The sequence below is a fragment of the Pelophylax lessonae genome (assembly GCF_965119305.1).
Source record: "Pelophylax lessonae genome assembly, chromosome: 9".
Lineage (NCBI taxonomy): Eukaryota > Metazoa > Chordata > Amphibia > Anura > Ranidae > Pelophylax > Pelophylax lessonae.
In genome coordinates, this window is record NC_138776.1 from 39,657,818 (window position 1) to 39,801,996 (window position 144,179).

Sequence of the window (144,179 nt, forward strand, 5' to 3'; positions counted from 1 at the left end):
TGGGTCACTGTGTTGAGTTTTGATGATACAGACTATATCTGAAGTTACTTTTGACTGTTTCTGCTTTATATATTACATTGCATTGCATCGCATGCTAGTTCATTACGAAATACTTATCTTAAAGCGAAGCCCCCGCGGCGCCGCCTGCTCACCGCTGACATGGCTGACATGTTCACCTATCTTCCTTTGTGTCCTCTGGCTATCTGATTGGCCAGAGCCGCAAGGACATCACCGCTGTTTACGGCACTGGGCTCTGAAGGGACAGCACAGGGGGAAGGCTGCTACGGCGCACTTCTCCATCCATATGTCCCTACAGCAGGGTTGCCCAACCTTTTGAGGAGCAAGGGCCACTTTAGCGACTTGTTAACCGGTCGTGGGCCACAATGAGTGGAATGGGCAGATGACAGGTCCTTGTCCACTCAGCATATGCAGAGCAGACACGGAAACAGCCCCCTCTACTCTACGGGCCCTCCGATCCACCCAGACAGAAGGGGAATGGATCCCCTTCTGTTTTTTTATAGTGGATTGGATTGGAGATAAGTGGCCACTCTATAGAGGTGAATGGAGTGTTGGATAGGGTCCACCTGAAAAACAGACAGGCGGACCCGATTGGCCTGATCATGTGAAAGGGGCCCAAGGCTACTTTCCCATGCGTTACTTCAGGACTCAAGCCCTGAACTGCACAGATCTTTACAGCTCAGCAAATACAATCTCTAGTGATTAGTCCATAGGGATAGGCAAATTTGCCTGTGCTTGATTCACCAAGGTTCCAGCAAATCCTGTTTAACATTCAACAAACCTGAACTTAGCTTTAATCCCTATTAAGGACTAGTCTAGTCAAAACTCTGGCTTTTTTTAGGGCTAATAGGCAAACTGTTGTCTAAAAAAGGCAAGGGAAGTTGGATACTGCCACAAGGCTATCCCGGTTCTTGCTGATTCAAAATTGTCCTGCCACTTGCCTCCATAACCAAGCACCATGGACGGGACGAAACGCGTCAGCTGTGTGTGGCACGGGTGGAGCTGGGTTGAAGCTGCTCTCACTACTGTGGCTTTTGAGCTCTGATGAGGTGCAATATTTGAGGTTATTTCCCTTTTCTACACTGCCACTGGCAGGCTACTATCAAACTTTTTTTAAGAACTATGAGACCACAGATAAATTAGTGTAAAGTTGGTCAATATCTCACTATGCAGTTTGTCAGCTTTCCCTATTTATTACCTTTAGCAGCTTCTAATACAATGACATTATGGCTGCTGCGTGCCCCCTTGTCCTAAAGCTCCCTTATTGGCTCTTGTAAGCCTGCTGGCAAAAGTTCAAAGGCCATGCAGTGCACTATGGTTTAAAAAATAAATTCTTCTGGGGTCAATCTGAATAAAAATTAGCTTGAACTGCAAATCTTGAACCCACAGGATCTGCCTTGAACCCACAGAAGTGGCAAACCCAAACCTCATCCCTATTAGTCCCCAGGACTATTGACTGATCACAAAACAAATGTAATAAATGGTTTCCTATAGAATAAGCTACAGAGATAGTAAGTAAAAGCAGGTAGTAGCAACCTATTTTTAATAATTGTGCCCATTCCTACTACCTGTTTTTATTAATGCACAGATTTGAGTGCATTGTGCCATGCTGCATTAAAGGGTAACTCTACTTTTGTGGGGAAAAAAATAACAAATAAAGAAAAAAACACTATAGCATACATAATTGCGACACAAATCATATTGTAATTGAATGCTATTAAAAATGATCTTTCCTTTTCAATTTGCAACTGTTGTAATTTTCTGAAAATGCAATACAATATGGCTACCTGGAGCTGTTCTGTACACAGAATGTATACTGACCACACCCCCAGAAACATAATTTCCTGCTTGTGTGACTGGCTCACCAATTTTCCCAGAAGTCTGCACTAAGATACAAGTCAGATTTCTGGCATCCCCTGCAACAAAAATGTCATTTTTGGTGAGATACTCCCAATAGGAACACATCTAAAGGGGTGCAGGCCCAGCAGCTTTCCTTATTAGTGCTCTGCAGCTGTCACAGCTGATAGATACTTATGAAACCACTTCCATTTGACCCACTCAGCACAGAGGAACAAACAATGATTTCTTCAGAATAACAAAAGTTAGGAATCTGCAACAAAGTTTGTTAAAATCCTTGTAATGTACAGAGATCACCCAGAGGGGAATGTTTTTTTCTCAACAAAAGTGGAGTTATGCTTTAAGGAATCCCAGTTATTTTTAATTGGCTGGCAGTGCATCTTAGAGCACAAAAACATCCCTAAACCTTTTTCTCAATGCAGTACGACACGAGACACAGGTCGTTCACACTTGTGTGTTTTGTGGTGCTACAAAGCAGTTGCATTAGCTATACTATAAATGCGTGTTGGGTTGCCATTCATTCTGATTGGTACTTCAATGCAATGCGCTGATACCCACGTGTTAACACGTATGGTGTTCCACCACAAACTACCACAGTATACAGTATATGTGTAAATGAACCCTAAGAGATTACAATTGCCATGCTTTTTAGGCCTTGCTGCAAAGGGTTACAACAAAGCTCTAGGTTTGAAGCCACCTTGTCTGTACTTAGCGGCTTCACTCGCAACATCAGCTCCAGATGATACACTCAGATGGACTCTGTGGAAGCTGGAAACATATGATTCTGCTGTGTGCTGTTAAAAAAAAAATCCTGACTGCTTTATCTTTAGTGAATTTCCAGCATAGGGCATATTATTTAGGAATGAACAACAGTGTAAATAAATGATGATGCTGCATGCGTGGAAACAAGTCTATTACAACACCCCAACCGCAATGCATAAATAACACAGAGATTTCAATATACACTGCTAAAAAAAAATTAAAGGAACACATTGAAAACACATCAGATCTCAATAGGGAAAAATCTCATGCTGGATATCTATACTGGTATGGACTGGGTAATGTGTTAGGAAGGAAAGGATGCCACATTTTTTAATGAAAATGATCACCCTACAGAGGGCTGAATTCAAAGACACCCAGAAAATCAAAGTGAAGATATTATGCAGCAAGCTAGTCCATTTTGCTGCAATTTCATTCAGCAACTCAAAATGGTATTCGGTCATTTGTATTTCCTCCCAGATCTGGACCAGGGCATTGCTGAGCTCCTGAACAGACTGAGGTGCAAACTGGCAGCATCGGATGGACCGAAACATAATGGCTCAGAGGTGTTCTATTGGATTTAGGTCAGGCGAGCGTGGGGGCCATTCAGTGGTATCAATTCCTTCATCCTCCAGGAACTGGCTGAATGCTCTCCCTACATGAGGCCGGGCTTTGCTGTGCACCAGGAGAGACCCAGGACCCACTGAACCATTGTAGAATCCAAGGGTCTCCAATGGGTCCAAGGACTTCACCATATGGCAGGCAGGGTGGCATTGTCTAGCCCAGGGTTTCTAAACCAGGGTACCGTGGAACCCTAGGGTTCCTCCTGAGGTTGCTAGGGGTTCCTTGAGAAATGGGCAATTTCTACCTCTCAGATAAGTTCCCAATGACACCATTGTTCCTTTTAGCTATCTGTAAGGGGGTAATTCTTCCCAATGATGACAAGAGTAAGGCGCATTTTTCCCACTCCCACTAATGTGTCATGAGTTGTAGATTTTTTTATTTTTAACAGGCGTTCCCCAAGACCAGACATTTATTTCAAGGGTTCCTCTTTGTTGAAAAGGTTGAGAAAGGCTGGTCTAGCCTGTAGAGCTCTGTGTGTCCCTCCATGGATATGCCTCCCAGACCATCACAGCAGCGTACGTTCTCCACACCTTCTCCAGATCCTTTCATGTCTATCACATGTGCTCAGGGTGAACCTGCTCTCATCTGTAAAAAGCACAGGGTGCCAGTGGCAGACCTGTCAATTCTGGTGTTCAATGGCAAATGCCAATCAAGCTCCACGGTGCCAGTCAGTGAGTACAGGGCCCACTAGAGGACATCGAACCCTCAGGCCATCCTCATGAAATCTGTATCTGATTGTTTGGTCAGAAACATTCACACCAGTGGCCTGCTAGAGGTCATTTTGTAGGGCTCTGGCAGTGCTCATCCTGTTCCTCCTTGCACAAAGGAGCAGATACCGGTCCTGCTGATGGTTTAAGGACCTTCGACGTCCCTGTACCAGCTCTCCTAGAGTAACTGCCTGTCTGCTGGAAACTCCTCTATGCTCTTGAGACTGTGCTGGGAGACACAGCAAACCTTCTGGCAATGGCACGTATTGATGTGCCATCCTGGAGGAGTTGGACTGCCTGTGCAACCTCCATAGGGTCCATGTATTGCCTTATGCTACCAGTAATGACACTGACCCTAGTCAAATGCAAAACTAGTGAAAAACAGGCAGAAAAGATGAGTAGGGGAAAAAAATGTTAGTGGCCCCCACGTGTACAATCATTCCTGTTTTGGAGGTTGTCTCATTGTTGCCCATCTACTGCACCTGTTGTTAATTTCATTAACACCAAAGCAGCTGAAACGGATTAACAACCCCCTCTGCTACTTAACTGACCAGATCAATGTCCCAGAAGTTTAATTGACTTGATGCTATACTCTGATTAAAAAGTGTTCCTTTAATTGTTTTGAGTATATATATATATATATATATATATATATATATATATATATATATATATATAGTAAATATGTATACCTGGTAGCTTTGGACATGCTAACTAGTAAACCCAGTATCCATAATTGGTTTCTCCTTTACAAATAAAGCATGGCTATGCTGGCTTGAATACATAATCAGGGCTTGGCTCCTTTGGAGATCTAGGTTCTAGTAGTATCTTGATCCTGGTGTTTCAAGACAGGAGAGCTGAGCCTGAGAAGGTTCATGTGTGCACTTTTCACTAAGTAACCGATCAGCGTTCTTATGGGCTTAATCAAACTATGCTTGCTGGAATACATACACATGACACCCTTCTTGGAAATCTAGGTCCTAGTGGTACCATGGTGTTCTAAGGCCGAAGAACTAAAAAGGTTCATGTGCTGACTTCTCACTAAGAAACTCACCAACATTCTTGTGAGAAAGAACTTTGCTACCTCTAAGCCACATGTGCCAAACACAAGGCCTGCGGGCTGACTCTGGCCTGCTAGGCCATCTCATGTGGTCCTTGCACCTCTCTTGGATATGTGGCACCCCCCCCCTCGTCTCAGCCCCCACTGTGTCTCAGCAACTGGCAGCAGAGATAAGGACAGAACTCCTTCTCTAGATCATGCACTTCTCTGTGTAGCTGCAGAGAGGCTCATTCCCCCCTGCCCCCATTTAAGGCATTAGTGGCCCAGAGGAGGACAGAACTCCTACTCCAAATCCTGCACCTCTCTGTGTAGCAGCACCCCTTGTCTCTGCCCCCCCCCTGGTCTGAGCATTAGGCAGACTCCAGTAGCTGACTGTAGCCCCCTCTGGTCCTCCTCCAGACCCTGCACTTTCTGCTTCCCAGCTCTGCCCCCAGTCTTTTCCCAAAAGCAGCACAAGGTAAGGGGGTGCACAGTGATGTAAGGAAGGGTGGGGGACTCTTGACTTCTGATGGTGGGGGGACTCTGGACATCTGATGTAAGGGTGGAATGGGGTGCTCTATACATCTAGTTTTACAGATACAACTGGACCTTTAAGGGCAAACCATAATGCTGATGTTCAGTGAAATTTAGTTTGACACCCCTGCTCTATGCCAAATATTCTATTTTCCTATTTTAAGTCAGCAATTTCCTAAGACCACCCAGGGGGGAAGACCCTAGCACATTTTACTTCTACTCTATGGGCTAGGAAAGAGTGACCGTCTCAGCTCAAAAGAAAAGACTATTTGGCAGGTAATGCTTAAAATATTTAAAACATCCCTGATAAGTATCATTAGGCTAAGAAAAGATCATGTGTTTACCTCTCTCTAAGTAACTCATCAACTTTCTTGTGGGCCTGGACAGGTTATGCTTGCTGGAATTCATACAGAGGGCTTGTCTTCTTGGAAATCTAGGCTCTAGTATCTTGAACCTGGTGTTCCGAGTCAGGGGAGATTTGAGGATTAGTGTGCGGGCTTCTCACTAAGTAACTCACCAACTCTCTTGTGGAAGCGAGCTCTAGGTTCTTCCTCTAGGCCAAACATCTTATCTTTCAGCAGCCAGCAAATTGTAATCTCTAGTCTTTGGGTTAGTGGGGAGGAACAGACATCTCACAGCTCCAACCTACTAGAGCCTCAGCCAAAGAGGAAGGACCATGTGGTGGTAAATGTTCCCATGTATTTAAAACACCCCTGACAAGCATCACCAGGCCCTCATATCTCAGTGGTTGCATGGATTGTTAAATATCTATAACTCAAAATGTTACCCCTCAATGACAGGCTCCTGGAGCTTACCTAACAGCATCAGACAGTGGAAATAACAGTCTGAGCTTAAAGCATAGGCATGCGCATGGGGTATGCAGGGCGTGCCTGGGCACACGGTAATCACCACGTACGCATTAGCATTATCACTCTGTGTGCCGACAGGGAGATAGGAAAGATCTCCCTCTGACTGGCTCTGCAATAAGATAAGTGCTTCTGCATTTCTCTTTCACTGTGCCACCAGGGAGATGGGAAAGATCTCCCACTGGGCAGCTCTGCTTATAAGAAGAAATGTAGATGTATTTCTCTTTCACTCTAAATCTGCAGACATGGAGAGAATGTACCATCAGGGAACTCAGAATGATCTTCTCTCTGACCGGCATGGTTCCTGACTCCTGATGACGTTACCAATGGCGAAACGTGTTGGACGGTAACTTCCTGTCTGATGTCACTTCCTGCACCAGAAATATGTGGCAGCCATCTTTAATCTGGAAAAGTGATGGTTTCTAAGGCTAACATTGCTTATGAATTTGTAAGTGCATTTCCTTTATGTATTCAATTAGATTTTTCATTTAAAAAAATTAACTTTTTACTATTTAGGATCTCTTTCCTTCTTCCCTGCCACTGGATATGAAAAATGTTCTTCAATTTAAGCTGGGATAACCACTGAGACTGGGAGAACAGTGGGACGGGGCCTTTGGAGTACATGGAAACCACAACATCCAGGATAAAACAACAAATGCTGGTTTTGACTTATCGGTGATACAAGAAGTCAAAACCTTCTGGTGAGAGAGCAGTGTGGAGCATTATCCTGTCTTTGTGGTCCGAGTTTTGAAACACTTCGTGTGAGGAGTGGGACTGTCACTTTTCAAATGACCATATGCCAACTGATTGGTTGGAAAGCCAGTATCATGGGATTCCTGCAAAAAAGATGTATGCAAATTATAGATTCATAGTAGGTAAGGTTGAATATAGTCACTAATCCAAACTGTGTAATTGGTGTATGTGTGTTCATGTCGATAATCATTTATCATATCCCTGTATATTGTGTTCATTAAGATGCACATCCAAGAGTTTTTTACTATCAACTATCAAACTATCAATAACTATCAAAACTTGACTGAATAATTTTCTTCCTACGCTGGGATCACCATTAAGGTATTTGTATATCGCTATCATATCTTCTCTGCAGGGAGAATAATGTGATGTGTGTTTGAACTTTGGGGTGCACACCATAATGCAATAGGCAGAAAAAACATACAACTAAATGCGGTCCACCACTTCCTACAGATCACACAAAACAAAAGAGAACCTAGTGTAGCACTGCCCCCTTGAGGGCTGCTGGATTTTTACACTTTTAGGTTCCCCTGGGTTACCCATAGCAATTGCATGCAGAATCTTAACACTTTACTTACTTGGTTCAGTCAAATGAACAGTCTAGGGGTTGTTTTTTTTTTTTTTTATTTGATATGGGGATGGGAGAAGGGATGAGTGGGACACTCCAACACTTAAACTATTCACAATGTTGAGGACTTCTATCTGAGAATGCGGCAAGGCCGCAACTTCTTCCTGCCACTAGATGAATCTGAATGATGTTCTTGAGCACTTATCTTCAGGGTACTCGTCTAGTATCCCCTTTCTATTCACCAGCTGACACCTGTCCTCTGACTATTCTACTCTGGAGTGGCCCCCTTCCTGGTCAGGCCCTTAGACACGATCCCCTGTACTCACGATACTGCTTTCCAGGTTCTCCAGTGTCTCAACTCCTTCAGTCAGCTCTCCTGGACCTCTGGGTTCAGCTCCACACTTCTGGCTCACCAGACCGACTGCCTATGACCATACACCAACCACTGCAGAAGAGGAGGCAGCCGCCACCCTCCTTCTGGGACTCTGCTCACCAGCCAAAGACTTCACAGCACATGTGCCCATGACCTTTATACTACACCCCACAATGCACCAAGACAGCAGTCTGTGCCAATCCCTGGGGCTGTATCAAAGCCTGTGTCCTCATTGGCCAGGATTCTTCCACTGTGCAATGTGCCTCCCCATTGGAGCAGTGGGGACACTCCCCCAGACCACATGAATCACACACTGAGCAGACCTAACTCACAGATCCTGCTCCCTGTTAAGCAGAGAGAATATAGAATTTACCTTCTGCTCCTCTGATAGGCAGACAGAGCCAAAAACTCTACTCACTCTCTAGCATCTACCTAGGAGGCTACTACACTAGAAAAATGCTAGATCCCAACACTGCACCATATTAATGCTGTGATGGAAGTCCTAAAACACGTGCTAGAGTCCTCTGAATGTACTGCAAAACTTGATGTCCAGCTCTGTGGGGTACCTTTCAAAAGCCCCTCATCCTGGTCTCTTCTTCTTTTCACTGCAGACAGCCCCGTTCTTTCCAGGATCATCATTTTTTTTGTGTGTGAAGACCATTAGGCCGACACCCTGACCACAAGAGCACAACTGGAGCCTGACAAATGCTCAGGGATTCTTGTATTCATTGTTGAGGACAGTTGGGTTCAATCGTCTTCACTTCACGGGTCAGTTTAATTGCGGAATCATCAAGCCCTGAATAGAATTCTCTGCTCATCCAGCCGCTGAACTCCGGGGACCTCTGTCAAACACTCAACCCGATTGAGCCAAATTTTGTCTTCTGTTTATTAGCGATAATTGCCCGGAGCTTTGTTTAGACATGCCAGTGTTTTCACTGGAAAGAAAACTTTCCCGTAATAAGCATCTCATATGTTCACAACATTACTTAGGAAGAAAAAAAATAAAAAATCAGGCCAAGCCAAATGACCAAGGTCTTTTTTTAGCAACTAGTTAAGGATTACTTAAAGGAAACCGGTCATGAAAACAATATATGGGCAGTGATTTCAGATCTTCTGAAAAGGCTAAATGCTTGGCTGCCTGGTTATCTGGCTTCAATACTGTCCAGGTTACCGACCCAGAACAAGTATGCATGGAAGATTCTGTATGTACTACTTATATTTAAAGCGTAACTCCACTTTCATGGGAAAAAAAAGAAAGAAAGAAAGAAAAAACAATAAAGCATATACAATTGCGACACAAATCATATTGTAATTGAATGTTATTAAAAATGACCTTTCCTTTTCAATCTGCAGCTGTTGTAATTTTCTGAAAATGCAATGCAATATGGCCACCTGGAGGTGTTCTGTACACAGAATGTATACTGACCACACCCCCAGAAACATAATTTCCTGCTTGTGTGATCGGCTCACCAATTTTCCCAGAAGTCTTCCTAAGATACAAGTCAGATTTCTGGCATCCCCTGCAACAAAAATGTCATTTTTAGTGAGATACTCCCAATAAGAACACATCTAAAGGGATTCAGGCCCAGCAGATTTCCTCATTAGATCCCTGCAGCTGCCACAGCAGATAGATAATTATTAAACCATTCCCATTAGACCCACTCAGCACAGAGGCACAGAGGAACAAACAATGACTTCTTCAGAATAACAAAAGGTAGGAATCTGCAACAAAGTTTGTTATAATCCTTGTAATGTACAGAGATCACCCAGAGGGGAATGTTTTTTCTCAACAAAAGTGGAGTTATGCTTTAAGGACAAGTGTGCTGCCAGTCTCTGGTTGGTCATTAAAAGTATTAAAGTCAAAAGGTCAGCATGACAGCCGGGCAATAGGCTTTTTAACCACTTGAGCTCTGGAAGAGTTTAGCCCGTCATGACCAGGCCATTTTTTGCTATTTAGCACTGCGCTACTTTAACTGGTAATTGCAGTCATTCAATGGCGTACCCAAATTAAATATACATAATTTTTTTCCCACACAAATAGAGCTTTGTTTTGGTGGTATCATCACTGGGCTTTTTTTTTTTTTTATTATATACACTAAAAAAGACCACAAATTTTGAAAAAAAAAAACAGTATTTTTTACTTTCTGGTATAAAACTTAATCTTCAAAAATTTAAGACAAAATGTATTCTGCTACATGTCTTTAAAAAATAAAAGTGTATATTGATTGGTTTGTGTAAAAGTTATAGCATCTACAAACTATGGGATACATACTGAAATTTGTATTCATTTATTTTTTTTATACTAGTATAGGCGGTGGTCAATGACTTATAGTGGAACTGTGCGGCGGACAATCTGACACTAACTAATACTGGCTGGGAGGTACACTAACTCACTAACACTGACATCACCAGTGCCACTAATACAGTGATCAGTGATAATACTATACACTGTCATGTACTAATGACACCGGCTGGGAAGAAGTTAACACCTAGGGTTGTTCAAAGGGTTAACTGTGTGCTCTACAATGTGTAATGTGTGCTGCTTTTTGCTTAATATCTGTTTGTTCCGTCTGTACAAACCCCTGTGTTGTTTGTCAGCCCAGGGCTCTGGGCTGTGATTGGACACAGCCAATCAGCAAAGATTCATGGCTGAAACCTATAGACAACATCGTGCTGTAAACAGTGCGGCACAGGAAAAGAGCACAGTAGAGCTCACAAGATTTCTGGCAGCATCAACAGGTAGCTTTTACTGTAGCACCCTCCTAGTTAGAGGAAGCTTTTAGGCCAAATTTAGTTTTAGCTCAACTGCAATCAGTGGAGCAGGGATTGATTAATTGGGGCTGTTCAGGGTTTCAGAGGATGCTTCTCTCCTGTCTTCTAGAGATTTCTAGAACATAGTGGGAGGGAAGAGAGAGACTGCAGCCTGAATGTTTATGGGGTTTCAGCCAATCCCTTGGGAGGTGTGCCCAGAAGGTGGGAATAGTCCATAAATATCCTGAATCCTGTGCAGCAAGGACAGCTTGCAGTATGTGGGTGTGGGGCAGTGTTCCTGGGTCCTGCCTGCTGGAGGAGACCCTTGTTGAGGGGCCTTGCCTTACTAGGCAGAAGGCAGGGATGGAAACCAGCCTGAAGACACAGAGGTCCCAGGTCTGGCAGCATCAACAGGTAGCTTTTGCTGTAGCACCCTCCTAGTTAGAGGAAGCATTTAGGTCAACTTTAGTTTTAGCTCCACTGCAATCAGTGGAGCAGGGAATGATAAATTGGGGCTGCTCTGGGTTTTAGAGATTTCTTCTCTCCTACGTCCCCCTGTCTTCTAGAAATTTCTAGAACAAAGTGGGAGGGAAGAGATAGACTGCAGCCTGAATGTTTATGGGACTTCAGCCAATCCCTTGGGAGGTGTGCCCAGAAGATGGGAAGAGTCCATAAATACCATGAATCCTGTGCAGCAAGGGCATCTTGCAGTATGTGGGTGTAGGGCAGTGTCCCTGGGTCCTGTCTGCTGGAGGAGTCCCTTGTTGAGGGGCCTTTTCTTATTAGGCAGAAGGCGGGGATGGAAACCAGCCAGACACCAATGTCCCAGCTCATCTTATCTAGGGGGCCTATTGCAGAGCAATCCAAGAATCTAGAGGGTCAGGAGAGAGCTCACGGAATAGAAATGGTGGGAAGCTGTGGGAGAGAGCCCAAGGTGTTCAAGAGGGGGTGTGAGTCTACATCTTCATCACTAGGAAGAGCCTGGAGGGCTATCGGCAGGAAGCAACTGATGATCCTGGTGGCTGAATGAGTACAAGACCCCAGTGATGCAAGGGTGACAGTGAGATACTTGGGAATGTGAGTGAAGTACAGGTCACAGGCAGCTGGATATTCCATAGGAGAGAATGCAGACAATGTTATGCAAGCATTTTGAAGAGTGGTCCTCAAGTTGTTCAAATTCAAGTTTTACAGTTCTGGGGTATCCCCTGCTCCCTTTTCCCATCCGAGTTTATCATTCTTCAATAAAAACACAAAAACCCTAGATTTTTGAGACAAAGAAAAAATGCTGAAAAATACCATGTGCATGGCTGTGCATGCGGCGTGTGCATGGCTGTGCATGCGGTGAATGGGGGAAATAGGCAAAAATAGCCAGCGGCCTCTGCAGGGGTAGTCATATTTCACACGTATCCAACAGATGTAACAAATTATTTTTTAACATTATGTATTTAACAGACCAAAATGAGACAAATAAGACAAGTTTGTTGGTCAGGTTTATATATCCCTTCATTTCATATTTTCCACCAAGCGATGAATAGAATGTCACTCCACGCAGCAGACTCAGCAGGGACAACTAATGGGGAGCAAAGGCGAGCAATCAGTCATGCTAACAGTGGGAGACTGAATACAAACATCACGCTCGGATGACTGTTTATAAAAACAAATGAAACAACCGTTAACACGTCTACTTGGCTGGCAAAAGATGCGAAACGCGTTGTGTTACCAGCTTCTTTCTTTTTTTTGCACTTAGCTTTGTGTTGGAGCAAGCTGGTTGCATCTGTTTCCCCCTAATTCTCTAATGACTAGCAACCGCCGACATCGCAGGCTGTGGGCTGTGATCAGTTTTCTCATTAGCGTGTTAATATATGTTGGGAAATGTGACACTCCAAAGACATGGCGCCAAGTACTCAGCGCTCTATTCACGCGGAATATCATCTGCCGCTCTTCCTTCTTTCATCCCGCTTGCTTTTTAGCCTGTGCACCGAGTTCCACTTCGTAGTTTTATGGTTCGTTTTAAAGCCTAATGCCTTGTTTGTTGTGTTGTGTTCAAACACAACTTTACTCTCGTTAATTCGGAGAAATCTTTATTTTTTTGTCCTTGTTTTTTCAACTTGTGGAGTTTGCTTGGGAAATGGGACTGAAAAGCAGAAGCCATGACCAGCATGGAATATGTAATTGGCTTGTCCTTCTTCAGCTGGGAGCAGAGGAAGGAGACTTGGGGGGCACAAGCCACAGTATACCCACTTGCCGACCGCCCACCGCAGATATACAGATATACTTGCCGGCCGCCCGCCGCAGATATACTTGCTGACCGCCGGTTGCAGGTATACAGATATACTTGCTGACTGCCCGCCGCAGATATACAGATATACTTGCCGACCGCTCCCTGCAGATATAGAGATATACTTGCCGACCTCCCGCCGCAGCTATACAGATATATTTGCCGACCGCCCGCCGCAGATATAAAGATATACTTGCCCACCGCCCGCCACAGATATACTTGCCGACCGCCCACCGCAGATATACAGATATACTTGCCGACCGCCCACCGCAGATATACAGATATACTTGCTGACCGCTGGTCGCAGATATACAGGTATACTTGCCGACTGCTGGTCGCAGATATACAGGTATACTTGCCGAACGCCCGCCGCAGATAAAGAGATATACTTGCCGCCTGCCTGCCGCAGATATAGAGATATACTTGCCAACCACCTGCCGCAGATATAGAGATATACTTGCCGACCGCCCGCCCGCCGCAGATATAGAGATATACCTGCCGACCGCCCGCCGCAGATATAGAGATATACCTGCCGACCGCCCGCCGCAGATATACTGATATACTTGCTGACCGCCCACCGCAGATATACTTGCCGACCGCCGGTCGCAGATATACTTGCTGACCGCCCACCGCAGATATACAGATATACTTGCCGACCGCCCGCCGCAGATATACAGATATATTTGCCGACCGCCCACCGCAGATATACAGATATTCTTGCCGACCGTCCGCCGCAGATATACAGATATACTTGCCGACCACCCGCCGCAGATATACAGATATACTTGCCGACCGCCGGTCGCAGATATACTTGCTGACCGCCCACCGCAGATATACAGATATACTTGCCGACCGCCCACCGCAGATATACAGATATATTTGCCGACCGCCCACCGCAGATATACAGATATTCTTGCCGACCATCCGCCGCAGATATACAGATATACTTGCCGACTGCCCGCCGCAGATATAGAGATATACCTGCCGACCGCCCGCCGCAGATATAGAGATATACCTGCCGATCGCCCGCCGCAGATATACTGATATACTTGCTGCCCGCTGCAGATATACAGATATACTTGCTGACCGCCCACCGCAGATATTCTTGCCGACCGCTGGTCGCAGATATACTTGCTGACCACCCACCGCAGATATACAGATATTCTTGCCGACCGTCCGCCGCAGATATACAGATATACTTGCCGACCACCCGCCGCAGATATACAGATATGCTTGCCGACCACCCACCGCAGATATACAGATATACTTGCTGACCGCCGGTCACAGATATACTTGCTGATCGCCCGCCGCAGATATACCGATATACTTGCCGATCGCCCGCCGCAGATATACCGATATACTTGCCGATCCCCCACGCAGATATACAGATATACTTGCGGACTGCCCGTCACAGATATACCGATATAGTTGCCGACCGCTCATCACAGATATACAGATATATTTGCCGACCGACCGCCGCAGATATACCGATATACTTGCCGACTGCCCGTTGCAGATATACTTGCCGACCGCCCACCGCAGATATACAGATATACTTGCTAACCGCCCATTGCAGATATACCGATATACTTGTCGACCGCCTGCACGTGCCCCCATTAGGCAGCAGGGAAGCCGATCCATGGGGCAATCACCCGTGGTCCCTCCCCATGGAGACAGAACGATAGTCTGCTATTGTAAACACACCAGACCGTTGTTCTCTCTGGAATTAACACAGAGCGCCTGTGATCCTCCTATTTAGGATCACAGGTCTCTGTGTTGATTCCACAAGCCCATCCTTCATACAGTTAGAAAACACCCCCCTAGGCTCACACTTAACCCTTTGATCGCCCCTGGTGTTAACCCCTTCCCTGCCAGTGTCATTATTACAGTAACAGTGCATATTTTTAGCACTGATTACTGTAGTAATGTCACTGGTCCCCCCAAAAGTGTCAAAAATGTCAGTTAGGGGTCCGATCTGTCCGCCACAATGTCGCAGTCCCGCAACTTTTTTTTACTAGTAAAAATAAAAATTAAAATTTCCCCTAGTTTATAGACGCATTTTGCGTAGACCGATCAAAATACGCTTTTTGGGATTTTTTTTTACCAAAAATATGTAGCAGAATACAAATTGGCCTAAAATGATGAAAAAATTAGATTTTTACATTTTCTTTTTCATTTGGAATGTTATATAGCAGAATGAGAATTTTTTTTTTTTTTTTTTCAGAATTGTCGCTCTTTTTTTGTTTATAGCGCAAAAAATAAAAATTACAAAGGTGATCAAATGCCACCAAAAGAAAGCTCTAATTATGGGGAAAAAAGGACATCAATTTTATTTGGGTACAGCGTCGCATGAGCACGCAATTGTCCGTTAACCACTTGCTGACTGCCCCACACAGATTTACTGCGGCAGGACAGCTCGACTGCGCAAAATCACGTAGATTTACGTGATTTTGTGCAAGCGGTCTCGGCATGGCCCGCCCCCCCCCCCCCCTGCCCGGAGCCACGCTCCTGCTGTGTCTGACAGAAGACCCGCCTGCTTATGTAAACCAAGTGTATGTCTCCTGTCACACAGGCAAAGCTGAAACCCCCGATCTCACTGTGCCTGTCACAGAGCCCTCCCCCACCACCCACAGTGAGTAAGCACATTCAGGCATACATTTAACCCTTTGATTCCCCCCAGTGGGTTTTGTGTGTATTGGGTTGTTTAGTGTTGCTTGTTTGATTGGACCTGGTAAAGCTCACCCACTAAGGTGGATAGCCTCATCTCTGCTTCAGTAAGGCGGACAGAATGTTCTCCAAGCTCCTTTTTGATCTGATCCATCCCTGCCTGGATGGCCTTCACCACTACTGAGGCAATAGTGGGGGAGAGGAGGGCTGCAACTGCCTTTGATATGCGCTCATGAGACTGGTCTTTATTCCCTGCAGGCTGATGAGAAGCCTGTGCAGGGCTGGGACTAATCTCCATGTTGGCGGCGCCCACCATGTAGGACTGTAGAGCCATATCAGGGGATCCTGCTGGCAGTGAGGAGGCACCATGGATCAACTCTGTTAACAGGTGGAGGGAGACGGAGCTGAGCAGAAGCCGCTGGCAGATTTTGTAGGCAGATTTGCTGGGAAGCTCCGAGAAGGAACGCAGCTAAACCATGCAGTGCTGGAACCGGAAACCAGCAACATATATTAATTAGCAGTGGTCATCAACTCTTTGGGGTCTTTGGGGTCACCAACATGACTCAATTGAAAAGGCTCCAACCATATTGCCATATCCCCATATACTGTATCCCCCTATATGGATGCTCTCCTGTCCTATGATAGCTGCCTCTAATATAAAACCACTTTCATGAAAGCCACATCCATGTCATCAAGGAAAGCACATGTCTGATTCCAATATGACACCCAAGCAGCTTTTATTACTGCTATATTTTTTTTACAACTTGCCAACCACAATATATATATATATATATATATATATATATATATATATATATATATATATATATATATATATATATATATATATATATATATAGATATAGATATATATACACACATTGCAGTTTGTAAGTGGTTTACTGGGATTATGGCTGAAGATATCAGCCATAACCCGTGTACACCTTTTTTTCAGCAGTCAGCCGGCTTTCTCGTGAAACCAGTCCGAGCAGCTCATGAACCCCTGGGCCAATTTTATAAGTGGATGCTCCCCCCCTCCCGCTCCAGCTTCCCCTGCCCTTCTCGGGCTTACCGTTTCTGCCAGTTGGCCTGAGAAACAATCCAATGGTGCGGCCTGGCTGCTCCTTTAGGTGATCAAAGAGTTAACAGTATATGGCCTTGGAGGACCAGAGCGATGTTATGAGGTCAATTCTCGTCCAGGCTCGAAGAAAAAAGAGAACAGTGTACATAAGAAAAAATAATTATATATATATACACACACACATATATACACACAGTATATAAAATATCCCAAAATATAACTTGCCATTTTAAGGATATACATGAATTATTACCCCACTTAATATATCACATAAACAAAACCGTGCTTAAAGACTTTCATAAAATTTGTTCTGCCCATGAAAAATAAATCAAACTAAACATATAAAACATTTGAATGTATGATCTCAAATAACCATTCCAGTGAATGCAAATTACAGAAGAAAAGTATTTGTGAAATGCAATGTTTCTTCAATGTCACACTCAATAGACCAACAATGTGAAGTCTTCAAAGCTTCTACCGTGATAACAAACCGGTCTTCCATAGATGCTCTAAAACGCTCTTCGCATTGGTGGTACTCTATTGAGTGTGACATTGAAGAAACATTGTATTTCCTACAAAGACTTTTCTTCAAAAATTTGCATTCACTGAGATGGTGGTGGGAAGGAATCATACATACATACACAATCAAAATGTATATAGGTTTAGTTTGATTTATTTTTCATGGACAGAACCCATTTATAGGAGGTATTTAACCACTTCTGGACCGGAAGAAGATTTTCCCCCTTAATGACCAGGCCATATTTTGCGATTTGGCACTGCGTTATTTAACGGAAAAGTGCGCCGTCGTGCAACGCTGTACCCAAATAAAATGTATGTCCTTTTTTTCCCACAAATAAAGCTTTCTTTTGATGGTATTTGATCACTTGTGTGATTTTTATTTTTTGTGCTATGAACAAAAAAACAGCAACAATTCTGAAAAAAAAAAAAAAACAATATTTTTCACATTCTGCTATATAACATTCCCCAAAAAAAATGTAAAAATCAAAATTTTTCATCCTTTTATGCCAATTTGTTTTCTGCTACATATTTTTGGTAAAAAAAAAAAAAAATCGCAATAAGTGTATTTTGATTGGTTGCGCAAAAATTATCGCATCTACAAACCTGGGGAAAGATTTATGTCATTTTTGTTTTTTATTTTTTTTTACTAGTAATGGCGGCGATCTGTGATTTTTAGCGGGACTGCGACATTGTGGCAGACAGATCGGACCCCTGACTGACATTTTTGACACTTTTGGGGGGACCAGTGACATTACTACAGTAATCGGTGCTACAAATATGCACTGCTACTGTAATAATGACACTGGCAGGGAAGGGGTTAACCTAGTCGGTGATCAAAGGGTTAAATGTGACCCTAGAGGAGTGATTCTAACTGGGGGGGGGGGGGGGGGGGCGTGGCTTGTGAAATGACCATAGAGACATGTGATCCTATATAGAAGGATCACAGGCGCTCTTTGATCATTTCAGGGAGAAGAACAGTCAGTTGTGTTTACAACAGCCGACCGTCCTTCTCTCTCAGTGGGGAACGATCACGGCCGCCGGCCCCGTGCATCGGCATCCCTGCTTCCTAGTGGGGACGGGAGCGCACCGCCGCCGGCGCGAGCTCGACCCCTAGCACGCGACCGATGTAGGGCTACGTCAGTTCGCACAGGAGGGCCAGCCTGCAGCAGTAATTGTGCGGCGGGCAGACGGGAGCTGTTAAAAAAGGGTGGATGAGTGCAGAACACATGCTTATTAGCGTGTAATAGGAGAATGTGCATTTGGGGAGAAGAGGGCGGTCTTCTTTAACACCTAACGTTTGTTTAAAGCTGCAGTCCAGGCAGATATAAAGCTTTGTAATCTCTATTGCATTATTAAAGTAATTGTACAGTCTCATTTTTTTTTTTTTTTAAATAACAAATATGTTATACTTACCTCCTCTGCAGTTGGTTTTGTACAGAGCAGTTCAGATCCTCCTCTTCTCGGATCCCTTTTCACTGCGCCTAGTCCCTCCCTCCTGTCGAGTGCCCCCACAGCAAGCAACTTGCTCTGGGGGCACCCGAGCCAAGCTGCAGCTCCATGTGTCCATTCAGACACAGAGCTGCGGTCCAGCCCTGCCCCCTCTCTCTCCTGATTGGCTAACTGACTTTTATTGACAGCCACGGGAGCCAATGGCGACGCTGCTGTGTCTCAGCCAATCAGGAGGAAGAGGTCCGAACAGCAATAGGACTCATGGACATCGATGGGCAGAGATGGGGCTCAGGTAAGTATTAGGGGGTGCTGGGGAGGCTGCTACACACAGAAGTCTTTTTATCTAAATGCATAGAAAGCATTGAGATGAAAAACCTTCATCCTTTACAGCTCCTTTAAATGCATTTTTTATACAATGCAAATACCTGAACTTGACCTGGTGTCAGCCTCTTGCAGTCCATGTGCAATAGAGGTCAGCGTGACAACACATTAGCACAATTGGGAGACAGGGAGTGTTGTCACCCTGTAACAGGAAGTGCCTAAGCAAGGCAGGATCAACAGGGATTATTTTAATGAAAGCTGAAGCTATAAAGAGATTTAAAATTACATTTTAAATGAGATTATTATGTTAAAGCTTAAAGTGTTACTAACCCCAGGAGCCTGCAGTCACTATATCTGTTTCCCCACAGTACACAGAACATTGAAATACAATTATTTTAGTAAATATAAAGTGCTAAATAGTTTTTCTTATTAGCAGTATATACAGTAGCAGTCTTGTGACTTCTATCAGTGTCTGGTTAAAGCTTGGAGGAGGAGATTTCATTCTACCCTGACTGTCCTATGAGGCTGCAGAATTCCTGACCCTCTTTCTGGACATTGCTAATTGGTCCTGTGCTGATCATATGCACCCTCCCAAGAAAAACAAAATCTCTTGCAATACACACCAAACTGAGCATGTGCAGCTTGCCCCCAAGGCTCTATTCTATCAGCAGATGAATTGGGGACTGTGGAAGAAGGGGAGGATCAGAGAAGACAGGATTAATACAGCGAAATAATTCCTTAGGTTCCACAGTGAGTGCAACAAGCATGTTTTACTGCAGACTAATTTTACTGTTGTGGGTTTAGTAACACTTTAAATGATATTTTAGTGACTGGGTTTGCATTTACTTTAAAGCCAATATAAAAGACACCAATTAAAAAAAGCTTTGTTTTTTATGCAAGCAGTGTAAGTAAATAAACTTGACCTGGTATCAGCCATTTGCAGCCCCTGTAAATCAGAGGTCAGACTGAGAGATGAAAAATAAACAAAATTAACCTGTCAATTCATGTACTGGCAGGAAGCAAGCTGACTGGAGGAGAGGGCATAGTGATAGAGAAATCACAGATTTATGATTATTGATAAAGATGAGCTCATCACTGTTGCTTCTTCTCCTTTCACTGTCCAGTCACATGTTGGGGGCTTGTCCGGGATAAAGTGGATTGACCATCAGACTGAGGACATCTAGCAGTAGAAAAAGGTACTGCAGGGGAACTCTCTGGGGATGAACTCTGTCCAAAAAACAAGACAAAAATGAATATGCCATGAAAATAAAATAAGAAAATCAGATGTTGCAATATTATTATTTTTATTATTATTATTAATATTATGATTATTATTTTTATTAATAATATTATTTTACCTGGCCGGTTTTGTTATTTTATATATTCATTGTTCTCTTATTTTCAGCTACAGATCTGCTTTAAAGCTTACACTCCTCTCCCCCCCCCCCCAAAAAAAAAGAAAAAAAAAAGAAAAAAAAAACTAAATGTAACATGCTCTCAGCTAAATAAGCCTTGAAAAATAAAATTGTTTAGTCTACATTCCTGAGTCAGTACCATCATGTTAGTTACAAACCAGAAGCTTTTCTTGGGCTCTTTACAGAAGCCTCGGTCATCCGTCATAGGCAGAGAACACAAGCTGCCGGGGACGAGCCTGGTCTACAGTAATGAGAAAATGTTCCAAAAGCAGCAACGACGGAGTGCTGAAAGCGTGTCTGGATTAAACTGCAGTCAGCAGTGATAGAACACTTCATTTTCAGCATCTCTATTACCAACTACAAGTTCCAGTGGAACACTTAGAGCAACACATGTGACTCCTGCCAGAGCACCAGCTAAATGGGGTAACCATGATCGAGGCTATTAAAGGGAATTTTAAAATGAATTTTTAATGATGATGGTATGTTGCCAGTGCATTCTCCTTGGGCTGATTTACACCTTAATTGGAACTGGCAGCATCGCTTATGCAGTTTAGGGATCTGAATGGAGAAAGGGGGTTGAATGCCATTAACTCACCTTAACACCGCCTGCTGCTAGGGGACAAAACAAATTATAAGACTGCGGAGAGGATGATTTGTAATGAGGGGCAGCATTAGAATGATGGTGGCCGATCCGAGACACATCCAGATGTCTTTTAAATGATTTCTTCACCTTTGACCCTATTTCAATAATCTTTCTCTTGTGAATTATATGGAAAAAATTAGTTCATGCTTTATGATTTCCTTTCTGTCATCTCATTGCTTTTTTTTTTGTTCAGACATTTCTCTCTTGTCTCCTTTGTTTGTAATATTTTAAGCTGATGGTAAAAGAAGAAAGATAGAAGTTTCCATTGCTAGTCGATATGGGAAGAGCGGGCAATGCTCCAAACTCCTCTTGTCCTCCAAAGCAGTGTTGTGTGCCAAAATGGGAGCCATTTTGGCACTCCACTCCTAGTGCCATGGCTGTGGTTTTTTTATTATTATTTTTTTTATAAATATTTTATTAGTTTTCCGAGGTATTGTCAGTGGCAGCTGGTGCTCCATGGGCCGGGGGGGTCTCAGACGGACCGCACCGCACCACACCACCCCCTAGACAACACCAGGCAGCACACCATACCCCCCACCCCCCATCGCCGGCTCACTCCCCCTGCCTGGACATGCGGAGGGAGGGAGGGCAGGCAGCAGCAAACGGCGGCAGCGGCTTCGGCTTCTTCCCCCTCAGTCTTCTGCGTCTCCTCCCTCTCTGGCTTCTCCTTTCAGCCAATTGGGGACACGGGTGTCCTGATTGTCCAGGAGGAGGATCCATGTGACAATAGCGAATATTCATCCGCTATTGTCATACAACTGGGTGGGCTCGGGGCGCAGTGCTCTGCACCCCGAGCCCACCTTTTTTTTTTTTTAGCTTATTAGAGCCTCTGGCTCTAATCACATGCTAAAAGAAAAAAAAGAAGCCCCATTGAACTCCATTTCTTCCGGCGCCCTGCATGTAGATTAGGGGGCCGGACGCATGGATAGGGAGGGGCGGCGCCCCTGCCCCTCCAATGCGCCAGCTGCCACTGGGCACTGTTAACAATAAAAAAAAGAAAACAAGAGACATAAACATACATCTCACAACAAATTACCAGTACAGATTAATCCCTAAATTCCCTCCACCCAACTCCTCCTTATCCCACCCCCCTCACCCACCTACTAATCAAGTTCTCAATTTCAAACAATAAAAACAGCGCTTACAAAAGATAATTCATGATAGTAAAGTATATAAAATCGTGTGCCAAAAATAAGTATAGATTATTGTGTACAATAAATAAATTATAAATATATATATATATATATATATATATATATATATATATATATATATATATATATATATATATATAAATTGATTGATGAAAAAAGTGCACCAGTGCATATGGAATGAATCCATAAATTGTGCAAAGACTCTAAAGAGTGCAATTGGTGCTGAAGAAGTCCATACAGAGTGCAATATAGTAAATAATATAAAAGTGCTTGAAGTGCTTCATAAGGTGCTGGGGTGCTTCAAACAGAACAGCCGATGCGGGTGCTTCACTCCCCTTCTGTCTCCCCACTCACCAAAAATGATGGACCCTCGGCTATTTCAGTCTGAGGGTCATCTGAGCTTAAACAGATATACAAACGAGATCCCCTTGATGATGATACTCTGCTCCTAAGGTCACTTTGTCCCGTATCTTAAGCAGCTCAAAAAGAACATAAAGCCCACATAGTGAAGTCCGTATTATTAATTTTTTATTTGTCAATAATGGAAAAAACTTACAGAATTCCTGAAAGAGAAGCGCTTGTAGAGAACCGGCTTGCAGAACTGGATTACAGCTCTTCCGGGAGCGCCGACTAGCGTACGAATACCAGGAAGTGACGTCAATGGTTGTTCTCAATTTCGATGTTGTCTCTCTATACTCTCAGATCTTTACCAAATTCTATTATTTGTCATATATCTCCCATCAAGATTTCCAGGTATTTATAAGATTTTTTAAAGTCTTCCAATTTTCCCCATTTTTCCAACATGTTTTTAGGTTGTTCTTCTTTCCTACTTCCCAAATAATTCCATATTATAAATGTAATCCACCCTATTACACCATTCCTTTAGGGTAGGGCTCTTTACCTCTAACCATTTACTCAGGATTAGTGTTGAGCGAACACGGACTGTATTATTCGTGTTCGTACCGAATAATTGGATTTTTGTTACCCGAACACGGACACGGACACTTTACTGTATATTCGGGTAAAAATCCGTGTTCGGTCGTTTTATTTCCGGGTTTTGCATGCTTTGGCGCGCTTTTCATGGCGGGCTTTCAACAGCCAATCAACAAGCGTTTAACTGGTGTGCCTTAAGCCATCCCAGCCATGCCTACAAATGTATCAGTAGCTGTGATTGGCCGTCTGAAGCATGTGACCAAGTCTTTATAAGTTTGAGGCAGCGCCGCAGCGGCGTCATTCTGCTGCTTAGATCAGGGAGAGAGCACACATCAACGTGCCGGCTGCTGATTTAGGGACAGACAGACATTTGTGTCCGGATAGAATTGAGGGACAGGTCGGAGTGTTTTAGGCAGGGCGAGTTGTAGGCATTTTAGGGAGAGGCTGCTGCTGATTTTTAGGGAAATTGTGTTCTACAAACTACAATCGATATTGCTGTGTGGGGTGGGGTCTGCACTCTGCACTCAGTCCCGATCTACGATCTCTTATATCAATCCTGTTAGGGATAGAGTTTGCTGATTTTTAGGGAAAGTGTGTTCTTCAAACTACAATCGATATTGCTGTGTGGTGTGGGATAGGAGATAGGCAGGTGTCAGTGATCCACATCCATTTTGCTGTGTGTGGGCTGCAGTGAACACAATCTTTTTGGGGTGCAGTGAACACAATCTTTTTGGGGTGCAGTGAACACAATCTTGGTGCAGTGAACACAATCTTTTTGGGGTGCAGTGAACGAAATCCTTTTGGGGTGCAGTGAACACAATCTTGGTGCAGTGAACACAATCTTTTTGGGGTGCAGCGAACAAAATCATTTTGGGTTGCAGTGAACACAATCTTTGTGGGGTGCAGTGAACACAATCTTTTTGGGGTGCAGTGAACAAAATCCTTTTGGGGTGCAGTGAACACAATCTTTGTGGGGTGCAGTGAACAAAATCCTTTTGGGGTGCAGTGAACACAATCTTTTTGGGGTGCAGTGAACAAAATCCTTTTGGGGTGCAGTGAACAAAATCCTTTTGGGGTGCAGTGAACACAATCTTTGTGGGGTGCAGTGAACACAATCTTTGTGGGGTGCAGTGAACAAAATCCTTTTGGGGTGCAGTGAACACAATTTTTGTGGGGTGCAGTGAACAAAATCCTTTTGGGGTGCAGTGAACATAATCTTTGTGGGGTGCAGTGAACACAATCTTTGTGGGGTGCAGTGAACAAAAATGGATTTTTGTAAAATCTTACCGTAAAATCCTTTTCTCTTAGCTCATTGACAGACGTAGTCCTCGGTGATACAGCACCTTCGGGTTATGTTGCCTCCACAGGAGTAGGACTAGACAGGAAATAAAATGCTCTGGCCACACCCTAGGGGCAGTCCCAGAGGGTATATCCTCTCTCTCTCTGCCTCAGCAAATCAGTTATGTCATAAAAGCAGTCTTTAGAGAATTTAACCCAACCCAACTCAAAAAAACAGAGGGGCGGGTACTACGTCTGTCAATGAGCTAAGAGAAAAGGATTTTACGGTAAGATTTTACAAAAATCCATTTTTCTCTATCGCTCATTGACAGACGTAGTCCTCGGTGATACAGCACCTTCGGGAAGTCCCAGAGCAGTATCACAAATGAGGGGTGGGAAAATGGAAATCAAATCCAAATCTAGAAGGCCCAACCGGTGCCAACTAGAAGTTTACAATGCTCATCCTTAATGATGAGACTCAACAGAAAAAAACCCTCGAGGTAGACCACCGGTCTCCTCAAATTGCGGCCTGCAAAACCTTGCGGCCAAATGAGGCATCCGCCGATGCCATCACATCAATTTTATAAAATTTTGTAAAGGTATGTACCGACTACCAGGTGGCCGCTTTACATACCTGATAGTGAATATGGGTTATTGCGCTCAGCAGTATACTCACAATAAAGTGCTAATGCATAAATAACATAAACATATGAACCAATTATTTAAAGGTGAATATTCCAATGAATATAGCAATAATAAAATTAATAAACATAGTCCTTGAAAAGTGCTCGGTGCAAACTTTAAGTTCCAGCAGCAAATACAATTGGACTTGATGTGAAATGCCTTCACCAATCACCATACACCCAGTGCTCGGATAAAATACTTCTTACCAAAAGAAGTTGACCCCTTAGTTATAGGGGGTCATGATCGCAATGTATCTCCACATGAGCTCCAAAATCTCCTATTACAGTCTTCACATCCAGTGTGTGATAAGCCAGAGGTAAACAGATGACTCCGAGACTCCGGACAACATGTCATAAGAAATAAGGAAACTCCAATAGCGTAATATTGCCATATAAAGAGATTTAATAAAAAGTAATGCACTTACTCCATAGTGGTAAGTAAACGCCACAGTAGTACAAATCGTTCAGCTTCTCCTGGTGGATGGGACGCCGCTCCCGCGTCTGCGTTCCACCTCACCGGAACTCTACGGTCTCACGTTCCCGACGCACGTTTCGTTAGGCGTGCTAACGTCATCAGGGGATCATCTGATGACGTTAGCACGCCTAACGAAACGTGCGTCGGGAACGTGAGACCGTAGAGTTCCGGTGAGGTGGAACGCAGACGCGGAAGCGGCGTCCCATCCACCAGGAGAAGCTGAACGATTTGTACTACTGTGGCGTTTACTTACCACTATGGAGTAAGTGCATTACTTTTTATTAAATCTCTTTATATGGCAATATTACGCTATTGGAGTTTCCTTATTTCTTATGACATGTTGTCCGGAGTCTCGGAGTCATCTGTTTACCTCTGGCTTATCACACACTGGATGTGAAGACTGTAATAGGAGATTTTGGAGCTCATGTGGAGATACATTGCGATCATGACCCCCTATAACTAAGGGGTCAACTTCTTTTGGTAAGAAGTATTTTATCCGAGCACTGGGTGTATGGTGATTGGTGAAGGCATTTCACATCAAGTCCAATTGTATTTGCTGCTGGAACTTAAAGTTTGCACCGAGCACTTTTCAAGGACTATGTTTATTAATTTTATTATTGCTATATTCATTGGAATATTCACCTTTAAATAATTGGTTCATATGTTTATGTTATTTATGCATTAGCACTTTATTGTGAGTATACTGCTGAGCGCAATAACCCATATTCACTATCACATATTGCGTTTTCACGTTTTTATTGCTGCTCGCTAGAGGAAGAAATTCCCTAATTTTTCACATTTATTTATTTATTGTTAAATATCACTCCATTTGCGCAGTTCTTTTTTCGGTTACACCGAATTTTGTTTTTCGCTTTACATACCTGGACCACTGACGCCTGATGGCGAAAGGCCCAGGAAGTACTGAGCGCTCGAGTGAAGTGCGCCCTAACAGGGAACGGAGGATTCCGACCCTTAATAGAATAAGCCTGTACCACCGTCTGACTGATCCATGTAGATATGGTCGCGGCAGACACAGGCAACCCCCTTCAAGGGCTATCCGTGATCACAAAAAGTGAGTCCGTCTTACGAAAACCACTTTAGGAAGGAAGGATGGATTCGGAAGAAGAACCACCTTATCACTATGAACCACCAGATCTGGGGAACAACAGGATAATGCGGCCAGTTCTGACACCCTGCGTAGAGAAGTAATGGCCACCAAGAAGGCCACCTTCTGGGAATGTAAGCAAGGGAATCTCCCTAATATCTTCAAAGAGAAGCTTCTGAAGAACCGACCACACTAAATTAAGATACCAGGCGGTAAGGGTGTGCGCACTGGCGGAGCCAGATGTCGCACCCCCTGGATGAAAATCCGCACCAAAGAATGATTAGCCAAAGGTTTCTTGAAAGAAGATTGCTAACGCCGAAAACCTGACCCTTGATCGTGCTCAAGGATAGTTTCTGCTCAACCCCTTGTTGCAGACAGACCAAAATTCGGGTCACCGAATAGGTATGTGGGGAAAATCCAATAGATTCACACCATGCAATATAAGACTTCCATGTGCTGGAAGTCGCTTTCCTTGCTTTAACTGGAGGTAGGAATAACTGAAGCTGACACTCCCTTGTCCTTCAGTACCTGGGTCTCAATGGCCAGGCCATTAAGCCAGCGACTGTAAAGCAAGATGGAAGATCGGTCCCTGAGACCGCAAATCCTCCCTGAGAGGAAGTCTCCAAGGAGCGTCCGCGACTAGCCTCGCCAAGTCGGCGTACCAGGCTTGACGAGGTCAGTCCAGAATTTCCAGAATAACTGGAATTCCCTCCACCTCTATCCTGCGAAGAAGTTCCCGCAGCAACTTGAGAGGATGGAAGGCATGCCGTAGCTGATACTGCCCCCACGGGGCGATCAGCGTTTCTGCTGCGTCCGCTAGAGGATCGTGGCGCGAGCTACAAACCTCCGCACCTTCCTGTTAGGCCAAGGTGCCAACAGATCCACATCCGGGATGTCCCAATGAAGGGACAGCTAGGGAAAAAACCTCTGGATGAAGAGGCCATATGCGATTGGATCCGAATCGGGCTGCTCTAGAGCTGCTCGATCCAGTAAATCAGACAAAATCTGATCGCTCTCAATTCCGATACCCTTATTGGTAATCTGGATACTATCGGAAGAAATGACTTCCCCTGGTTGAGCATCGGAGACTTCCTGGTCCGCTCGCTCAACCGGATCCGATTGTCCAGGGAATCGGAATTCTGATTCCATTAAAAAAGAATCTCCTTCAGGAGAATTCGGGTATGAGACTGGGTATACAGTACTGCCTCTAAGAAGGCCACCATCAGTCCCAGCCAATTGACGGACAGCAACATCCGAATCGTTGACTGAACCTTCTGGAGTTTCCCAGCAAGGAGAAACTCTCTTGCCCAGGATGTATCCAACCTTAGGCCCAGATAGTTCAGTCTCCTGGTGGGAACCAGGGATGATCTTTGGGAAAGCGAAAAAACGCTGATGTCCTGCGATGATGGGGATATAAAGATAGGCATCCTATATGTCTATGGACGCCAGGAAATCTCTTTTATGCAGGGAGGCCACCACTGTACGGATGGACTCTATTTCTTCCCAAGTCCAGATTTGGACGCACCTTGCCCTCTTTCCTGGGCATTGTGAATAGGTTCGAATAGAACCCCTGAAACCGTTCAATGTTAGAAGGGCAGAATCGCACTGGTGGAAGTGATCGAAACTCGATCCTGTGTCCTCCAGAAACCGGTGAAGACATCCCCCCCCCCACCCCAGAGATGGGTAGGGGCGCATCAGGCTATATTCTTCAGGCTTGGCTGAGCCGGACTCTTTGTTTACCCGACCAGCGCCCTTTGAAACCCCTCTAAAGGGGCTTTGGAGGGTTTCGCCTTATCGCCCGCCCTCGCGGAACGAACAACTCTATATGAGCAGAAAAGGAAGGTCCTCGTTAGTTACGAGGTCTTTTTATCCTAACAGTCTGTGGCAAGACAGCAGGTGGTACCGTCTATCCTATAAAGAGGAATTCCTCAAACGGATAGCACCTAGCCATGCGTTTGGAAATAACAGGGGTTCGTTTCAAAACGACCCCATTTGGGTAAAGGAAAATCCTTCGCCCTTTTGGTAGGCTAACAAGTACCAAAAAGGAATCTCAGTCTCAGCTACCTCTGCCGGTGTAACCTCAAGACTAAAGGTTTCCCGGACGGACACAACTAGTGCATCCACCACTCTTGTGCTATGGCGGAGGCAGAAACGTGCTCCTCACTACTGAGGAGATATTACCTGAGACAACAGCCCCCTAAGAGGGACCTGCAACTGCATTGACCAGTTCCGAATCCGTATCTGAAGTATCTGATAAACAATAGGGGTAGGCGGGGGTCGCTACTTGACCCCCGTCCCTGACAGGCCACCTCCACCCGGGATACCAAAGACTCCAAAATTGCCAATAATGCATTAAAAAACAAGTGGGGTACTGGAGGGTCCTGCGGCCACCTTGAGGGGATCAGGTGGGGATACCTATGCGGCAGGGTCAATGATCATACAAGACACTTGCCAGCGACAAAAAATGACAAAGTAAAAAAAAACTTTTTTTTTTTTTTTTGTGTCCCCCAGTCGCAACAGCGCCCCTCAGTGTTACCTGCCTTTTTGAACCCCACAGAGAGAGAGACAGACCCCAAGGCTCATCCCTGATGCACAGAAGTTTTCATCAGCTTGCTCAGTGCTTGTCTTGTTACAGACAGGAAGTCTTTGGCCCTATTTCCTGGGTAAAAGAGGCGGCTCCGCCCCTTAACACGCCAGCCGGCTCCTCCCCCTGGCTCCATGAGGTGTTTGAGTCACCTCAAACATGGCCGCCCCCGTGCTGGAGACACGAGGCTACACCAAAATGGTGGCCTCGTGCGATCTACCAGACAATGGCGGCGGCCTGCACAGAATAGCGGCATGTCTGCAGAAGGATCTCGGCCTCACAACCCTTCACCCTCATGGTGGTCAGCGTGGTCGGAGGTACCGGACCCTAGCGGGCCGTATGCGGACCGCTGCTTAGCTGGAGGAATGATCTGGAATGCAGTATACATGTATAGACATCGCCCTGTGGCTACTGACAGGTAGGATACCTTATTCTATCACAGTAAAGTTCTAGTACTGCCACTGACTACAATCATTTACACATCTTTACAATTAGATTGTCAGCTCCCAAACCAAGCCTCCTGGCTTCTTGTACACAAAAATCACACTCAATTAGGGGGATCTGTGACATGTTGTAGGATAGAGGGGAACCCATCCTTACCATTACAGAGAGGGGCCCGCGTTCACCACAAGACCCGTCAGGGGGAAAGGGGGAACATACTACTCACCATACCGGAACCAGGCGGGCGCCAACTCCTGACAGTACCCCTCTCCACCGAGGTAGGAGGGCTGTCGACCAATACGGGCGCCGTGACTCATGGTCTTTGGCGTTTCAGCGAGACGTTTAACTCGCAGGGTCAGTCCCCGTCCAGTGGGACTATGTCGCGGCCGACCCAGCGCGGAGCTATGGCCTGCACGCGCTCGTAGGCTGAACTGGGGTGACCACTGGATCTCAACATCCAGCCCGTCGCCCAGTTCAGCTTTCTTGCTTGAAGATCTCACAGGAACACTGGAGAAAAAAAGCTGTCTTAAAAAATTATTTTCTAAGAAAAAAATCCTGCCAGGACCGAAGATCCCAGCAAGGTATCTAGGTCCTTACTCCTGACTAGACAGAAAAAAACTGATTTGCTGAGGCAGAGAGAGAGAGGATATTCCCTCTGGGACTGCCCCTAGGGTGTGGCCAGAGCATTTTATTTCCTGTCTAGTCCTACTCCTGTGGAGGCAACATAACCCGAAGGTGCTGTATCACCGAGGACTACGTCTGTCAATGAGCGATAGAGAAAATCCTTTTGGGGTGCATTGAACACAATCTTTGTGGGGTGCAGTGAACACAATCTTTGTGGGGTGCAGTGAACACAATCTTTTTTGGGTGCAGTGAACACAATCTTTGTGGGGTGCAGTGAACAAAATCCTTTTGGGGTGCAGTGAACAAAATCCTTTTGGGGTGCAGTGAACAAAATCCTTTTGGAGTGCAGTGAACACAGTCTTTGTGGGGTACAGTGAACACAATCTGATACTTCTGAAGATTTGAGGGTGCTGCCTGTTCCATACTCCTACTCCTCATCCATCCTTTTAGGGGTACAAACAATAGTAATTGGGGCCTAGTGTGGTTCTGTACGTGTGAGATACATACACTTTTTTTGATCATATTTCCTATTCCGCTATTCAATAAAAACCTTTGGGGATCAATTAAATTGTGGGATAGTCTGTGTCGGTACGTGTGAGATCAACCTTTCCAAGTTTTTGAGGTTCATCTCATACTTCTGAAGATTTGAGGGTGCTGCCTGTTCCATGCTCCTCCTACTCCTACTCCTACTCCTCATCCATCCTTTTAGGGGTACAAACAATAGTAATTGGGGCCTAGTGTGGTTGTGTACGTGTGAGATACATACACTTTTTTTGATCATATTTCCTATTCCGCTATTCAATAAAAACCTTTGGGGATCAATTAAATTGCGGGATAGTCTGTGTCAGTACGTGTGAGATCCACCTTTCCAAGTTTTTGAGGTTCATCTCATACTTCTGAAGATTTGAGGGTGCTGCCTGTTCCATACTCCTCCTACTCCTCATCCATCCTTTCAGGGGTACAAACAATAGTAATTGGGGCCTAGTGTGGTTGTGTACGTGTGAGAGACATACACTTTTTTTGATCATATTTCCTATTCCGCTATTCAATAAAAACCTTTGTAGACAATGTGGACAAGCTCACGTTCATTAAAATGAACCAGGCATGGATCCCACGGGACTTTTCCGTACCTTGTGCAGAATAGCAATGGATACCGACCTTACCCACCCATTGTTCCATTTTTGCTCTTTCTCACTCTTTTGGGGTGTACCCTCATTTAAAATTTGTGAAAAGAAGCAGTGTTGGCTACCTCGTCCTCCTCCTCAGGGCCAGATTAACGTAGGGGCTATTGGAGCTGCAGCTCCAGGCCCCTACCTTTTATATAGGCCCCGGGTTGGCCATATTCACTGTTACCGCTCTTCTGTCACTTGTAAACACAGAAGTCTGGCTTCTATGCTCGCTTCCCCAGGCAGCTCCCTCAGAACCTCCCCACACAGCGCGAAGGCTGGACAAGGAGGGACAGTTGCCTATGCATGGATGTGTTTATGGGCTTCAGAGACAGCATCCCATGTTGAATTAGGCATGCATGGCTGCTTAAGGCCCTTCAAAATCCTCAGCACCAAGCCTATGATGCTCTTAATCCGGCCCTGGTCCTCCTCCACCGCCGCTTCCACCTACACCGCCCATAGGTGTGCGCAGCCTATTGCATTAGGGTGTGCACCCCAAAGTTTAAATACACATGCATGTGTTTGCCTACATGTACATGGCCCCAACACATTACTCTCCCTGCTGGCAAAGAGAAATGGAGCAGAGCAGGTCCGAGGGAGATCTTTCCCATCTCCTCACTGGCAAACAGAGCGATAATGCTATGTACCCTAGGTGATTAGGGTGTGCCCAGGTACACCCGGCACACCCTGTGCACACGCCTATGACACCGCCACATCCACCACCACCTCAACCTCCCTCCTACTCCATATGGGCCTCGTCCTTCAGAGATGAAGAACATTGTTTTATTTTTCAGTTTTTTTTTTTTGTTGTTTTAAGTTATTTCCCTATCCACATTTGTTTGCAGAGCACTTGCCATGCTCTTAATTACGTTTTGTTGCCATTTGCAGCACTCTAGCCCTTTCCTTTGGCGTTTTAGAGCCATTTTAGTGCCTGAAAGTTCGGGTTCCCATTGACTTCAATGGGGTTCGGTGTCCGGGAAAAGTTCGGCTAAAGTCCGGGACACGGACCCGGACTTTTTTTTAAAGTTCGGCCGAACCCGTCGAACACGGACATCCAGGTGTCCGCTCAACTCTACTCAGGATGGTTTCTTTAGCTGCATTTAATAAAATTGAGACCAGTGTAGTTTGGTATTGTTTGAATGGTATTTTTGTTCTATGAAATAGACACCACCTGGGGTCATCTAAGACATCAACTCCTGTTGTGCCATAGCTGTGATGAATGGAAAGTCACACACCAAGAATGCCACCAAATAAAATTGTATTCAGCAACAACGAGTCCCAACCCAGGAACTGCCCTTACTGACACATTTCATCCCATTGGGCATAACTGTGGAGTCACACTTCTGACAATTTTCAACCTGATGGGCTCAGGAGCTTTCTACTGGATACAACTTTATTTAGTCACAACCAGCCAGTAGCAAGTCCCCGCCCAGGAACCACCCTCTGACATGTTTCACTTCAATGGGCTTAAGAGCACTCTACAATTACACCTAACAGGGTGAAATGCACTAAAGAGGGTCAGTTCCTGGGTGGGGAATGTGTATTGGCCAGTTGTGGGTGAATAAGATTGTATCCAGTGACATTATTGCTGTGCGACCTTCCATTCGTCACAGTTAAAGCCCCCATTGCTTGTTTTTGAACCTTCTAGGGTTGTTATTCCCATCCTCTCTTCAATACATGGTCATCCACAGACCATGAAAAAGCATAGACATATCAGGTGTTGGGACCCAATCGGATTTTGATGCACTCTCTACAACTATTTTTTGTTGCATTTTTGGCACAGTGTTTAACCACTTGCCTACTGGGCACTTATACCCCCTTCCCATCCAGGCCAATTTTCAGCTTTCAGCGCTGTCACGCTTTGAATGACAATTGCGCGGTCATGCTACACTGTACCCATATCAAATTTTTATCATTTTTTTCACACAAATAGAGCTTTCTTTTGGTGGTATTAAATCACCTCTGGCTTTTTTATTTCTTACAAAAAAAAAAGAATAAAGACAGAAAATTTTGAAAAAAAAAAGTTTTATTTATTCTCTGTGAGTAAATTTTGAAAATAAATAACATTTTCTCCTTCACTGATGTGCGCTGATGAGGCGGCACTGATGGGCACTGATAGGCTGCACTGATGGGCACTGATGAGGTGGCACTTATGGGCACTGATGAGGAGGTACTAATATGCCGCACTGATGAGCACTGATAGGTGGCATGGATGCGCACTGATAGGCAGCACTGCTGGGCACTGAGAGGTGGCACTGCTGGGCACTGAGAGGTGGCACTGCTGGGCACTGAGAGGTGGCACTGAGGGGCGGCAGTGATGGGCACTGAGAGGCGGCACTGATGGGCACTGAGACGGCACTGAGAGGCGGCACTGATGGGCACTGATGGGTGGCACTGATGGATACTGACGGGTGGCACTGATCAGCACTGATGGGCAGCACCATCAGTGCCCACACTCAGTGCCCATAGTGCTGCTAGTCAGTGCCTAGATGAGCAGGCACTGATGGACACTGACTGGCAGCACTATGGGCACTGACTGGGGGCACTGATGGGGGGCACTGATGGCGGGCACTGTGGGCAGTTGTGGCATTGTTTTCCCTCTTCTGTAATCAGGGCACTGGTGATCAGTGCCCTGATTACATTCCTGTTCCCTTACCGTTGATCGGGCTCTCCTCTTCCTCACACTGCAGTCTCCGTGTGAGGAAGAGAGCTGGCGATGAGAGATGATCTCATATGTTTACATATGAGATCATCTCTCATTGCACGGCCCGATCACGTGGTAAATGGCCGCTGTGATTGGCCATTTACCACGATCTGTGATTGGCTGTGTCCAAGGGACACGGCCAACACCGATTTTCCCAGATGCGCGCTCGCGGGAGTGCGCGGGGTGCCTGTTTCTGGGAGGCCGTTTAAAAACGGCCTCCCGAAAATTCGAGTCCGCGCTGCAGCCGTACTTCGGCTATAGCGCGGATGGGAAGTAGTTAAATGCACATTTTGGGCTTGAAGGTTAGCTAAGACCCCCAAACATTATATATTTTCTGAAAGCACAGACCCTGGTGTTTAAAATGGTGGTAGTTTCCAGTTTTATGTCACTTAATATACAGTCAGTGCAACCGTTTATCAAACCCATGTTTCAGTAGGAAAACCAATATACTTTCCAATTTTTGGTAACATAAAAGATGAGGTTGTGTTGTGTAAATAGATATCAAACATGTCAAGCCTTAAAATTGCATGCACCTTTGAATCAGACAAATTCCAGTACCCAAAAATGTCCATAGGCAATGCTTTAAAAGCCCTTACGTGTCATCAGTTTAGTTACCTCCAGCATACTTGGTGATACCTAAAATGTGTTCAGCAGTCATTGCTGTCATTCGTACGTTTACTTGCTGCATAGGTTTATGTTCGGGGAAAATAGCTTGGATGTTGCTGATTTTCTTCTGCTCTCACCGCCAACACCCAACCATTGCCTTCCTAGGTGGGGCAGCGAACCTGGGTTTATATGGCATGGAGGGGGGAGTCAGAGAGGGAAGGGTAGGTGCTACACATTGCCACACCTGTGAAAGTGATTGGGCAGCTGCTAGACTCATTTTAATAAAAGAGTTAACAGCCAATTAAAAAAAGTGTTGTGGTGGTGGTGGTGGTGGTGGTGGTGGGGGGGGGGGATTATGCTCATACGGTAGCTGCTTTTCCAAAGAGTTGTGGCACAAAAAGTCAACAGAAAATGTCAAGTCACCTGGCTCCCTTGTTACCAGATCAAAAAAGCAAAGGGATTTCCAGTCACTACTTACCAACCAGCCAGCAACCAGCCAAATTAACCTGTCTAACAGTATGCGTTAAAAACAGGGGTTTCGTTGCACACATTTGCAAATACATGCGTAAGCTGCAGGCCGCGACAAGGCACCCTGATATCTGCAGTCCCTAACTCTACCTTTAAAGAGTCTCCACAATGGGAGCACATGCATTCTGATGAGATAGATGGAGGACAGGTGACTGGAGGGAGCCCATCCCTCCTTAACCGCTTGCCGACTGCCGTCAGTAGATTTACTGCGGCAGTCAGCCCCTCACAGGCAAAGTGATGTTAATTAACGTCACTAGCCTGGGAGGGTCTGGGGAGCGAGCGCGCGCCCGCGGAGGCGCTCTCCCGCTCCCGCGCGGTCACGGACCCCCCCGCGCGTGTGACCGGCGGACCCGATGTCGGCGATCGTCGGGGGAGAGGGAGAAAGTTAGGCGGCTTGTGTAAACAAGCTGCCTGTCATTCTCCTCGGTGTAAAAACACTGATCACACGGTTCTACTATGTAGAACCGTTGATCAGTGTCCTTACACCTCAAGCCACAGCCAATCACAGTAAGAATCAAGCCCCTAGGGACACACACAGCCCCTCCCTCTCAAATAAAGTTAACCCCTTCACTGCCAGTGTATTTTTACAGTAACAGTGCATATGTATAGCACTGATTACTGTAGAAATGTCACTGGTAACCCCAAAAGTGTCAAAAATGTCAGTCAAGGGTCCGATCTGTCCGCTGCAATGTCGCAGTACCGCAAAAAAATCGCAGATCGCCGCCATTATGCGTTAAAAAAAAAAACAACAAAAATGACAAAAATCTTTCCCTTTGTTAGTAAACGCGATAACTTTTGCGCAAACCAATAAAAATATGCTTTTTGCGATTTTTTTTTACCAAACATATTTAGCATAAAACAAATTGGCTGAAAATGTTAAAAAATTTTGATTTTTACATTTTTTTTTTGGGGAATTTCATATAAAAAAATGTGAAAAATATTGTTATTTTTGCAAAATTTACTCTCTTTTTTTGTTTATAGCGCAAAAAGTAAAAAGCGCACAGGTGATCAAATACCACCAAAAGAAAGCTCTGTTTGTGGGAAAAAAAGGACGTCAAATTCGTTTAGGTACAGCGTCGCACGACCGCGCAATTGTCCGTTAAAGTCACGCAGTGCCGAATTGCAAAATACCCCCTGGTCGTTTAGCAGCCAAATCCTCCGCGGCTTAAGTGGTTAAAGGTGCAGGGTCACACTGAACGCCCAGCACGTCGCACAATGGCAGCAAAGGTGTCAGTGCGTTGCCAGACCAATATAAACGTTATACGATATTGCAAAAAGTGGTCACCTCCCCCACCTATAACTGGTCTTAACAGTAAGGAGCACTGGAAGGGCAAATGCAGATCAAAAAAGCAAAGGGATTTCCAGTCACTACTTACCAACCAGCCAGCAACCAGCCAAATTAACCTGTCTAACAGTATGCGTTAAAAACAGGGATTTAGTTGCACACATTTGCAAATACATGCGTGAGCTGCAGGCCGCGAACAAGGCACCCTGATATCTGCAGTCCCTAACTCTACCTTTAAAGAGTCTCCACAATGGGAGCACATGCATTCTGATGAGATAGATGGAGGACAGCACTTTGTTACCAGCACTGCTGCTCTTCTTACCAGTTCCTCTGGTTGTGTTGCCCAGCTCTCCTGGTTTGCTTCGGTCTCTTAGCCTTTAGTCTTAGTGTCTTGCTGCTTGGCCCAATCCGGGCCTCTAGATAAGGCTTTTCCTAAAACCCCAATAGGAGCCCACCTGAAAAAGACCTCCTGTCTCCTGGTTGCTGACTGGCTCCTCTGACCCCTGGTTGAGACCTTCTGTCTCTTGGCTCCTGACTGGGGCTTCTCTGACCCCTGGATGAGACATTCTGTCTCAATTATGGGAGCTGACTCTAAACTGGGATCCCTGAACTATCGTCATGCTTGAGTAGATAACAACCCTGCACACCTGTACACTCGCAAAAGCTGTAAGCACCTAGTAAAATCCAGGCACGGAATTGAAGGATCCCACTCAAAACCTTCAAACTCCAGGCCCTTATCCAGGACTACAGAATCCAACGAAAGTCAAAACACAGCTTTCCCTATCAGAAATAATATTCTGGAACCTTGCAATAAGCCTAATTGATTCTGTGTCATTTTCACCTACATTTTCAGTGTTCAGGGCATTACATTGTCACAGAACACACATCCAGAAATTGGATTAAAAGCTACCACTACCACCAACAAAAGCCTTATGTCCGTGGCAGTAAAAGTGGGTAAAGTGAAGAAATCAGAGAAAACTTTGCAATCATTGAGAAAATACAAAGCGTTCTTCGAATGGCACCAGTGCCCAGGGAGGACCTCCTGTATTCACACACAGCAGGGCATCTGCTCAGCACAGGACCTGGAAGGTAGTGGAGATGACTGGAGTAGCAATACCTATTACAATAATTTCCAACTTCCACTGGGATCCCACAGTTATGGCACATGCAATACTTATGATGGTCCGGGCAATGAAACTCTATAAAATCGTCACACCTAAAATTCAACCTATTGAGTCCAGCTCTTTCTTTCTTGGGAATACTTATCCCCCCCCCCCCCCCCCCCACTATCTGCCTTCAATTCACCAGTGCGATTACCACCATGATGTACTTGTATTTATGAAGCTTTCATGCCCACAAGGTTATTATATTATATTGGAATTGGTCACATTGGACCTCGGGAGCATTTCTATGTGTATACTATCATCCCTAAATTTGATTAGCAGTAACAAAATGCATTAACCACTTGCCGACCAACCTCCACATTTATATGGCGGCAGGTTCACGTGAATCGCCGCACCTGTATGACGGGAGCGGGAGCGATCCTGTAGGCACTCGTGTGCCGCCGGAGACACCCAGCTGATTCATGGGGTCAGCGGCCGCGATTTCCACCGGGCACCCGCTATAGCTCCCCGTAAGAGAGAATGGCGGTCTGCTGCTGTAAACACAGCAGACCGTTGTTCTCTCTGCTATGAACACAGAGCCCCTGTGTTCCTGCTATTTAGGAACACAGGCCTGTGTTAATATTACAAGCCCACCCCCCCCCCCCCCACAGTTAGAAAACACCCCCCTAGGCTCACATTTAACCCTTTGATCACCCCTGGGTTAACCCCTTCCCTGCCAGTGTAATTTTTACAGTAACAGTGCATAGTTTTTGCACTGATTACTGTAGTCATATCATCTGGTCCCCCCCAAAAAGCATAAAAAATGTCAGTTAGGGGTCCGATCTATCCGCCGCAATGTCGCAGTCCTGCTAAAAATCGCAGATCGTCGCCATTACTAGTAAAAAAAAGTTTACTAGTTTGTAGACCCAATAACTTTTGCGCAAACCAATCAAAATACGCTTATTGGGATTTTTTTTTTTTTTTTTTACCAAAAATATGTAGCAGAATACAAATTGGCCTAAAATGATGCAAAAATGTGATTTTACAATTTTTTTTTGTAATGTTATATAGCAGAATGTGAAAAATATATATATATTTTTTTTTCAGAATTGTCACTCTTTTTTTTGTTTATAGCACAAAAAATAAAAATCACAGAGGTGATCAAATACCACCAAAATAAAGAGCTATTTGCGGGGGAAAAAAATATTATTTGGTACAGTATCACACGACCGTGCAATTGTCTGTTAAAGTAACGCAGTGCCGAATCGCAACAAATGGCCTGGTCATTAAGGGGGCAAATCCTTTCAGTCCAGAAGTGGTTAAATAGGACTTTCTCAGGTACATTGAAAGAAGAAAATCCTGGGGTTTTGGATCATGTTAACCACTGTGGAAGATTAGAACCATCTTATGAAACGTTATGTAGACCACGGGGCGCCAGTGCTAAACAAGCAGAATGGATATCAATTGAATCACCAGCCTGCATATGTGGTTTTATTATGTTAAAAGCAGTATTAAACCCAAAAGCAAACATTTATTTTATTGCAAGTTACCAATTATTAGATGTGATGGCTGCATTTCCTTTCATTTTTAGGTTTTCTTTCTTTTATTTTCACCTGGTGATCCTGCCAGTAAGTCTGATGTTTTCCAACAGTTCAAGCTGTACTGCAGTTAGAATTGTAGCAGTTAGAGGGCAGAGACAAACCATTGCACGCTGCTTCCAATGATCAGCTTGTAGTTGTTTATGTAAAACCTTTGTCCCAAAAGGGAAAAAGAAAATGAATGCAGCCACCACCATCCATCAGAGGACTGGTAAACTGCAATATATTACATTTTTGGGTTTATGCTTAGGTTTAATACTGCTTTAACCATTTCCCACCCACACTATAGCCTAATGACTGCTACAGTGCGGGCTTACTTTGCCAGGAGGGCATTTGTTGGCGTCCTCCCATGATCCCTCTACCCGCACACCCCCTGCTTTGTGCGGGCAGCACTCTCTGTAATCGCTGAGTCCTTTGGAGATCAGAGATTGGGATAAAGGGCCAATCATAGCTGCCCTTTACCATGTGATCAGCTATGTCCATGACAGCTGATCATGATGTACACACAAGCCGGTTATCGGCTTTCCTTTTCTCACCCTGACAGCGAGAGAAAGGGAGAAGAGAGTCAATAACCTGGCTTGTGTTAAAGGGACATCTACACTGATAATCATGGCACCGCCTATCAGTGCCCATCAGTGCCACCTCATAAGTGTACACCAGTGCTGTCTCATCAGTGCCCATCAGTGCCACTTCTCTGTGCCCATCAGTGCAGCCTATCAGTGCCCATCAGTGCCACCTCATAAGTGTACACCAGTGCCACCTCATCAGTGCAGCCTATCAGTGCTCATCGATGCAGCCTATCAGTACCCATCAGTGCTGCCTCATAAGTGTACACCAGTGCTGTCTCATCAGTGCCCATCAGTGCCTCCTCTCTGTGCCCATCAGTGCAGCCTATCAGTGCCCATCAGTGCCACCTCATAAGTGTACACCAGTGCCGCCTCATCAGTGCAGCCTATCAGTGCCCATCAATGCAGCCCATCAGTACCCATCAGTGCTGCCTTATAAGTGCACACCAGTGCTGCCTCATCAGTGCCCATCAGTTCAGCCTATCAGTGCCCATCAATGCCGCCTCATAAGTGCACACCACAGCCGCCTCATCAGTGCACATCAGTGCAGCCTATCAGTGCCCATCAGTGCAGGAGAAAAATTACCTGTTTTGCAAAATGATTAACAAACTATGAAAAATGATTGAAAAAGATGTGAAATCAGCGCAAAAATACCTTTAAATGTTATATTATCCTAAAAACTTTCACTCAAAAGTGCAAGTGCAATAGTCCTAATACCAAATATAACCTATCAAAGAAACTGTTTGAAAATCTGTGTAAAATTTGCAATAATGAAAATGATTTTCAAAATATCATAATTGAAAAACATGAAAGTGACAACCATCAACAATTCATATACGTGCAAGAATCCAATATAATAAATAGGTGTAAAAAAAAAAAAAGTCAAAAAATTTCTTACGTGATATCCGTTCATTAATATAAATTTCTGTGTGACAAATCTTCGATCAAAGGGGGGTGCCAAAAAACATCCTGTGTGCTGCTTCCACCAGTCACCCCAAACTGACTCATCAGATGGAGTGGCTGGTCAGATTATCAACCAGCCGTTGTGTCTTTAATTATATGTGTAGTATATCCGGCATACAGGTCCGCAATCCACTCTATATGGTCACCCTCAGACAGACCCTCTCATGGGAACAAGTAGGGATGTGTCATACATTGGGAGGACTAAATTAGTCCACATAGCATAATTCTGTAAAACCATAAATCTATTATTAAAAAATAAAGATGTAACTCACATTTGATAAGTGTCAACCCGACACTAAGGGTTCCCGCGTGTGTTGTTAGTAATCCTGTGCTCATTCATCTCCGGCTATCCGCGTCCAAGCTGTGAGCATGAATTCGAGCATGTGCGGTAGTGTTCAGCATCCTGGTCCCGCCCTACTAGTTTCGTCATGCGACGTCCTCACATTTAAAGGTATTTTTGCGCTGATTTCACATCTTTTTCACTCACTTTTTGCTGCATATCCTTGCAGTTAATTAGCAGCAATCACACACTATAGTAACACTAAACAACCTAGAGCCATAGATTATTTTTTGGCGCCAGATCAATTTTTCCTTTTTACATTTAGCTCTAAAACTATGAAAAATGTTTCTTTTCTTTTTTTTTTTTTAAATTTTCGGTCTATTTTTGTTTGTTTAGCAAAAAAAAAAAAAAAAACCCAGTGGTGATTAAATACCACTATAAGAAAGCTCTATTTGTGCAAAACAAATGATAAAAATGTAATACGGGTACACTGTGGCACAACCGAGCAATTGTCATTGTGACAGCGCTGAAAGCTGAAAATTGGCCTGGGCAGGAAGAGGGCAAAAATGTGCAGTAGGCAAGTGGTTAATTCAGAGGCGTAACTAGAACCTTCAGGGCCCCAGTACAAGAAACCAAGAAGGGCCCCCCGGACCCCTTCCCTTCAAGAATGGGGCTCTTCCCACTGGTCCTGGGGCCCTTTACTCTTATTGTGGGGCCCTTTATTACAGTCCCGCAGTGGTACCCTTTCACAAGTTCTGCAGTGGGCCCCCTTCCTGACATTTTGGGGCCTCCCCACGGTGGTGGAATGTCAGGGCCCAGTGGCAAGTGTGACCTTTGCGATCCTGGAAGTTCACCCACTGGTGTCAGTAGTTTTTATTTTTTGGTATTTTAATTGTATTCTTTTTTATCATTTTATTTTATTTTTTACAATGTCACTGACTATGACTCTGTCCATTCAGAAAAGTAAGGAGCTGGTAAATTACACATTTACCGACCCCTTCCTGGTTCTCTATTGTGACACATCCCCTGCAGCAGCCGGCAGTGGGTAGGGAGCACAGTGGGTGGGTGAATGGGTTCAGGGGAGCGAACAGGGGCCCAGAGCCAGCAGAACACAAGTGAACTGGATAGGGGGGGTGGTGGGGGCAGCATACAGAGGAACCAATCTCCTCCCTTTTCCTCCTGCAGCTACAGGGGGTAAAAAGAGGACAGTGATTTCTCTACATGCTTCCCCCGCCACCCCTCCTATCCAGACGTATAGGGGAGCCGCAAGGGCCCCCTGGAGCATGGGGCCCAGTTGCTATTGCAACCCCTGCAACCCCTGTAGTTATGCCCCTGGGTTAATTATTCCATACATTGTAAATAAAGTTAGAAAAAAGTATTACATTTTTTTGTGTGTCTTACATACATCATTATTTCAATATTACTGAGAAAATTCCATTCAATATTGTGTTTTTTTATAGCTTATTTTATTATATGGGTGCTGCTACTTCTTACAGTATATTATGAAGCACCAAGAGGCCCAGATACATCTAGTTCATAAGGAGGAAGACAATTAGCTGCAAGCCTGGCATAATGCAATATTTCATCAATGTCTGTTATGCTCAGCTTGTATAAGACCGGTGAGTACAACAAGCTTTTACAATGTATTTGCAAAGCTTTCAGTGAGCTTGAAGTAGTTTTCTTGTAGCTTTTAAAGAGTTCTTCATCTCTAGCTTGGGAATGTTTACATGGATCCTAATGCTTTATTAAAAGCTTGCTGTACACACTGAGCACTTCAAGCATAACTCCAGCCATTAGATGCATCTCCTAAAATTAGAATATCATCAAAAAGTTCATTTATTTCAGTAATTCAATTCAAAAACTGAATCTCATATATTTTATATAGACGTGTTACACACAAAGTGATATATTTCAAGCATTTCTTTCTTTTAATTTTGAATATTATGGCTTACAGCTAGTGAAAACCCAAAATTCAGTATCTCAGAAAATTTGAATATTACATGAGACCAATAAAAAAAAAGATTTTTAATACAGAAATGGTGGCTTACTGAAAAGTATGTCCATGTACAGTATAGTATGCACTCAATACTTAGCCGGAGGTCCTTTTATCTGAATTACTGCATTAATGCGGCGTGGCATGGAGGCGATCAGCCTGTGGCACTGCTGAGGTGTTATGGAAGCCCAGGTTGCTTTGATAGCGGCCTTCAGCTCGTCTGCATTGTTGGGTTGGGTGTCTCTCATCTTCCTCTTGACAATATCCCACAGATTATCTATGGGGTTTAGGTCAGGCGTGTTTTCTGGCCAATCAAGCACAGTGATACCATGATCATGTGACCAGGTATTGGTAGTTTTGGCAGTGTGGGCGGTGCCAAGTCCTGCTGGAAAATGAAATCAGCATCTCCATAAAGCTGGTCAGCAGAGGGAAGCATGAAGTGCTCTAGAATTTCCTGGTAGAGGGCTGCTCTGACTTTGGACTTCATAAAACACAGTGGACCAACACCAGCAGATGACATGGCTCCCCAAATCATCACTGATTGTGGAAAAGTTTGCATTTCTTTTGGAAATCAAGGTCCTAGAGTCTGGAAAAAGAGTGGAGAGGCACAGAATCTAAGTTGCATGAGGTCCAGTGTGAAGTTTCCACAGTCCATGATAATTTGGGGAGCCATGCCATCTGCTGGTGTTGGTCCACTGTGTTTTATCCAGTCCAAAGTCAGCGCACCCCTCTACTGCCTCCATGCCATGCCACATTGATGCAGTAATTCATGCAAAAGGAGCCCCGACCAAGTATTGATGGCATACTAAACTGTACATGGACATACTTTTCAGTAAGCCAACATTTCTGTAATAAAAATCCTTTTTTTGTATTGGTCTTATGTAATATTCTAATTTTCTGAGATACTGAATTTTGGGTTTTCACTAGCTGTAAGCCATAATCATCAAAATTAAAAGAAAGAAATGCTTGAAATATCTCACTCTGCGTGTAACACATCTATATAAAATATATGAGTTTCACTTTTTGAATTGAATTATTCAAATAAATTAACTTTTTGATGATATTCCAATTTTATGTAATATAACCCATTATAAGATAACATAAAAGGGAAAATGCTTTTGCTGCAGTACTCACCTTCAGTCTGGATCTGAACCAGCACTAATACCTTTCCACTACTGGATGTCTTCATTCTTTGGAGGTGAATGTTGACCATGTTATTTTACTCACTTCCTCTGAGCGTAGGAGTCATGGTCCTGCCCCATGAGGTGGTGTCACTAAGTAGCCTGGGCTCAGAGTTTTGCTGCGCTGAACTGAATTCACATGTCATTACAGGAACACGGTTGAGTACAGCAGTAAGGGCTGAACATCCTGCCACTGTCCAAGGAGACCCTAACCATAGAAATACAAAGGAGCCTTGCTTCGATACATGTGTGTGTAAATATACTGTATATATATACACACACACACACACATACATATATATATATATATATATATATATATATATATACACACACTGTATATATTAGGTTGCACCAATACTGTTTTTTTCATCGGCAAGTACAAGTATACTTTTAGTCAAGTACTAGCTGATACCGAGTACCGATATTTTGTCCGAATGGCATGCAATCTCCCCCGCCGCTCCTGAGTGTTTGTATAGAAAGGAATTTGCTACCTAGTGGACAGTTTTTAAAAAAATGTTATAACTCACATTACGTACATATCTGGTCAAATGCAAAATCTGCATAATGTCCCAGTCCTGCTGATGATAGAAAATGACGACCGCTGGAGGTGCTCACAGGGCTTGAGGAGAAGTTCCAGGACCCAGGGGCGTAACTACAGGGGTTGCAATTGCAACCGGGCCCCATGCTCCAGGGGGCCCATGCAGCTCCCCTGTACACCTGAATAGGAGGAGCGGTGGGGCAGCATGTAGAGAAATCACTGTCCTCCTTTTTCCTTTTGTAGCTGCAGGAGGAAAATGGAGGAGATTGGTTCCTCTGTATGCTGCCCCTGCCACTCCTCCTATCCAGTTCACTCTTGTTCTGCTGTCTCTGGGCCCCTGTGTGCTCCCCTGGTTCCCCCCTACTGTGCTGCCAGGGGTCCGGGGGGCCCTTTATGGTTTCTTGCACTGGGGCCCTGAAGGTTCTAGTTACGCCTCTGCCAGGACCCCTGTGGGTTTAGGGCGGAAGTGATGTCATCTTGGGTGCAGACCGCCTCTACATCTCCTCCAGCCCTGTGAGCACCACCAGCAGCCGTGATTTTCTATCATCAGCAGGACCGGGACACTATGCAGACTTTGCATTTTTACCAGATATGTACCTAATGTAAGTTATAACATTTTTTTAATAAACTACCGTGATTTTCTATCATCAGCAGGACCGGAACACTATGCAGACTTTGCATTTGACCAGATATGTACCTAATGTAAGGTATAACATTTTTTTAATAAACTACCTAGTAGATAGCGCTTGCCATGGCGCATGTGACTAGAAGTGGGAGTGGGTGCCCGTCAAAACCAGGTACCCGCTCTCCTCCCCCTCCCAAAAAGTGCCAAATGTGGCAGTGGGGCAGTGGAGGGGGGGGATGTAAAGAAGCTCTTTTGGGTGAAGTTCCGCTTTAATGCCAGGTCTCTGCCCACTCAGTAGGAGCAGGAAAAGGGGATGGATGCGGGCAGGAGGGGCAGCTGCTTCAAGCACAGTTTTTTCTTTTTTTTTTTTATGCAATGGGGGAAAGCACACTGGGAACTGGTCAGTGCTCTGTTCTCCAGCTACGTAAATGATGAGTGACAATCAGGGTGGGGGTGTGCACAGTTTGGGTGTGCACAGTTTTTGCTTCAGATAATGGATGACCTTCAACTAGTTATCAACAAGTTAAAACCTATGCATGGATCTGCTGTCAAATACTGTCTGTATTTGTGCATACCTGTGCTCTTTTTTTATTTCAGTTAATTATTTATGCACTTCCAGTCTCTGGGAAGCTGGGTTAAAAACCCCAGAGGAGGGAAGTAGAGAGAGAAAGAGTCCACATGTCCTGCTATTGAGGAGCTATTGCTAACCCAATCCTGAAGCATAGATTATGGTGCACCTGTTATTCTAGTTGCAAAAAGAGGAATATCTCTCATGGAGCCAAACATCACCTTTTTACTGTTATTCTGGTAATCCTGTATGTTCTGGTCTTGGATTCTATAGTTTTAGCTTAGAGCTCAATAATTAGCATAGGCTAGAGCCAGGCTAGGCATTGGTAGTTTGAGGTCCAGTTGCATGACAGATTAGAAGCTACTAGGGTATAAGACACAAAATAGATAAGCATACACAGGTAAGCAGGTTCAATGGATCGGGTCTCATGAATACAAGTACAAGGTGAAGACCATTCAGCAACTGCTCATGGTGACAGACCAGTTTAAATAGGCCATGGGGGGCCAAGTACACAGGCTAATTTGTGTGCGAGTGTACATGTGCAAGTGTGCGCAGGAATGCAAACACGATGAACTGGAATAGTACATCTATTGCCTCTTTGCCTAGAAGTATTAGCATGGGAGCAATGCACACACGCACAAATATGAGCATAGGCTCATACTGACGTTCTGGTGCTGGGAATCTGGTTTACCTTACACCCTCCATCCAATGTCCAACCAGCCTGGAACGCAGCTTCTTACCAGCAGAAACCATGGTATGGCACTGGAACACAGAGTGACCCAGCTTTCAAGTAGACTTTGCTTTTCCTCCATAACTTTGTTCATCTGATCTCTCTGACCTCGGTCTGTTTACTGGACTAGTCTTTGTCTGCTGATTCTATACTGCACTACCTGGCTGTTACTGACCTTGACTTGCTTCCTAGACTTACTCTGCCTGCTAACTTGGTCCCTTGTTGTCCAGCTGCCACTGGTCACCGTCTGAATACCGGCTCTGCTACCATTTCCTGCTCTGTTGCCAAGCTGCTTCAGATTCCTGTTAGGACTGTGACCCTCAGCTTTATCCACCTAAAGAGCAGACTTCGTCAGCCAGTTACTTCGGCACTCATGTTACTCCGTGCCCTCACACTCTGTCTCCACCTTCAGGAGTGTTGGGCAGTAGTTGCATAAGAGGACTCCACAACATTCCAGTCGTCACTAGGTACTTGATAGAGGGTCTCCCCATCGTCACTTCAACACCAAGAAGAATGCTGCATCATGATCACCATCGGGGGCCCCTTCAACTGGACTTTGCTGCTACATTCATCTGTAAGTATCTCTGTTAATAAGTATATATATATATCTGGGTTCACAATTCCACCAGGACTCCGATAGGGACCCTTGCTGATAATACCCGTTTTTACAATGGATGTATGTACTATTACTGATTTTGTTTAATATAAGGCTTCTATTATTACTATAATGATGTCCATCTATATACTTACGGTTAATGTTAAATGCCTGTTGCAGTATTTCTTCTGCTCCTATTACTTTGATTAGATTACTGGTCAATTTCCCAGGAAGGGATTCCCCTCTGATCACAGAGGTCCCATCCTGGGTGTAGACAACTTTATTAGCAATCCCACTCTTTCACTTAGTGAAGGTTCTGGTTCTCTTATTTATCTTTTTTACCTACAGGTTTAGCACATTATCCTGTTTGGAGAGGGATATTTGTCAACCCCCCCCCCCCCCCCCAAAAAAAAAAAAAAAAAAAAGAAAGGTCTACAACTGTAATAAGTAAATAGATATAAAAATATATCATCCCAGATTCCCAGTTGTCATTAGACATTTTATGCAGACAGAAAAGGTCAGGAAGAGGAAAACATCAGAAAGAACTAAAAAGAACAAACATGGGGAAAAGAATTGAGATTTATTTGGTATTTGTGAGCATGTCCTGAAAGGTACAATTACAATCACACATTAGCTGATTAGAATGCTCTATTATAACATAAGGCAGTGTGGGGTCTGTGCTCTTTGGCCTCTGGAGTGAGAGTCTTGAAGGTTGCTCCGGCATAACAATCCGCTCCTCGCACACCTAGCAGGCACTGATCTGTGAAATGGGAATAGAGAGCCCAAGCTTCTTCCTGTCGGAGCTGTCTTCACATAATGAGTGTTTTAGAACTTTGTCCACTGGCTACAAGAAATTCCACCGGATTTAGCAGCAAGGACTGTAACTCCTTCAGCACCATGGAGAGCGACTGTGTCACTGTTCATAGAAGATAGATAGAGGGATAGATAGATAGATAGATAGATAGATAGATAGATAGATAGATAGATAGATAGATAGATAGATAGATAGATAGATAGATAGATAGATAGATAGATAGATAGATAGATAGATAGATAGATAGATAGATAGATAGATAGATAGATAGATAGATAGATAGATAGATAGATAGATATTTCATTGATCAATTATCTGTGTTTCTATCTATCTATCTATCTATCTATCTATCTATCTATCTATCTATCTATCTATCTATCTATCTATCTATCTATCTATCTATCTATCTATCTATCTATCTATCTATCTATCTATCTATCTATCCCTCTGTCTAATAATCTTCTCTTCAGAGGCGTAACTAGAACCTTCAGGGCCCCGGTGCAAGAAACCATGAAGGGCCCCCCGGACCCCTGGGCGGAGCCCTTCCCTTCAAGCCTGAGGCTCTTCCCACTGATCCTGGGGCTTTTACTCTTGTAATGGGGCCCTTTATTACGGTCCTGCAGTGGAACCCTTTCACAAGTTCTGCAATGGGCCCCCTTCCTGCCATCTTGGGGCCTCCCCGCGGTGGTGGAATGCCAGGCCCCGGTCGCAAGTGTGACCTTTGCGAACCTGGAAGTTCACCCACTGGTGTCAGTAGTTTTTATTTTTTGGTATTTAAATTGTATTATTTTTTATTATTTATTTTTTTTTTTTTTACAATGTCACTGACTATGACGCTGTCCATTCAGAAAAGGAAGGAGCTGGTAAATTACATATTTACTGACCCCTTCCTGGTTCTCTATTGTGGCACATCCCCTGCAGCAGCCGGCAGGAGAGGGAAGAAGCATAGTGGGGAGGGGGGGGGGGGAGACAGCAGAACACAAGTGAACTGGATAGGAGGAGGGGCGGGGGCAGCATACAGAGGAACCAATCTCCTCCATTTTCCTCCTGCAGCTACAGGAGGAAAAAGGAGGACATTGATTTCTCTACATGCTGCCCCCGCCGCCCCTCCTATCCAGGTGTACAGGGGAGCTGCATGGGCCCCCTGGAGCATGGGCCCGGTTGCAATCGCAACCCCTGCAACCCCTGTAGTTACGCCCCTGCTTCTATTCCTTCCATCCTTCCCTCTCTCTCTCTCTGTTCACTACCTCTTTCCATCCTCTTTCTTTCTTTTTCCTCTCTCTTACACTGGCCATACACTATAAAAAAAATCGTTCAAACTCATTTTCGAAAAAGGAACACTCGGCCGTGAGAGCAGACGATCGTGCCATCATGTAATGACCGAATTTTGATCGATAAATCGTTCAATGGACGTAAATGAATCAGTTTTTTGTTCATTTTGTCACATATGCCTAGTGCAAACAGTTCGGGCGAGAAACACATTGACCAATTCAATACCGGCCACTTTCTCCCCCTTCCTGCCCAGGCCAATTTTAAGCTTTTAGCACTGTTACATTTTTAATTACAATTAAAGTTAAAAAAAAAAAAAAAAGTTTGTTTATGTTATAAACTTTTGTAAATAGAAAAGTTTTTTCCTGCACTGATGAGCACTGATGAGGCCACGCTGACAAGCACAGATGAGGAGGCACTGATGGGGTGGCCCTGATGAGGCACTAATATGCAGCACTGATGGGCACTGATATGTGGCACTGATAGGTAGCACTGATATGCAGCATTGGTGGGCACTGATAGGCGGCACTGATGGGCGGCACTGATAAGTGGCACTGATGGGCACTGATAGGCGGCACTGATGGGCACTGATAGGCAACATTGATGGGCACTGATGGGCACTGATAGGTGGCACAGATGGGCATTGATAGGCGGTACTGATGGGCACTGCTATGCATGGATAGGCAGCACTGATAGGTGGCACTGGTGGGAAATAATGGGCACTGGTGGGTGGCACTGATAGATGGCAATGATGGGCACTAGTGGGCAGCACTGATAGATGACAATCATGGGCAGCTCTGATGAGGAGGGCACTGAAAGGGTCCCTGAGCCCTGATTGGCATCCCTGGTGGCCATGGATGGGCATCCCTGGTGGCCATGGATGGGCATCCCTGGTGGCCATGGATGGGCATCCCTGGAGGCCATGGGTGGACAATCCCTGGTGGCTCTAGTGGCACCCCCCAAGGGTCTGCACTGGTAATCAATGCTCTGATTTCCAGCACAGACTCCACCCTGTCAAGAGAGCTGCCAATCGGCTCTCCTCTACTCGTGCCTGTCAGGTACGAACTGAGGAAAGCTGATCAACAGCACATCCTATTTACTATGTGACCAGCTGTGATTGGACACAGCTGGTCACATGGTAAAGAGCCTAGGTCATTAGGCTCTTTACCAGGATTGGCGATGCGGTGTGTCATCGGGGGCACACAGAGTGGTCTATCCTGCTGACGGCCAGTCAGGATAGAGCAACCACTTCCTGGCCGTCATTTTGCTATATGGCAGGCGGGAAGTGGTTGACCTTTCAATTTATTGTTCATTCGGCAGAATTTTTCAAACTGTTCCTTCGAATGTGCCATTCTGATACCTCCCGGGCTCGGGAGAGCTCCTACAAGCTCGGCCGGGCTGGCCCATGTGCAGTTACGTAATGGCACCGCCTGGCGCCATATTTAAAGCAAAGGCACTCGTTCTCGGCAGGGCATGGTATGAAGGTAGGTAGGAAAAAAATTGAGAAATAGAGGCAAATAGGAGGAAGGGATTTTTTTGGTACAATACCCGGACAGATAGTCAGACCTACTAATGTATATAAAAATATCAAAATTTTTTGTATTGTATACAGAGTAAAATTAACATTTAACAGAAAGAAAAACAATTAATCATCAAATACATCGAAGAAATCAAAAAAATGAATCAATTACATCAAAAAGGTCAACGATATTAAGATTTTAAGATCAAAGATATTATATAAGATTTTTTTGATGTATTTGATGATTAATTTTTTCGATTTCTTTGATGTATTTGATGATTCATTCTTTCTTTCTGTTAAATGTTTATTTTACTTTGTATACAATAAAAAAATGTTGATATTTTTATATACATTAGTAGGTCTGACTATCTGTCTGGGTACTGTACCATAAAAATCCCTTTGTACCCTGTTTCTCCATTTTTTTCCTATACATAATTGGGATTTACTTCCTCATTTAATTAATTTTTGTATAATATAGCCTGTAGCTTTGTCTATTAGTTATGAAGATAGGTAGGATGAAAGCAACAATCGTATGAGCAAAAACTGCTCAGGTGTGACTGTGACCATACAAAAAATGTAATATATAAAAATAAAGTGCAAGGTGTAAATAAGACAGTACAATAAAACCTAATTATCCCAGATAGTATAATTCGGTTTTATCTTACTTATTTACACCTTGCACTTTATTTATATTTCCATATTACATTTTTTGTATGGTCACACCTGAGCACATTTGACACTTTAGAATTGCAGGGAATTATGATGAAAATTTTAAACCTCAGGCAGAAGTAGTGCAGCTGAATGGGAGAATTATTCCAGCTCTGCTACTTTGGCATAATGTTTGAAATTCCCTTTTTAATTTCCTGTAATTCTTTATTGAGTAGATCCTATAATCTGATAAGTAGGCAGAGATTAATTATTTGGAGTGGGCGGAGCTTTCAGGAAGTGGGTGTGGTAAGTAATTGATAGCTGTTCTGCAAAGTGTCCCTGGAAATCTTTTTCAAATGTTGGCTGCCGGCACTGGGGAGCTACAGTCTATTCAGGGCAACATGTACTGTGACATACTGAAGCAGAGCATGACCCCCTCCCTTTGGAGACTGAGCTGCAGGGCAGTATTCCAACATGATAATGACCCGAAACACCTCCAAGACGACCACTGCCTTGCTAAAGAAGCTGAGGGTAAAGGTGATGGACTGGCCAAGCATGTCTCCAGACCTAAACCCTATTGAGCATCTGTGGGGCATTCTCAAACGGAAGAAGGAGGAGCGCAAGGTCTCTAACATTCACCAGCTCTGTGATGTCATCATGGAGAAGTGGAAGAGGACTCCAGTGGCAACCTGTGAAGTTCTGGTGAACTCCATGCCTAAGAGAGTGCAAGAGGTTGTAAACTTGTTTAAATTTTTTTTTTTTTTTTTTACAACCTGCAAGAGAAAGACATAATGAGCTAGTATGCATCGCATACTAGCTCATTATGAAATACTTACCTTAGAACGAGCCCCCGCAGTGCCGCTCTCTTACCTGTATGACGGGCGACATGACATGTCGCTCGTCTTCCGGGATCGCGGCATCCGGTCATCTGATTGGCCGGAGCCGCGGTGACGTCACTCCCGCGCACGTGTGCGGGAGCCGACGGTCACGGCACGGGGCTCTGAAGGAACGGCACGATCAGCCGTTCCTTCAGAGCGCATGCGCCAGTGACGTCACTGGCTGCATTAAAGGTAAATATCTCCTAAACGGTACATGTTTAGGAGATATTTACAGTACCTATATGTAAGCCTTATCATAGGCTTACCTATAGGTACAACTTCCTGAGGAGGGTTTACTTCCTCTTTAAGGCTGTGCTGGAAAATAATGGTGGCCACACAAAATATTGACACTTTGGGCCCAATTTGGACATTTTCACTCAGGGGTCAGCGTTGTCACATGAAAAGATATAATAAAATATTTACAAAAATGTGAGGGGTGTACTCACTTTTGTGAGATACTGTATAATTGACTAAGCCAGATGTTCCATCTCTGGTAAGGGACAGGAGGAGGGGTTTGTCCCTCCTCTGAGTCATTCTGCAGTCTGTGCAATCTGATCTCTCTACTTTTAGGTCTATTTTGCAGCACAACTGACACACTTCCAAGAGCATCACAGAGAACATGTCATCACATAACCAGTACAGATGGGGATGACTCTGAAATTCTTTTGAATTGGCACAGCATATTGCATACTCACCTCTGTGCTTACGACAGCTGATTTCAATGCTGTTGGTTCACTATATACATCATGCTGCATTTGTTCACAGTTAACAGTGGCTCAGTGTTTAGCACACCTATCTTGTAGCGCTGGTATCCTGGTCAGCACAAATCCTGGCCATGGAGCTTGCATGTTCTCCCTGTGCTTGTGTGGGTTTCCTCCAAAGTCATGGTGGGAGGTTAATAGGCTCCTGTCTAAATTGGCCCTAATAGTATATATATGCATGTGAGATAGGGACTTCAGATTGTAAGCTCCTTGATGGCAGTATGAATGTACAGAATTATATAAATACTGTACCTAAAAAATTTTACATATTTCAGTTACTGGGGGAAGGATGGTATTTAGGCAATATGCAGAAGCAGTGGCTGCTGGTGCTCCATGGGCCGGGGGGGGGGGGGGAGCCACAGATGGACCAAACCATACCAACCCCGTCGCCGGCTCACTCACCCTGGACTGACGTGGAGTGCAGGCAGTGGTGGCGGCGGCTTCCCCTGCGTCTCCTCCCTCCTCCTCCACCTTGACCAGTAGCATGGCCTCTCCCTTCGGCCAATCGGCAAAATAGGTTTCAGGACCCACTTTCTGATTGGATGGGAGGAGAATCAGTGTGATAATAGCGAATATTCTTTCGCTTTTAAAAAAGGAATAGGGGTGATGGCGCTGCCTATATAATTTAGATATAATAGAGATACAATGAACTGTGATTTAAAGTGCCTTATGCTAAAAACAATAATGTGTATACTCAAACAGTAATATATTCCATAAAACCTCAATTAAGTGCAAGGTATAAAGGTGCCTACAAAAAATTGGAAAGTGACTGGTGCAATAATTATATGAGCAATAAATAATATTGATAATATTTAACATGCAATATTAATGTGCTGAAAAATATGGTGCTATATAAAGTGAACTGTTCCACTCATACCACGTGTTGATATGGGGAATTAATAAAAAGTGCCAACAAAGCCAAATAGAAAAAAGTTTTTTTAAAATACAGCTTGTAATGTCCAATAAGGAAAGATCCAGTAAAAAAGTCTATATCATGTGCGGTGACTTCAAAAGCAATAAAGGTGACAGCACTCGGAACAAACCGACACTCAGGTGAAAAGGTGACCCCGTGGTGGGTGGTAAGGTGCTGGGATTCCTTTGGTAAAATTGCACACTTACCAGAGACACCCACCCCACACAGGGGTATAGAGCGGGTGTTTTTTAATGGGTCTGGCAACCTAGCGATATCCTCCTATCCCTGGATGGAGGGCGTGTGCCGAGGATCAGGCTGGTCCTGGTATGGATACAAGTCAGATTTCTGGCATCCCCTGCATCAAAAATGTCATTTTTGGTGAGATACTCCCAATAGGAACACGTCTAAAGGGATGCAGGCCCAGCAGATTTCCTCATTAGTGTCCTGCAGCTTCACAGCTGATAGATAGAGGAACAAACAATTATTTCTTCAGAATAACAAAAGGTAGGAATCTGCAACAAAGTTTGTTATAATCCTGTAATAATAATAATAATGTAATGTACAGAGATCACCCAGAGGGGAATGTTTTTTTCTCAGCAAAAGTGGAGTTACACTTTAAATCACATTGCTAATTGCATATTGTACTTGCTTGTAACTTAAATACTGAAATTGGCACTTAAAACTCAAATTTTGTAACTCTTTGAAATATCAGTAAAAACGTGGCTGTGCCAGTAAATTATTGGTGTTGTGTCAGTAAATTTTAATCTGGTACATAGGCGGGCAAAGGGGGGGTGTGCTAATCACCAAGGTTGCAAACCATGCGGTGTGTCTAAGCAGCCCGAGGTTACAGTTGCTCCATGTCTCTGCTGCCTCCTTAGCCAATGGGAATGACACTGTACCTGCCCCCTTCCCCAGCATACCTTATTTTACTTTACAACAGAAGGTGGCGGCAGCTGGAGCGGAAGGTAAGCTGGTAGGCTGAAGTCTGTCCCCTGCAGTGTGGGATGGACTTCAGCCTACCAGGAGAAGGTAAACTGGGCTGAGCACAATGTAATCAGTACACATATATACACACACATTCATGTGTGTTTCAGCTTTGGGGTGTACACCCTAATGCAATAGGCTAGGCACACCTCTGATCTGGTAGGTGGGCAACACTGGAGAGGGCCCAATCAGCATGCAGCTTCTGATTCATGGTCTGATGTGCAGGCGGGAAGGGAAGATTCCGATTATTAAAAAAAAAAAAAACCTGCAAGACAAAAGCATAATGTGCTAGTATGCATCGCATACAAGCACATTATGAAATACTTACCTTAGAATGAAGCCCCCACAGTGGCGCCCGGGTACTGCTGAGGGAACTGACATGTTCCCTTGGCGTTTCTTCAGCTCCGAGGGGCGGGAGCTGCCATGACGTCACTCCTGCGCATGCGCGCGGTAGCTCTCCGTTCCAGCAAGGAGCTCTAAAGTGTGTTTACAATAGCTGGCTGTCCTTCTCTCTCAGCGGGGTGAACAAAGGGTTAAGTGTGAGCCTAGGGGGTGCTTTCTAACTGTATGGAGATGGGCTTGTGAAATGACCATCGAGACCTGTGATCCTATATAGAAGGATCACAGGGGCTCTGTGATCATTTCAGAGAGAACAACGGTCGGCTGTGTTTACAACATCAGAATGTAGTTCTCTCTCAGTAGGAAGCGCCGATTGCGGGTGCCCGGCGGCAATCGCGGCCGCTGATCCAGTGAATTGGCATTCCCGCTGCCCAGCACCACTCACGCGACCGATGTAAGGCTACATCCTTTCGTGCAGCCAAGCCAGCCTGCCGAAGTAAAACTGCAGCGGGCGGTCGGCAAGTGGCTAAGGGAAGCAGCACTGAGAGCCATCAGCATTCAAAAACATAAACTGCAAGTGCCAGGGTAAGAATTTTAACAGATAATTTAATAATACTAATAATAATAATATTTATTATTATTATTATAATTAATGTAGAAAGATTTCTAGGCCTATGGCCTGATATAAGTCTGCCATTAGTACCGGAATCCTCTCCAGCCCATGTGAGCTGAGTCCCCCAGGTGTGACAACTGAGGCAACGACAACTCCGGCACCTTTGTTTGAGGTTTTTATTATAAATAAAGGGGATGGGAGAAGGGAATGAGTGGGATACTCCTCTCGGCTTGAACTCAATACAATTGGGACTTCGATCCTGAAAATGCCCGTTGGCGCTTCCTTGTCGCCAGCCAACGTTCACTGACTCTGAGAACACTTTGTATAACAGAAGAAGTGTTGAATCCCCGACCTGTAGTCCAGTAGATCCAAGACTGAGAACTGTAGAACTCCTGACACTGCTTCACAGTGTAAGTCTCTGAATACTTTCCCCCCGCCTGGCACAGCTTGAGGTAGTATTTTGAAGAACTCCAAATAACTATCACTGTAACTGGCACACGCAATACAATTCAGGGCCCAGACTGCAGTTGCCCCCTTTACTCCTTGAACTCTTCAGGGTCTACTGACTATGTACCCCCTTTACAACTTCAGGGTCCTCAACCTAGGTACCCCCTTTACGGCTAGCTGGCACTGGATCCCAGAACCTCTTCAGCAGTGGTCCCCTCTAACTCTAGGCAGACCCCCAGGGGCAATCCTCAGTACTCACGACCTGTGTAGGCTTTCCTGGGACTGGACCCCTCTCGGCACTCTGGATCCCCTCATCTCAACTCAGCACTCTCTGGACCCCGAGACATCCACCTTCCTCAGACAGGAGGAGAGACAGCCGCACTCTCCTACTAGGACTCTGCTCCCGCCAAAGACACCGTGCCACGCACTTCCCCCAAAACTTATACCCACTCCCAGAATCCCTTGCAGCATAATCTGCCTTCTGGGGTAGTTACCAGCTGGGATGTGTCCCCTGATTGGGCTTCCCACACTGCCCTATGAGAAGCCTCTCACAGGAGCCAGTGGGGAGACTTCCCCTTCAGCAGGCACATCTGGAAGCCATGACACCCTAACTAACAAATCACAGCCCTGCTGTTAGGCAGACAAGGCCCACTATAGTTTTACCTAGCACCAATCTGTAGGGTGCTACATTAATAATAATAATGATTATATGATGATAATGATAATATTTTATTGTGTTCAATGAATTGAGGTAAAAACAATTCTGAGGGTTCAATACCGCTCAACGCATGACCACGCATCTACACATTGATGAAATGATTTGCATAATGCTGATATCAATGAAGAGAATGCACATTCCCCTTTTATTACACTTCTAATCATTCCAACATATTGTCTGTCTTCTATTACATAGACTTTAAAAAAGATACTTGAGTGGTATAAACGAGGCCAGCATAGGGAGAGACTTCCCCGTGATTGATGGGATTCCGCAGATAGATTTTTATGAAATCGGATTTTGTCTGTGTCCAGGTGAATTTTTCCTCCCTGCCAAATAGATCATAGTGTCAGATGACATCTCACTTATTGTGTTTCTGACAGTACATCAATCCAAAAGCTCATTTCGAAAAGCCGTTCTGGGGATTTTGCAGGGCCTCTGCTTTGATCCCTCCGCCGAACGTTAAACACGGATAAAGCACTCCAGGAAACGACTGTAGGTACGGCTAGTTCCGGCTATCCTCCGACTCTTTAACCCTCTGAGCACAGTGTTAAGCCTCATACACACGCGTCGAAAATCGGCAGGGAATTTTCGTCTTGTTAGTATGATGCTTCCGACAACCGACTCCGACTTTTCGGCCAAAAAAAATCTGGTGTGCAGGCTATAAAATTTTTGTCCGCCGTCAAAACACGGCCGATTTTCGTGCAGTCAGTACAGATTTTGACAGGGAAAAATCTAATGAGCAAGACTAGGCATGCTCAGAGAAGAAAGAACACAAAGAAAGCAAACCAACACATGACATCACTTCTGAAGTAGAATTTTGTTGGGCGAGAAAATTTGTGTGCAGTCTAGAGCACATTCCAACCAACAGACACCACTCTGGACAAAAGACGGACGATTGGTCGGCCGATAATCGTTGCATGTGTACTAGGCTTTAGATCTTTGGTAGAGGTAAGCAAACCAATGCAAATGGATTGTGAATCAATTTGCATCACTTGTATTTATCCACACCTGGTCCCTTACAAAGAGCCCAGAGACTGGAAGATCAGTGAATGGATACCAATAACACCGACTATCATGGTTGTCAGTTTTTTGCTCACAGAAAAATAGGAAGAGCGATGAGAGAACACAAAGAAGGTGCTGAAAGACAGAAGATCTCAATGTGGTGTCATGACTAAGGCACCCCGGATGTAATCCTCAAACTCATCTTAACCTCTAACTAACCCAAACCCCTTTTACACCAACTCTGTAGAAAAAATGCCAAAACACAATTGTTGGGGGAAAATTTGGCCGTAACAGCCATTTATTAAAACCAACCAAAATATAACAAACATTCCTTAAAACAGGAACCAAAAATAATAATAAATAAAATTTGGTGAAAACCAAAGAAAAATGCGCAAAAGGATTAATTGTCTAAAAGGGTTAAAAAACCTGTGATAAATACAACCTTATATATATAAATGTGAATCTTTGGGGAATTTCTTCCTTACTGTGAGCTGCAAACAAAAAGCTGTAATGCTGTGACAATTTAGAAGGATAAAATATTGCGCTCAACATATATCATAATCAAAGTGCTTGTGCAAATATAAATAAACATAAAAAGTGGTGTGAAAAAGTCTCAATGTTAGCTTAGTATCAAAATTGTAAAGTCCATATACAGCAACAGAGAATCAAAGTCCATGAAGCATTGACAATACTATATGAGAGAGAGCAAAGACTTGATAGTGGTGTTGAAATAACCTCCACCTCCACATTTCCACCCAGTGTTCAAGCAAGGTACTTCTTACCAGAAGTATATGACCCCTTAATTATAGGGGGTCATATAGACATTTGAATCCACTCAGTAAAACGATCCTCAGCTCCTCAGCTCCAATATCCATACTCCTATGGCGAGCTCTCAGATAGAAAACCGGGATCTCAATGCAGACATATGTATGAAACAAAAGAGACTCTCATGGTGCAGTAAGTTTAAAACATTTCAGTTTATTGATAAAATATTGCACTTACTACAATCTCCATGTCAAATCGCTTGTATAAGATATCGCATTAGCGGGACGATGAGCACTGCTGGACGCCAGTGTTCCTCCAACCCAGAAGTGGTTACGGTCGCACGTTCCCGACGTCATCAGAGGATAATAACAAGAAACATGAGGTTGCCTCTCTTTGGAGGCACCAAGTATCAATTATCAACTTTGTATCTGCGTAACTACTTAAACGGACCCCAGCCGCACCTCACTGGCTTGGGGACGACCTCAACATTCTGCAGATACCTCACAATTTTAACCTACCAGTTAACTCGCCATTAACTGGCATTCCACAGGTGACTCCATACCTTAGATGGATCCCTAAACTGATAAGCACAGCAGATTTTTTTAACACCTCCCAAGACCCCAACCGCCAAATCATGAAGACCACATACAGAAGCATAAATCCAACATATGGGCGGGCAGGAACGTTCCTTCCCACCTGCTTCACGGAATGCTGTGAAGATGTGCTGCCCTATCCAAGACCACCCTACCAGTCCCTCCCACAGGCTAAATAAAAATCCCTAATTGGGTAGAAGACTGATTGAACTTTTTCTGAACTTTCTTAACTCTATCTCTCCTGCTTACACTGCCTACCTAGTCATGCAAGCCCTGCGCTTATTTTTTATTTTTTTTTTGCTTTGGGCTGTACTTTTTAACTCATATAATGGTAATCAAGATAGTAATATCACACCAAGCTGTGCAATATGTGTATAGATCAGTAAAATATAAAGTGCTTTCGTGAAACAATCAATGTTCACAAAAAAATGCTACTAAACACAAAAGAGCAGTGAAAGGTCATAGGATAGTCCCATATGATGGTAAAAAATGAAAAAAAACAATGCAAAAAAGCTGAAAAACTCTGAAAAACTCACTACAAAGCTACTGGCATTTTTATAACATCCAGTGTGCATGAGGTCTCATGACCGGTACACACATATGCAATGCGGGAACCCTATGAATCCACTGCGGGTCCCCGCATTGCATTCAACTCGCAGGCAGTTCACACGGCCACATGCGAATCGCTGGGGGTGTAAATACAAAGTTAATGACACCCCCAGATCAGTTTGCATATCACAGTGCGAACTGTCAGTTCGGACATGAATCGGATCACATAGGTGTGAACACCCCATGCGATCCGATTCTGGTGCGGACCCAAAAAAGGGTCCTGTGCGTGTGGTGTCCGAACGTGATGCGAATTCAGCCACACAATCTGTATGGCTGAATTTGCATCGCAAAGACATTGCATGTGATTTTCAGGGCAGTGCCCTCCGAATCACATGCGATGTCTGTCATTGCATATATGTGAACCAGGACTCAAAGTATAAGCCATGTTTCTCATTGCCCCCCAGATGAACTAATTTCAGGAAGGGTTCTCCAAGATCTGAAAATTATTTTAGAAGTTCCTCCGGGGGAAAAAGGTTGAGAAAGGTTGTTCTATTCAAAACAAAAAATTGCTTCCGTCCAAAAATTGGTATTCATTACTTAGTAGCAATGTTGTACAGCTCCAATGTGGTTCAAGAACCACTTCTAACGAGTTAACATATCTCACTATTCACAGACAGAGCAGGTAATGTTATTGGCCTGCTGTGGGGAATTAGAAGTTACAAACAGTGTGAAAGTGAAAGGTCAGCCAAGCAGAAAGGTGTCGGAATTCTTGATGGCTTCTAGATTGACTTGTTTCCTGTGGGGACTTCATCCTTCGGAGTCAAGTAAGGACAGAGTTGTGTAAGAGCTTATAGGTGCATTAAGAATATATCCTTAGTATTTTTTCTGTTTTGTCCTCAAAGGTCAGGGCATGCTGAACGTACAATGCGTACAAAACGGCCGTCAAAAAAAAAAAACCCCTATAAATAACTAATAGTTTTCAAAGTACGCACATCACATAAATCTTTTTTTTTTTTTTTTTTTAAATAGTCAGCTGTCAAAAAAGAAAAATAAATTATTTTCTTTTGTCAACCATTTACCTATATTTTTTCTCTCCAACCAGACCTTGGTTCTTCCAGGGCAGCCTTTCTCAACCTTTCCAACACTGAGGAACCCTTAAAAAACAACTTTCAGGTTTCAGGGAACCCCTGATAAAAATCACTATATCTACAACTCATGATACATTAGTGTGATGGTCAATGGGATGAATGCTCCTTGCACTGGTTGTCATTGGAAAGAATTACCTCCTACCGATAGCTAAAAAGATCAATGGTGTCAGTGGGAACTTATCTGAGAAGCAGAAATTACTCATTGCCAGGGCTTTTTTTCTCAGAGAATAGGTGCAGTAACTCCCCCTTCTAAGTTACTTTGTGTCTCCGCCCCCTACCCACCTCCGAGCACTAACCCTTGGTTCCACCCCTTCCAACCTCTGAGCACTAACCCTTGGTTCCACCCCTTCCAACCTCTGAGCACTAACCCTTTTTATTATCTCTAAATACCAGCACCACCTAGGAATTTCAGCAAATCCCAGCCTGCTGTTGCACTTTGGGACAGACTCGAAAAAAAAAGAACATATTTTTAAAGTTCAAAAAAAAAAAGAAGGGAAATACAAAGCTATACATAATTTACATAATTGGTAAGATTTTGGAAATATTTAAATTTCCAGTTAGAAAATCAAAGGCTTTCCTAAAATTGTAAATGTTTTTTTTTTTAAATTATAATTATATATTTAAATATAATATATATTTAATATTTTTATATTTAAGGTTTTCGACAAACATATACATAGAAAAGTAGGACTTTAAAGGACACATAGGAGGGATGATCACAATTGTATAAAAATATTCCAATTTATTACATCCACAAAGTGGTGTGTGTGTTTGTGTGGGGGGGGGGGGGGTGTACTGAAATCGGTGAGGCTCAGTGCAATGGAGGTACAGTCTACGCAGCGTAGAAAGTTCCCTTCCACAGTGTGCAACAGGCTCTTAGGTTGTAACAGACGAGAGGCAGCAGGAATAATTGTGTCCAAAAGCAAAATAGAAAGGGATTGAAGAAATCAGCAACAAACAGGATCAGGTGCGTCTGCATCCGGGTGCCGACCCAAACGTATCATCCAGCCAGGCCATGGCATCCTTCGGAATAGTGTAGAAGTGAGCTTTACCTTCATGGATGATCTGCAGCATAGCAGGGAAGAGCATACTGTAATCCATCTATGCCCAGGCGATCTTTCACAGCCGCAAAAAAGATGTGCGTTGACGGTGAACTTTAGCTGAGAAATCAGGGTAGATAGAGACAGCATTGCCATGGTAGCGGAGTGAACCTAACAACACAGAAAAAGCTGCTCAGGTGAGGCAAAAACACCCAGGTGCTGATCGGATCCGCCGTCCAGTGATCAGATATTCAAGGAAAAGGTTAGACCGCACTCAAAAGTAGATAAACTTGAAGTGTTTATTCCCATACGTTGAAAGCAACAGTGCCTCACACAGACATGGACATGGTTGGCGCGTTTCACGACTCTATGGGTCGCTTACTCATAACCAATTGGTTATGAGTAAGCGACACATAGAGTCGTGAAATGCGTCAATCATGTCCATGTCTGTGTGATGCACTGTTGCTTTCAATGTATGGGAATAAACACTTCAAGTTTATCTACTTTTGAGTGCAGCCCAACTTTTTCCTTAAATAGCGGAGTGAACCTCCCTCTTTAGCAAGGCGGACAATAGTGACCTTCTCTTGAAAGTTAAGGATCAGTGCGATTAAGGATTAATGAGGGGCTCCTGTACAGGGATGACGTGGGGGAATACGGTGTGCACGCTAAATAAACATATATGTGGAAAACACCTCTGCCCCCAATGCATCCTGCAACCAGGAATGACAGAAACCCTTTTGGGCGAGTTCCCTCAGAACGCTCAGGGAAACCCACAAAGTGTAGATTGTTCCTGTGGGAACGTTTTTCCAGATCATCTAATTTAGCTTTTTGGGTCACCAATTCAGCCATGGCCAAGCCTACTGTGGCAGATAAAGGATGGAGGGTGTCCTCTATAGAACTAATAAATTTCTTGGATGCCCCAGTTCTTTCATGCACATTTTGCACATCTTGCTTTAACACATGAAAATCTATATGGATCATTTCTATCTTTGTAGTAAGGGAGGCTTTGCAATCCTGTATGGCAAGCATCATTTGTGCCAGTGTGGGTTCTGCTTTTTGTAAGGTGGGTTTATGGTCAGGCTCTGGGCTAAAAGGGATATCCTGGGGGGGAAAGAAGATTTGTCTGTGTAGAAAAGACAGCAGGAACAGAGTCACTCACCCAGGCTGAAGAGGCACGTGCTGAGGAGATAGAGGGCTACAACGTGTCTGCAAGCATGTTTTTGGAGTTGGCACCATCTTGCCTCCTAAAATGAGCCAGTTGCTCCGCGGTGGATGGGGCCATTTGTAGCCCGATTTTTAGCATTATGCCAGTGCCAGGAGGTTCCCACCGCTGTTGGGGAAGACACAGTGTCGGTTATAGGGAAGTAGAGTGCAGGATACCCTTCAGGATAGATTGTATGAGCCAGAGCAGTGGAATCAAGCTGACATCAAGCCACGCCCCCATACAAAACACTATTCTTCCCACTGATACCAATGATGGGGCACTATTCCTCCCACTGATACCAATGATGGGGCACTATTCCTCCCACTGATACCAATGATGGGGCACTATTCCTCCCACTGACACAAATGATGAGTCACTTTTCCTTCCACTAACACCAATGATGAGGCACTATTTATTCCACTGACACCAATGATGAGGCACTATTTATTCCACTGACACCAATGATGAGGTGCTTTTCCTCCCACTTATACCAATGATGGGGCACTATTCCTTCTACTGATACCAATAATGGGGCACTATTCCTCCTACTGATACCAATGATGAGCACTAATCCTCCCACCGATACCAATGATGGGGCACTATTCCTCCCACTGATACCAATGATAGGGCACTATTCCTCCTACTGATACCAATGATGGGGCACTATTCCTCCTACTGATACCAATGATGGGGCACTATTCCTCCTACTGATACCAATGATGGGACACTATTCCTCCCACTGACATCAATGATGGGGCACTATTCTTCCCGCTGACACCAATAATGGGACACTATTCCCACCCACTGATACCAATGATGAGGCACCATTCATCCCACTGACACCAATGATGGGGCACTATTTCTTCCACTGACACCAATGATGGGACACTATTCCTCCCACTGACACCAATAATGAGGCACTATTACTTCCACTGATACCAATGATGAGGCGCTATTCCTCCCATTGAGAACAATGATGAGGCGCTATTCCTTCCACTGACACCAATGATGAGGCATTGTTTACTCCCACTGATGCCAGGACATTTTCTACTCCCAAAGGCCATAGTTCGGCCCCCCTAAAGTCTGAAGGACAGTAAACTAGCCCTTTCTTTAGAAAGTTTGGAGACCCCTGCCATATTGCATTGCATTGTACAGAAAATTACGGAGCTGCAGACTGAAAAGGGAAGGTCATTTTTTTTTTTAAATCATAAGACTTGTGTCACAATAGTTTACACTATATTATATATATTTTTTTTTTATTTGGTAATTTTTTTTCCCACAAAAGTGGAGTTACCCTTTAAGGTGGACAGTCAACAACATATTTTTACCGCCCCCCCTGTCCACAAGTGAAAGTAAGGCCTAAGAGACACAAATACTTCCCTTGTATGGAACAAGAGTTTTGGAGAGTAAATTATGATTTCTACGGTAAAAAAAAAAAATCACATTTATTTATTTCTCTTCAATTTTTAATTCATACTTATACAAAGGAAGGAAACTGTCAGGTTTTCAGATTGAAAAAAAAAAAAGCAATTCTTTGTTACCATGTTATTTGTGATAAGGCTGCACCCATGTAGGGCAGACAGCAGTTTTATCTGTGCGGAGGAATGACAGGATGACTTAGTAAATCCTTATATATTGCAGCACAAAAAGGATTTGTTCTTTTTTTGCATACACTTAATATAGAAAGCTGAACATCAATCACCTTCCCGAGAAGTGTTTTCGGTGGCAGAAAAAAGAAAAAAAAATTGCCGTCCTGAGTTTGACGTAGAACATTAGTCAGAGAATTTATTTCAGGTAGAAAATATCGAAGTTGCTGAAGGAAAGTTCACGAGTGACACACACCGTGACTCATTAATTTTTTTAATCATTTCAAGTCTCACTCCTGGCTGACGCTTATTGTGAGATCATTGGTATTATTTTTGTTGAACAAGGGAAGAAGAATGTCAGCATATCATTATCACTATGGATTCATTTCATAGAAATTATGGAAAAAAGGGTTCAAGGAGAAATATATCCATTGCTCGTTTAGCTGTACATCTTCTATGGATCACAGGAGTGAAATTTGTTTTGCACTCCTGTGACCCGTTTTCAGCAGAAAGCAGTCTGAAGTCCGCTCTCTGCTGACGTCAGAGATGTTGGTCCAGGCACCGCGTCATCGCGACAATGAAAGCCGGGACCTGCCAGGTGCCTGGACTGACACCCAGCTCAGCCTCCCAGTGGGCCGCTGAGATGCTGACCCGGCCGCTCCCACCCCTCCACAGCCCATCGCTCCGGGAAGCTGTGAGGACTGAGCGATTGGCGGTGTTTGATCGCTTAGTTCTCAGTGTAGAGGCGCCAGACTGATGCTGCATCCACTTAGGTAAGTATTAAAAAGAGAGCCCAAATCTATACTTCTCTTTTAAAGAATAAAGAAATACACATTTTTTTTTTTTATGGAACTGATAAAATGTACAGTATTTTATTTTATTTAATTTTATTTTTTTTCTGTGCTGTTGCTAAGATTTCCTCTCCTTTCCTGGAGACAAAAAAAAACAGGAAGTGAGAGGAAATCTTCCAAAGTGAGGGCAATCACTTCTTTGACCGGTGTCTACATTGAAAAATGTTTACCCTTACTTCTTGTTCTTGTGAACATGATTTTGGATTTCTCTCATTTTCTGTCTTAGTGATGATGGTCATCAGGAAAAATAAATGGAGAGGGTAATTCTCCCTAATAGAGTGGCAGACGACCAAAAAAAGCCTTTAAAACACCATGTAACTACATTTTAAATGTTGACTAAAGATATACCTTAAAGGGTAACTCCACTTTCAATGGAAACATAGCAATAAAAAAAATGAAATAGCATTTAAAACTGCAACACAAACCATATTGTATTTGAATGGTATTAAAAATGACCTTTCCCTTTCAATCTGTAGCAATTTTTGGGTGGGCCAACTCAATAATAAACCCTACGGACTAAGACTGGGATGCCATTAGAGTCCCAGACTGAGATGCCATTAGAGTTCATGTGTGTGTAAAGGCAGGCGTCTCAATACTTTTGACAATATAATATATATATATACACATATATATATATATATATAAATTTATATATATATAAATATATATATATATATATATATATATATATATAGATATATATATAGATATATATCTATATATATATATATATATCTATATATATATATATATACACACACACATTAAAAATGAGATATGGATCTCAAACACCATAAATACAGCAATAAATCGGATAAACTTCTAGCCCGCCTGTGTAGAGAGGCCCCATACCCCAACACATATGGATTAAAAGATAAGCTGGGAAACCTCACCTTTTCCCCTAAAAAGATTAACTTCATCCTAGAGGACTTCTACGCCTACTACTGGAAAGGACCCTATCGACAAAACCTTAGCCTCAGCTCTCCTAGATAGGATCTCACTTCCTACAGACAATGTCACCTTTCTAACTCAATTGAATGCCCTTTTTCCCCTCGATTAAATCACACGCACAATCAAATCCCTTCCCCCAGGTAAAGCGCCGGGGCCCAGACAGTTATTTTTCCGATTTCTACAAATTGGCCCTAAACATCATAGCCCCTACTCTCAAACTAGTGTTCCAACACATTCCCGACTGGCACCAGTACCTGCCGTCAGGCCTCCAAGTCCACATAAAACTCATCCCTAAGAAAGGCAAAGACCCCACAGACCCAGGTTCCTACTGCCCCATCTCCCTTCTCAATTTAGACTACAAACTACTTTCCAAAATTATCGCAAACAGCCTCGCTCATGTTATGCCCTCTCTAATCCATTCCTCGCAAGCCGGATTCACGAAAGGTAGATCTGCTTCCTCCAACATTAGGACGGTGTTAACCATATTGGAAATGGCTATGGGTTAACCTTCCTGAAGACTTGGCTATCATTACACTTGATTAAGAAAAAGTTTGATAAAGTCAGCTTTTTCTGGCTGAACCTGGTCTTGTTGAAATTTGGCTTCTCAGGCCCCTTTAACCATCTCATACAAACAATGTACTCAGCCCCATCAGCCATGTGATAGCCGCTGACCACGTTTCCAACACGATAAGACTTAACAAAGGCACTAGACAAGGCTGCCCCTTTTCCCCCCTTTTATTCAATCTAGCAATTGTACTGCTTTCTCACCCCAATCTCCATGTGATCAAGGTAGGCTCACAAGAAATCTGCACTGCACTCTTCGCGGAAGATATTTTAATAATTACCTCCAACCCCACCGAGGACCTGATACACGTACAACAGATCTTCGATGCCTTTCGGGAGTGCTCGGGCCTAAGAATAAACTATTCTAAAAGTGAAGTCCTTCCATTGTTCCAATTACGTACCCCCTCCTGGGCCTCTGCCTCAGTATTTTCCTTAGCCAAGCAACACATCACTTATCTGTGGACTAAAATAGGGAAATCCCCTTCCTCACTTTATCCTCCCCACCATACACAAAATCATCATGGAGCTAGAGAATTGGTCAGAGCTCCCACTGTTTAGCAGATGCCATCTCTTTAAGGTGGTGAGTTTCCCAAAACTACTGTACACTCTCCAGACAATCCCCCTACTGATCAAACATAGAGACCGCCAAAAACTGCACAAAACGCTGTCCACTCTATTATGGAAATGCCTCTAGATACTTGAATTATGACTTAGAATCTCAAATGTCTAGTCCATATGGTTTGTTGCTGCACTGTGGGATCTGAGATATACCCCCCTATTTGAAACACAACCTTTTCATCCATGACACAGCAGTGGCTTGAAGAGGGATTTTGAAAACCAGGGCATTTCCCCTCATCTAAACATCTTCCCATCCGGGGCCACCCTCTGTTCCCTCAGGCGCAGCAGTATCTCCCGTTCTCCACCTGGGCCTTACAGGGCCTATCCAAATTTGCTCAGTTATCGAAATGCCCTTAAGGAAGCCCCTCATGCCTTCACAGATTTTAAATAAATTTAGTATACCTACCATCCACCATTACATTCTCCAAACTACAAGCTTTGTGGCAAGCAGGTGTCCCCCCAGGAGCCTACGTTTTAAATCCTCAATATTGCACACCTTCCCGGAGAAAGGCATTCATGAAATCTTTGACCTCTACAAACCTCTATCTTCCCTCTCTACACCTCCCTTTGCCTCCTCCACACTATCCGCGTGGAGCAAGGAACTCCAACCTCTGGATTATCGCAATGCTATCCTTTCAGGCTACCAAACCACTTGTCCTTTCATAACAAATGAATTCTGGCATGAACAACAGTTTAAAATCCTACACCAGGCTTACATCCCCCACCCGAAATCCAAGGACCAATCACATTGTCCACTATGTGGTACCTCAAAACCTCAGCTTCTACATAGACTCTGGTCTTTCCCACTTATCATTTCCTTCTGGAATCAAGTGGAACTCTTTGTCTCGACAATTACCGGTCTCTGCCCTCACAAGAATGTAGGACTGCTCCTATTTGGTTCTTTTGACTCCATCAAACAAAACCTACCTAAGTCTCAACTCAGACTTCTACAAAACAATAAGGCATGGATTGTCACCTGCTACGTGTCTGCCAGAAGGCCAATCCTCAAGAACTGGATTTCATCCATCCCTCTCACAATCAAAGACCTCAAATCTGATCTTCTAAACCTCCTCAGGATAGAGAAACATGACCTGCTCTTCTCCATCCATCTTAAATGGCATCGATTTCAGAGAAAATGGTCTTCTTTCATGGCTAAAACACTCTCCTCACCAGATTTAGGAGCCCTAATGATATCTTTGGATCTTAATCCCTACCCTACACTACCCACAGTTGTTTTAGCACTGACCTCAATGTCGTAGCAAGACCACTAGAGGTCCACATATTACCACCTTCAAAACCTCTCACTCCTGCCCCCCTGTCCTATTTAACTCAAGATCAACAAAGCCGTGCTCGGCACCCTTTGTGACTCAGCCGGAATTTACATCACTGCGAGCTTCAATGGAGAGGCTCAGCTAGGGCTTTATGATAAAATCCACCTTCATTGCTCCTTGGACGCGATAGGGGTACAACCTTCTTTCTCTCCCTTATTTTAAACTGATAGTCTGACTGATATGTTGGCTCCTCGTGTATTTGCATCTCTTATAGCTTTTGGCAGCTCTTTGCTTGAAATGTTGGTTTGGGTTCAACCCCCCCCCCCTTCTTCTTCCTCCCCCCTTATTTCCCCATTTCTCCTCCCTCCCCTTCCTTTTTTTCTCACCTCCCTCACTTTGCCCTCTCTTTTTGCTCTCTCTTTTCACGCCCTCCTTTCTCCTTCTCTTCCCTCCTTATCTCTCCTCCCCCCCTCCTTTTCCTCTCTCACTCTCTTTTCTCTCTCCCCTCCCTCCCCTTCCTTTCTTTTCATACCCTCACCCCCTCTGCACATCCCCTTTCCTTACCCCCCCTTTCCTTATTCCCGACTAGATGTCCTCTAGCTTTTACTCCAATGTTTATGTTTTCATGTTTTTTGTACATTAGAGATTCATCCATTTGTATGCACAGTCGCCTCCTGATTTACTATCTGATAACCAAATAAAATATTCTTAAGAAAAAAAGATATTATGGAGCACAATAATCAGCTTGCAAGATATGATGTTCCTTCTTAAAAAAAAATGTCAAACATATGCTTGTTGGTAATCCATGTAGTGTGGACTAAGTAAGATGAATCAGTTTCTGAGGGGACAGGAGGAGGGGTTTGTCCCTCCTCTGAGTCGTTCTGCAGTCTGTGCAATCTGATCTCTCCTGCTCTTTATGGTAATTTTGCAGCACAGCCTTCTCTCTCGTCTATCTTTCTTCATGTAGCCCTTAACCCCATTGGAACCATCGAGTTTGTTTGGGCCCTCATAGACTGTCTAAGAATCAACAGTTCTGTACCTGCCTCGAAGCACTAGTGCACCACCAGTGGCAACCAATTGATTGACTTGCACATCGTTGGTTTATTTAGCAATTTTGAGGGAGAGAGGGCAAAGTACAACCATGAGTTCACTTGAGTTCTTTTTCTCATCTGTTTTCACCTGGTGATCCAGGCAGTTACACATCTCCTGTCTTAGGGTGTCTACACTCTATGGAGGATCAACTGAGCCACACATGGACAGAGCAATTGTCAATCTTTGATGAGGTTAGATGCACTAGCAGATTTAGATGGACTTGATTAACAAATTAAAGCCAAACTCCAATTAACACTTTTTAAACTATTACAGTTTTTTTCCCTTTTGGAATAAATATAATATATATGTAAATAAAAGCTGACCATTGTAAGCACCCGACAGTATTAAACTGTTTATCTTAACCCTCTAACTGCCACATTTGCTGGAAGCTTTGTCTGTTAAAGAAAGTTAAAAAATAACAGACTTAATAAAGGAAAAAAAAAAAAGAAAACAAATGTAGCCACCACATCTAAGAATTGATAAACTTCTATATAATTACATTTTGCTTTTGGATTTAATACAGATTTTAGCTTCTGGCTGGGAACAGAAAAAAGGTGTTGGTGTTCCAATACATCAGACCCTGAGTCGGCCCCACAGGGACCCGTGCATTTGAAAGGAAAACACCCAACCTGGGACTTTATAGGCAGAGATCAATTGGCGTAGATAGATAAATGATGTAAAGACAACTATTAAAATGCAATCATTTTATTAATACATGTATGCAAATACTTGAAATCATATATTATGTAAAAAGTGGTTAAGAACCATGTCCTAGAGTAATGGGGTCACACAGGTCCGATATGTTTCGCCAACTCTGCGGGCTTCTTCAGGGACCATGAGTGCTGGTGACCTCTATACAGGTTCTAGGTACAAATAACATATTGTAAATACAACATTATATATATTCTGCTTTTTTAAATCTCACATAAGAGAGACATATCATAGTTAGACATGACATCATAAATGTTTCATCATTTTAGTAAAGGTGTAATGTCAAGCACTCACCACTATCATATCTGGGGCACAGTCAGAAAGTCAACAACTAGTGGTATGGTCTGCAAATCCCTCCGAGGAGTGCTCCCACTCCCGGACACAGTCCAGACAGATGCGTCCTCCTACTGTGGTGAAAACTGGACCAAGCAGTACAAGACAGCAGTAATTCATATAGCGGCCAGCAATAAAGGAAATAGAGCTGCTTACTGCCTTTAAACAAAAGAAAAAAGGCAAGAAATAATATATGTATGGTCTAAATGGGCACACATAGTGAGCCACAAGTTGCCAGACAGGTGTAATCATTAGGGTTTAATCCGGTATGGCGGACACTAGTGAGACAATACATCCGAAAAGAAAAATAAATAAAAATAAATTGCACCATGCGAGTGCGACAAGAAAAACAGGGAATGTTCACGGGATCGTCCTACACAGATAGACTCCTGTATTCCCAGCCATAGGTACCTGGGTAAGTAGGTTAGGCAAAGGGCTAGGTAGAATAACCTGAAGTGAGACCCACACAGCTTGATAGTCCAAACCAAGAGAAAAGAGAACAAGTGTGGAGGCAAATAAATATACCAAAGAGGGATCTCTCCCTGAGATTGAAAGATACAAGAACCCAAAAAGTACAGATGTCCACAATGTCCGCCAGACCGGATAATATTCAATGATAAAACTTACCAGGGATATCGATGTATCCAAACACATGTGTTCACAGTCCGGCAGGTAACGCCGCTCGTAGTCGTGACCTGCCTGAGCTGCGCCGTTGCTGGTTATAAATACCCGGTCCCACCGGAAGTGATGCAGTCGTAACTGACCTCTATAGATCACTTCTGGTGCGGGCGCCATTTTGTGATCCCATACAACGTGACCCGCCATAATGAGAAAGGCGACCAGGAGGCGACCGCCATAGACTTCAATGTTATGAAGTCCGTGGCGGCCGCTCCGAGGTAGGAAGTAGCGTCACTCGTATGTGAACGGGCACTTATGATTACACCTGTCTGGCAACTTGTGGCTCACTATGTGTGACCATTTAGACCATACATATATTATCTCTTGCCTTTTTTCTTTTGTTTAAAGGCAGTAAGCAGCTCTATTTCCTTTATTGCTGGCTGCTATATGAATTACTGCTGTCTGGTACTGCTTGGTCCAGTTTTAACCACAGTAGGAGGACGCATCTGTCTGGACTGTGTCCGGGAGTGGGAGCACTCCTTGGAGGGATTTGCAGACCGTACCATTAGTTGTTGACTTTCTGACTGTGCCCCAGATTCTATGATAGTGGTGAGTGCTTGACATTACACCTTTACTAAGATGATGAAACATTTATGATGTCATGTCTAACTATGATATGTCTCTCTTATGTGAGATTTAAAAAAGCAGAATATATATAATGTTGTATTTACAATATGTTATTTGTACCTAGAACCTGTATAGAGGTCACCAGCACTCATGGTCCCTGAAGAAGCCCGCAGAGTTGGCGAAACATGTCGGACCTGTGTGACCCCATTACTCTAGGACATGGTTTTTAACCACTTTTTACATATTATATGATTTCAAGTGTTTGTATTGATGCTTGTGCATCTATGTCTTTTTTTCCCCCTTTTTAAATTTGCATACATGTATTAATAAAATTATTGCATTTTAATAGTTGTCTTTACATCATTTATCTATCTACGCCAATTGATCTCCGCCTATAAAGTCCCAGGTTGGGTGTTTTCCTTTCAAATGCACGGGTCCCTGTGGGGCCGACTCAGGGTCTGATGTATTGGAACAGCAACACCTTTTTTCTGTTCCCATATGTTTTTAGGGATGTGGCGTGAGTTCTCTTGGCTCATTGACATTTAGTTTTGCACCCAAAATGTCTTTACTATTAAGCTTCTGGCTGTTGAGTACATGAAGTAGCAGTAAACTCCTGGGTGAGATGCCATACTTTAGGTGAGGTCCCAGCTCCAACCAAAGTTCCTTTATGATGTTAATTTCCCAGGCACAATTTCAGTCCCCCTCGGGAGACCAAATCCAGCAGGGCAGTGTGGACCTAGGCCTCAGACCCTTACCTAGGCACCATATTGAGGAGGATGAGACATCCATAAAACAGGTTCCTGGGGGGAAGAGAACTTCACAAGGTCACACCCAAATATATATACTCTCCCAGCCTGTACCATTGGCAATAAACTTCCCAGTGGTTGGCAACCCTAAATTCAAAGTCACTCCTGCTTAGGCAAAGTGCTTATATTCCTTAATACAGTATAAAAGGGATAGGAGGTGAGTCCAGGGATCATCAATATAGGATAATATGAATGGGATAGGGGGAGAGTCTACAGATATAATCAGGGGTAATGGATAGTATGGAGGGGATAGTAGGCGAGTTTAGGAAAGTGCTCAGGAGTATAGAATAACATAAAGGGAATAGGAAGTAACTTTCTCTAACTTTCTCTCCTTCTCTCTCCCCTCCCTCCCTCTCCACCCCTCTTTATTTCCCTGTCTTATCTCTCCTTCTTTCACTCTCCCTATCCCCCACCATTCCATTTCCCCTCTCTTTGCTTCCCTATCTTTCTTCCCTCTTTCTTCCTTCTTTCTCTCCTTCAGTTTTTCTCTCCCCTCAAATTCTCTCCCCACCCCCACTCTTCCTTTCTCTCTCCCTCCTGCCCTTTCCCTTTCTCATCTCTCTCCCCTTTCTCCTTCACCATTCCTCTCTCTATCTCTTTTTCCCACATTATCTCTCTCTGTTGTTTTTCTCATCCTCGCTTTCTCCTGCGCTTTTCTTTATCCTTCTCTTCTCTTCTCTTCTCTTCTCTTCTCTTCTTCTCTTCTCTTCTCTTCTCTTCTCTTCTCTTCTCTCTTCTCTTCTCTTCTCTTCTCTTCTCTTCTCTTCTCTTCTCTCTCTTCTCTTCTCCCTCTCCCTCTCCCTCTCCCTCTCCCTCTCCCTCTCCCTCTCCTCTCCCTCTCCCTCTCCCTCTCCTCTCCTCCTCCTCTCCTTCTCCTCTCCTCTCCTCTCCTCTCCTCTCCTCTCTCTCTTCTCTTCTCTTCTCTTCTCTTCTCTTCTCTTCTCTTCTCTTCTCTTCTCTTCTCTTCTCTTCTCTTCTCTCTTCTCTTCTCTTCTCTTCTCTTCTCTTCTCTTCTCTTCTCTTCTCCTCCTTTCCTCTCTTCTCTGTTCTTTCTTCTCTTCTCTTCTCCTCTCTTTTCCTCTCTTCTCTTTTCTTCTCTTCTCTTCTCATCTCTTCTCATCTTCTCCATCTCTTCTCTTCTCCCTCTCCCTCTCATCTTTTCCCTCTTCTCTTCTCCCTCTCCTTCTCCCTCTCCCTCTCATCTTTTCCCTCTTCTCTTCTCCCTCTCCTTCTCCCTCTCCCTCTCATCTTTTCTCTCTTCTTCTCTTCTCTTCTCTTCTCTTCTTCTCTTCTCTTCTCTTCTCTTCTCTTCTCTTCTCTTCTCTTCTCTTCTCTTCTCTTCTCTTCTCTTTCTCTTCTCTTCTCCTCTCCCTCTCCCTCTCCCTCTCTCCTTCTCCTTCTCCTTCTCCTTCTCCTTCTCCCTCTCCTCTCCCTCTCATTTTTTCCCTCTCCTCTCATTCTCCTCTCTCTTCTCTCTCCTCTCCTCTCCTCTCCTCTCCTCTCCTCTCCTCTCCTCTTCCTCTCCTCTCCTCTCCTCTCCTCTCCTCTCCTCTCCTCTCCTCTCTTCCTCTCTCTCTCTCTCTCTTTTCTCTTCTCTCTTCTCTTCTCTTCTCTTCTCTTCTCTTCTCTTCTCTTCTCTTCTCTTCTCTTCTCTTCTCTTCTCTTCTCTTCTCTTCTCTTCTCTTCTCTTCTATTCTCTTCTCTTCTCTTCTTCTCTCCTCTCCTCTTCTCTCTCGTTTTTCTCCCTTGCTCGTATCTCTCTTTTTTCTCCCTCTTGCTCCCTGCCTTTCTTATCTCTCTCTCTCTCTCTCTCTCTCTCTCTCTTACTTTTCTCCTCTCTATATTTCTCCTGCTCTTCTCTTTTTTTCTTCTCACTTCCTTCCTCTTTTTTTTTCTCTCTCTCTCTCTAATCTCCTCCCTTTCTCCATTTGCCTCTCCGTCTCTCTCTCTTTTCTCCTCTCTCTCTTTCTCCTGCTCTTCTCTTTTTTTTTCTCTTTCTCCCTTTCATCCTCTCCCTCTCTCCATTTGTCTCTCCTTCTCAATCTATTTTTTCTCTCTCTCTCTACTCCCTCCTGTTCTTTCTGTTTCTTTCTGTTCTTTTCCCTCCATTTTTGCCCCCGTTCTCTTCCCCCTCTCATCCTCTCCCCCTTTCTATTTGTACTACTCTCTATCCTTCTCTTTCTCTCCTTTTTCCTTCCTACTATCCCTCTTGTCCTCTCTTCTCCTTTACCTATTTTTTTTCCACACTTCTTTATCTAATCCCTCTCTTGCTCTCTCCTTCTTCTTCCTCCTTCTTCCTCCACTTCTTCCTCTCATCCTCTTTTTCTCCCCCTCTCCTCCTTCTCACTTTCTTTTTATCTCTTTCGTGCGACTTCATCTGAAATTGCACAATTTCAAAGCCGCAGGTCAATGCGACTTGGGGTGCAACTTTGAAGGCATCTGTGCGGCTTCATGCACAGCTGTCTATGAAAGTCGCACCCGAGAACGTCAAAAGCAGTGCAGGAACTACTTTTTCAAATCGATGCGTGCGATTGCCGGCAATAGGATGTGACTTGTCCTGCCCTTTGACCTCGCCTGACAAGTAGCTCCAATGTGAACGAGGGCTTAGGCCCCCACTTCCAGCTATCAGTATAGCGTTGTGTATTGGCTGTCAGTTTGCTCTTCTCTTCCTCCATCTGAACATCTCAGACTGCTGAAAACATCAAAATAAAACTTCAAACAAAAAAATGAAGAAATTGACTAAATTCATTAAACAGAAAGAATTGCAGCATCCTAAATCGTTCAGCTCTGCTGCCGTCCTCTGTTTCCTCTTTATATCATTTTATATCTGTTCTTCCCATACTTGATCAGATGTTTTATTTGTTTTACTTAGGTTTTTGAAAGGCAGCATCTGCCGAGCGCCAAATCCCCGATATTATAATATTTATTCTCCTGCAGGAAGAATAATGTTGAGTCACTTTCACTGTTACTGCGACAACCACTTAACGTGCGCAGGAGTAAATGTGGCGAACGCAGGAAGGCACAAATAGCCGCGGTCACAGGTGGAAATGAATGCAGAGTCTACTAATTCCTGATTGAGTTCACGGGAACGTGTTAATCACTTAAACGCTGACATGTTGTGTTCTACGTAGGACACACTTGCTACATCCACATCTTGCCTGCCTGACGCCAGATGGGCCGGGGATCTCCTGTGACCCAGATGTGCGTGCTTGGTTAATTACGCATTTTATTCTGCCAGTGTCTCGAAAATCAACAGGGACAGCATAGAAAATATAGCTATTTTTTTATGCCGCAGATTCAACTTGTTAGATTGTAGTAGAAGACTACATTTGGTATCATTTTTCATTTCAAACTCCAACCAAAACTTTATTTTCCTTGGAAAGAGTATGTAAGGGTTAAAACTAGGGAAGCATCGATACCATTTTTTTTTACGTTTTCTTTTTACGAGTACCAATACTTTTTTTTTATTACTTGCTGATACCAATTACCAATACCTATAGCAACTGTTTTGTTATTTACAAATCCAATCGTTTTTTTATTTTTTTTTTCTTATTTTGCCCTTTTTTTTAATGTGAAAATGTGTAAATTTATGTTAAATGTGTAAAAATATTAAGGGTCCTTTCACATGGGCTTGTGGTGTATTTAGGTTTTGTGCTGCCCTAGGCCTGACTAAGATTGTGCACCCCCTAATTTAAATATGACCTACCACTTCCTGAAAAGGCCACACCCCTTCCTGTTTATGACCCGCCCTGTCATCTGTACACCATCGACCACAACCAGAGTCTATCTGTGCCCATCAGCATAGCCTTATCAGTTCCCATAAGTTCAGCCTCATCAGTGCCCATCAGTGCCGTCTCATTACTGCCCATCAGTGCAGCCTCATCAGTGCAGCATATCCATGTGGCCTCATCAGTGGCCCTTAGTACAGCCTCATCAGTGCCCATCAGTGCCGCCTCATTACTGCCCATCAGTGCAGCCTCATCAGTGCAGCATATCCGTGTGGCCTCATCAGTGGCCCTTAGTACAGCCCCATCAGTGGCCACCAGTGTAGCCTATCAGAGCCCATTAGTGCAGCCTATCATACCGGCAGGTAAATGTGTGGCTGCTTTATGGGGGTGCCAGACTTATTTGCCTCCTGGACCCTGCCCTCTTGCCCAATTCGCCCCATAATACTGGCACTAAACTAAAAGTGTAGCACAAGCCAGGGGGGACCCTTATCATGCAGGAGCCAGTAGGAGGCTGTTTTTTTCATGTAGTGTGCAGCTTTTTTGCTGCCCCCCTGCAAAGTGCCACCCTAGGCCTGGGCCTTGTCGGTCTAGGCCTCCTATCTCAGTGGATGCCCAATCGGGGTAAACGCATCAGAGAGGAGGCACCGGGTCATCACTTACACAACAATACGGCAGTTCGCTTATTATAGACCTTATCGTTTAAGTTTTGATACATATATGATTTCACATGTTTTTGGTTAGCGCACCTGATACATAATATCCATACCACTTATCACTTCAAGCTCTAAGGTAGCAGCTTTACAATATTCAATCAGCGCACTTTTTCTTTTCACTTTAAGATACAGCACTGCCCGGCGGACTCTGTTTTTCTCAGCAGGGATTCAATCCACGATCCCCGCTAAGCAGGTGTATGACAGGTCTCTGTGCTGAGACAGAGCTGTCAGATCCGCGCTCTCCTCTATGGGAGATCGCATGACTGCCTGTCCGTTTTCATCCATTCCTGTCCGATCCGATCCTCAAGGCAGATGGAAAATAGGGTTTCCATCCGTCTGGATTTCACGGACAGGATCGGATAGGAGCGGGTGTCAGTGGACATGTCACCGTGGACATCCGCTGCTCCGTAGGGGTGCATGGAGCATCCGATCAGGTCCGCCTGAAAAACTTTCACACGGAAAGCCCGTGTGAATGGACCCTAACAAACAAAGCAAACAAAAAAAAAAAGTTTTAATTATTATTAGTTTATAAAATAAAATTGAACGGAAAAAAAATCAGCAGGAAAATAATAATTAAATGGAAAAGGAGAGTTAATTAAGGCTGACTAGGGTAACTTAAGGGTTAATAAGTGGTTAACCCCTTGGAGCCTAAGACTTTTCTGACATTTGCTGCTTACAAGTTAAAATCAGTATTTTTTGCAAGAAAGTTACTTAGAACCCCCAAACATTATTTATATACTTTAAGCAGAGACCCTAGAGAATAAAATGGCGGTCGTTGCAATATTTTATGTATTTGCGCAGCGGTCTTTCAAATGCAATTTTTTTTTGAAGAAATACACTTTCATGAATAAAAACAAAAACAAAACAGTGAAGTTTGCCCAAATTTTCTGTATAATGCAAAAGATGATGTTACACCGAGTAAATAGATTCCTAACATGTCATGCTTTAAAATTGTGCACACTCGTGGAATGACGACAAACTTCAGTACCTAAAAATCTCCATAGGTGACACTTTAAACATTTTAACGGTTACCTGTTTAGAGTTACACAGCAGGTCTTGGGCTACAATTGTTGCTCTCCATCTATCGATCATGGCGATACCTCACACATGTGGTTTGAACACTGTTTACATATGCAGGGGCGACTTGCGTATGCGTTCACTTCTGAACGCAAGCATAGAGGGACATCTTGAATTTGTTTTTCTTAACTATTTTATTTTATTTTTTTACTATTCATTAAAAAAAAAAAAATGTTGATCACTTTTATTGCTGTCACAAGGAATGTAAACATCCCTTGTGACAATAATAGACAGTGCCTGGTACTCTTTATGGAGGGATCTGGGGGTCTAAAAGACCATAAACCCCTCCTCTGCACTTAAAAGCATTCAAAACGCCAAGTTTGGCTGTTTTAATTGAATGCTGTCATTGTTTTGTTTTGTTTTTTTTTAAAAAACTTCTAAACTTCGCTTCTGGGTTTTTACATTGAAGACCCGATCAGAGACGAATTCGGCTTTGTTTGGGTCTTTGGTCAGCTGGCGGATGTGACGGTTGGTCCCTCAGGTTTCCCAGTGGGGCGGGAGACTCGGGCTAGCCGCAGAAGGCGGCAGGAGGGGGGGGGGCGTCCGCTCCTTGTAATGACAATCGAGTGGCTGATCAGCCACATTGTTGTCATTACAAGAAAGCCGACTGTCGACTCTAAACAACGGTACTGGGGTGATGCCTCTAGCTGCAGGAATCACCCTGGTACAACCCCTGAAGCCGAGGCCTCATAGTTGCATTCCATCGGCGCTGAGGGGTTAAACAGAAGAACATTTAATAAAAAAAAAAAAAAAAACTTGACAGGTTGCTTTGAATTGACTTCATCTGCAGATTCATCTGGAGTTCATCCCTTGGATTTGTAAATGAATAAACAGAAAGATACAAAAAGAAACAATGTTTACTCTTATCTTTTTGTTTGGCTAAGCAATGTTGTTGGTAAATATTGCCCGACTGTTTTTTTTTTTTTTTTTTACAGCTCCAATTGCCGGGACTTTGTTTACACTTCAGCTGTCAACAGGTGAACCCCACTCTCAGCCTTCATTCCAGTCGATGCTTTGGACGCGTTGGATTGGAGCTAGCAAAGTGACGTCAACTAGCGAGGACCGCACTGCAGGCGGTCATGCAAGATTTTATCCTATATCGCTCAAATTTGTTGTCCTTAATGTAGGTGCAATTTTTATTTAACCAGTTCTGGACCGGAAGGATTTGCTTCCTTATTGACCAGGCCATTTTTTTTCGCAATTCGGCACTGCGTTATTTAACGGAAAAGTGCACAGTCGTGCTACACTGTGCCAAAATAAAATTGATGTCCTTTTTTTCCAACAAATAGAGCTTTATTTTGGTGGTATTTGATCACCTCTGGGATTTTTATTTTTTGCACAATAAACAAAAAAAGAGCGACAATTCTGAAAAAAAAAAAAAAAAAACAATATTTTTCACATTCTGCTTTATAACATTCCCAATAAAAAAAATGTAAAAATCAAAAACTTTTCCTCTTTTTAAGCCAATTTGTATTCTGCTACATATTTAAAAAAAAAAAATTGCAAAAAGCGTATTTTGATTGGTTTGCGCAAAAGTTATCGCGACTACTAACTACGGGAAAGATTTATGTCATTTTTATTTTTTTTACCAGTAATGGCGGCGATCTGCGATTTTTAGCGGGGCTGCGACATTGCGGCAGACAGATCGGACCCCTAACTGACATTTTTGACACTTTTGTGGGGACCAGTGACATTACTACAGTAATCAGTGCTAAATCAGTGCTAAAAATATGCACTGTTACTGTAATAATGACACTGGCAGGGAAAGAGTTGACCTAGGGGTGATCAAAAGGTTAAGTGTGAGCCTAGGGGTGTGTTTTCTAACTGTATGGGGGATGGGCTTGTGAAATGATCATAGAGACCTGTGATCCTATATGGAAGGATCACAGGCACTCTGTGATCATTTCAGAGAGAAGAACGGTCAGCTGTGTTTACAACAGGAGACCGTCCTTCTCTCTCAACGGGGAGCGATCGCGGGTGCCCTACAGCAATCGCAGCCGCTGGCCCCCGTGAATCGCCATCCCTGCTGCCTAGTGGGGGCGGGAGCACGGCGCGGCATAGTGCGCTTGCCCCCCAGCAGCACGCACGTGACTGGCGTATAGCTACGTCGTTTCGCGCAGTCGAGCCAGCTAGCCAGGCGGTCTGCAAGTGGTTATTAAACCAGCTTTATATGCATTAATGCACTATGTGCTTCTTCCATTATATTTTATAACCACATGATCAGATTAACAAGATTAAGGACACCATAAATCTGGATACATTCCCTGGAGCTGGCTGACCACTTGTCTTCAGAGGCACTTCCACTCACATGCATATGATCTCTTGGTGGGACCATTTGATTTGGTAAAGGCTAGTACACACTATAAAAAAATCAGGCGAACATTTTCGTCCAAAGAATTTTCGTACGTTTTTTGTATAGTGTGTACAGAACTTTCTACACACGATTCTGAATTTGTTTACGAAAAATCTTGAAGGGACAAACTCCAAAATTTTTCTCATACGGGAAAAAACAAAGGATTTTCGTTTAACCACTTAACCACTTGCCGACCGCCGCACGACTATCTACGGCGGCGGTCAGCCCCTCACAGGCAAAGTGACGTAGGGCTACGTCACTAGCTTGTGAGGGTCTAGGGAGCGAGCGCGCGCCACCGGAGGCGCGCTCCCGCGTGGTCACGGACCCCCCCGCGCGTGTGACCAGCGGACCCGATGTCCGCCGGCCACTCTGCGATCGGCGGGGGAGAGGGAGAAAGTCAGGCAGCTTGTGTAAACAAGCTGCCTGTCATTCTCCCCTCTGTATGAGAGATGATCATATGGATCTACTATGTAGATCCGTTGATCACTCTGCATACAGCTGAAGCCACAGCCAATCACAGTTAGAATCAAGCCCCTAGGGACACACACAGCCCCTCCCTCTCAAATAAAGTTAACCCCTTCACTACCAGTGTATTTTTACAGTAACAGTGCATATGTATAGCACTGATTACTGTAGAAATGTCACTGGTAACCCCAAAAGTGTCAAAAATGTCAGTCAAGGGTCCGATCTGTCCGCCGCAATGTCGCAGTACCGCAAAAAAAATCGCAGATCGCCGCCGTTACGCGTTAAAAAAAAAAACAAAAATGACAAAAATCTTTCCCTTAGTTAGTAAACGCAATAACTTTTGCGCAAACCAATCAAAATACGCTTTTTGTGATTTTTTTTACCAAACATAGGTAGCATAAAACAAATTGGCCGAAAATGTTAAAAAATTTTGATTTTTACATTTTTTTGGGGGGGAATTTCATATAAAAAAAAGGGAAAAATATTGCTATTTTTGCAAAATTTACGCTCTTTTTTTGTTTATAGCGCGTGATCAAAAAATCGCACAGGTGATCAAATACCGCCAAAAGAAATCTCTGTTTGTGGGAAAAAAAGGACGTCAAATTTGTTTAGGTACAGCGTCGCACGACCGCGCAATTGTCCGTTAAAGTCCAGCAGTGCCGAATCGCAAAATACCCCCTGGTCGTTTAGCAGCCAAATCCTCCGGGGCTTAAGTGGTTACGCCCCGGAGGATTTGGCTGCTCAAAGACCAGGCCCTATTTTGCGATTCGGCACTGTGTGACTTTAACAGACAATTGCGCGGTCGTGCAACACTGTACCCAAATGAAATTAACGTCCTTTTTCCCCCCACAAATAGAGCTTTCTTTTGGTGGTATTTGATCACCTGTGCAATTTTTATTTTTTGTGCTATAAACAAAAAAAGAGCGACAATTTTGAAAAAATAACAATATTTTTTCACATTTTTTTTTTTTATATGAAATTAAAAAAAAAATGTAAAAATCAAAATGTTTTAACATTTTAGGCTAATTTGTTTTCTGCTACATATTGTTGGTAAAAAAAAATCGCAATAAGCGTATTTTGATTGGTTTGCACAAAAGTTATTGCGTTTACTAACTGCGGGAAAGATTTATGTCATTTTTTTATTTCAATATCTCTTTTATTGTAATTTTTCCACATAACTAAATACATAAATAAAATAATTAACATACAAACAAGGAGAAAAAAAAAAAAAAACACAAGCCAGTAACAAAATCAGAAGCGACATTATTACAGTAAATTTGTCAATTATAACATTATACTAAATAAAAAAAAAAAAAGGAAGAAAAAGGAAAAGAAACAGACAGAAAGAGGATAAGGACCTTCCTTCCAGTATGGTTTTGATTCCCCACTCAAGAGATTGCCATATTTAGAATACCCTTTATGTCAAATCTCTCTTCACTTAGCATCAATTTTGTGGAGAGAAGTAAAACAAGTTTCATAGTACTTAGCAATGCTTATGTTGACCCAAATACAATATCTCTACTCCAATGTTACTGTACATCTCACATTATTTAGCCATGGTTTCCATCTAACTTCAAATATTTTCTTTGTTGAACTTATGGTAGCCATAATTTTTTCCATCTGACATTGTTGATTTAAAAATTCAACCGCATCAGATGGAGTTGGTACTTCCTGGGAGTTCCATCTTCTAGTAATTAAAAGTTTTGCCGCTAATAGGATATGTATAATTACTACTCGGAACTTTGGGGGGATCTCATACATATTTAAGTGAAGGATCGCCATTTCAGGGCTTGAAGTTTTATTTTTTCCCACAAGTTCTGACGCCAGGGAAAATATTCTGTTCCAGAATGCTCTAATCAATTTACAGTCCCAAGTTATATGAAATAACGATCCTTGCTCACCACATTCTCTCCAACATAATGCTGACGTTGAGGAATAAAATTTGGACAGCTTATTGGGAGTCAGATACCAAAAGTTCAACATTTTTTGGTATAGTTCCCAATGGTTGATACATTTTACTGAGATGTATGTAACATCAAAGGCTTTCAACCAGCTAATTTCGGAGAAGGCTTTCCCTAGTACTCTCTCCCATTTCAAGACGGTAGTGGATTTAGAATAGATATTATGTTTATTCAATATATCATAAATAATTGAAATACCATTAGTGGTAGTCATCGGTTCTTGATTAGGGTTGAGCGGACACCTAGATGTCCGTGTTCGACGGGTTCGGCCGAACTTTAAAAAAAAGTCCGGGTCCGTGTCCCGGACTTTTACCGAACTTTTCCCGGACACCGAACCCCATTGAAGTCAATGGGGACCCGAACTTTAAGGCACTAAAATGGCTCTAAAACACCAAAGGAAAGGGCTAGAGTGCTGCAAATGGCAGCAAAACGTAATTAAGAGCATGGCAAGTGCTCTGCAAACAAATGTGGATAGGGAAATAACTTAAAACAACAAAAAAAAACAGAAAAATAAAACAATGTTCTTCTTCATCTCTGAAGGACGAGGCCCATATGGAGTAGGAGGGAGGTTGAGGTGGTGGTGGATGTGGCGGTGACATAGGCGTGCGCACAGGGTGTGCTGGGTGTGCCTGGGCACACCCTAATCACCTAGGGCACATAGCATTGCCAGTGAGGAGATGGGAAAGATCTCCCTGGGACCTGCTCTGCTCTATTTCTCCTTGCCTACAGGTACATGGCCCCGATACATTACTCTCCCTGCTGGCAAACACATGCATGTGTATTTCAACTTTGGGGTGCACACCTTAATGCAATAGGCTGCGCACACCTATGGGCGGTGTAGGTGGAAGCGGCGGTGGAGGAGGACCAGGGCCGGATTAACAGCATCATGGGCTTGGTGCTGAGGATTTTGAAGGGCCTTAAGGGCCGTGCCTTGCCATGCACCCAGAGGAGGAAGGGTGCAGCCATGCATGCCTAATTCAACATGGGATGCTGTCTCTGAAGCCCATAAACACATCCATGCATCGCCAACTGTCCCTCCTTGTCCGGCCTTCACGCTGTGTGGGGAGGTTCTGAGGGTGCTGCCTGGGGAAGCGAGCATAGAAGCCAGACTTCTGTGTTTACAAGTGACAGAAGAGCGGTAACAGTGAATATGGCCAACCCGGGGCCTATATAAAAGGTAGGGGCCTGGAGCTGCAGCTCCAATAGCCCCTACATTAATCTGGCCCTGAGGAGGAGGACGAGGTAGCCAACACTGCTTCTTTTCAAAAATTTTAAATGAGGGTACACCCCAAAAGAGTGAGAAAGAGCAAAAATGGAACAATGGGTGGGTAAGGTCGGTATCCATTGCTATTCTGCATAAGGTACGGAAAAGTCCCGTGGGATCCATGCCTGGTTCATTTTAATGAACGTGAGCTTGTCCACATTGTCTCTGGACAGGCGGCTGCGCTTGTCTGTTATAACGCCCCCAGCCGTGCTAAATACCCGTTCAGATAATACACTGGCTGCAGGGCACGCCAGCACCTCCAAGGCGTAAAGGGCAAGCTCAGGCCATGTGCCCAATTTGGAGACCCAGAAGTTGAAGGGGGCAGACCCGTCATTCACTACATGTAGGCGTGTGCACACATACTGCTCCACCATGTTGGTAAAATGCTGCCTCCTGCTAAGACGTTCCATCTGAGCTGCTGGTGCTGCTGTTTGTTGTGGCGTGCTGACAAAGCTTTTCCACATTTCGGCCATGCTAACCCTGCCTTCTGAGGTGCTGGCGGTGCCCTGGTTGCGTTGGCGACCTCCTCCTCCTCCTCCTCTGCCTTGTGCTTCCACTGTGGCCCCGCTGTCAGATGGGAATGCCAGCAGCATGGCGTCTACCAGCGTGCGCTTGTACTCGCGCATCTTGCGATCGCGCTCCAGTGAGTGAATTAAGGACGGTACGTTGTCCTTGTAACGGGGATCCAGCAGCGTGGCCACCCAGTAATCAGCACAAGTTAGAATGTGGGCAACTCGGCGGTCGTTGTGGAGACACTGCAGCATGTAATCGCTCATGTGTGCCAGGCTGCCCAGAGGCGACGAAAGGCTGTCCTCTGTGGGAGGTGTATCGTCCGTGTCCTCTGTATCCCCCCAGCCACGCACCAGTGATGGCCATGAGCTGGCCTGGGTGCCACCCTGCTGTGAACATGGTTCCATCTCCTCCTCCAGCTCCTCCTCCTCCTCATCCTCCTCATCCTCCAGAACTGTGCCCCTGCTGGACAATTGTGTCCCTGGCGTTTGCGTGTGCAGGAACCCACCCTCGGAGCCCCTTGCGAATGACTGCCCTGAAAGCCTTTGAAATGTTACCTCTTCATCCTCCTCCTCCTCCTCCTCATCCTGTGCCACATCCTCTTCCATCATCGCCCAAATTGTTTTTTCAAGGAGGCATAGAAGTGGGATAGTTAAGCTGAGAATGGCGTCATTGCCACTGGCCATGTTGGTGGAGTACCCAAAACAGCGCAACAAGGCACAATATATGCAAATGTCAAATATGCAAACTATGCCGCAATTTAATGTTTTTTACACCAAAAGGGTGTGTATTGAATAGCGGAATAGGATAAAAAACTGTGTATCTCACACGTACAAACACAGACTAGGCCCGATTAAATTTTTTCCTACCCTAAAGGGAGGATGAGGAAGAGGAGTATGGAACATGCAGCACCCTCAAATCTTCAGAAGTATGAGATGAACCCCAACAACTTGGAAAGGTGGATCTCTCTCACACGTACCAACACAGACTATCCCCCAATTTAACTGATCCCCAAAGGTTTTTGATTAAATAGCGGAATAGAAAATATGATCCAAAAAAAGTGTATGTATATCACACGTACACAACCACACTAGGCCCCAATTACTATTGTTTGTACCCCTAAAAGGCTAGATGAGGAGTAGGGGGGGTATGGAACAGGCAGCACCCTCAAATCTTCAGAAGTATGAGATGAACCCCAAAAACTTGGAAAGGTGGATCTCTCTCACACGTACCAACACAGACTATCCCCCAATTTAACTGATCCCCAAAGGTTTTTGATTAAATAGCGGAATAGAAAATATGATCCAAAAAAAGTGTATGTATATCACACGTACACAACCACACTAGGCCCCAATTACTATTGTTTGTACCCCTAAAAGGCTAGATGAGGAGTAGGGGGAGTATGGAACAGGCAGCACCCTCAAACCTTCAGAAGTATGAGATGAACCCCAACAACTTGGAAAGGTGGATCTCTCTCACACGTACCAACACAGACTATCCCCCAATTTAACTGATCCCCAAAGGTTTTTGATTAAATAGCGGAATAGAAAATATGATCCAAAAAAAGTGTATGTATATCACACGTACACAACCACACTAGGCCCCAATTACTATTGTTTGTACCCCTAAAAGGCTAGATGAGGAGTAGGGGGAGTATGGAACAGGCAGCACCCTCAAACCTTCAGAAGTATGAGATGAACCCCAACAACTTGGAAAGGTGGATCTCTCTCACACGTACCAACACAGACTATCCCCCAATTTAACTGATCCCCAAAGGTTTTTGATTAAATAGCGGAATAGAAAATATGATCCAAAAAAAGTGTATGTATATCACACGTACACAACCACACTAGGCCCCAATTACTATTGTTTGTACCCCTAAAAGGCTAGATGAGGAGTAGGGGGTGTATGGAACAGGCAGCACCCTCAAACCTTCAGAAGTATGAGATGAACCCCAACAACTTGGAAAGGTGGATCTCTCTCACACGTACCAACACAGACTATCCCCCAATTTAACTGATCCCCAAAGGTTTTTGATTAAATAGCGGAATAGAAAATATGATCCAAAAAAAGTGTATGTATATCACACGTACACAACCACACTAGGCCCCAATTACTATTGTTTGTACCCCTAAAAGGCTAGATGAGGAGTAGGGGGAGTATGGAACAGGCAGCACCCTCAAACCTTCAGAAGTATGAGATGAACCCCAACAACTTGGAAAGGTGGATCTCTCTCACACGTACCAACACAGACTTTCCCCCAATTTAACTGATCCCCAAAAGGTTTTTGATTAAATAGCGGAATAGAAAATATGATCCAAAAAAAGTGTATGTATATCACACGTACACAACCACACTAGGCCCCAATTACTATTGTTTGTACCCCTAAAAGGCTAGATGAGGAGTAGGGGGGGTATGGAACAGGCAGCACCCTCAAACCTTCAGAAGTATGAGATGAACCCCAACAACTTGGAAAGGTGGATCTCTCTCACACGTACCAACACAGACTATCCCCCAATTTAACTGATCCCCAAAGGTTTTTGATTAAATAGCGGAATAGAAAATATGATCCAAAAAAAGTGTATGTATATCACACGTACAAAACCACACTAGGCCCCAATTACTATTGTTTGTACCCCTAAAAGGCTAGGAGTAGGGGGAGTATGGAACAGGCAGCACCCTCAAACCTTCAGAAGTATGAGATGAACCCCAACAACTTGGAAAGGTGGATCTCTCTCACACGTACCAACACAGACTATCCCCCAATTTAACTGATCCCCAAAGGTTTTTGATTAAATAGCGGAATAGAAAATATGATCCAAAAAAAGTGTATGTATATCACACGTACACAACCACACTAGGCCCCAATTACTATTGTTTGTACCCCTAAAAGGCTAGATGAGGAGTAGGGGGGGTATGGAACAGGCAGCACCCTCAAACCTTCAGAAGTATGAGATGAACCCCAACAACTTGGAAAGGTGGATCTCTCTCACACGTACCAACACAGACTATCCCCCAATTTAACTGATCCCCAAAGGTTTTTGATTAAATAGCGGAATAGAAAATATGATCCAAAAAAAGTGTATGTATATCACACGTACACAACCACACTAGGCCCCAATTACTATTGTTTGTACCCCTAAAAGGCTAGGAGTAGGGGGAGTATGGAACAGGCAGCACCCTCAAACCTTCAGAAGTATGAGATGAACCCCAACAACTTGGAAAGGTGGATCTCTCTCACACGTACCAACACAGACTATCCCCCAATTTAACTGATCCCCAAAGGTTTTTGATTAAATAGCGGAATAGAAAATATGATCCAAAAAAAGTGTATGTATATCACACGTACACAACCACACTAGGCCCCAATTACTATTGTTTGTACCCCTAAAAGGCTAGATGAGGAGTAGGGGGGGTATGGAACAGGCAGCACCCTCAAACCTTCAGAAGTATGAGATGAACCCCAACAACTTGGAAAGGTGGATCTCTCTCACACGTACCAACACAGACTATCCCCCAATTTAACTGATCCCCAAAGGTTTTTGATTAAATAGCGGAATAGAAAATATGATCCAAAAAAAGTGTATGTATATCACACGTACACAACCACACTAGGCCCCAATTACTATTGTTTGTACCCCTAAAAGGCTAGGAGTAGGGGGAGTATGGAACAGGCAGCACCCTCAAACCTTCAGAAGTATGAGATGAACCCCAACAACTTGGAAAGGTGGATCTCTCTCACACGTACCAACACAGACTATCCCCCAATTTAACTGATCCCCAAAGGTTTTTGATTAAATAGCGGAATAGAAAATATGATCCAAAAAAAGTGTATGTATATCACACGTACACAACCACACTAGGCCCCAATTACTATTGTTTGTACCCCTAAAAGGCTAGGAGTAGGGGGAGTATGGAACAGGCAGCACCCTCAAACCTTCAGAAGTATGAGATGAACCCCAACAACTTGGAAAGGTGGATCTCTCTCACACGTACCAACACAGACTATCCCCCAATTTAACTGATCCCCAAAGGTTTTTGATTAAATAGCGGAATAGAAAATATGATCCAAAAAAAGTGTATGTATATCACACGTACACAACCACACTAGGCCCCAATTACTATTGTTTGCACCCCTAAAAGGCTAGATGAGGAGTAGGGGGAGTATGGAACAGGCAGCACCCTCAAATCTTCAGAAGTATGAGATTGTGTTCACTGTACCCCACAAAGATTGAGTTCACTGCACCCCACAATGATTGTGTTCACTGCACCCCACAAAGATTGTGTTCACTGCACCTCACAAAGATTGTGTTCACTGTACCCCCCAAAGATTGTGTTCACTGCACCCCACAAAGATTCTGTTCACTGTACCCCACAAAGATTGTGTTCACTGCACCCTAAAAGGATGTTGTTCACTGCACCCCACAAAGATTGTGTTCACTGCACCCTAAAAGGATGTTGTTCACTGCACCCCAAAAAGATTGTGTTCACTGTACCCCCCCAAAGATTGTGTTCACTGCACCCCACAAAGATTGTGTTCACTGCACCCCAAAAAGATTGTGTTCACTGTACCCCCCAAAGATTGTGTTCACTGCACCCCAAAAAGATTGTGTTCACTGTACCCCCCAAAGATTATGTTCACTGCACCCCACAAAGATTCTGTTCACTGTACCCCACAAAGATTGTGTTCACTGCACCCCAAAAAGATTGTGTTCACTGTACCCCCCCAAAGATTGTGTTCACTGCACCCCACAAAGATTCTGTTCACTGCACCCCACAAAGGATTTTGTTCACTGCACCCCAAAAAGATTGTGTTCACTGCACCCCAAAAAGGATTTTGATCACTGCACCCCAAAAAGGATGTTGTTCACTGCACCCCAAAAATGATTTTGTTCACTCCACCCCAAAAAGATTGTGTTCACTGCACCCCACAAAGATTGTGTTCACTGCACCCCAAAAAGATTGTGTTCACTGTACCCCCCAAAGATTGTGTTCACTGCACCCCACAAAGATTCTGTTCACTGTACCCCACAAAGATTGTGTTCACTGCACCCCAAAAAGATTGTGTTCACTGCACCCCAAAAAGGATGTTGTTCACTGCACCCCAAAAAGGATGTTGTTCACTCCACCCCAAAAAGATTGTGTTCACTGCACCCCACAAAGATTGTGTTCACTGCACCCCAAAAAGATTGTGTTCACTGCACCCCAAAAATGATTTTGTTCACTGCACCCCAAAAAGGATTTTGTTCACTGCACCCCAAAAAGGATGTTGTTCACTCCACCCCAAAAAGATTGTGTTCACTGCACCCCAAAAAGATTGTGTTCACTGCACCCCACAAAGGATTTTGTTCACTGCACCCCACAAAGATTGTGTTCACTGCACACCAAAAAGGATTGTGTTCACTGCACCCCAAAAAGATTTTGTTCACTGCACCCCAAAAAGATTGTGTTCACTGCAGCCCAAAAAGATTGTGTTCACTGCAGCCCAAAAAGATTGTGTTCACTGCACCCCAAAAAGATTGTGTTCACTGCAGCTCACACACAGAAAAATGGATGTGGATCACTGACACCTGCCTATCTCCAATCCCACACCACACAGCAATATCGATTGTAGTTTGTAGAACACAGTTTCCCTAAAATTCAGCAGACTCTGTCCCTAACAGGATTGAGAAGAGATCGTAGATCAGGATTGAGTGCAGATTCACCCCACCCCCCACACAGCAATATCGATTGTAGTTTGTAGAAGACACTGACCCTATAATTCAGCAGACTCTATCCCTAAAATGCCTACAACTCGCCCTGCCTAAACACTCCGACCTGTCCCTCAATTCTATCCGGACACAAATGGTTTTTTCCTGCCTATCTTTCCCTAATCAGCAGCCAGCACGTTGATGTGTGCTCTGTCCCTGATATAAGCAGCATAATGACGCCGCTGCGGCTGCCTCGAACTTATAAAGACTTGGTCACATGCTTCAGACGGCCAATCACAGCTACTAAGACATTTGCAGGCATGGCTGGGATGGCTTAAGGCACACCAGTTAAACGATTGTTGATTGGCTGTTGAAAGCCCGCCATGAAAAGAGCGCCAAAGCATGCAAAACCCGGAAATAAAACGACCGAACACGGATTTTTACCCGAACATACAGTAAAGTGTCCGTGTCCGTGTTCGGGTACAAAAAATCCAATTATTCGGTACGAACACGAATAATACAGTCCGTGTTCGCTCAACACTATTCTTGATACAACTTATATATAGAAGTTGGTAGTTTGAGATATAAGGTAAGATTATTCTTCTGCAAAAACGAACGTATTTGATAGTAACTCATTAATGCTGATGATGGTATTTTATACCGGTGTGCCAAGTACTCAAATGAATAAATACCTGTGTCGTTATATAAATCTTGCAAACTATCAACACCATTTCTTAGCCACAGATTTATATCAAGGTTAGGGATGAAACACGAAAGAACTGCAAAAGGAGTGGGGAATTCAGATATCATCCCATATTCTAATGGTTTTCGAAAAATTTCTGCCCATATTGTTAGGGCTGTTTAAAACGGGTAGATTGTGTACTAGGCACATCGGCTCCCATCATTACAGCCGACATTACAGTTCTAAGATTCTCCTGTTTACAATCGTTCATCTCTAATCTCACCCATCTTTTATGCTGCTCAGGAGACCACCAATACTTCAATTGATCAAGTACAGATGCTTTATAATATGCGAGAACCGAGGGGACTCTCATCCCTCCGTGCCTCCTATGTCTCCTCATAATAAAGAATGAACATCGGGGTGGTTTCCCTTGCCATATAATTTGATTGAAATGCTTTTGAACCGAGGTGCAATATTGAGGAGGAAGGGTGATTGATAATGTACGGAACAGGTAAAGTAGTTTAGGTAAAATAATCATTTTTAATGTGGCTACTCTTCCTGCTATGGTCAAATCCTGAATTTGTAAATCCCTAACTTGTAGTAATAGTTTATCCAAAAACGGTCTATAATTATGATCGTAGAGTTGAGAAGTATGTGGGGTTAAAATAATCCCCAAAAATGGTATACATGGAGACCATGCAAATGAAAATTTTGCGGTTATCTGTTTCTGTATCAAAGTGGTAATATTAATACCCATGATTTGTGATTTTGTAATATTGAATTTATAAAATGACACTGCGCTGAATTCATTTATCATTTTCTCAACCTCTATCAAAGAAGAGAGTGGGTTTGTGATGATTAGCATAACATCATCAGCAAACAAGCTGATCTTGTGTTCTGCTTCAGCGACCTTCCACCCAGTTATCCCCGCGTTGTCCCTGATGCTCTGAGCGAAAGGTTCCATAAGCAACGCGAAGACAACTGGTGAAAGGGGACATCCCTGCCTCGTCCCATTGGTTATCCCAATGGGTTTAGATAACATTCCAGATAAAGATACATTCGCTGTTGGCGCAGAATAAAGAGCCATTATATTTTTTTTCAACCATCCCTCTATCCCAAACTTACCCAAAACTGCTTCCAGGTAGCCCCAGTGGATCCTGTCGAACGCCTTCTCCGCATCCAATGATAGGAGCAGCGAAGGCGTCCGACAGGATCCTATCCGCGCCAGCAAATTCACAATTCTTCTAGTACCATCAGGGGCCTGTCTCCCTGGCACGAACCCTACCTGGTCTGCATGTACCAAGTGTGGTAGAAACTCCTGTAATCTGTTCGCCAACAGTTTCGCAAAGATCTTTATATCTGTGTTTTATAAGGCGATAGGCCTATAAGATGAGGGATCTTTGGGATCTTTTTTCTGCTTGGGGATTGTAACAATTAATCCCTTCAGCATTTCCGACGGGAATGTACCAGTGGTGGCTGCCAATTCAAATACTGATTTTAGCTGGGGAGCTACTTCTGTGGACAAACTCTTATAAAATTCATTAGAGAAACCATCTTCTCCTGGTGATTTCTGATTAGGGAGTTTATTAATGACCAAACTAATCTCCTGAATGGAAAATGGCTCGGAAATTGAACTCAATTGGTCTTCTGTAAGTTTAGGTAGGGACAGGGGCGTAACTACAGGGGTTGCAGGGGTTGCAATCGCTACCGGGCCCCATGCTCCAGGGGGCCCGGTAGCAAACCAGTGGGTGAACTTCTAGGATCTCAAAGGTCACACTTGCGACCGGGCCCTGGCATTTCACCACTGTGGGGAGGCCCCAAGATTGCAGGAAGGGGGCCCACTGCAGAACTTGTGAAAGGATCCTGATGCGGGACCATAATAAAAGGCCATGCAATGAGATTAAAGAGCCCCAGGATTAGTGGGAAGAGCCCCGGGCTTGAAGGGAAGGGCCCCAGCCAGGGGTCTGGGGGGCCCTTCATGGTTTCTTGCATCGGGGCCCTGAAGGTTCTAGTTACGCCTCTGGGTAGGGAAATCTGTGCCAAATAGTTTGAAATTATCTCTATAGTTGGTTGGGGTATAGTTGTATCCTTTTGGACTGATAATAATCTGCAAAAGCATTTGCAATATTTTTAGGGTTTATTAATCTCTTATGTGTGATAGGATGTAGAAGCTCATCAATTTTTTTGCTTACTTGTTTTGCCTTTACTTTTCTAGCTAACCAGCGCCCCACTTTATTACCCATACTATATTCTTTCGCTTTAAGGACCTTTAGATGATATTCTTGTTTGTATAATAGTAATAACCTTAATTCTTGTCTAAGTTTCAATATGGTCTGTGTACATTGTGGCGTAGGGTTTTTTTATTTGCTATTTCGCTTAGTGCTATACTATCCAGGATATCTTCTATCTTTTTTCCACTCTGCCGGTTAATATATGATGACATTTTAATCAAAATGCCCCTCATATATGCTTTATATGCATTCCATAGTACAAACCTAATAACTTCCAGGTTATCGTTAAACTCAAAGTATTGTTTATGCTCACTCACTATTTTTTGGCACAGATCGGTGTTCTGTAATAATGATGTATTCAGTCTCCATCGCCTGGGTGGAGTATTTGACAATCTATCATCCACAGTCAGAATAATCGGTGCATGGTCAGATCATCTAGCTGTGCCAATCTCTGTTTTTTTAATGTTTTGTAGCATGATTTTATCTGTAAGGAAAAAGTCTATACGAGAGTAGACCATATGGACTGGAGAGAGAAAGGTGAGAGAAAGGTGTAATCTCTCTCAGTTCCATGCATAGACCGCCAAATATCAAATAGTTTGTATTTTGCCAGTAGGGGTAGTATAGACTGTGTTGTTCTTCTGGTGGGGTTTGAAGTATCCAATTTTATATCAAGAATTGTATTGAAATCCCCTCCAATTATTAAGGCCCCTTTCCTCTCCTCCATAGTTTTACGTAAGAGGGGTGATAGGAATCTACGTTGACCAGTATTTGGAGCATACAAATTTACCAAAGTAAAAACTGAGTTATTAAGCTTACATATTAATATTATATAGCGTCCCATATGGTCCTGGATAGTACGTATGTGTTCAAATTTGACTGTGCTCCTGATCGCAATTAGAACACCGCTCGTTTTTTTTTGGGCTATTAGCCAAGAATATATGTGGGAAGTGTTCAAACTGCAAAAGTGGGCACTTTGAAACACAGAAATGTGTCTCCTGAGCAAATATTATATCGGCTTGGTTTAATTTAGCTTCTTTCAATAATGCAGTTCTCTTATATGGACTATTAAGGCCTTTAGCGTTTACTGAGACAATAGTCAGTGGCATTTAGTATATACCCTTTTTATTATTTTGCCGGTACTCTTTCTTATTTTAGAATTATTTTGTGTCCATATTTGCTTTATGCAGCTATTTATATCCTTATTGGAGCTCTTCTCCAAATTCCTCTTTGATGTTTTTATATTTTGACCTTCTGGAAGGGAGGAGAAAAGTAATAATAAAGAAAGAAAAAAAAAAAGGAGTGAGAAAAAAAAATAGAAAAAATATAAAGGAAACAGAAGAAAAATATAAACAGTACATAATAGTAAAAAAAAAGTACCTGAACCATTGCAGGCAAATGGGCAGTTATTACTGCTTATATCAGAGGCAGAATTTATTGGTGTATTATAACACCGACCTACTCTCTCAGATGAGAGACACATATTCTCTGAGTAAGGCACAATCCCTATCACTCCATTTATGTCATTTTTATTGTTTTTTTTTTTTAACTAGTAATGTCGGGGATCTGCGATTTTTTTTCTGCGGGACTGCGACTTTGCGGCGGACAGATCGGACCCCTAACTGACATTTTTGACACTTTTGGGGGTACCAGTGACATTACTACAGTAATCAGTGCTATAAATATGCACTGTTACGGTAAAAATGTCACTGGCAGGGAAGGGGTTAACTTTACTGGTGATCAAGGGGTTAAGTGTGTCCCTAGGGGCGTGATTCTAACTGTGGGGGGGGGGGGGGCATGACTTGTGATGTAATCACAGAGACATACGATCCTACATAGCAGGATTGCATAGCCTCTGTGATTGCTTTAGTGAGAATGACAGGTGGCTTTGTTTACATCAGCTGCCTGTCCTTCTCCCTCTCCTGCGGGAGATCGCGAGTGGCCGGCGGCCATCGGAGCCACCGGCCACACGCGCTGGCTCCCCAGGGAACGAGCGGTGGTGGGAGCGCACCGGCGGCGGCGCGCACTCGCCCCCTACAGGCTCGTGGGCGAGCGACGTACCCCTACGTCACTGTAAGCGGCTGACTGCCGCAGTAAATAGTCGTGCGGCGGTCGGCAAGTGGTTAATGTGTACCATTTTTGTAAGATTTTTGTACAAGAAAAATTCAGAAAAGAAAGACTGCACATGATCAGAAACAATAAACAGCAAGAAAAGCCTTTGTCGTACGATAATTTTCGTATGAATTTTCGTAAGAAAATTCTTCCATCGGTTCCGATTTGCTGTGAAACAACAAGGAAAATCGGACAATCGTTCGCCCGATTTTCTTATAGTGTGTACCCCACTTAAGGGGACAATTTCCACACATAGAGGAGAGCGGTGACACACTTTCCATTGTGGATTATTTCAGCTGCACTACATACAGTTTGTTGTATTTGCATGTGGGAAAGTTGGAGCATCATCTTTTCCCCAAACACATTGAGTTGTGGAGCACTAGACTAGTTGTGAACTTTTTGCACCATTTATTATTTGTCATTTTTTTGTGAACAGATCGTGGCTACTTATTCACAAAAAAATATTTTTGATGCAATTCACACTTGAAACACTGTTCTAGGCAACACGAGTTTCACTTATTTAGCGATACTTTCTCATTTGAACATTCACTATTGTTTGATTTTGCTTATTATACATTGTTTATTGCATCTGTTACCTAATCATTTTTAGGATAATATCTCTGTCAAAAACAGCGCATCTTATTTATTTCACAAAGTCTTTTTCTCCTCGCTATTCAAGAAGTGTTTGATTGCAGCAGTTTTTTGATTTCACATATTTGCAGCTGAGTGCACCTTTTTGTATTGTTTGATTGTTAGGGGGGATTTTTGTGATCTCTGTTATAGGTAATAAATACATAGAAGTGTAACGCTGACATATTGTCTGTCAAGTTTTATTTCATGCATCAATAGATCACAAGGAAAATTCAATGTGTTTTGAGGACTCAACAAAATGGCTTCAACCTTCTGGAGAGAAAAGCAGATGAAGGCAATGTTAGGGGGGAGATTTGTGTTCCCTGTAAAAGGTAATAAATACCTGGAAGTGGTACACTGACATATTGTCTGTCAAATTTTATTTCATGCAACAATATATCACAAGGAAAAATTCTACCCATTTCGGGGACTCAGCACTCTTTCTTCATCAGGGCTTTAATGCTGACAATAAATTTCCACTCTGAAGCTGGACCTTCCTGCTGCTACCTGAATGCTGCGTGCTGGAGACCAACAGAGCCATCTGTGCTCCAAACACACTGAAGGAATGTAATATCGCTTTACACCAGTGACGTCACTATAATCCCAGTGTGTTCCATAGAACAACCACAATACCAGTCTCCACCCCTAAGACTGTTCCCCTAACGCTTTACCCAGTAGGGCTTAGTCATTGAGATCTCTATGACTAAGCCCTTTTGGGGGAAACATGTTAGTTACCAGGATGGGGATTGCTATTGTGGCCGTTTTGTGGAATGAACTTAAATAATAGCGGTCATTGGTGTGCTGTAGTCTTACATTACTTCATCATTTTATCCAGGTTTCCCAATTGGTCATCCATTATTCTCCATATTTATTATCTCTTTAGGGTTGGAGATTATGCTGGACTGACTCAATCAGTGGTAGGTCAATGGGTAAGTGATGCGGGGGCGGATTATTATTATTACTATTTTACAGGATTTATATAGTGCCGACAGTTTGCGCAGCACTTTACAACTTGAGGGTAGATAGAACAACTATAATACACTTTAATACAGTAAGAATCAGAGGGGCCCTGCTCAATAGAGGACATAATCTAAGAGGGTCAAGGTATACAAGAGGTAATAACTGTGGGGGAATGTGCTGATGGAGAAAATAAATGTTCAGTTGTTAGGTAGGGGCCAGATAGGCTTCTGTGAAGAGATGTGTTTTCAGGGATTGTCTGAAAGTGGACAAAGTAGGAGATAGTCAGACAGGTTGGGGTAGAGCATTCCAGAGGCTGGGAGAGACTCGGGAGAAGTCCTGGAGGCAGGCGTGGGAAGAGGTGACAAGGCAGCTAGAGAGCAGGAGGTCCTGGGAGAAACGAAGAGAAAGATTTGGTTGGTATTTTGAGACCAGGTTAGTGATGGGCCAAATTATGGATGGCTTTGTAAGTTATGGTTAGTATCTTGAATTAAATTTGTTGGTTGAGTGGCAGCCAATGGAGGAATTGGCAAAGAGGGGTAGCAGAAGCTGCATGGTTTGTAGGTGTATGAGCCTGGCAGCAGCGTTCATGATGGACTGAGGGGAGAAAGCCTATTTAAAGGTAAGCCAATAAGGTCGGAGTTGCAGCAATTGAGATGAGGGATGACCAGGGAGGGGGTTAGAAGCTTTGTGGTGTCATTGGTTAGGAAGGGGTGGAGGTTGAGGCAGCAAGCTTTGAACAGCGGCTGAATGTGGGGCCTATAGGATAGTTCAGAATCCAGGATTACACCCAGGACCTTGGCATGGGGTTAAGGGTTGATAGTTGAGCCGTTGATTTTGACAGAGAAATCAAGGGAAGAGGAACATGGGGGAGGAAATGTCATAAGCTTGGTTTTGGATAGGTTGAGTTTGAGGAAGTGATGTGACATCTAGGCTGATATGTATGTTAGTAAGTTGGTGATGCGTGAGGAGACTGATGAAGTGAGCTTAGGGGGGGAGAGATAAATTTGGGTGTCCTCAGCCTAGAGATGATATTGGAAGCCATAGGAGGCAATAAACTTACCCAGGGAGTAGGTGTAGATTGAGAAAAGGAGAGGTCTAAGAACAGAACCTTGGGGTAGAAAGGAAGAGGAGAGTAGGTAGTAGATTTGTAAGTTTCACTTACTTTCACTTAAGGTGTGTTTGGATAGGTGGGATGAGAACCAGTGAAGAGTACAGTTATGGAGACCAAGGGAGTGGAGTTTTTTGAGGCGGAGGGGGTGGTTCACTGTGTCAAAGGCAGCAGAGAGGTCCAGGGGGAGTAGTACAGAAAAGTGTCAATTGGTATTAGCCATTAGTAGGTCATTTGTGAGTTTAAGGACAGCAGTTTCCATGGAGTGTTGAGGGCAAAATCCATACTGAAGGGGATCAAGAAGCTTGTTCTTATTTAGATGGTCACACTCGGTTGGAGACCAGTCGTTCGAGGAGTTTGGAGGAGAAGGGGAATAAGGACATGGGGCGTAGGTTGTGAAGATCAGTGGGGTCCAGTGAGGGCTTTTTAAGCATGGTGGTGACTAGCGCATGTTTTAGAGAGTTGGGAAAGATGCCAGAAGAGAGGGAGAGGTTGAAGATGTGAGTTAGAGAGTGTAGAATAGAGTCAGAGTGTGAGCGCTGCTTTTGCGAGGGAGCAAGATCCAGGGGCCAAGTGGTTAGATGGGTGTTAGAAAAAAGTCCAGCAACCTCGTTATAACTAGCAGGGTCGAAAAAGGGAAGTCATGATTATACCTGTAGACATTGAGGTGTTAAGTAGGGGGAGTTTCTGCACATTGGAGACCTCCTCGTGAATTTTATCAATCTTATTTTTGAAGAGATTGGCGATCTCCTGGGTAGTGAGTGAGTTAGTGGGTGGAGGCAGTGGAGGACAGAGTACAGAGTTAAAGGTAGAGAAGAGTTGACAGAGAGTAGATGAGAATGTGTTAATGAGAGTGATAAAATAGGTCTTCTTGGCAGTGAGGAGGCAGGAATAGTATTTTAGGAGGGCAGATATTGTTTGAAGTCTTCCTGGGACTTAGTTTAGTAGCAGTCGGGGCCTGATTCTGCCTGTAGTGAGGGGAGCAAGCTTGTCTAGGGAGGTTGACAGGGAGCTGTTATAGATGAAAGTGGCTAGGTTGGGGCATGACAGGGGTGGGATTTTGTCATAAAGATGGTCAGTAGCAGAGTAGAGAATAGAAGGGTTAAGGTGGCAAAGGTTTCTATGGGTAAGTGTTAGGCGGTTGGAGGGAGAGGAGGTGGAAGACAGTGGGAGAGCGAAACTAATAAGGTTGTGATTAGAGAGTGGGAGAGGATTGTTGGAGGGTGTAAAGATAGGAGAAGACAAGGTCGTGGGTGTTGCCATTGGAGTGTGTAGGAGCCTGTATCTATTGCTTCAGGTCGAGAGATGACGTTAGACTCAGAAGTTTAGAAGCAGTAGTAGTATTAGCATTAACAGGGATGTTGAATGATTGTGGGGATTTCAGAAGAGAGAAAGTAGGGTAGCCAGGCAGAGAAGTCATCAAGGAAGGTTGATATTGGTCCAGGGGGTCGGTAGATGACAGAAATTCTTAGAGAAACAGGAGAAAATAGAGTAATACAATCTGCTTTAAAAGAGAGGTGTGTCAGAGAGGAAGGTGGGTGAAGTACCTGATAGGTGCTGCATGGGGCTAGAAGGATTCCCACTCCACCTCCCTTCAGTCCACATGGTCTGGCAGAGTGAGTCCAGAGAAGCTCACCATGGTAGAGGGACGCAGGGGAAGTAGTACAGCCCCCCCTATCCATGCATCCGGCCCTCTAATCTACATGCGGGGCGCCGGACACATGGAGTTCAATGGGGCTTTTTTTAACCATGTGATTAGAGCCAGAGGCTCTCACAGAGCACATCCCTTGTGACAGCAATAGACAGTGACAGGTACTCTTTATGGAGGTATCGGGGGTCTAAAAGACCCCAAACCAGGGGCGTGGTCTGACCTCGCATGGAGATGGCTGCCTGATCCCTGCGCTCCCGCCGACACGGACAACAGCATCCATAAGCTGGAGAGACCCGGGTGCTTCACTGCCCGACAACGATGGGATCCACCTCCCGGGCTTCCTCTGCCACCCGATCACGTTCCCCGAGGGACACAGGGGCTCAGCTGAGCCAAAGCATCCCTGAAATGTTCCGGACCCAGGGGACAAACATGGCGCTCACAGGCAGCTTGGCGCCCTCCTCCACACAAACTTCGCAGCCTGCTCGCTCCTATGCTGCGGCTACGGCCTCGGGCACCGATCCACCCGCTATGCCGACCCCCCCTCCTCCCTCGGTGACGATGGCAGACCTCCGGATGATCGCAGCCGACATTAAGGACACGCTGGGCTCTGCGATCCATGACCTGAGGGAGGAGATGAGAAGCCTGACCGGCCGAGTGCAGGGCATGGAAACTGTCACAGCACAGCATGACAGAGTGCTACGGTCTGTCACACGTGCGGTGGATTCTCACTCCCTGCAGCTTAGGGAGCTTCAACGGCATATGGAGGACTTGGACAATCGGGGTAGACGTCACAATCTGCGGGTACGTGGTCTCCCCGAATCTGTGGAACCCGACATGGTCGCCCCTGCTGTCACAGGTATTTTTAATACCCTCCTTGATCGCCCCATGCAATCCCCCATAGACATGGAGCGGATACATCGTGCGCTGCGCCCCAGGGGCAGGGATGGCGACCCTCCCAGGGACGTGGTCTGCTGCCTAGTGGATTACAAATTAAAAGAGGAGATCTTGCGAAAGGCCAGGAACAGGGCCAATTTGGAACATGAGGGTGCTGTTATTCACATCTATCAAGACCTCTCCAGCATAACCTTGCAGCACCGCAGAGATCTGCGCCCTCTGCTGGAAGCCTTGAGGCTGAAGGGGATACCATATAAATGGAAGTTTCCTTTTTGCTTGTCAGCCACCGCGCAAGGCCGTACGGCTCTCCTGAGGGTCCCGGAGGAACTCCCACACTTCTGTGCCGCCATGGGGCTCCCGCTGATTGATGTCCCTAACTGGTACGCTGCATTCCGTGGGGGTCCGCCAGCAGCACCAACGCCCAGAGAGGAACCTATGGAGGCCCATGATTCTCGTTTCAGGCGTCCTCGTTCACCCTCACCACTCAGGCCCCTCGCAGCTCTGCAGATACCACCATTGGCGGCGAGTCCCACAAAACCTCCCAAGCAAAGGAAGCCTCGTCAAGGTGACTGATGGTCGGGACACCAATGATCGTCTGGCAAGTATCACTGTTTTTCACGTTATATGCTCCCTTGCCCACTCCTTGTTCTCCCGTAGTTCACTGGACTGGCCACTCTCCCCCTTTATCCATGGAGCCCACGTTTATTTGTTTCCTCGTCCCATGTTTTGGCTGGCTATGATCCGTCCTACCTCCGCTCCACGTGCCTAGCCGATGTGCCTTATGAACATCCTCGGACTGCTCATTGACTCAATGCTTATGTATTGTCCAGCGCCCCTGTATTCTAACTGTCCTGCCCTCCTGACCGTTGAACGCAGATATATGCCCACCCATGCTTGCCAGGGTCGGGCGGCCAGCCTCCCCCTCCCTAGTCCTCCCCCCCCCCAAGGCACTGGCATATTGCCGCTTAGATCTCGCCTCTTGGCATCCGCAGCAACGTAGACCCTTTATGTGCCCTGCCTGTTCATGCTATTTGCTGACTAATGGTCGCTTTACCTCTGTTGGACTTCCTTTTACTACCCCGCCCCCCCGGTTACCACAGCCTAGTGGTTATGGACCTTGCAGGCTTCCCGACTGCTGCGGTGCTTTATATGGACCGGATTACTTTTGCACTGGGTGGGGGTTGGGTTGGGGAGGGTTGGCTTTTGGATTTTGGATTTTGGGTTTTCGGTTTCTATCGGACATGCCAGGTATACCCTATTCAGGTGGTCCGCGGGATGTGGTGGCGCTGTTGACAATAGCAATGTTGCCTAATTTAATGTTTATCGTAATGTGTTGATATTTCCCTGGATAATGCTAGCTTGGGGGGTCGGGTGGGCTGCCCGGGGTCGTGCAGGGGGGGATTTGCCTGTTCCGGGCGGATCCCTTCCGCCCCCGGGGAGTCGACCGGACCTCTCTTGTGTGATATATGCTTGGAGGATGGACTTCATAATATGTGTCTATGTTTTAGTGACCTTACAATGCTAATGTTGTAAGTAGTGGGGGGCCCACCCTCCCTGGTGACGGACGTCCATCGGGGGGGGTGGTCCTGCCATGCCCCATCCAGGGGCCTCCAGATTTTGGTTATGTTTTGCTAACTCGCTCCTGGCCTTGTGGTGGGTGACACCAGTGACCCCGGAGGCACGTGAGTGACCGGCTACTTTTCATGGTATGTGTTATACACCACGACGGTTCTCTAGTTTACCCCATGCCAGGTTTATACTGTTGCACTGATTATACGGGACTCCTTCCCCTATCCCTGTGGGCATTTGCATCTTGATCATCGTTAATGTCTCTCCCCTTTTTGCATCCCCTCTTATTTGTCCGTCGGCGGGGCACACAGTCAGTTGGTTCCTGTTTCTACCCGTGTTTCTCCTGTTTCCTTTTTTTTTTCCTCTCTCCCACCCGAGTGTGGAAACAGGATCTCACGTGTGCCCTCCAGGTTAGGTTTTATCCAACCCCCCTAGTGTGTTACGGTTGACTACAATTGTCAGCTTAACGGCACTCATTGCACTTAAACACTACCTCCCCCATTGTTGTTTCCGAGCTTGACAGGTAGGCAGGACCTCCTGCCACCGGATTGTTCCCACAGCCTTTCCTCCCCCTTGCCCCCTCCCCCCCGACTTAACCTTCCTTCTCCTTCTCATCCCCCGCACCCTTCTTTCTTTCTTTTCCTCTTCCTCTGCTCTTCCTCCTCTCTGCCCTCTCCCCCTCTTCCCTCCCTATTTCTCTCTCCTCTAAGCTGACCACCATGCCTGCCTCCTCTAAGGGGCGTGTGGCGCACTCCCCCGGGATGCATGCGCCGGACCCACTTTTGAAAATCCTTTCCCTTAATGTCAGGGGCTTGAACGTTCCCGAGCGTAGATCTAAGCTTTTGCTTTATGCGCGTCAGGCTAAGGCGGATGTGGTGTTTCTGCAAGAAACCCATTTCCGCTCGGATAAAACTCCCCGCTTTTACGATCGCTCCTTCCCGACGGTTTATCACTCAACGTCCAGCGTTTCTAAGTCTAAGGGAGTTTCTATACTGGTCTCTAAAAACTGTCCGTGGACTCTACAAGATTCTGTCTCAGATCAAGAGGGACGCTTTCTTTTCCTTAAGGGCACCATACGTGGTCAACTCTTTACGCTAGCGAACATTTACGCCCCAAACAAACGCCCCGTACCCTTTTTCCGGGCAACGCTTCTTCGCTTGACTGAATTTCAGGCGGGCACTTTAGTAGTGGGTGGGGATTTCAACGTAGCCCTCTCCCCCCTCCTGGATGTTTCCTCGGGCTCCTCCTCCTTACCGTACTCCGCCTTGCGAGCAATTAAGACTCTCCTTAGAGACCTTCTGCTTCATGACGCTTGGAGGACGTTGCACCCGGACACCAAGGACTTCACGTACTTCTCGCACCCCCATAATAAATACTCCAGGATTGATTATCTCTTTCTTTCCCAGGCTGCCCTCTCTTCTTTGCGCTCTGCGTCCATTGATCCTATGTTTCTGTCTGACCACCACCCTATCACCATCTCCCTCTCCCTACGGCCCGACCCTGGTCGCTCCCGCTCCTGGCGCCTGGACAACTCCCTATTGACCGACCCGGTATATATCGCGGAACTGACCTCTGCTCTGCGAGAGTATTTTGCCCATAACGCCACGCCTGATGTGACCCCTGCTACGTTGTGGGCGGCCCATAAGTGCACCATCAGGGGCGTTTTTATTGCCATGGCTGCGAAACGCAACAAGGAACGACGGGCTCATATTGCTACCCTCACTAACCGCATCCATTCCCTGGAACGCGCGCACAAGCTCACTCTAGCCGCACACACTCTGACTGAACTGACTCAAACCCGACAAGACCTCCTCACAGAATTGGGCTTTATAACGCAACGTAAATTCGCTTTACAGCAACGTCTGTTTTATGACTATGGTAACAAATCGGGCAAATTTCTGGCCAGAGCGCTTCAAACTCGACGGGCGGCAAGGACGATCCACTCGATCACGGACCCGCGTGGCGGGAAGGTCACCTCCACCAGTGCTATCGCTCAACAGTTCCTTACGTATTACCGTGCGTTATACAACCTGGATATCCCAGACCCTGAAGTCCCCCCTGCAGACAGAACAGCACATATTAAGGCATTCTTGCAGAAATACTCCCCCCCTCCCCTTTCACCGGAAGCCTTGGCGGAGTTTGATGCGCCCATCTCCTCCCCCGAACTGCACTCTGCACTCAAACAACTTAAACCGGGGAAGTGTCCGGGCCCGGATGGCTTGACGGTGGGATACTACCGGACCTTCGGGGATATCCTGTCCTCCCCAATGCTTGCGGCTTTCAACTCCTTCTCTGATTCCCCTACTTTGCACCCGGACTACTTGGAAGCTCACATTACCGTCATTCCTAAACCCGGCAAGGACCCGTCCCTGGTCTCCAATTACAGGCCAATTTCCCTCCTCAACGTGGACATCAAACTTTACGCCAAGGTACTGGCGAACCGCCTGCTACCCCACATTCCGGATGTCATCTCGCTCGACCAGGTGGGTTTTGTCCCCGGCCGCGAGGCCCGGGATAACACTCTCAAGGCACTCAACATCCACCATTGGATGACTTCCTCTGGCACTCCTGGTTTCTTCCTCTCGCTCGACGCGGAGAAGGCGTTCGACAGGGTTGCCTGGGACTACATGACTGCAGCATTGGAGTCTCTGGGCATCGCTGGTCGCATGTTGAACTTTATACGGGCTCTTTACTCGTCGCCCTCGGCTAGGGTACGGGTCAACGGGGGCCTGTCGGACGCCTTCTCCGTGTCGAATGGGACCCGACAGGGTTGCCCCCTTTCCCCATTGATATACATCATTACCCTTGAGCCCCTCCTCCGCCGCATTAACTCTAATCCCGATATAAACGGTATAACTATAGCCCATAAAACCTATAAGCTAGCGGCCTTCGCCGACGATGTGTTGCTGTTTTTGACGAACCCTGCAATCTCTTTACCTAACCTTCTCCGGGACCTTGACGCCTTTCGTCTCTTATCCAACCTCAAAATTAATTACGCAAAATCAGAGGCCCTGAATATATCCCTCCCGCCATGCAAAGTACAGTTCTGCAAGGACAACTTCCCTTTCCGCTGGGAATCCTCTGCTATCACATACCTAGGCATCCAAATCCCTTCAACTCTTGCTGACCTCTACTCACGCAACTACCTGCCGCTGTTGCAGTCTATAAAAGCAGACCTCTCCAAATGGGAATCTGGCTCCTTCTCCTGGTTCGGCAGGATTGCAGTGGTCAAAATGAGTGTTCTTCCTAGGCTTCTCTACACTATGCAAGCCGTCCCCTTAAAGCTCCCTCCAGCGTTTTTTCGTTCGTATCGCTCCGCATGCACATCCTTTATCTGGCGCTCGAGACGCCCCAGGCTGTCTTGGGACGTCTTGACTGCCCCGAAGGAGATGGGTGGCCTGGGATTGCCGCACCTTCAGAGATACTATTGGTCCTGCCACCTGGCAAGGGTGGTGGACTGGCACAAACATCATCATGTCAAAGCTTGGGTCGCGTTGGAAGACTCTTTCTCCCCCATCCCTGTTCAACACCTGCCCTGGATCTCGACGCCTTCCTTTCCGACGGTGTGCTACAAGCACCCGACCATCAACCCCACGATCGTAATCTTTCGCAAGCTGTGCAAGACCTTGCACCTGGCATCCTCGCCTGGCCCTATGGTACCCCTTGTTCAAAATCCGGACTTCCCTCCGGGCCTCTCCTACATCCCCCCGCAGGGTTCTGCCTCCGACGCTCCATGCAGGGCCGAACACTGCTTTCAAGCGGGCTCACTGCTCTCTCTCCATGATTGGGCACAGAAATACCCGGACTTTCAGCTTCGCTTCTTCAATCACTTGCAGCTCAGAGACTTTTTCCTACATACCCCTGATGTCTCCTGCTGGTCTAGGGATCTCACCCCCTTTGAGACCCTATGCAGATCGTCGGACCCGCAACGGCATCTTATTTCCCTACTATACTCCCTCATCTCTTTGCAACTTCCGCCTCGCCTCGTCCGTTTACGGGCTAAGTGGGAGGAGATCACCGCCAAAACTTTGTCGGATGATGATTGGGAGCGAATCTTCTTTCACATTCACAAGGGTTCCAGGAACGTCCTCACACAGGAGACTGGCTTTAAAATCTTCGCACACTGGTACAGGACTCCTGAACTTTTGCATAAAATGTCGGCGGACCTCCCCTCCCTTTGCTGGCGTTGCCGCCTCCATACAGGATCTCTCCTACATATCTGGTGGGACTGCCCGCGGATCCAGCCCTTTTGGAAGGCGATACATGCCCTCATAACTCGTATCACTACTTATACGCCGGATCTCAGCCCGGCACAATTCCTCCTCCATCATTCCTCCCTCCCTCAGCGGACGTACAGGAGGTCTCTGGTCTTTCATTTAATCTCTGCCGCCAACATGTGCATCCCGTGCCTATGGCTGTCTCCCTCCCCACCCACTGTAGCTGATTGGCTGCGGAGGGTTGGAAGGATCGCCCGTATGGAAGATCTCACGTTTCAAGCTCTTGACACTCCCTCCAAATTTTATGACATTTGGGCCCTGTGGATCGACTTTGCTGCATCGGATGACCACCGTCGCCTGATGAATACATAGTCTGTCGTTAGCTCGCCACACCCCACTTGCTTCCCGGTCGTCTTGCGGGGGAGTGCGCCCGCACTCCTCTTCTCCTTCTTTCTCCATTTTCTATCCCCCTTCTGCTCTCCCTACCTAGTGTGCTCTCTCTATCCCTCTACCCCCTCTTCTTATGCTATTGCTCTCTTCCCCCACTGTCTCATGACGCTCTCGGCGTCCTCCACCCCCACCTGCTCTCCCTGTGACCCCCCTCTCCCCTACCTCCTGTTGCCTACCGTACCCGTGTGCAGCGTTGGGCGGTCTATCTACATGTATGGGTGGTGCGCCCCCGGCCCTGGACACAGTGAGTTCCCCTTGGGGGTGTCCGATTCGGAGGTGCCCCATCCAGGACATTCATTCTCATGCCTCCTGTCTGCCCTCATCCTCACTTCCCATGTTTGAGGGGTCGGAATTCTCTCCCTTCATCAGTACTCCCTTACCCCCTGATTCCCAATACCCCATATGATTGCACTGAACCCCGTAACGCATTGGTTTCGGCCCATGCGGCGGGGATGTTAATCTACGCCGCAGTGGCCCTCTGTATTTGCAATAATATACTGAATTTTTGGCCATGTATTGTACGAGGCTGGGTCACTTTTGCTTTGTTTATTTTTTAGTATCTTCCGCAGATGGCATCTCTCTGCGCCCTGATACAGTTTGTGGTTATTTTGGATGTACACTGTTATTTGTACTTATGTCTGTTGACTGTACTATATTGCCATCACTTGTTAATGTGCGTTTTTTTTTTATTCTTTTCAATAAATTGTTTATAAAAAAAAGAAAAAAAAAAAAAAAAAAAAAAAAAAAGACCCCAAACCACTCCACTACACTTCAATGTATTGAAAATGCCAAAAACTGGATTTTTTAATACAGTCACTTTTTAAATTCGGTGCATTTAGCAGCCGAGTAACCCGGACGTGACATCATGGACGCCACCTCCGGGTTACGTCATCGGAGACCCGATCAAAGCTGCATCCAGCTTTGATCGGGACACCCACCAGCTGGAGGACGTGCCGACTGGTTGTCCGGGTCTCCCGGTGGAACGGGAGACCCGGGCAGTGCCGCGGAAGGCGGCGTGGGGGGGGGGCATCCTCTCCCGCTCGCTGGGGTAAAAATCAAGTGGCTCCCGAGCTGCATCGGTTATTACTACCTGAAAGCTGACCGCCGGCTCTAAAAAATGGTACCGGAATTATGCCTCTAGCTGCAGGCATCACCCTGGTACAGCCACTTATTGCAGCCGACGTAGGGCTACGTCAATTTGCGGTAAGTGGTTAAGGGGAAGTGTTGAGTCTCTGAAATGCGTTGATTTTTCCTTGTAGGTTATTGCCATGCAATACAAAAAGTGAACTGAATTTATACTGGAGCTTTCACTTTCCTCCCACCCTTTACACTACTCTGGGAGCCCCCAAGGATATCTCCGGCGATAGAAAGTGGCCCATCAATTCCCTCCTGTTTTTGGGTCCAGTGCTCTACCAACTCACTTTTCAATACCGTACACTTTATTTAGCGTGCATGCACTCTACATGGAAAATTATACCTGACACTAGCTTCGCTTTAATAAAAGCTGACACAGGTATGGCGCTTTATTTGAGCTTATTACTGGAATCTCCAATTTTAGAAAACACAACCCAAACCATACAAGGCTGCAAATAGTTCTCCTTTTAACCGAAATCAGCAGATCATTTGAATAAATGAAACTTCGGTCTGGTGGGCAGAGACCCGTTTCTGGCTATAAACTAATCTCCTTTTCTCACAAAACATTTCGGCTGATTTCATTCCTCAAAGGAAATGAGCAAAACTATATTTAATAGAAACCTTCCCAGATCCTATTTGATTTTATGTCCCAAAGCGCCGCTTAGAACAAAGTTTAATAGTAAAGACCAAGAAGTTAATTGGAAGATAAAAATATTATTTGGACATAATTAATAATGAACTGGTGCAAATTACTAAAAGCTTATAAACGGCATCTACTGCTGTGCATAAAAAAATTGACCATTAACCACTTAACCCCTTCTGGACCGGAAGATTTTCCCCCTTAACCACTTAAGCCCCGGAAGATTTTACCCCCTTCCTGACCAGGGGGTATTTTGCGATTCGGCACTGCGTGACTTTAACGGACAATTGCGCGGTCGTGCGACGCTGTCCCTAAACGAATTTGACGTCCTTTTTTTCCCACAAATAGAGCTTTCTTTTGGTGGTATTTGATCACCTGTGCGATTTTTATTTTTTGCGCTATAAACAAAAAAAGAGCGACAATTCTGAAAATAAATAACAATATTTTTAACTTTATGCTATATAACATTCCCAAAAAAAAATAAAAAATCAAAGTTTTTTAACATTTTAGGCCAATTTGTTTTCTGCTGCACATTTTGGTAAAAAAATTGCAAAATGCATATTTGATTGGTCTGTGCAAAAGTTATCGTGTGTACTAACTACAGGAAAGATTTATGTCATTTTTATTGTTTTTTTTTTTTACTACTAATGCAATTTTTTGTGGGACTACAACAATGCGGCGGACAGATCGGACCCCTAACTGACATTTTTGACACTTTTGGGGGGACCAGTGACATTACTACAGTAATCAGTGCTAAAAATATGCACTGTTACTGTAATAATGACACTGGCAGGGAAGGGGTTAACACTGTGGGTGATCAAGGGGGTAAATGTGTACCTAGGAGCTTTTAAAGAGGTTGTAAACCCATATATATATATTTTTTTGTAACCTGAAAGAGAAACACATAATGAGCTAGTATGCATCGCATACTAGCTCATTATGAAATACTTACCTTAGAACGAGCCCCCGCCGTGCCGCCCGCTTACCTGTATGACGGGCGACATGTCCAGTCGCCCGTCTTCCGGGATCGCGGAATCCGGACATCTGATTGGCCGGAGCCACGGTGACATCACTCCCGCGCAGGAGCCGACGGTCACGGCACGGGACTCTGAAGGAACGGCACCAGCGGCCGTTCCTTCAGAGTGCATGCGCCAGTGATGTCACTGGCTGCATGTAAGGTAAATATCTCCTAAACGGTACATGTTTAAGATATTTACGGTACCTATAGGTAAGCCTTATCATAGACTTACCTATAGGTACAACTTGCAGAGGAGGGTTTGCTTCCTCTTTAACTGTATGGGGGTTGGGCTCTTGAAATGACCATAGAGACCTGTGTACATATATAGAAGGATCACAGGATCACAGGAGCCCTCTCAGCGAGGAGCGATCGCGGGTGTCAGGTGGCAATCGGAGCCCTCCTAAGTAGTGTCAGGGGCAATCACTGTCCAATCCTTGAGAGGTGTGCTAGATGTGGGGAAGATGCAAAATGGCCTTCTTTCCTCATATTTTTATTTTAAAGTGATTGTAAAATCTCAATACATGTTTCAATTAAAATAACAAACATGTTACACTTACCTCCTCTGTGCAGTTGGTTTTGCACAGAACAGCCTGGATCCTCCTCTTCTCGGGTCCCTCTTGGGCTCTACTGGCCCCTCTCTCCCTTTGAGTGCCCCCACAGCGAGCAGCTTGTTATAGGGGCACCCAAGCCGAAGCACAGATCCGTGTATCCATTAACCTCCCTGGCGGTATCCCCGAGCGTGACTCGGGGTGGATTTTTTAGTCTAGGATCGGTATCCCCGAGTCACGCTCGGGGTAGATGTGCAGAGAGCGCAGCGGTGTCTCTTACCTTCTCCTGGCGATCCAGCAATGATCTCTCATTGCTGTGACCGCCAGCCGAGATCCCCGCCGCTCGTCCGTCGGTCTGATGACTTCCTGGTTCCGTTCCCTGCAGCAGCAATGCTGCATGGGAGCGGAACTGGGAGGGAAATTCAAACGTTGCACAAAACACAAACACATAACACATTTTATATTTTATATATATATATATATATATATATATATATATATATATATATACCTATATACACACATATACATATATATATATATATATATATATATATATATATATATATAAAATGATATTATTGATTCGATTATAATTCATGCTTTATATATTATATATATATATATATATATATATATATATATATATATATATATATATATATATATATATATATATATATATATATATATATATATATACACATATATATATATATATATATATATATATATATATATATATATATATATATATACACACACATATATATAATATATAACGCATGAATTATAATCTAATCAATAATATCATTTTATTATATATATTATATAATAAAATTATATTATTGATTCGATTATAATTCACGCTTTATATTATATATATATATATATATATATATATATATATATATATATATATACACATATATATATATATATATATATATATATATATATATATATATATATATATATATATATATACACACACATATATATAATATATAACGCATGAATTATAATCTAATCAATAATATCATTTTATTATATATATTATATAATAAAATTATATTATTGATTCGATTATAATTCATACGTTTGTGTTTCAAATTTATCACATCTGGGATGTCTACTAGACTCTTGTTTTGGTCAGGTTTAAGTCAGTAATTACTAAGAATTGTAGGCCTATAATACATAACGCCAAATTTCCATGAAAAAAATTGTACCGCTTTTGGTACATAATTCCTGACATAATCATACCGCCAGGGAGGTTAAGACATGGAGCTTTAGATCGGCCTCGCCCCCCTCTCTCTCCTGATTGCATCTTTTCAATACTAAAATACCACAAGACTTTATAAAGCAACTCATGTGGTATTTTAGTAGCATTTTTTTTGTGAGTGCCGAAAACTTTTTTTTTAAAACGCTGATCAGTATTTTACCACATTTTTCAAAGGGAAAAATACCTCTTTGTGAATGGAGCACAGTGTCACTATGGTTTTATGGTTTACTATGGCTTTGGTCACAGTATGTAAAAAAATAAAAAAATGTTAACAAAATTGAACAAAAATTATTAAAACAATTATACTGGTGGCAGTATATATAAAAAATGTGTGAAAAAATGTATTTTAATTTCTACTTAAACATTTTTAACAAAACTAAATCTACTTTCCAAAAAGGGGTAATTTGGGGAGTATTTGTACTTTCCTGGCCTTTAGGGCCTCAAGAAATGAGATAGGCCCTCAGTACATCAGGACCATCAATTTTCATATATATATATATATATAAATATATATATACCATAGTTTGTAGATTCTATAACTTTCACCCAATAAAATAATATACACTGATTTGGGTAATTTTTACCAAAGAAATGTAGGAGAATACATTGTGTCCTAAATGTATGAAGAATTATTATTTATTTGTAAAATGAACAAAGAAAAACATATATTTATTTTCAAAATGTTTGGTATTTTTACATGTACTGTACATAGCAATAAAAATAAAAACCCAGTGGCGATTAAGTGCCCGTTCACATACGAGCAACGCTACTTCGGGTGGCGACCTCCGAGGTCGCGGTGCGAGCAGCGCGCCGCAAACCTCGGAGCGGCCGCCACGGACTTCATAACATTGAAGTCTATGGCGGTCGCCTCCTGGTCGCCCCAAAGAAGCTCCGGACCCTTTTTCTAAGTCGGAGCGACTTGTGTCGCTCCTATTAGAACGGGTCCGCAGCTTCCCTATGGGAGGCGACCTACGGCGACCTGTGAGGCGACCAGGTCGCCTCACAGGTCGCCTCAGTGTGAACCGGGACTAAATGCTACCAAAAGAAAACTCTATATGTCTCAAAAAATGATACAAATTTCATTTGGGTACAGTGTTGCATGGCTGAGTAATTGTCATGCAAATTGTGACAATGCTAAAAATCTGACAAGTTGCCTGGGCAGGAAGAGGATTAAAATGTCCATTACTGAGGTGGTTAAAGCGGAGTTCCACCCTAAAATTAAACTTACCTCCATCTTCTCGCTCCGGGTCACCTGAAAAACAAATGGATAATCGTAATTTTTTTTTTTTTTTTACTTACCTGGTTTAGAAGAAAATTTACTTACCTTACTTCCTCTTCCTCCCCTCGGCGGCCACGGCGATTCGTCACTTCCTGGCTTTGCAATGATTCCTGGGAGCTGAACGTCATCGCTCCCAGGAATCAATGCGCCTGCACCGGCCCCGACGTCAGTTCCGGTGCTGGCGCCGTCATACCTTGCTAAACAGCTTCTGGGCATGCCCAGAAGCTGTGCAGGGAGGACGCTGCAGCACCGGAAGTGACGGCGGGGCCGGTGCAGTGCATTGTGGGACCGAAGAAGACGGAAGAGAACTCAGAAGAGGATCGCGCTGGCTTCAAGCTGCCCACACCTGAGATGGCAGCGCTGGACAATACATTTTTAAGGTAAGTATTTCTTCTTGCAGGTAAGTGCGACCCGGGACAGATCAGAGGCTAGCCATTGTGGAATGCACTAGCCCTGACTGTCCCGGGGGTATTTTTATTTAAAAAAAATGTCCCAGGGTGGAACTCCGCTTTAAGCTCCTAGACACCAACTGAAACCCAACTTTAAAGTCTCTGAAGATTAGTTACTTCACAAAACAAACAAGCAGCTAAAGATGTCAATAATGGCTTTTAAGTGCTGGTTCACACTACCACTACCAGAAAGTCGCCCCGTGACTTGAAGAGACTTGTTTAGAGACTTGGAAGAGACTTGGAAGAGACTTGGAAGAGACTTGGAAGAGACTTGGAAGAGACTTGTGCACTACTTTGAAGAGACAGGCGACTTTGTCTGTGGGGAATGCCTGGCTAATCTCTTTCTTCTTCCTGGAAAGTCTGATAACAAGTCGTGTCAATTAAGATAAGGAGGCGACTCCCATTGAAGTATATGGGACAGTCGGATCACTGGTCGCCTCAAAGTAGTACAGGACCCTTTTCTGAAGTCGGAGCAACTTCAGTAGTGCCAATTAAGACGGCACTGATTGATTAACATTGCTTTTGTTATGTCAAGCGACCTGGGGCAACACAAGTTGTCTCACAAGTCACGCTAGTGTGAATGGGCTCTTATTGGCAATTTTTAAAAGCTTATTAACAAAATAAAAGATCTTTCATGTAACTAACCTAGACACAGGTGCATTCTCTGAGACCCGCTCATCCACTGCTTCCAGGTAGGGGAATGCATGTGACCTCCTCCTATGACTCAGTGCTTGAACTAATTAGTAAATTCAAAAGCTGTTAAATGACAGTTGTATCTGCCACAAAATACTAAGTGTTGGCTGGTGTTGATGTTTACAGGGAGCAATGATACCCCTCCTCACCCTTTTAACCACTTTACCACCGGAGGATTTTCCTGCTTAGCGTCCAGGCCACTTTTTGCAACTTGGCACTGCCGCGACTTTAACTGACAATTGCGCGGTCATGCAACCCTGTACCCAAACAAAATTTACGTCCTTTTTTTCCCACAAACAGAGCTTCCTTTTTTTGATCACCTCTGCACTTTTCATTTTTTGCGATATTAATTAAAAAAAGTGTGAAAATTTTGCTAAAAAATTGACATTTTCTACTTTGACAGTTAAAAAATATCCAATATATTCAATTTTTGTCATATATTTAGGCCAAAATGTATTTAGCTACAGGTCTTTGACAAAAAAATTCTCAATGAGCGTATTTTGAACCACTTTAAGACCGGAAGATTTTACCCCATTCCTGACCAGGCTATATTTTGCGATTCGGCACTGCGTTACTTTAACGGACAATTGCGCGGTCGTGCGATGCTGTACCCAAATTAAATTTACGTCCTTTTTTCCCCACAAATAGAGATTTCTTTTGGTGGTATTTGATCACCTGCACAATTTTTAATTTTTGAAAAAAAGAGCGACAATTTTGAAAAAAAAAAAACAATATTTTTTACATTCTGATATATAACATTCCCAAAAAAAAATTAAAAATCAAAATTTTTTAACATTTTAGGCCAATTTGTTTTCTGCTACATATTTTTGGTAAAAAAAAATCACAATAAGCGTATTTTGATTGGTTTGCGCAAAAGTTATCGCGTTTACTAACTACGGGAAAGATTTGTCATTTTCATTGTTTATTTTTTTACTAGTAATGGCGGCGATCTACGATTTTATTTTGCGGGACTGCGACATTGCGGCGGACAGATTGGACCCCTAACTGACATTTTTGACACTTTTGGGGGTACCAGTGACATTACTACAGTAATCAGTGCTATAAATATGCATTGTTACTGTAATAATGACACTGGCAGGGAAGGGGTTAACTTTATTGGTGATCAAGGGGTTAAATGTATGCCTCATGCTTACTGACGTGTGTGGGGGGAGGGGGTTGTGTGACACAGACACAGATCGCAGGTTCAGCTAAGCTGAATCCTGTAATCTGTCCCTGTCTGTCACATAGGAGATCCGCCCGCTTTGTATACACAAGCGGGTGGATTTCCTCACTCGATCCCCGGCGATCGGGGAAGAGCGGCGGTGATCACCGCCTCTCCTCCCTTGGCCCGACTCCCGCTGTGTCTGAATACAGCGGGAGCGAGCCTCCGGCGGCGCGCGCGCTGCCGAGAGGGGGGGGGAGTCTGGTGACGTAGGTCTACGTCGCCAGACGATAACGAGCCACTTTGCCGCAGTACCAGCTCAGTCAGCGGTCGGCAAATGGTTAATATTTCTAGCTCTGCACACTGCACCATGGCAGGAGGCAACATGTTTTCTTTTTCCCGAAAGCAGCAGGTATTTTGCAGCAGCTGGAACAAGCACCAGAAAACATGGCTATAACTAGGTCTAGATGTAGGCTTTTAAGAGATCCCGTTTCTTTGCCCTAAATGGTCACAGAAAAAAGAGACAAAATACAAAGCACAATACATATCTCCTAAAAGCACCAGCGCCCTGTATGTGGCAGAGTGCTGCAAAAAAAAAAAATACAGCAAGCGCTAGATTTTCAAGCATTGAGGTGTGTTGCTGCCTCTTATTTTCAACATACAAAAAAAAAAGAAAGTAATGAAGAAATTACAGTTTTCCAAAAAATGAACCGCTAAAACCAATGGTCACTATGACATATTTATGCTGCTAGACCTTTCTGCTGCCTTTGATACAGTTGACCACCCACACTTCCTCTAAAAAAATAATTCTCTGGCCTTCAAAACTCTGCTGGTTCACCTCCTAAATTTTTAAAGTTCTCCTTCAGTGTCACTCACAACTCCATCTCCTCTTCCTATATGCTTTGGAGTCCCCAAAGGCTCTGTCCTTAGAGTCCTTCTATTCTAAATCTACACCTCTTCCCAGGGCTTCCAATACCATATTTATGCTGATATCTCTCTACTCCTCACTCCAGCCCTAAAGTATACCTAAAGGCAAAACTTTTGTTTTAGTTTTGGATGGAGTGGAGCATGGGCGTCCGCAAAACTTTTTTCAGGGGGGGGCATAATTTTAAGGTCACCCATGCTCCGCCCCTTTTCAACAATGTCATGAAGGGGAGGTGCTTAGTTATTATACTTATTTTGAGTATATTCCCTTAAAGCATGTTATATAGCACAGTGCTTTGCTGTGTAATTTGGCCCCTTCTATCACCTAAAATACCTGGCTGATCCTGCCTGGCTATGTCCTCCCCTCTGTAAACTGACCACTGTATTCCATGGCTGCTGAGCCCTGACACTGTGGTCAGTTTACGTGCTTCCGTCATCCGCAGCCCTTCTGTCCTCTCTCTCCCCCCTCCCTCCCTCCCTGTCTGCTCCTGTGTCAGTGCCCATACCCCCTACTCTCCTGCTGCTGTAGTTTCATTTAAAGTTTCATATCCTGTCCACAGTCTGTTTAATAATCCTGTGTGCCCCTGTGTCTGTTTTTTAAAAATAAGCCATTCTTTACAAGTATAGAGTGCCACCCGCCGCTCACGTGATCCGCCACCTTCTCTCCTCCTCTCCTCTTTCCTCCTCCTCCCCTCCCAACTGACATCAGTGAGGAATCCTTGGCCTCACCCGCTGCAGGCAGCTGTCAGCCGGAGAGAGGAGAGAGCCGACGGGTCACGTGAGCGGCGGTTCGGGCGCCTCTGAAAACTGTAAAGAACAGCTTATTTTTTTAGAAACACAGACACACAGGCACACATGATTATTAAACAGAACAGACAGGATGGTATAAAGTGGCTTAACAACCACTTAAAAGGGGAAGTTGAGATTCCAAGGGGGGCCCCTTACCCCTACCTGCGGATGTTCATGGAGTGGAGAGGGATTGGAACACCTGTCAGGTTTTTTTTGCTGTCTCTGCTCCTATTAACCTCCCTGGCAGTCTGATTTCAAAGCGGTAAATTGTTTTGCACAGAAATCTGTTGTTTTATATTGTAGGCCTGTAGGAATAAAACAGTAAAAGTGAATAAAGATGATTATTACATTATTAATAAATGAATTAATAAATAAATAAATTAATTAAATTAATAAATTAATAAACTATTATTAAAAAAATATTAATACAGATGTAGCACCCACCCAAGTAGGTGCTAGGTAAATACATATGTGGCCCTGTCTGCTTATTAGGGGGCCTGAATTGTTAGCCAGCTGTCACATGTTCCCAGGTGTGTCTGTTGAGTCTGGGGAGTCTCCCCACTGTATCCAATGAGGGATCTTGTTGGACGGTGGGGGAAACCTAGCCAATCGCACACCAGGGTTTATGGCTGTCCCAGTGGGCGGGGTTTGCCGTAATGCACCCTGGGATTGTGAATAAATCCTGAGGGAGCATTTGACAGAGCATCTTTTGGAGGGAACATCAGTCCCAGGAGGAGGTGACGGCTGTCTCTCCTCCTGTCAGAGAGTGAAGGTTGTCCGGGCAGTCGATCTAAGGGGACCAGAGGTTGAGCCGTGCTGCAGAGAGGGATCCAGAGTGTTGCTGACCAAGTGGAGCTGCTGGGCAGAAGTCTTCAGGAAAAACAGTATTGTGAGTACTTAGGATCTGCCCAGGGGTCTGCCTAGAAAAGGGGACCACTCCAGAAGGTCAAGGGGATTCAGGAGCCAGCTAACCAGTAGTTGTGGCAGTGAAAGGGGGTGCCAAGTCTTAAAGCCCTGAAGATAGGGAAGTGAAAGGGGGCACCAGTGTGGGCCCTGAAATGTTCATCAGTACAGTCAAAGTGTACAGTCAGCTACCTCAGAAAGGAGTACCCCAGGGAGCTAAAAAGGACTTTGTTAGTCAAAGGCAAAGTCATAGTGTCAAGTCAGCGTTAACAGGCATCTAGCCAACATTAACCAGCGTCAAGTCAGCGTTAACAGGCATCCGGCCAGCGTTAACCAGCGTCAAGCAGCATTTTCTAGAGTCCCTAATTGTGTATAGTTTAATTGTTGGGAGTATCCAACTCATCCTTTCTTCCATCCAAGTTCCTAAATAAACCTAAAAATCCAAAGATACTGGACTGGTTCTTGTCTCAGTGCTCACACTTGGAGAAACATGTTCAAAGGTACTTTTGTTGCACCCGGTGACTCAGTGGGACCCACAGCCAGCACCTATGCTGGGAATTGTGCTACACAAATAAAAGGAATAAAACAGTAAAACTGCAGGCAGGGAACTGGACAAAGCACTATGGACAAAACTGAGGTGAAATGGCTAAAAAAAGTAATGTAATCCTAACAGATTGCAATGTATCATGTCTTGTTTTGTTTATTTTTTTTGAATTTCCTGCCTGGATCTGCGATGCCAGGGAAGGGAACCCGGAAGACGGATGATGGCATCAGCCGGAGGACACAGTGGGAGGACATCAGGGGATCGCAGGGACAAGGTAAGTTTCACTATAGGGTAACCCCGAGTGTGGCTCGGGTTTACAACTTTTGGAACTGAAAATTAACCCTGAGCCACCCTCGGGATTACCGCCAGGGAAGGTAAGGAGATTTCCTCCTCTCTATTTGTCCTGTTTACCAATATAATTGAAAGTGAAAGTAAAAGAAAACCCACATTTCAGGTTGTCCCCAGAAAAGTAATAGTGGGGAAAATTTCCAATAGGGACACTAGTTCTGGTATTTTCTTTAACCACTTGCCGACCGCCGAACGACTAGTTACTGCGGCGGTCAGCCCCTCACAGGCAAAGCGACATAGGACTGCGTCGCTAGCCTGTGAGGCTCTAGGGAGCGAGCGCGTGCCACCGGAGGCGCGCTCCCACTCGCTCACGGACCCCCCCCGCGCGTGTGCCCGGCGGACACACGATTGTCCGTTACAGCGGGAGAAAGGCAGGGGGCTAATGTAAACAAAGCCGCCTGTCATTCTCCCCTGTGTAAGAATGGAGATCATTTGGTTCTGCTATGTAGGACCGTTGATCTCTGTTCTTACACCTCAAGCCACATCCAATCACAGTTAGAAGCACACCCCTAGGGACACATTTAACCCCTCCCTCTCAAAATCTCATGATCAAAAAATCGCACAGGTGATAAAATACCACCAAAAGAAAGCTCTGTTTGTGGGAAAAAAAGGACATCAAATTTGTTTAGGTACAGCGTTGCACGACCGTGCAATTGTCCGTTAAATTCACGCAGTGCCGAATCGCAAAATAGGCCCTGGTCAGGAAGGGGGCAAAATCTTCCGGGGCTTAAGTGGTTAATTTGCAGGGATTTCCTCCCTCTTCCTGTTTGGCTGTGGGACAGGAAGTGAAGGAAAATCTCTGCGATGGAACATAGATGGCGAAAAAAAATCTGACAAGAGTTATAACCCTCCCTTACTCTATCCAAAATGAAAAAAAAAAAAGGTTTTGCCTATAGTTTTACTTTAAGTCTCCATTGTCATCACTAACTTACCAACATATCTGTAGAGTACTTGTTGGTGAAGCCCCAACGTGTGGAGGTAGGCCTATCTTACACCTTTGGATCAGGCCAGGAACAGTAACGGCAGGCAGATAAGCAGAAGGAGAAGGCAGAGAAGAAATCCAAAGACAAGCCAAGGGTTGGTACAGGCAGAGTCAGGAGCAGATCAAGTCAGTAACAGGGAGTCAACACAGGAACAGGTAGTGGGTGTTCCGGAATTGTAGTAGACCAAACGACAAGGACCTAAGGCCCTATTGCAGCCTAAATAGCCCACCTGGTGTTTGTGCGCGCTTTTGCACCCATTCGCGCACCTGAGAATTGGCCATGGACCAATCTTCTGTGCACAGGAATGCGCTTCTCCTGACAATATCAGTATGAATACAATTGAAGTAGAACAGAGGCATTGGACTTGCTGCTAAGGTTTCTTCAGATTTAGGTAGGCATTGATTTTTGTCAAATAGATTATGGCTGCTCAGAAAACACAAAGTGAGGGAAACGTCCCACAGGAGTTGAAGACACCCAACTTGAGATGTTTACATGGAAAGAAGAAATCAAGCATCAAATCAGTTCAAAATACTGTACCACTTTTATTCTTGACAATTAAGTGGCAATCCATGCAGAGACCTATGGGTTAGGGACAAGAAATGCTGGCGCCCATCCATCCAGGTTCTCACCGCCCATGAGTGGGGCATGTAATGTCATTGTCCACAGCTGCGCTGGTGCAATAGGTATCTCAAATGACCATCATAGCAAGAAAGGGCAGGTGCCAGTGTGACACAACTGATGGGGGAAAGTCCAGGAAGCCCAAGAGACCAGAGGGGAAAGCTAGGGACATGATTACAGGGGCCATTGTCCCCAGCTCAACACCCCAGGCAAGTGGAAAACCTTTACACAACCACCCCAGGAGCCATAAACTAGGGCGCCACTGACGCCCCCCCCCCATGGGGAAGTGACATGGAAAAGTCCTGTGTGCACCAGGCAAAAGAGAGAAACACTAAGGACTAAGGCCCGCACTGCAGGGACACACCAGACCAAAATACAACAATATGACATTTTTTATATAACAAGTACAACAACATAACACATAACCAAAACTATTCTGCTTCCAGTTATTTTTATGTCAGGCTTAGTGAAATCTACTGCACTGATAAGATGTAAGACTGGTAAATGCATAAATACCAGATTGACTCAGGAATGAAAACAAATTGATTCACATCTGCTGCATAACAACTAGATAATATTTATAGCACAAGCTAGGCAGGCAGTAATAACATAACATAAAGCTCGGCTTGTATGGGCAATGTTTTATTTAATGAAAATTGGTTAGTAAAGGAGAACTCCACAGATACAGGCTACTCTAGGTGCCTAAACACAAATGTGCCAAAAGAGGTATAAAAAAAGGTATAGAAAGAGCCAAAAGAGGTAGCAGTTCCGCAGACCGTGTGTCATTGTCATGCTTCCCTGTGATTATTGGACAACTCTTGACGTTCAACCTAAGTATTTCCCATGAACCCAACTACAACTACAGCATATCCTGAGATGATGCCAACAGCTTCTGCACTAGGGAGAAGGAATGAGGCCTGGCTGGTCCACACCCAAATGGTGGATTTCCTATGTGGAGATGGCGTAGTCCCTGCACTTTCCTTACTCCTCTCAAACCTCTGCCTGTCGCAATGTGCTATCCCTGCCAGATGGGGAACCTGTGCCTACACTAGCCATTTGCACAAAGAGAGCCAAACCGGTAGCCAAGGTCTTAAATAGACACTGCCCTGACCCAAGATGGCTGCCGAGATCACATGGAACACCAGTGTCCAATCAGACAGCTATCCCCCTAGTGACCACATGAAGTCATAGAGGAACCATATCCCCCATGACTTCCTTCCCCTTCGGCATTGCCACTTTGGTCAATCACCCCCTACAGTCAGGAGTACAGAGTGCACTTGCCTAGATATAGATTGGTATGCCTGTACAGGGACTTTAACAGAATCAATGGTGATTGGGTTTCACCAAGCCAACAAACCACTTGGTAAACTGGCACCTTGGTAAAAGGGGTACAGGTCAACTAGAGAGTAGGCAATCTCCATAGAGGTTAATTTTCCTAGTTAAAGAGTTTTATTGAGTTTAAAGAACGCAGGCTAAATGGTAGCCAGAACATACAATTAGTAGCAAAATAAAACCATAACCATTTGTGCTTATATAACGTTGCTGGAGGAACAATCCATGAAAAGTATTAACACAGGAGACCTTGCGTAGATAGGTAGGTACTTCTAAAAAGGCAGCTAGAAGTTCTGAGAGAAGAGCAGTATGTTGTTGACTAACCAAGGCAATATGGAACAGCATGGTGGTATGACTAACAGCCAGATTTAGATTAACCACTTCTGGACCATAGATCTGTGATTAGACACAGTGGAAGGCAGACCTTGGGGAGAAGCGGGCTCGATCCTGCCAGCCTCCCGCGATCTTCGGCAAAACTGACAGGAGAGCCGTCTGGAATGTAAACAATGCAAGACAGCTCTCCTGTCAGAGAGGCAGGGAAAGATCATGTGATTCAGCTAAGCTGAATCACCGATCTCTCTCTGTCTCTGTTCAATCCATCCCCCACACAGTTAGTAAGCACATCTAGGGAAAACATTTAACCCCTTGATCACCCCCAGTGTTAACCTCTTCCGTGCCAGTGTCATTTATACAGTAACAGTGCATATTATTTAGCACTGATCACTGTAATAATGTTACTGGTCGCTGATCGCCGCCATTACTAATGAAAAAATGTAAAAAATAAAAAGTCCATAAATCTATCCCGTAGTTTGTAAACGCTATAACTTTTGCGCAAACCAATTATTATACGCTTATTGGGATTTTTTTTGTACCAAAAATATGTAGCAGAATACAAATTGGCCTAGACTGATAAAAAAACTTTGATTTCTTAATTTTTTTTTATTGTGAATGTTTTATAGCAGAAAGTAGAATATACAGTGGGGATCGAAGGTTTGGGCACCCCAGGTAAAAATTTGTATTAATGTGCATAAAGAAGCCAAGGAAAGATGGAAAAATATCCAAAAGGCATCAAATTACAGATTAGACATTCTTATAATATGTCAACAAAAGTTAGATTTTATTTCCATCATTTACACTTTCAAAATAACAGAAAACCAAAAAATGGTGTCTGCAAAAGTTTGGGCACCCTGCAGAGTTAATATCTTGTATGGCCCCCTTTGGCAAGTATCACAGCTTGTAAACGCTTTTTATAGCCAGCCAAGAGTCTTTCAATTCTTGTTTGAGGTATCTTTGCCCATTCTTTCTTACAAAAGTCTTCCAGTTCTTTGAGATTTCTGGGCTGTCTGTCACGCACTGCTCTTTTAAGGTCTATCCATAGATTTTCAATTATGTTGAGGTCAGGAGATTGTGAAGGCCATGGCAAAACCTTTGATGTAATCCCCTGTGAATTTTGAGGTGTGTTTAGGATCATTATCCATTTGTAGAAGCCATCCTCTCTTTAACTTCAGCTTTTTCACAGATGGCATCAAGTTACCACCCAAAATTTGCTGAAATTTTATTGAATCTATTTTTCCTTTTACTCGTGAGATGTTCCCTGTGCCACTGGCTGCAATACAACCCCAAAGCATGATTGATCCACCCCCATGCTTAACAGTTGGACAGAGGTTCTTTTCATTAAATTCTGTGCCCCTTCTTCTCCAAATGTACCTTTGCTCATTCCGGCCAAAAAGTTCAATTTTAACCTCATCGGTCCACAGAACTTGTTTTAAAAAATGCATCAGGCTTGTCTATATATTAATTTGCAATGTTCAAACGCTGATTTTTGTGGTGAGGACGTAGAAGAGGTTTTCTTCTGATGACTCTTCCATGAAGACCATATTTGTACATGTATCTTTTTATAGTGGAATAGTGTACCACAACTCCAGTGTTTGCCAGATCTTTCTGGAGGGATCGTGCAGTCAAACGTGGGTTTTGAATTGTTTTTCTCACAATCCTGCGAGCTGTTCTGTCTGATATTTTTCTTGGTCTTCCAGATCTTGCTTTAACTTCCACTGTTCCTGATGACTGCCATTTCTTAATTACATTCCGAACAGAGGATATTGACATCTGAAAACGCTTTGCTATCTTCTTATAGCCTTCTCCAGCTTTGTGAGCATCAACTATTTTCAGTTTCAGGTTTCTAGACTACTGCTTAGAAGATCCCATGGTGCTGATTGTTGGGGCAAGGTCAGATGAGTCTAGGCATTTAAAACCTTTGAGATTGACATCACCTGGTCTTCCCAGACAATGATTGAGAACAATCCATGACACTGACAGGTCTCAGCCTTGCAAAGGGGGCAGTGCATGCTATAAATTCTGCAGGGTGCCCAAACTTTTGCAGACGCCATTTTTTTGTTTTCTGTAATTTTGAAAGTGTCAATGATGGAAATAAAATCTAACTTTTGTTGACATATTATAAGAATGTCTAATCTGTAATTTGATGCCTTTTGGAGATTTTTCCAACTTTCCTTGGCTTCTTTATGCACATTAATACAAATTTTTACCTGGGGTGCCCAAACTTTCGATCCCCACTGTATTGGTGTTTTTTCAAAATTGACTCTCTTTTTTTGTTTATAACGCAAAAACGAAAAACCACAGAGGGGATCAAATACCACCAAAAAGAAAGCTTTATTTGTGGGAAAAAAAAGAACATAAGTTGTATTTGGGTATGGCGTTGCACGACCGCGCAATTTTTAGTTAAAGCAATGCAGCGCCGGATCACAAAAAATGGGCTGGTCATTAAGGGGGTAAAACCTTCCGGGGCTGAAGTGGATAATGGACAATTGTCGTGCGACGCTGAACCCCAAAAATAAAAAAAGAAGTGCCTTTTTCCCCACAAATAGAGCTTTCTTTTTGGTGGTATTTGATCACCTCTGCGATTTTTATTTTTTGCAAAAAAGGAGCGACAATTCTGAAAAAAAAAAAAACAATATTTTTCACCTTTTGCTATATAACAATCCCAAAAATTCTAATGTTTTCATCATTTAAGGCCAATTTGTATTCTGCTACATATTTTTGGTTACAAAATCCCAATCAGCGTAGTTTGATTGGTTTGCGCAAAAGTTATCGCGTCTACAAACTAGGGGAAATATTTATGTCATTTTTATTATTGTTTTTTTTTTACTAGTAATGGCGGCGATCAGCAATTTTTAGCCGGACTGCGACATCGTGGCAGACAGATCGGACACCTAACTGACATTTTTGACACTTTTGGAGGGACCAGTGACATTACTACAGTAATCAGTGCTAAAAATATGCACTGTTACTGTAATAATGACACTGGCAGGGAAGGGGTAACCCAAGGGTGATCAAAGGGTTAAGTCTGAGCCTAGGGGGTGTTTTTCAACTGTGGGGGGGATGGGCTTGTAATATCAACACAGAGACCTGTGTTCCTTTATAGCAGGAGTTCTGTGTTGATAGCAGAGAGAACAACGGTCCGTTTACAGCAGCAGACCGCCGTTCTCTCTTCACGGGGAGCAATCGCGGATGCTGGCCCTGTGCCTAGGCTTTCCCGCTGGTTAGTGGGCACGGGCGGGTGCCTCCGGTGGTGCTCGCATGCCCCAAGGATTGCTCCCGCGAATTGCTGTACAGGTACATCGATTCACGGGAACCTGCTGACCACCAGTATACATGTCCCCAATGCAGAGCTATGCGTGCTTGCCTCCAGTGCAGCCAGTGACCACCAGTATACATGTCCCCCAATGCAGAGCTATGCGTGCGTGCCTCCAGTGCAGCCAGTATACATGTCCCCCAATGCAGAGCTATGCGTGCGTGCCTCCAGTGCAGCCAGTGACCACCAGTATACGTCCCCCAATGCAGAGCTATGCGTGCGTGCCTCCAGTGCAGCCAGTGACCACCAGTATACGTCCCCCAATGCAGAGCTATGCGTGCGTGCCTCCAGTGCAGCCAGTGACCACCAGTATACGTCCCCCAATGCAGAGCTATGCGTGCGTGCCTCCAGTGCAGCCAGTGACCACCAGTATACGTCCCCCAATGCCGAGCTATGCGTGCGTGCCTCCAGTGCAGCCAGTGACCACCAGTATACGTCCCCCAATGCAGAGCTATGCGTGCGTGCCTCCAGTGCAGCCAGTGACCACCAGTATATGTCCCCCAATGCAGAGCTATGCGTGCGTGCCTCCAGTGCAGCCAGTGACCACCAGTATACGTCCGCCAATGCAGAGCTATGCGTGCGTGCCTGACAGAGCAGTGCACTTACCTGGAGGCTGGAGGCTGGAGCCCTGTGAATCACGGCGGCTTCTCCCTCTACTCTTCTCCGGTCTCCTCTCCGCTCCGCTCTCTGCAAAGCCGGTGCCGCCGTCACTCCCACCGTGACCGTCCGTCCACCGCGTTCAATGTCCACTCCAGTCGGTGCGGCAGCGTGACTGACGCACGCGACGTCAGCGGGGTCAGCATGGGGCCTTGGGATGTCCTGGATGATGATTGGTCCAGGCTGTAGACTGGACCAATCACAGCCAGGATATCAGGAAAGTGGGGGTGTCCAAGCGCAATGACTTGTGCCCAGGTTACGCCCCCAGAAGGCAGCCAATCGGCGCCTCTTCTGGGTCATAGACCCCCCCCCCCCCATAGCCACCACATAGGCCGGTGTAGCGGCGAACACAATTTTTTTTTTCAAAACTTTATTTGTTCTTTTTGTCATTTTTTTTCTTCTTTTTTTTTAGGGGTAGGGGGCGCCCTGGCACCCCCTATGCACGGGCCGCCACTGTTCACACTGGTCCAATGCGGAGGCATGCTGGAAAGTGGGAGGAAACCTGATGAATGGGTGCATAGACATTTGATATAGTCCTGATGATTGGCAGAGGGCAGGTCGCCTTGGTGCATTCTGAATACTGTATAAAAGCCAGGAGCACATGTGCTGAGGGGTCTTTTGCTGGAGAGCAGAGTCCTGGAGGTCTGACATGTGGTCACAGGAGGTCGTCCTGAGGGCCAGAGGAGCGGTTGAGAGGAGCTTAACCCTGAGGTCCAGAGAAGCTGACTAAGAGGGGAGACACTGGAGTATCGTGAGTATTGTGGTGTACAGGGACTCGTGTCAAGGGGCCTGACCTGAGGGGGGCCACCCCTGCTTGTAGGACAGTCAGTGGACGAGTGTCAGTGGAGGAAGAGAGAGAGGATACTAGGGAGAGTGTCCTGAAGTCAATTAGTTGTTCACCAAGTCATCTTAAGTATAAAAACTTAATCTACATTCATCCAAAGTGGCGGGATGAATCAACAGTGTGGCTGTTCCACACCTATAGAGAAGCAGAGAAGATAGGAGTCCTCAATCATTGCGAATAGTTAAAGTCGGAGTATCCCACTATTTCCTTCTCCTATCCCCATTTTACAATAAACATCAAAAACAATCAAATACCTCTGAATTGATTATTAGAGTGTAAGCCAAGGGAAATTAAGGACTTGTCTTTACGTATGGCTGGGTGCTGGTAACCAGGTGGAACCTACAGAGTGACTATCAAGCAGTCCCTATTGGGGCAGTGCTACACATAGTTTGGCCAGTTTGGTGTGGAGGAACTTGAGTTGCCTGCACAAAGCCCTCACCTAAACCCTATTGAACACCTTTGTACTCAATTGGAGCAATGACTGTGAGCTAGGTCTTCTCATCCAACATCAGTACCTTAGTTCACAAAGTATCTTTTGGCTGAATGGGCACAAATGCAGCTCCAGTTTTAGTAAATATCACCTTTAGTGTATATTATTTTAACCACTTAAGGTCCACCCTATAGCAGTTTTACTGCAATGCAATCTGTTAGATCCTCCAATCTCCTATTCCTGATATTGCTATTTTTAATCTAAAAACATTTTCCTGTAAAATGATGAGCTTTTCTCCACCTAATGCAAAGATTTATTTTTTTGCATTGTGTGCACCTTTTTTTGTCTTTATTTGTATTTCTTTGTTGTTGTTTAACCACTTCTGGACCAGAAGGATTTGCTCCCTTAATGACCAGGCCCTATTTTGCGATTCGGCACTGCTTTACTGCAACGGATAATGGCACCGTCGTGCGACGCTGTACCCAAATAAAGTTGATGTCCTTTTTTTCCCCACAAACAGAGCTTTCTTTGGGCAGTATTTGATCACCTGTTCCATTTTTTTTTCTTTTGCGCTATAAACAAAAAAAGAGCGACAATTCTGAAAAAAAAAAAATATATATATATATTTTTCACTTTCTGCTATATAACATTCCCCCCCAAAAAAAATTAAAAATCAAAATTTTTTAACATCTAAAGGTCCTTTCACGGAGTCCGTTCTGCTCAGCGGGGGATCAATCCACCGATCCCCGCTGAGCAGGCGGATGATAGCTCCGTCTCCACTCTGTGTGCGGAGACGGAGCTGTCAGATCCCCTCTGTCCTCTATGGGGAAAACGGCAGTCCGTTCTCATCTGATCCCATCCAATCCGATCCACCAGATGGATGGAAAATAGGGTTTACATCTGTCTGGATTTCACGGACAGGATCGGATCGGAGATGTCTCCGCTGACATCCGCTGCCCCATAGGGATTCATGGAGCATTTGATCCGGTTCGCCTGAAAAACTGACAGGCGGATCAGATCGCCCATGTGAAAGGGGCCTTAGGCCATTTTGTTTTCTTCTACATATTTTTCGTAAAAAAAATCCCAATAAGCGTATTTTTATTGGTTTGCGCAAAAGTTATCGCGTCTACTAACTACAGGAAAGATTTATGTCATTTTTATTGTTTTTTTTTCTTACTAGTAATGGCGGCAATCTGCGATTGTGATGGACAGATCGGACCTCTAACTGACATTTTTGACACTTTTGGGGGGACCAGTGACATTACTACAGTAATCAGTGCTAAACATATGCACTGTTACTGTAATAATGACACTGGCAGGGAAGGGGTTAAGACAGTGGGTGATCAAGGGGTTAAATGTGTACCTAGGGGTGTGTTTCTAACTGTATGGGGACGTGGCTTGTGAAATGATCATAGAGACATGTGATCCTATATAGAAGGATCACAGGAGCTCTGTGATAATTCCAGAGAGAAGAATGGTCAGATGTGTTTACAACAGCTGACTGTTCTTCTCTCTCAGTGGGGAGCGATCGCGGGTGGCAGGCGGCAATTGGAGCCACCTGCCCTGTGCATCGGAGTCCCTGCTGATGAGTGGGGGCGGGAAAGCGCCACCGGTGGTGTGTGCTCGCCCCCTAGCTGCAGGCGCGCAACCGACGTATAATTCGCGCAGGAGAGCCACATTGCCGCAGTAAAAAGGCAGCGGCCGGTCGGGAACCGGTTAAGCTTTGACATTAAAACCTGGAAGCTGATTGGTTTCTATGCAGAGCTGCACCAGATTTTGCCGCTATAGTTTTAGTGAATAACCCCCTTTAGTGTATATTATTTTAACCACTTACGGTCCACCCCATTAGCAGTTTTACTGCAATGCAATCTGCTAGATCCTCCAATCGCCTATTCCTGATATTGCTATTTTTAATATATAAACATTCTCCTGTAAAATGATGAGTTTTTCTCCACATAATGCAAAGATATATATTTTAGCAATTTTTTTTTTCTTTGTCTTCATTTGTATTTCTTTGGTTTTGTTTAAAAAAAAAAAAAAAAAAAAAATTAAATAAATAAATAAATAAATGTTATAAAGTTTAATAAAAATGGTCTTATTAGAAAAAAAAAAAAACATTCAGAGGACAATAAATAAATAAATAAATAAATGCAAGGTGTTCTTCCAAAGCCAGTATGAACTTAAAACAAATTAGGTCATATCTGAATTAAAAAAATGATCATGCAAATAAAATAAAATACATTTTTAAATTTTAAAAAAAAGGTCATATCTGAATTTATTCATCCACTTTTCAGAAATGGTTACATCTCAATGTACGCTTTTACTGCGTAGGTAAACAGACAAAGCTTCTGGCGTCATCGCGATGGGGCCCCTTTATTGTATGGAGTGACTGTACATGCATATTTTCAATAAATACATAATACAGACCAGTTAGAAGCAATTTCTCTCTCACCAATCTTAAAAAATAAGATGTAAATATATTATAGAATAACCAGTGCAATTACCTAGCGATTGCAGAAGATAAATTAAAGTACGGTTGTGGCTGTTTCTCTTCAGAATGAACAAAGGTATGCAATTGTGTGAAAACAAATGCAAAAAAATACGACTAGCTTTACAGCCCCCCTACAGGCATTGATCATATAAATCCATCTATGGCAATTGACTCGGCAGGTTAATTTCGCTGTGACATAAAAGGCTGAAGAGCCGGTCCAGCGCGGATAATGCTCCACCGATTAAGTTGACTTTGAAATGTTATTTCTACATGGCGTAGCTGTATAGATGCCAAGATAATCCAATGCAATAATAAAAGCTATGTGTTCTTACCTGATGTGTGAAATTATGTTTCAACGAGAAGCAAGCCACTTGAATTCTGCCTTTGCTAGATACATCTAAATCATCCCATATAGATAATCAATTAGGACGATCACACTACTGGCGCATAAACTGGATAACGCATCTTGCTGGTTTAAATTTATATTTAATATCCATTTGCAGAACCATTACATGTATTGTGAGAGATGGAGGATATTCCTTAAAGGGTAACTCCACTTTTGTGGGGAAAAAAAATCAGCAAATAAAGAAAAAACAATATATTGTATACAATAGCAACACAAATCATATTGTAATTAAATGTTATTAAAAATTACCTTTCCTTTTCAATCTGCAGTTGTTGTGATTTTCTGAAAATGCAATACAATATGGCTACCTGGAGGTGTTCTGTACACAGAATGTATACTGACCACACCCCCAGAAGCATCATTTCCTGCTTGTGTGATTGGCTCACCAATTTTCCCAGAAGTCTGCACTAAGAGACAAGTCACATTTCTGGCATCCCCTGCAACAAAAATGTCATTTTTGGTGAGATACTCCCAATAGGAACCAGTGGCGGCCAATGTATTGAGGGTGCAGGGGCGCTGCCCCCCCATCCATGCTTCCGGCCCCCTAATCTGCATGCAGGGGCGTCGGATGCATGGATCTTAATGGGCTTTTTTTTAAAATCACCTGATTAGAGCCAGAGGATCTAATAGGGTGATGCAAAGGGTGGAGCCGGAGCGCAGAGCAGTGCGCCCCGAGCCCACCCATTGTGTGACAATAGCGAATGAAAATTTGCTTTTGTCACACTGATCCTCCTCCTGGCCAATCAGGAAGCGCGTCCGATATGCGCTTCCTGATTGGCCGCAAGGCAAACCCCATGCCATTGGCCGAGGAGGAGGCGGGAGCAGGAGGACTTGAGGAGACGTGCCGCCGGGAGGAGAAGCCGCCGCCGGGGGGACTGAGGAGAAGCTGCCCACCGCCGGTGCTGCTCCAGGTAAGTAAGGGGGCACACACGCTGATCTCTGCATTGGGGGAATGTATGCTGGTCACTGCATTGAAGGGGGCATGTACGCTGGTCACTGCATTGAAGGGGGCATGTACGCTGGTCTCTGCATTGAAGGGGGCATGTACGCTGGTCTCTGGATTGAAGGGGGCATGTATGCTGGTCACTGCATTGAAGGGGGCATGTACGCTGGTCACTGCATTGAAAGGGGGCACGCTGGTCACTGTGCATTGAAAGGGGACATGTACACTGGTCACTGCATTGAAAGGGGGCACACTATACCTTAATTACTGAAGGCCCCTTTCACACTTTTGCAACCTCAAAGTCACGCAATTTTTTACAGCGTTTTTTGCTGCAAAGCAATGCCTATTACATTTCTCTGATTGCGCCCCCCCCCCCCCAAAATTTTAAACTCCAGCCGCCACTGATAGGAACACGTCTAGAGGGATACAGGCCCAGCAGATTTTCTCATTTAGAGCCTTGCAGCTGCCACAGCTGACAGATAATTATGAAAACACTCCCATTTGACCCCTTGCCGACTGCCAACAGTAATCCTACTGCGCAGTGCGGCTCCCCTGGGTCCAGCAATGTAGACCTACGTCGCTGGACTTCTAGTGATTCCGCTGGACTTCCAGGAGCCTGTAGAGGGCGAGCCTATTTTTAGCACTGATTACTGTAGTACTGTCCCTGGTACTACCAAAAGTGTCAGAAATATCAGTCAGGGATCCGATCTGTCCGCTGAAATGTCGCAGTCCCGCGAAAAAAAAAAATTGCAGATCGCCGCCATTACTAGTTAAAAAAAACACAATTAAAATGACATAATTCTTTCCTGTAGTTAGTAAATGCAATAAGTTTTTCTCAAACCTATAAAAAACGCTTATTGCGATTTTTTTTTTTACCAAAATTATGTAGCAGAAAACAAATTGGCCTAAAATGTTAAAAAATTTAGATTTTTCCATTTTTTTTGAGAATCTCATATAAAAAAATGTGAAAAATATTGTTATTTTTTCAAAATTGTCGCTCTTTTTTTGTTTATAGCGCAAAAAATAAAAATCGCACAGGTGATCAAATACCACCAAAAGAAAGCTCTGTTTGTGAGAAAAAAAGGACGCCAATTTAATTTGGGTACAGTGTCGCACGACCGCGCAATTGTCCGTTAAAGTCACGCAGTGCCGAATCGCAAAATAGGGGTTGGTCTTTGAGCAGCCAAATCCTCCGGGGCTTAAATGGTTAAAATGTTTTTGCATTAGTAGGTTTCCCCCTGGTCAGTGTTCACCCCATACCATTTTTATGGCAGCCCCTAGCCTAATAGCCAAACAACTTTTATAGATTCTGCTTCTATTTATTTCAATGGGCTTCGTATTCAGTATCTAATCTTCTACTGTATATTCACTGAAATCTGCTCAAGCTGAATCCAGGTACATTTGTTTTATCCTGAACAGACAGTTCATGAACTTCGTAAGTTTTGATCTTGTCTATAAGGTTTATTCTTGAAGAAACATGGCAGGAGAAATAGATTGTAAGCTCCTCTGGGGCAGGAACAGCTCTGTCTACTCTGTAAAGTGCTGTAGAAAAGGTTGAGATTATATAAATATGGACAATAAATGCAGAATGCTAATACAATAAAAATAAATGGGAACATGAGAAAGAAAAATAGGTGTACTCATTTTAATATTAGTTCTATGAGATAATTAGCACACTAATATCAGTACAACAAATAGCACATGCTGAAATCAGTATAAAGGATGTTTAACTGAACATTAATAATAATTATAATGTTATTGCATTGAGAAAACATAAGTCATTGAAAACATGGGTCACTCTGCCCCCAGAATGGCCTGACCATTGCTCATACAGATAATGATATTGTATCTTATTTAAATGCTATTTCTTGACAAATGTTATCATCAGACCACCCAGGGCGGTGATTGGGGTTTGCTCTAAATGTCAGATTAAGTGTGTGATTCAGATTTGTGTTTGCCTTGGACAGAGAAAAGAAAGTATAATAATTAGGGAAGCATTGAGTTTGGTAAACTGGTTAGGAGAAATTTGCATGAAGAAAAAAATATATATTATATGTAGATTTATTTATTTATTTTTTATTTTTTTTATTTTTTTTTGGTAATTAGGGAAGCATTAAGTTTGGTAAACTGGTTAGGAGAGATTTGCTTGAAGAAAAAAAATATAAATTATATGTAGATTTATTTTTTTATTTTTTATTTTTTTTCTGGTAATTAGGGAAGCATTAAGTTTGGTAAACTGGTTAGGAGAAATTTGCATGAAGAAAAAAATATATATTATATGTAGATTTATTTATTTATTTTTTATTTTTTTTATTTTTTTTGGTAATTAGGGAAGCATTAAGTTTGGTAAACTGGTTAGGAGAAATTTGCATGAAGAAAAAAATATATATTATATGTAGATTTATTTATTTATTTTTTATTTTTTTTGGTAATTAGGGAAGCATTAAGTTTGGTAAACTGGTTAGGAGAAATTTGCATGAAGAAAAAAATATATATTATATGTAGATTTATTTATTTATTTTTTATTTATTTTTATTTTTTTGGTAATTAGGGAAGCATTAAGTTTGGTAAACTGGTTAGGAGAAATTTGCATGAAGAAAAAATATATATATTATATGTAGATTTATTTATTTATTTTTTATTTTTTTTATTTTTTTTGGTAATTAGGGAAGCATTAAGTTTGGTAAACTGGTTAGGAGAAATTTGCATGAAGAAAAAAAATATAAATTATATGTAGATTTATTTTTTTATTTTTTATTTTTTTTTTCTGGTAATTAGGGAAGCATTAAGTTTGGTAAACTGGTTAGGAGAAATTTGCATGAAGAAAAAAATATATATTATATGTAGATTTATTTATTTATTTTTTATTTTTTTTATTTTTTTTGGTAATTAGGGAAGCATTAAGTTTGGTAAACTGGTTAGGAGAAATTTGCATGAAGAAAAAAATATATATTATATGTAGATTTATTTATTTATTTTTTATTTTTTTTATTTTTTTTGGTAATTAGGGAAGCATTAAGTTTGGTAAACTGGTTAGGAGAAATTTGCATGAAGAAAAAAAAATATATTTTATACGTAGATTTATTTATTTATTTTTTTTTTGGGGGGGGGGGCATATGTAATACGAGTATTTATTTGGGCGACAGACCGTGTCACAATAAAAAAAAAAAATCCTGACTCCATTCCTTATTATATCGTTGTTTACAAAAGTAAGGAGAGAAAAGAAAGGGGGATGGTAATGTGTCATACAATACAGAGAAAAGTAATTATGTTAAAAAAATACAACATCTTTATTAGTATTCAAAATACATTCATCCTTGTTAAAAATGGATCCATATTTATAAGAAAATAGGTAGATAGAATACAGAATGTTGATCCTAGTGGACCAACGCGTTTTGCATAAATCCTGTGCTTCTTCGGGATCTACAAGCTCTCTATATCAAAATATGGGTACAATATCTACAATTAGAATTTTTTTTTATCTGTATGTATTCATCAATAAATGTGATTTGTTTTCCTGTAAGCCTCGCCACATCTCTCATTCAAAGTCCACTCCCAACCCTCTTTTCTTTGTTTATCGAATCGGGATGGAGGCGCACGGTAGTTCCAATCGTGTGTCTCATTCAAAGTCCCAAACTCCCCCTTCCTATACGGATAAACCACCCTGGGAGGGACAAAAGAGACATAAGCTAGGCATATTATCTCACCTAAAAACACCAGGACCAGGTATACATCAACCAGCCCACCAGCCCATGTGACAAGATTTAGCCAAGTTGTATATCAATGATGTGTAGATGTCGCTAATTAAATAAACCAAAGAGATAAAATAAAAAGGGGAAATGTATGTAATTCTATAGAATATATGTATTGGTTTATTTCATTTTAGCATTCTTTGTTTTAGTATTTTTCCTTTTTTTTTCTATTTTTAGTTGTCTGTTGGGCGTGCTGTCACTTTAAAAATGTTCCCTTTACTTTTTTTTTTTTGACACTGTAACTTTAAGTAAATTTAAGTTTTTAAAATACAGAGAATGCAATACAATATTGGATAAAAGGTCTTTTTACAGGTCTTAGAATGCGACAACAAGGATATAGAAGAATAAACATTATTCTGTAAAGTATTTTCCAATATGTAAAGTTTGATGCTTGACAATGAATAAAGAAAGAACCAGTACAGGATTCATAAGCTCATGGAGATGACATAAGTTATGGACCTCCATAGGTTAGTGCAGCCTATTACATTAGGGTGCGCACCCTAAAGCTCAAACATGCATGCATGTATATATATATATATATATATATATATATATATATATACATATATATATATATATATATGTATATACAGTATCTCACAAAAGTGAGTACAGCCCTCACATCTTTGTAAATATTTTATTCTATATTTTCATGTGACAACACTGAAGAAATGACACTTTGCTACAATGTAAAGTAGTGAGTGTACAGCTTGTATAACAGTGTAAATTTGCTGTCCCCTCAAAAAAACTCAAACACACAGCCATTAATGTCTAAACCGCTGGCAAAAAAAGTGTGTACACCCCTAAGTTAAAATGTCCAAATTGGGCCCAAAGTGTAAATATTTTGTGTGGCCACCATTATTTTCCAGCACACCTTAACCCTCTTGGGCATGGAGTTCACCAGAGCTTTACATGTTGCCACTGGAGTCCCCTTTCACACCTCCATGATAACATCGCAGAGCTGGTGGACGTTAGAGACCTTGTGTGAGACCCATTTTCTATTTGAGGATGCCCCACAGATGCTCAATAGGGTTTAGGTCTGGAGACATGCTTGGCCAGTCCATCACCTTTAACCTCAGCTTCTTTAGCAAGGCAGTGCTCGTCCTGGAGGTGTGTTTGGGGTCGTTATCATGTTGGAATACTGCCATCATCTGAACCAAAAAAGTTTATCTTGGTCTCGTCAGACCACAGGACATGGTTCCAGTAATCCATGTCCTTAGTCTGCTTGTCTTCAGCAAACTGTTTGCGGGCTTTCTTGTGCATCATCTGTGGAAGAGGCTTCCTTCTGGGACAATGCAGCGTGCAGTGTATGGTCTGAGCACTGACAGGCTGACCCCCCAGTCCTTCAACCTCTGCAGCAATGCTGGCAGCACTCATACGTCTATTTCCCAAAGACAACCTCTGGATATGACGCTGAGCATGTGCACTCAACTGTTTTGGCCGACCATGGCGAGGCCTGTTCTGAGTGGAACATGTCCTGTTAAACTGCTGTGTGGTCTTGGCTACCCTGATGCAGCTCGGTTTCAGGGTCTTGGCAATCTTCTTATAGCCTAGGCCAGTGATGGCGAACCTTGGCACCCAAGATGTTTTGGAACTACATTTCCCATGATGCTCATACACTCTGCAGTGTAGTTGAGCATCATGGGAAATGTAGTTCCAAAACATCTGGGGTGCCAAGGTTCGCCATCACTGGCCTAGGCCATCTTTATGTAGGGCAACAATTCTTTTTTTCAGATCCTCAGAGAGTTTTTATGCCATGAGGTGCCATGTTGAACTTCCAGTGACCAGTATGAGAAAATGAGAGAGATAACACCAAATTTAACACACATTCATACCTGAGACCTTGTAACACTAACGAGTCACATGACACCGGGGACACACATCACAGCTTCCTGCAGCTTGGTCTCTCTCGTGAGGTTCCTGCCACAAGCAACCAGTCATTACTCAGACCATTCATACGGTCGCACTTACTCAAACACACACGATACTCTAGCTTCACAACTCTGACCCGATTTGTCCTTGTTTTTGGCTCCCAATTGAGGCTACTTTCTTGCAATTGTTGCAAGCACATCACTCGGTCAGCATGTTCTTGGTTATCCCTATACATCTTCCACTTTTTTCTACTACTTGTTTTCGCCTCCCTTTGGGGTTACTTTCTTACAACACGCGTTGCAAGCTCGTCTCCAGTGGCACTCAAACCGGCCACTCAAGTTTTCTTGTCTGTCTTTCTCCATAGGTCATTGAGGTCAGGTTGTTCCATTCTGCATAAGGTTGGACGTTTTTCTCCCAGGTAATATGACATACATACACACCTGCAGGGCTTCGCGTGCTTTTACCTGGGGGGGTTGTCACGTTTTAGGGGTAGAGGGCAGGCTTAGGGCTCTCCTTCACACCAAGTTAAACCTGGACCTTCATGTTACCTTTTTCAGGTTCCCGGTTGCCAGATTAGTCTCGGCCCCAACCAGGACCTCTATTTTATCAGGGCACGAGTCAGGTGGGTTTTACCCGGATTACTCTCCCACATCAACCTGAAGCCCCCTTTATTCATCTCGATACCTAACATACATGAATTGGGCTGGCGGTCTGGTGCTTAGCTACTGTCACGTTTTCTTTCTTACCTATTTCCTGAAGAACATCACCTTCAAACTACGCAGACACGGTTGCTAAACAGTTGCTTGCTGATAGTGCAGGCGTTAGCAGGCCAATCATACGCCACCTACTACTGAACGCAACATTCCTACTTAGGCGACAACCAGACTGCAGCTTCCCACCCCAGTACATCCTGGGGCTCTGGTTCACAGGTCCGTGCATGACACTCACCAGGCACCCGAGCTATTGGTTATTTGGTCAGTCACCTGCTGGCTAACCTTGGTTGCCCCGCACTCTTCGAGTTTTCTAAATTTCCACTCTTCAGCGCTTGCCAGAACGCATTGTGTTCTTCACTACGCCTGTCGTTCCTTTTTCTGTTCTTCCTTCCTCCTCTGCTGTTCCCATTTTCCAAAACTCTTCTTAAACATACACCCCTCCCCCTCTTTTCTCATTATAGCTGGAGTCATGTCACGGTCCGGCAGTGAGGACCTTGCCCCCACCCCTCTGTCACCCACCGCAGGTTCAGAGCCAGGCAGCACTCAGTCCCTCAGAGGATGGACTATCTCCAAACTCATGGCAGAGCTGCGGTGAAGGGTCATTCCCCATTATGGCCAGGAAAGCCGAATTATTCAGGCTGCTGTTCCCAATACTAGCAGCAGCTGCAACCGGCACCCGGCAGGCATCCCAGCAGTCCATCTCCTTAACTCTCGCCCAGCTGCACACCATGATCGGCACACTGACGGCAGCAGTCGCTGATGTGCTGGAGAGAGTAGGAATCCTAGAAGTGCGCCCAGCAGTGACCTCCTAGACATGGTTGCAGTGCACATCTTGGAACTACCACCCACAGGTACGTCGTACACTAGTTCCGATATTTGTTCTGCACACCTCATCCCTGCTGGCATGAGGAAGGACATCCTGGAGGGAAAGGATAATAACCTGGCCTCCTTGATCATCTTGATCCACAATCTGGCTGAGAATAAGTCCTACACCTGGGGGGGCATGTCCGTGGTTTTGAAGGCCACATACCCCAGGCTCAATCGCAAACTGTTAATCACTGAGTTTGTGCTGGCCTTCGGCATGTTTAGGGACGTATTGTGCTCGGCCAACTCTGGCAGGAGGGAAGAGATGGATTTGTACCTCCATGCCATGACTACCACCGCTCGTTCGCAGCCAGAGCAACAGCCAAACTCGCCCAGTTCCAAACCAGCACGAATCGGAGCATTATGGACACCAAGTTGTTCTGCCGCCAGTTTGTGGGTCTGCGTTCCCTGCTTTGCACCATTTGTCAGTCCTCCACGCACAGGGCAAACTGGTGCTCCAATACAGACGCCAGAGGTTCCTTGACCTTCCCCTCTACCTCTAGTGCCACTCAAGGCATGCTTGCCCCTATGCAACATCCTCAGGTGCACAAGTTGGGACGGCCCGTCCAGTTACTAGGCAAGATGCCTATCTGCAACAACTATGGCACTTGCAGCTTCAACCAATGCCGACTGCTCCATATTTGTGTCAACTGTCATAGAGCTCATCCCAAGAGCACATGCACCCTCAAGCATCTCAACTCATCCTGACTGAGCCGGGTGAACGTACGTTTGCTGGAGTTCAGTTCAGAGGACAGTGGATAGTGGCAGTCAGTAGAACAGTGGACATTGTCAGTAGAGCAGAGGTTGGTGTCAGTAGGGCAGGGGATGGTGTCAGTCAGTAGAGCAGTGGACATTGTCAGAAAAACAAAGGTTGGTGTCAGTAGAGCAATAGACTTTGTCAGTAGGGCAGAGGATGGTGTCAGCAGGGTAGTGGACACTGTCAGTAGTTTTTTTTTTTTTTTTCAATTATTTTCTTATTTTCTACAATTTCTTTTTTTTTTTTTTTTTTAGGAGCCCTGTTGGGGTGCTTTGTTGTACTATCAGGGGTTTAAACAGACCCCTGATGTCTCACTTTTGAGATAGAGAAAAGAACTGATAACAGAGATTCCCCAGTTCCTTTCTCTGCAGCCTCAGCTGCACTGCCAGTGATTGAATGGGAAGTGTTGTGTGCTGAGCGGCTTCCTGTTCATTCACAAAGTGAGTTTACTATGCTTCCATTATGAGTGGACAGTGGCAGTCACTCATTGTGTTAATTTAAAAAAGGAAGAAGCCGGTAAATTACATATTTACTAGCCCCTTCCTGCACTCTCCATCCGCGTGCATCGCCGAGACAGCAAGTAGTCCAGCGACGTAGGTCTACGTTGCTGGACCCAGGGGAGCCACTGTGTCGCAGTAGCAGCACAGTGAGCAGTCCTAAAGTGGTCCTCAAAGGGCATAGAGTCAAGTGGGGGCCATCTTGCCCTCACTCGACTTCCTGCCCATTACTTCACCGGATCGGATAGTTTCTGCTGCTACTGATGGCTCCGGTAAGTAGGGGAAATGCCCGGGAAGCAGTGGAGGGGGGGGGGGGGGAGAGGCACCTCTTTCGCTGCTCATAAAAGTGATCCCATGGGGAATTTGCTGCCGGGACCACTTCTGGATCACCAGCTGTATAAAAAAATACACAGGTTATGGCAGCTATGCAGTTCATCATTCAAATAATAATGTCTATATTTTTCTTGTACTATTGTTTAGAATAAACTACAATAGATTTTCTTTCTGTGGGAATTGCCTCGGCACCTGGGCTAGCTTTATACATTCCAATTATCAAAATCATTAATTATTATGCTGTAAACAGCAGTTGTACTTTGCCCTATGAAATCAATTCACTGCATTACACATGTACTTTTCAAAGAGACGGCACATTACTTCCATCTGAAGTATTCAAGACATTGATTATAAGATGGGGTTCTTAAAGCGGAGTTCCACTCAAAAGTGGAACTCCGCTGATCTGCTTCCCCCCCCCCCCCTCCGGTGCCACATTTGGCACCTTTCAGGGGGGAGGGGGGAACGGGTACCTGTTTTTCACTTCCTGGGAGACAGCGGCGCGGTCCCTCGGAAGTTCGGCCCCTTTCCTTTTCCTCCGCCGCTGGGCCAATTACAAAGCGCATGCGCAGTAGGGAACCAGCAGTGAATCCGAAAGACTTCACTGCCGGGTTCCCTTACCCTGGATGGCGGCGGCACCCAAGAGCCGATACGAAAATCGATTTCGGGTGCCGACATCGGGGGCTCCCTTGGCAGGTAAGTTCTGCTATTTAAAAGTCAGCAGCTACAGTATTTGTAGCTGCTGACTTTTACTTGTTTTAAGGGGGGCGGAACTCCACTTTAACAACTTCCCCTCAAATCGACGTACCTGTATGTTGGCTCGAAGAAGTGGTTGCACCGGGATTATATGCAGCTGCAGGCGTTCTTTAGAGTCGGCGGTCAGTTTTCAGAAGACAACAGCACTTCCGGTTTACTCAGCGGCTAACAGCACCGAATTTAAAAAACTGTCAGTACTTAAAAATGCAGATTTCGGCATTTTGAATACTTTGAAGTACAGAGGAGAGGTTTGGGGTCTTTTAGACCTCCGATTCCTCCATAAAGAGTACAGAGCACCACCCATTACTGTCACAAGGGATGTTTACAGGGATGTTTGAGTGAAAGCAACTTTGATGGAAGCTACCAGTATGTTTCTGATTTGTTCGAAGAAATGTTAGCATGTTAAAGTGGTTTTAAACCCTTCCATACAGTATACCCAGTGAAGTGACTGGCCTCAGATAATACAAATCCTCCTACATAATTTGTACATGTTTATCTGCAGTTTTCTCTTCTCTACATCCATTCAAAGTGCAACATTTATACAGCTTGTCTGAAATTTCAGAAAACAGGGGGCGGGGAACTGAAGTTGCGCTCTGCAGAGCTCAGTGAGAGCTGATTGGAGGGAAGGGATACACCCCCTTCACACAGCGCACAGGAACAGAGCTGAGGCTGTCAATCCTAGGCTGTGTGCTGGAGACACCACCCCCCCCTCACCTTTTTTAACCTCTTGGCATCAGGAAAACTTGTCAGAAGTTGCTCATACAGATATTAGATGAATGAAGCAGCAGACAGAAATTATACTTGTCCTGGAGTAAGACAAGTACACAAGATAGAGTGATATGCTTTGTTCATATTTCATGTCTGAGGTTTACAACCATTTTAAAGTTGAACTCCAGCCTTACCTCAGTCCTGCACAGGCTCTTCTCCTATACTGAAGTTTCCTACTCTGATTCCACAACACACTTTTAGCTTCTGATAACATAGACCAGATACCTCTGCAAGTCAGATAGAGCTCACCATTTCCTACCTAGAGGATGTCAAGCATCATCAAGATCTTTAATCCCCAGCCTGTCCATCCCTGGTCCTCTCTATACATTCTTTTTTTAAATTTCAGTTCTTGCAGTCATGGATGGCCTTGGATCACATGTGGAAGTTATCTAGGACAGTCTGCATGCAAATACAACCTGCTTAGGGGAATGCCGACTCCTCCCGACTGACACCCACCCATTGAGGCATTTGGATATTTGTGTAGCGCTCACCCCCGAAAGGGCCTGCTGATTTGGTCCCAAGGTTTCTTCCCCAATAAGTGCTCTAGCAGCCAAGCACACAGTCTCTGACTCTCTTCTGGCTCAATGATTAGTCTAGCGGTATCCCTTTTGAAAGCTTTATTGAAAACTTGAATCCGGATGGGTACAGGGTAACCGTGGGATACTCCAGTAACATTAGTAGTAAATTGAGGATGCCTAACTTCCTCTTAAAGATTCTTAGCACAGTTCATGCAGCAGCAAATGATGGACTGAGCTACACAGGGTCTCCATGAGCAATATCCACTGTAAACACAAGCTGACTCTGATACAAGAGGGACAGCAGCAGCACACAGTCACTGGGATCTCACTCAAAAATGTCTCTGGATAGTTGGATACCTCCTTCCAATATCAGCCAGTCATTTCTCCCATGAACTCCTCAGACCAGATCTACAAAAAGAAATCCTTCAGTCAGCTCCAGCAAAGTTTAGCAAAATAGGCCTCCCAGCTAGTACAGCTGGGACCTCAATGAGTTAATGATGTAGCTCAGCTGGACAGCCCAGAAGATCTTTTCCTCCTGGACAGGACCCCTCTGTTCTAAGCTTCACACTATTTATGCTCCCTACCAACCATCATCTGGACACCCTCCCCCAGGGATTGGCTGGAACTGGATACATATTCATACAGTAGATATGACTCTCCCAGCCCACTACCTTTCAGAACCATGCAGCAGACAGGGGGAAGCAGCCAAACCCACAGCCTATGAATCTGTGAGTAGACCAGAGAAATCAGAAGCAGCTCTTCTGATTACAGTAGAGCCTAAGAACTAAATTTAGCTAACCTAGCACCTATCTAGGAGTGTGCTACATCTGCACAACTCTTCTTTCCTCCAAGAGCCAATATATTATTTACAACGATGCACTTGTGTCTAGGCCACGGGGCCACAAATGCCTGATTTTTGCCCATGTACATGTAGCGCCCTCCCCAACCTCCAGAGGCCTGGTGGTCACCCCCTGAAACAGTGAGGGCCGACATTTCTCCTCAGGGTGCAGGTTACTAGGCATTGTGGGTGGTGTACAAGATAGAAAGATGGACGCCAGTTGTGGGAGAGAGGGGTATGGCAAAGGACACCCTTAGTCAAATACAGCAGATCAGCAGACTCCTTGGACAAAAATGCAGAAAAGGTAGACAGCAGTACAGGAAAAGAGCCTTTAAGCTGTAACCAGCAATCTGTACTTTGTAGCATTACCTGTCTCCTATGGCAACAATATTCAACTCACGGAAGGTGCAGGAACTCTCTGGA